At 33.7% G+C, this 136,636-nt stretch overlaps 10 protein-coding genes and 2 long non-coding RNA genes across 17 annotated transcripts; 8 read left to right on the plus strand and 4 right to left on the minus strand.

Annotated features, from left to right (window-relative positions):
• The first annotated feature begins 2,223 nt into the window (after positions 1–2,223).
• LOC122605249 lies at positions 2,224–17,279 on the plus strand. The gene is made up of 11 exons (XM_043778160.1): positions 2,224–2,879; positions 2,954–4,196; positions 4,295–4,570; positions 4,667–5,542; positions 8,049–9,076; positions 9,168–10,242; positions 10,338–10,622; positions 10,718–11,698; positions 11,861–12,556; positions 16,764–16,874; positions 16,973–17,279. Exons 1-9 carry the CDS (start codon positions 2,359–2,361, stop codon positions 12,488–12,490), a joined length of 6,915 nt encoding a protein of 2,304 aa, XP_043634095.1. The 5' UTR covers positions 2,224–2,358; the 3' UTR covers positions 12,491–12,556; positions 16,764–16,874; positions 16,973–17,279.
• Positions 17,280–20,137: 2,858 nt separating this feature from the next.
• LOC122605429 (TMV resistance protein N-like) lies at positions 20,138–25,955 on the plus strand. The gene is made up of 6 exons (XM_043778381.1): positions 20,138–20,733; positions 21,514–22,588; positions 22,684–22,965; positions 23,110–24,090; positions 24,212–24,775; positions 25,628–25,955. The coding sequence occupies exons 1-6, from the start codon at positions 20,240–20,242 to the stop codon at positions 25,832–25,834; spliced, it is 3,603 nt and encodes a 1,200-aa protein (XP_043634316.1). The 5' UTR covers positions 20,138–20,239; the 3' UTR covers positions 25,835–25,955.
• Positions 25,956–27,786: 1,831 nt separating this feature from the next.
• On the minus strand, positions 27,787–29,860 carry LOC122606006. Its single transcript, XM_043778976.1, has one exon. It carries the CDS (start codon positions 29,857–29,859, stop codon positions 27,889–27,891), a length of 1,971 nt encoding a protein of 656 aa, XP_043634911.1. The 5' UTR covers position 29,860; the 3' UTR covers positions 27,787–27,888.
• A 2,762-nt stretch (positions 29,861–32,622) lies between these two features.
• Positions 32,623–38,924, plus strand: LOC122603617 (protein IQ-DOMAIN 32-like). Of its 2 annotated transcripts, none has more exons than XM_043776368.1 (6): positions 32,623–32,768; positions 34,152–34,469; positions 34,905–35,072; positions 35,945–36,025; positions 36,496–37,753; positions 38,482–38,924. In XM_043776368.1, exons 1-6 carry the CDS (start codon positions 32,634–32,636, stop codon positions 38,502–38,504), a joined length of 1,983 nt encoding a protein of 660 aa, XP_043632303.1. In that variant the 5' UTR covers positions 32,623–32,633; the 3' UTR covers positions 38,505–38,924. The 2 variants fall into 2 exon arrangements, with proteins under 2 accessions (XP_043632303.1, XP_043632305.1); XM_043776370.1 differs by having other exon boundaries at positions 38,485–38,924.
• A 3,381-nt stretch (positions 38,925–42,305) lies between these two features.
• On the minus strand, positions 42,306–43,831 carry LOC122604157 (F-box/kelch-repeat protein At3g23880-like). Its single transcript, XM_043777055.1, has 2 exons — positions 43,793–43,831; positions 42,306–43,265 (listed from the first exon to the last, which is right to left on the minus strand). Exons 1-2 carry the CDS (start codon positions 43,829–43,831, stop codon positions 42,306–42,308), a joined length of 999 nt encoding a protein of 332 aa, XP_043632990.1.
• Positions 43,589–49,915, minus strand: LOC122602514. 2 transcript variants are annotated; one of them, XM_043775127.1, is made up of 7 exons: positions 49,677–49,915; positions 48,406–49,017; positions 47,165–47,352; positions 45,964–46,178; positions 45,403–45,599; positions 44,218–44,343; positions 43,589–44,060 (listed from the first exon to the last, which is right to left on the minus strand). In XM_043775127.1, the coding sequence occupies exons 1-7, from the start codon at positions 49,830–49,832 to the stop codon at positions 43,962–43,964; spliced, it is 1,593 nt and encodes a 530-aa protein (XP_043631062.1). In that variant the 5' UTR covers positions 49,833–49,915; the 3' UTR covers positions 43,589–43,961. The 2 variants fall into 2 exon arrangements, with proteins under 2 accessions (XP_043631062.1, XP_043631063.1); XM_043775128.1 differs by having other exon boundaries at positions 45,403–45,596; positions 49,677–49,908.
• Positions 49,916–54,928: 5,013 nt separating this feature from the next.
• LOC122605917 lies at positions 54,929–60,700 on the plus strand. Of its 3 annotated transcripts, XR_006324751.1 has the most exons (7): positions 54,929–55,243; positions 56,229–56,640; positions 59,451–59,561; positions 59,638–59,703; positions 59,858–59,914; positions 60,176–60,260; positions 60,390–60,700. It is a non-coding gene; the product is annotated as an uncharacterized LOC122605917 (long non-coding RNA). The 3 variants fall into 3 exon arrangements; XR_006324752.1 differs by lacking the exons at positions 54,929–55,243; positions 56,229–56,640 and adding an exon at positions 59,093–59,111; XR_006324750.1 differs by lacking the exons at positions 54,929–55,243; positions 56,229–56,640 and having other exon boundaries at positions 59,130–59,561.
• A 61-nt stretch (positions 60,701–60,761) lies between these two features.
• On the plus strand, positions 60,762–63,706 carry LOC122605918. Of its 2 annotated transcripts, XR_006324754.1 has the most exons (4): positions 60,762–61,066; positions 61,319–61,410; positions 62,318–62,420; positions 62,518–63,706. It is a non-coding gene; the product is annotated as an uncharacterized LOC122605918 (long non-coding RNA). The 2 variants fall into 2 exon arrangements; XR_006324753.1 differs by lacking the exons at positions 60,762–61,066; positions 61,319–61,410 and having other exon boundaries at positions 61,437–62,420.
• A 2,544-nt stretch (positions 63,707–66,250) lies between these two features.
• LOC122604158 (F-box protein At3g07870-like) lies at positions 66,251–67,399 on the plus strand. The gene has a single exon (XM_043777056.1). The coding sequence runs from the start codon at positions 66,251–66,253 to the stop codon at positions 67,397–67,399; it is 1,149 nt and encodes a 382-aa protein (XP_043632991.1).
• A 13,430-nt stretch (positions 67,400–80,829) lies between these two features.
• Positions 80,830–82,370, plus strand: LOC122605121 (F-box protein At4g22390-like). Its single transcript, XM_043778002.1, has one exon. It carries the CDS (start codon positions 80,918–80,920, stop codon positions 82,043–82,045), a length of 1,128 nt encoding a protein of 375 aa, XP_043633937.1. The 5' UTR covers positions 80,830–80,917; the 3' UTR covers positions 82,046–82,370.
• Positions 82,371–94,202: 11,832 nt separating this feature from the next.
• On the plus strand, positions 94,203–94,856 carry LOC122604159 (VQ motif-containing protein 20-like). The gene has a single exon (XM_043777057.1). The coding sequence runs from the start codon at positions 94,203–94,205 to the stop codon at positions 94,854–94,856; it is 654 nt and encodes a 217-aa protein (XP_043632992.1).
• A 13,158-nt stretch (positions 94,857–108,014) lies between these two features.
• Positions 108,015–114,312, minus strand: LOC122605590 (homologous recombination OB-fold protein). Its single transcript, XM_043778550.1, has 7 exons — positions 113,872–114,312; positions 113,716–113,789; positions 112,201–112,263; positions 112,016–112,117; positions 111,825–111,890; positions 109,150–109,228; positions 108,015–108,579 (listed from the first exon to the last, which is right to left on the minus strand). The coding sequence occupies exons 1-7, from the start codon at positions 114,278–114,280 to the stop codon at positions 108,212–108,214; spliced, it is 1,161 nt and encodes a 386-aa protein (XP_043634485.1). The 5' UTR covers positions 114,281–114,312; the 3' UTR covers positions 108,015–108,211.
• Positions 114,313–136,636: the final 22,324 nt, after the last annotated feature.

Genomic DNA, 136,636 nt, shown 5'->3' on the forward strand with positions numbered 1-136,636 from the left:
AGGCCAAATTAACCAATCATAACTTTTGATTTTATCAAATTAAAAATTGATGATGTCATTATAAACTTAATTATAATTAAAAAAATTCTAATAATCATTTTCCAAATATAATTCATATATTATATTTATATTAATATTTGTAGAAAAAATCTCATTAATTTACAATTTTTGTTTATTTTCCATCAATAATTTACACTTTTACCCACACTAAATACTTAATTTATAATTATTACAACTTGTAGCCATCAACTTTGGTGGACATATTATGATTTTGTAATATTCAAATATCGTTATGTATGTCACAATAAACAACTTCGATGAACATATTTTAAAAAATATTTTACTATAAAACTCTAAGTATTATAATATAGTTCAATTTTTTATTACTAAAAATTTGTAAACTGAATTTTAAATCATTATAAAGTAACATCTAATATTGATAAAGTTGTAAGCTCGTGTTTTTGATACGAGTCTAAAATCTAGTACATCTTCTAAAATGTTTATTTATTATTATTATTAACAACTTACGTTGCGATTTTAAAACAAAAAAAAAGTTACTATTTAATTACACATTTATCATTGTCAATATGTTTATTTTCTTTGCAGTTGACGATACTAATTTAATCATGAATTATATGATAAGTTTAATTACAAAAAATTAATGGAACTTATTTTTCTATATCTACAAAACCTTTAAATTCCAAAATTTATAAAGTAAAAAAATACTTAATCTGGATGGAATTAAAACAAAAATATCATCTAAATTAATTTATAATTGTTGAAAGTTCTCAATTTAATACCATCAATAGAAATTAGCTGTGTTTTTTCAATATTTAATTTAAAGAATAAATTAAAAAAAGGTAGATGATACAAGCAAGTAATCCAATGGCTAAAATTCAACTTTGCTTTTTATCCAAGGGTTATTGCTTTTTTAAAAATAAATTTAGGGGGTTGTTTTATTATTACTAGCCTTGTACCCGCGCGATGCGATGAGGTATAGGAAAAAAATGTTGGTTAAGTAACGGTACCGTGTTATTATATGAATGTATGATTCAACTCAAGTGTTTCTTATTTCGGGCTGAAAGTGCAAACCGCCGTTGTTATTTTAGAGTAAGCATTTTTTATATTGATTGATTATTAAATTTAGTAACACATGTGTGTTATTTTGGTATACTATGTGAGCAACTTCAAGGAAGGGAAGGGACACACATAAGGTTTTTCTTTAAGGGTATTTTTGAAATTACAGGGATAAAGTGTTTGATGGTAGTATAAATTAAAAGGGTAAATTAGAGATTTTAAAGATAGAGTGTTAAATTTTTAGGGGATAGGTTGTTTATATATATATATATACTAGCATGGTACCCGCGCATTGCAGCGGATACCATTGACAATGCGTTTGATGTCGTGATTACCAAAAACAGTATTAGTGAACAATTAATTAAGCGAGATACCACGATGATACCGTAGTTTCAATATCAACCAACAATAACGAAAAATACACGTATTAACAATATAAGTGGATATTCAATTAAAGTGAAATTGTGAAAATAGTTTAAATAGAAATGTATTTTAATTAAAATAAAAGAATGATATTTTTATACATTTACATGGTTACATTTCAACATTTGATGAGAGAGACTATTATTTCATAATAGTATACATATATACATATAGTACGAGATTGGGTGATGGTTATAAAATCTGATCAATCACGATCTCAATTTTTTTTTTTTTTTTCTTGTATAAAAAAAACTCAAAAATCAAAACAAAATAAAAGAAAAGAAAAACCTCACGCTATCTCCGATCTGAAAGAAAGCAACTCTATCACTCTCTTGAATTTGAGGTCAACGATCTTACAGGCGAACAGATAAAGAAGAACAAGAAGAAGCGCGCTCTTCTCTTTCTCTTCTTCAAATCAGGACAATCACTTCATAAAATCACTCTTTATATTCTTAGATCTACAAAACACACGAAAACCCTTTCTCAGATCGATGTTTAAGTAAATCAATATTGCAAGTAAGTTTGTACTATTTTTTGGTCAAAAATTTGTGTGTGTGTGTGTTTTTAATTTCTTTTTCAAAACTTGTTTAAATTATCCGATCTTCGGTTATAGTGAGTTTTCAATCTATACCATGTTCATAATGATAAAGAGGTGGAGAATTTGTTGTTTATTATGCAGTATAAAAGTTGAGAAATAAGATTAATTAAAGCGAACAGGTTAAGAGATAGAGTAGGTGGCTAATTCTTGATCATAGCAAAAACTCAACAAATCATCTATCTCTTTGTTTACAAATACAAACAACATCGATCTAGCCGTCTGTTTGAGCTTAGTTTTTCAGACCAGACTGATTCAATTCAATGGCTTCGTCTTCGTCTTCGTCAAGTGTTGTACCAATAAGAGGAAAAGGAGGATGGACATATGACGTTTTTCTAAGTTTCATGGGTGAGGACACCTGCAACTACTTTGTTGCCCAGCTTTACTCCGCTCTGGTTCAGAATGGAATACGCACCTTTAAAGATGACAAAATGTGCGGCGGAATAGCTTACTCTCACATGGCCCCGTATATCCCAGAAATGCAAATGAAAGCCATAAAAGAATCAAGGTGGGCTGTAGTTGTTTTTTCCGAAAATTATGCCAAGTCTTCTTGGTGTTTGGAAGAGCTTTCCTACATCATGGATTGCCATGATCAGAAGGTGCTACCTGTGTTCTACCATGTCTATCCCTCTGATGTTCGCCAACAGAATGCAGCTTTCACAACGGTATTCGAGAGGCGCAAAGACAAGTTGAAGGGAGGAGTGATGGATAAAGTGAACAAGTGGAAGAAAGCCTTGACTGCAGCTGCCAATCTATCTGACTATCATTTCTTACCATTACATGGGTAATTCAATAGAAGTTATTCAATCATGTTGGTAATACCAATCAATTATTAATGCTCTGATTATATATATGTAGATACATGCGTGAGTCATCATTTATAAGCAAGATCGTTGAAGATTTAGTATCCCACATACTACCTCGTGGTGGTAGTAGGGATAACCATCTAATTGGTATACAACCTCGTGGTGGTAGTAGGGATAACCATCTAATTGGTATACAACCTCGTGGTGGTAGTAGGGATAACCATCTAATTGGTATACAACCTCGTATTGAAGCCTTGATTTCATTATTAAAAATGGAAGCAACCGAAGAGGTTCACTTTGTGGGGATATGTGGAATGGGAGGGATTGGCAAGACCACTTTAGCCCGAGCCTTGTTTGAGAGAATCGCTCATAAGTTTGAGGGTAGTAGCTTTGTTACAAACGTTAGAGAGAATAGCTCTAGTAAAAAGGATATATGTGCCTTACAACAAAGGATTTTAGAAGACATTCTTGGTTCGTCTAGCGGGTTTGTGTTTTATGATCCAAAGGATGGAGGGGAAGTGATACAAAGAAGATGTCGCAGAAAAATGGTTCTTCTTGTTCTCGATGACGTGAATGATGCCGCGCAATTAGAGTTCCTAGCTGCAACACGTGAGTGGTTTGGTCCAGGAAGTAGAATCATCATAACCACCAGGGATCAGCATTTGTTATCATATGCTGATGCCGACAACAACTACAGACCTGCTCTTTTAGGTACTGATCAAGCTCTTGAGCTCTTCTGTAAACATGCTTTTAGGAGAAGGAGCCCTCCATATGGGTATATGGATCTCACTAATCGTGCAATAAACTATACACATCGTCTCCCTCTAGCCTTGAAAGTTTTAGGTTCTTTTTTATGTGAAAGAGAAGCAGGTCTGTGGGAAAGTGCTTTGGATACACTAGCGAAAAAACAAAGTGTTGATATTTTGGACACACTTAAGTTAAGTTTTGATTATCTAAATCATTTCGAGAAACAAATATTACTAGATATTGCATGTTTCTATAAGGGGGAAAATGTAGATGATGTTACTAGAATACTTGATAGTATTGGTTTAGACCCGGTTATAGGGATTAGCGTTCTTGTTGAAAAATCTTTTATAACCATTTTATCAAACAATAGACTAGATATGCATGATGTCGTACAAGAAATGGGTCGGGAAGTAGTTCAAGCACGTGCTCCGCATAGCAGGCTATGGGAACTCAAAAAGATCCACAATTTAATCGGGGAGAAGAGGAAGAACCCAAATAGTTGGCTACAGCATCTCCATCGCTATCTCACCTGGAAGACTGAGAACTGGGTAATAAACCTCTCCTCATTTACATGCTAATCTATTTATAGAATTGTTGTTATAAAAAATTAATACACGTTGATCTAAGTTTCGTTCATCTTCTGCAGGAACAAGAAGTAATTGAAAGCATTGTGCTGGCACGGGAAGAAAGTAAACAGAGTTTGAGTGCTGACGCTGATGTTTTTAAAAGCATGAAGAATCTTCGGGTACTCGATTGCTACCAAAACTTCACTTATCGTGAACCTAGTTTTCTCCCTGATGAGTTAAGATGGTTTCGTTGGAGAGATTACCCATTCTCTTCTGTGCCTATAGCACACATGAGTAAGCTTGTTGGGCTTCAAATGGAGCGTGGCAAAATTAAATATTTATGGATGGGGAAAAAGGTACACAGTACATGAAAACCCATCCCTTATTTAGTATCACAAGTTTATCTATAAAAATCCAAGCATTAATTCCTGCTCTCTTTTTCCCCCCCACAGATCATGCTACCGAACTTGAAATTCATTAACCTTTATGGGTGTGCATCCCTAAAAAGGTTTCCAGATGTATCAGGGGCACCAAACATCGAGAATTTGAATTTGTCTGGTTGTAGTAATATGGTGGAGGTTGATGAGTCTGTTGGGAGTCTGAAAAAGCTTCTTCACTTGGACATGAGTTTTTGCCATAAACTCAAGCGTCTCCCATCCATGCTCAAGATGGAATCCTTAGAGACCCTCATTCTGTCTTCTTGTGATTCTCTCAAAGGAATCCTAGAATTCTCACCATGTATGGTCAATCTATCTAGAATAGATATTGATGGTTGTTCTGAATTAGAAAAAGTATCGTCCATGGAATATCTCTCTAACCTAAGCTACTTGGATCTTAGATTCTGTAGTAGTCTTAACGAGATTCCAGATATATTTCAAAGCATGGTGGGTCTGGAAGTGCTTCACATAGACTCAATTCATATCAATGCTTTGACAGATTTTTGTTACGTGGGAAAGTTATATCTTCATGGTGAATTGCGGGACATTGATTTCCCTGAAAATCTGCATGGGCTTCCCTTCTTGGAAGAATTACAAATAAGTTTCAATAATAAATTAATCCAATTACCTAAAAGCATCTCCCATCTTATTAGTCTTAAACACCTCGGAATATGGAATTGTAACAGACTTGAAACTTTGCATGGCCTTCCACTAAGAATACAAGTATTGATAGTAGAAGATTGTGAAATATTGGAAAAGATTAAAGCAGACCTGTCAAAAGAGTACAAGTGTTTGAATAATATACGGATCTCAGGTTGCCCAAAACTGCTAGAAGGTGAAAAGAATAGAAGATACTTGGATAAGATGTTGGACCGTTCTTTCCTTATCGAGGTCAACTATCTTTGTCCCTCTTTTCTTAAAGTTATGGAATTACTTGTGTCAATTAAACTTTATACTAAAAGCATATTATAAAAATATCATCAAAATTCATGGTAGAATTAAATTAATGGGCTTATAGTTTCTAAAAGCATCTTGAATCATTATCTTTTTGACAATTGGATTTAGAAAAGGTCCAATCTCTAAATGATTATGTGGGGGGCTTTATATATATTTCGTTTTTTGCTTTAAAGTTAAATGGTGGGACTTTTACATAAAATTTGTACCCTTTATTCTCACAAATTCTCTAGTTTTTGTAACTTACTAAAAGTAATTATCGTCATTATGTTATGGCTAGGTTTGACACAAGGTATTTAGGAGATTTAACTTTTTATTTTAAACTAAAAACTTCTAGAGTGTTAAAAACTTTGTTTGGATGCAACTAGCTTTAGCTTTTATTTGAAAGAAATAACTCCAAAATGAAACACTACCTAAAGTAGCGTGTGAGGAGCTTTAGCTTTTCAATTAAGCTTTTAATCTTTTGAAGTTACACATATACCTCTTGAAGTTTCGGTTACAGCTACCATACTAAATACTTTTAAAAAAAAAAGCTCTAGCTAACAGTTTTGCTTAAAAGCGCCAAACATACCCTATATATATATACGTAAATATATATTGTATTTTTTGGTATAAGGCTTCAAGCCCGGTAAATATTATTATTTATATATATCGGGTTAGTGATGAAATTAATTGTAGAGATGTAGATCCCATTCATTTATTGTTCCCTCTATTCACATTAGATGAGTTTGAAAGTTTAATACCCTCTTTAGAGTTTTTAAAGTTGATTATTCAAAATAAGGATACCTGACAAGTTAGATAATTTTAGAAACAAATAGCCCTAATAATGCTTATTATTTTAATTCAAATTTTAGAAACAAATAGCCCTAATAATGCTTATTATTTTAATTCATGATTTCCATCCTTTATACTACAGTAATAGATAGTAAACTTGTTGTATCTATGATCTATCTATCTATAATTATAAAGCATTTTGCTCACTATATTTAATCGCTCTATTTGATATACCTATCTTGCCTCTATATGTTTACATTATTTATCCTCTTAACTACTAAAATACCCATTCTATCCCCTTTACATCAATTACTACACTACTGGGCCTCTCCGCCGCCACCATTACGATCGCATCGTGCGGCTACCCTTCTAGTCTATTATCTATATCTATCTATCTATGATACTATATAAAGCATTTTTTTGGGGGTGGGGGGTGGGGGATATTGTTGGAATGTTTATAATTAAGTTTTGAAAGGTCCAAAATACCCCTCTTACATTTTGCACCATCTATTCTCCATCTCCTAAAATTTATACAAAACATTTTCAAATAACATTTTACAATATACAATACCCTTTCACATATTACATCATCAATCTACCATCACCGTCACCATTACCACCAACAGCATTCACTCACCTCCGACCGCCATCACCATCGCCCCGCTTGATTGTGCGGGTACCCTCCTAGCTAGTGTCCTAGTGATATATTTATATATATATATATTATTAACTTATAAAGATTTTGCAGTATTTGTTAAATTTTTTAACATGTGAATTGATTAATATATCCTTATAACATTAAGATTAATTTATATTTTTTTTAAACATTTAGTCAAATTGTCTTTAATATCTACTTTCCTTTAAGTTGTTTAGGAAAGATTTACTAGATTTTAGTCTTGTCTAAACATGAAGATTAAACTAATGAGCTAATGTATTTTAATTGGTAAAACTGTATTTGCTAGCAATTACTTAGTCAATTTTTTTAATTAATCTAACAAAAATTATTTGAAAATAAAGTTTTAGCCAATTTGGTTGTATTAGTCAATTGGAAAAGGTTACAGCAAAAGTTTTTTTTTTTTTTACTCGCAAAAAGTATATTACTACCACAAACATTGATATCGGATTTGCTAGAGTGAAACTTTCTTCAATATTATCTTATTGAAACAACAACATAAGATGTTGAGTTTAAACAGGGAAATGAATGATTGAGGGAGCAGAGAGAGAAAGTGGGATTGGATTGGGGTTATTTTATATAAAACAATGTAGTTTAAGTGGGTTCCACATATATAAGTTTGGATACCCAATAGCCACATATTCCTTTTCCTTTTATGTTAAAGTGTAAATTATTATTATTGTTATAATAATAATAATAATAATAATAATTATTATTATTATTATTATTATTATTATTATTAAAAATTGAATAAATCAAATACAATGAAGAGTTAGTATATTAGTATAATATGATGAATGTTAACTCTAATACTAGTAGATGATATGTCGATGTCACATTGGTGAATTAAACCATGCTCTAAGAGTATATGTAATTACTTTTTCTAACACAATTATTTATGAAAAAAAAATACTCAACGACAACAGTATTTATACTATGATAGTTTTTGTCCCAATTCCTTTATGCTTACCAAGCTTTTAAGATTGTTGGATACAGAAGTGGGCTGCAGTTGATGGTTGTTTGATTATCAATATTCCTGGAAGCAACATTCCAAGTTGGTTCAAAGAACAAAAGGATGGGTGCAAGATAGCATTAAAGTTACCTCCCAAATGGCAAACTGAAATCATTGGGTTTGCTATTTGTTGTGTTTCAACAAAATGGTTACGATCTCCTGGTATAACTTTGACATTCGAAAACAATGAAATGTTGTTTTCAAAGTCTGAGGCTCATAATATAAATGAAACCGAAGAAACTGATTGGTATGTGTGGACTGCTTATATACCATATAGTTTGTTCAAGCAGTTCCAAGGAGGCAATGATAATGATTTTGAAGGTGAAGATTGGTTTCATATGACCCAAGGTAGTGTTGTCTTTGAAATATCAAGCTATTTTGAAAAAGTTGTAAGGTGTGGGGTAAAAGTTGTCTACAAAGAAGATGTGGCATCCATCCTACAAACGACTCACTCTATTTCTTCTTTTTATTGGAGCTGGAAGCTTACAAATGAGTTCACCAATTCATTCAAGTGTTGGGAAGAATCATCAAAGTTATGTTTGCTACCAAGACATATCGAAAGGGCATATGACGTGTTTCTAAGTTTCAGAGTTGAAGACATTCACAACAACTTTGTAGATCATCTTTATGAGGCTCTAACTCTGAAAGGAATACATACTTTCAAAGACAATATGCTCGGTGCAGGGCAACCATTCTCAGAAGAACTTGTGAAAGCCATCAAAGAATCAAGGTTTGCTGTTGTTGTTTTCTCTCAAAACTATGCCAACTCTACAAGGTGTTTGGAAGAACTTTCCATGATCATGGAATGCCGAAATCAGATGGGTCAGATTGTGTTACCTGTGTTCTACCATGTCAATCCGTCCGATGTTCGCAAACAGAATGGAGATTTCACGATGGCCTTCAAGACGCATGAAGACATGATCAAGGGAAAGATGGATAAAATGAACGAGTTGAGGGATGCTTTCAGTGCAGCTGCCAGTTTATCTGGCTATCATATCTTGCCTGACTATGGGTAAATCTCTTCAAAATTAATGAATTAATAGTACGCGTTCAATCATGTAGCTTATAACAATGAATTTGTTTATATATATATACACACACAGGGATGAATTTGAATTTATAAGCAAGATTATTCAACAGATAGCTGATATTCAATCTCGTGGTGGTATTATGGAAAACAATCTAATTGGTATAGAGCCTCGTATTGATGCATTAATTTCATTACTGAATATGGAAGAAACAGAAGAGGTCCGCATTGTGGGGATATGGGGAATGGGAGGGATCGGTAAGACTGCTATTGCCCGAGCCTTGTTTAACAGAATTGCTTTTAAGTTTGATGGTAGTAGCTTTGTTATGAATGTTAGAGAGAATAGCGCTAATAAAAAAGCTATATGCGCCTTACAACAAATGATTTTAGAAGATATTTTTGGTGGGTCTTACGGGATTCATTATCCAGAGGATGGACGGAGAGATATACAAAGAAGATGTTGTAGTATAAGGGTTCTTCTTGTTCTGGATGACGTGAATGATGTCAAGCAATTAGAGTTCCTAGCTGCAACACGTGAGTGGTTTGGTCTAGGAAGTAGAATCATTATAACCACAAGGGATCAGCATTTGCTATCATATGCTAATGCTAACAACACGTACAGACCTGCTCTGTTGCATACAGAACAAGCTCTTAAGGTCTTCTGTAGGCATGCTTTTCATGAAAGTATCCCTTCAAAAGGGTATGAGGAGCTATCAGATCGTGCAATACGCTATTGTCGCGGTCTTCCTTTGGCCTTGAAAGTTTTAGGTTCTTTTTTATGTGGAAAAGAAGCAAGTGTGTGGGAAGGTACTTTGGATGGAGTAGTTAAAACTCAAATTAGAGAGGTTTTTGAGACGCTCAAGCTAAGTTTTGATGGGCTAGACAATCAAGAGAAAGAAATGTTCCTAAATATTGCATGCTTTTTTAGGGGCGAAGATATAGAACGTGTTACTAGAATACATGATTGCTTTGGTTCTCTCCCGGTTGTTGGGATTACAATTTTGATTGAAAAGTCTCTTGTAATCGTCTTGGACAATAAACTAGAAATGCATGACCTCATACAAGAAATGGGTTGGAATATTGTGGATGAGTGTTCTCCGAACAGCAGGCTATGGAAAGTAGAAAAGGTCTACCATTTCATTAAGAACAGGGTAAGTAGTCACTTTTTTTATAAAAGCCGCTCCTTATATGAAATAATGTTTTTTGATTGAGTACTCGTTGAACTAACCTCATTCCATTGTTGCAGGAACTGGAAGGTGTTAAAGCCATAGTGCTGCCAAACAAGCAATACAACATTCACCAGAAGCTGCTGCATTTTAGTGCGGATGTTTTTGATAGACTGAAGAGTCTCCAGCTACTTGATGTCTCCCGGAAATTCACTTCATGTGAACCTACCATTCTCCCACGTGGGTTACGATGGATTTCTTGGAATCTATATCCATTTTCTTCTCTGCCATTAGCAGACAAGTGTGAACTTGTTGGGATTGAAATGCATGGTGGCAATATTAAACATTTATGGACAGGGACCAAGGTATCTTTATTTATAGAATCAGATTTTAAGCAACATAGTTAAGTGATTAGCTTTCCTATGTATGTAGTTGTTTACATACAGATTTTTGTTTTCAGATTATGCGCAACCTGAAATACCTTCACCTTCAACGGCTGGACTACCTAACAAGGTTTCCAGATGTCTCAAAGGCACCATTCATCAAAAGGCTGGTTTTGACATATTGTAGAAATTTGGTGGAGGTTCACGAGTCTCTTGGATATCATAAAAGGCTTATTTACGTGGACATGAGTGATTGCCGGAAGCTAAATTCTTTCCCATCCTTAATTCAGATGGATTCCTTAGAGACACTAATTATGTCTAGGTGCTCCAGCCTTGAACGATTCCCAGAAGTGACGATCCATACAGTAAGGCTATCAAATATTATTCTTGATGGTTGTTCTCGAATCAAGGAACTACCTTCATCAATTGGATATCTATGTAGTCTAAGCTGCTTGAATCTTGCAAGATGTAGGAGTCTTAAGAACATTCCAAACTCTATATGTGAGTTAAAGTCTCTCACGAGCCTTCATCTTGATGACTGCATAGAACTGCTAACATTGCCAGAGGAGTTTGGAAGCATAGAAAAATTAGAAGAACTTCGGCTTGGATTTACAGATTCTTACAGGTCCTTACAAAGGCTACCGCAGTCTATCAATTTTTATTCATTGAAAAATATGTGTTCTTTGAGAAAGTTAGATCTGAGCTGGAGACATACCAAAAACAAAGGCTTCCCTGAAGATCTTCATGCATTTTCTTTGTTGGAAGAACTAAATCTAAGTGGCAACTTCGAATTAACCGAGTTGCCTGCAAGCGTCTACCATCTATCTCATCTCAAACACTTGGAGCTGAATGACTGTTACAAACTTCAAAATTTGCATTCACTTCCACCAGGATTACAAGTATTGAGGGCAAGTGGTTGCAGCTCACTAGAAATGATTGAAGATATTCCAGAGAAGTATGAGTGGTTACATAAAATATGGCTTGTTGGTTGCTGGAAACTTCCGGATCAAGAAGATGAGTTAAATCCCTCTAAGATGTTGCTGCTATCTTTTCTTAAGGTGGCCAATCACTACAAGTCATCCATCAGTCTATTTATCTGTCTGACTTCACTGCAAAACTTACCAAATCTCCATATTACTTGAAAGTTGAAACTTGAGTTGTACATCAGTAATTATATTCTTCAGGTAGTTTATTTAAGTTTTTTTTTTTTTTGTTTACAGAAATGTGCTGCTGTAGGTCACCGATTAAGCATTGCTATACCTGGTAACAAGATTCCAAACTGGTTTAAACAACAACGTGGCAGTGATATACCTATAGAATTGCCTCCGAGATGGCATTCCCGTGTCACGGGGTTTGCAGTAAGTTGTGTGTTTAATAGAATGTGGAAAATCGGACGTGATTATCCTGTGATTAAGTTCAGAATTGTAAATTATGGAAAATTTGTTCCAGTGTCAGACATCTCAAATCCTGTGTCCCAATCACAAATATTATCTGCCAATAGGAAGAAGATTTCACTTTCAAAACCACAGAACCGAATGAAGCCACATTTTTCAGAGGCGGATTATATTAATGATACATCTTCATCAGCTGATATTGACACTCTGTGGATAGGTTATGTACCATTTGGTTCCTTTGAGCATGTTGCTGATGATTGGTCTGGTATGGAGGGAAGTCTTACAATCAGTATAAAATTAAAAACAGGCCAACTGCCTGTAAGATGTGGGATACATATAGTGTATAAAGAAGACTTGGAGTCAATCCAACAAACTAACACTTCCATCTCTGATTACTCGAAGTTGGACTGTGTTTTTCGCGTGGGCCAAAATTACATTTATGAAGACGAGTTTTAGGAGTGCCTGATACCTTTAAAGTAGTAATTCACCAGTATGCTGCATAATGTCAAGACCCGTTTGCAGGTATGCCTACTAAACTCATATTTGCAACAATCTTGGTCATCTAATCATTGTACCATACCGTCCTATGTGGTTTTAGTTTTACAATGGAGAAAATACTTTGAATATTATTGAAATCTAGCATTTATAGATGACGTGGATGGATATGTGTTACATAACAAAATATATAGTAGCTATAATTGTAATAAATGATATTAGAGGGACTGAAAGTGACAAATTAGATAGATAGATGGTTGAGTCGGTTAGTAACTGCTATATAACTTTGTACCCATTTCATTTGAAGGTAAGCTTGAATATTGATAATTTCTTCCTCTCCACTGAAATTATTCTCTTCTGTAATTCCAACCGTAACAATGGTATCAGAGCCGTCGATTCTCCGACGAGCTTCCGATTCCGGTTACATCTCCGATTAAGATGCTGATTCACATTTATGCAGCTTATTGATTCTCTTCTCTTTAAAATCAAAAGCGACTGGATTTTGATGTGTTTCTTATTCGTGAGTTTTATGATTTCCGATCATATCTCCGGCGAATCTTTCTTCTCCGGTGACCTATCCTTTCAAAAAAAATAATAAAAAAAAATCAGAAAATAAAAACTCAGGAAAAATCCAAAATTAATCACAATTTCATCATTAATTCACAATAAAATAACCTAATTTCGGTACAAATCAATGGCAGCTCCGAATTTTAATGGTGATGATGCTAAAGGTTGGAAACATAGGTGTGAGGAATTCTTTCTAATTGATGAAACACCTGATAATCGAAAAGTGATGTATGCTGCTATCAAATTTGAAGGCAGAGCATTACATTGGCATCAGCTCTATGCAAAAACGAGTGGGAAGTCATTGTTGGATATGTCATGGGATGACTATTCAAGAGCAACGTTATTGCATTTTGGAGAAGAACCAGAATTAGAAGATGAACTATTACAAATCCAGGAGGCAATTAGCAATTTACAACTAGCACTTGCACGAATAGAAGAAGACGTGTCAAGACTGCAAAAACAATCATTGATGAGACAGGAATCTTCTGATGAATTTGAAGTTGAGTTAGCCGAGTGTGAGTAGAAATCAGAAACAGAAGGTATACATTCTCAAACTGATTATTCTTCTTATATGATAGCAATTCAGTGAGTTTTGGAACTGAAATTATAATAAATTTTGAAGTAGAAAATAGTGCACACCAGGTGTTTGATGAAATGCCTAACCAAAATTTGGTTGGATTTGAGGTTGGATGTAGTGATATCTCTCTATGTAGGACTATTTTGAGCAACAATTCGGTAGGTTTTGTAGATAAAGATGAAGTAAGTTCAACATGTGAAATTAACGCACGTAAGGTGTTTGATGAAAGTTCTGAAATCGTTAGTGATGGAATACATGATGAATTTAAGGCTCAATTCAATGGTAAATCTGCTTGTGGGAGTATTGATGATCTGATTGTTGAGCTGAATGATAGTGGTGATCAGGATTTTTGGCAATTTAAGAATGCAATTGGTGTTTCTAGTCAAGATGTATTGGTCAAGGTTAATTGTGTTGAGGTTATGAAATTCCAATTTTTTAGTAATATTGTGTGTTTTGATGATTTTTGGGGACAAAAATCCCATAAGGAAAGAGTATTAGGTATTACTAGTATAGTTATGGAGATAGAATCTTTTGGTTGGAAACCGGGGTGGCTACATTGTTCAGAAGATGTAGAGGAAGTCAGTGATGGTGTTGCTAATATAGTTATGGAAATAGGATCTTTTTGTTGGAAACTGGGGTGGCTACATTGTTCAGAAGATGTAGAGGAAGTCAGTGATGGTGTGGCTTTGATTGTTCAAAGTATTGGATTAGATAAGCATAATGATGATGAGCTGACTACTGCGGGAGCAAGTCTAAGGAGGAAAGGTAGTTTTCTTGGAGATGTTGATCATCAAGGTTATAGTTTAAGAGAAAACTTTGAGTGTGCACAAGGAAAAACAGGAGAAGATAGAGTGCAGGGTGTGGTTCATGAAGAGCATAGACATGTTTTGGATTGGATATATAATGGATTTGATGTTTCTGAATTTTTGTCAAATGTGTCACAATCTGTTCATGAGGGGCTACAAGGGCTGTTATGGAATGAAGGTTCTAAAAATTGGATATGGATTGTTTACCGAATAGAAATTGGCACGAGTAGCAGAAGTATTGATGTTTACATTCTTTGTTGGGGTGATGTGGTTGTGATTGATAAAGTGTTTTGGAAGATAAGCAAGGTTGGGAGTATGTTTTTGAGGTCTAGAGATTATGAGTCAATGGAACCGCAGACTGTGTTTGTTCAGTCGGATCTGTTAGTGAATAATCCAACAGTGTTTAGTATGTTTTTCCCTAAGATTAAGAAGCATAGTAAATTCTTCAAGAATGGGAAATTGATTGGTAGAAGATTTGGAAGTGGTACTCAAGCTGGTTATACAACTGAGTCGTTCCATATTAGTGATAGCCTTGTGGTTTTGCTTCTTTGGAAAAGTCAGAATGGGGAACAAGTCAAGAGAGAACCGTGTGGGTCTCACAACGAGCCCCAGAATACAAAAACAAAGATCAAAGAGCTTAAAAATGGGCAAGTTGAAACTGAAGTTGTAGAAGAGAATTGGAGATTGACAACGGATTGTGATGACCTGTTGAGATGGTACCACAAATGGGAAGACAAGTGTTCAATGGATGATCATGATATGCATAATCCAGGAGGGGTAATAAAAACTATTCAGTTTCACATTGATGGAAAAATGGAATGGGATACATGTATATCTGCGAATCTGATTCAAAAGAACACTTGGGAGCTCAAGAATAGTCACTGTCAAATATCGAGGCAGCTTGTAGGAAAATGCACTCAAGGGAAGTTTGATCAGCTTAACTTGGATTTTGTTAGAAATTTACAACTTATGGAAACCAATGCCATTGCATCTGAATATTGTGAGATAGAAGTTGTCAAGTCTCAAGTGATCAAGAGCAAGCTAGTGTTTTGTGACAAGTGTGATGAGGCATATCTTTTAATCAAGCATTCTGCAGCCTTTGACCTGCTTGTACCCAGTTTATCAAACAAGAGAGGAATTCGAGTTCAAAAGCGTTTGAAAGATTGGTTTTGGCTATTCATTGAGTTGCAAGTTTGTCTGTGGCCGAAGCATCATGGGAGGATGTGGGGATTTCCAGATTTGAGCTCTGCTGCTACTTGCTTATATGCACACCATTGTTTGAGGACAAACAATCCTTAAGGGGGAAGTATTGTTACATAACAAAATATATAGTAGCTATAGTTGTAATAAATGATATTAGAGGGACTGAAAGTGACAAATTAGATAGATAGATGGTTGAGTCGGTTAGTAACTGCTATATAACTTTGTACCCATTTCATTTGAAGGTAAGCTTGAATATTGATAATTCCTTCCTCTCCACTGAAATTATTCTCTTCTGTAATTCCAACCGTAACAATATAAGCTTGAAATTAGTTAACATATCCCATGATAGTACTCCTAGTATTGTTAAGGGTTTTTTTGTGTCCAAATTTAACATGTGATGTGATGTTTATCTGTTTGCTTGCTTATTGTTAATAACTAATACAGGATGATTATATAACAGAATCATTTTTTATGATAGAGAAGTGATTTGTGGGGATTCTGAGTTTCAATGATATGATACGCAACAGAAAATATCGACCATATTTTTCTTGAAAGTTATTTTTAATGGAATTCATGACTGTTTTTAGTTCTCTATTACTCAATTTTCTCATTATTTTCTGTATAACACTGGACAACTGGATTATGTCTCATTGATACCCCATACTGAATTATTAATTATCAAATTAATGATAGACACGAAAAGTCGAAAATAGAATAAGTGGTAGTATGTTTAGGACTTCGTGATATGGAAGATGGAGGACTTATTAGTACCACCATAAGAGTGTTTGGTATATGGGGAGTGGCAGTCTGAAGAAATTAATGGGGTTTTCTCTTTGCTAGCGTTCTTGGTCACTGTTGGACCAATTCAATAATTGTATTCTACATATTTGAATTGATCCTTTTGTTAATTGCTGAATTAAGTTTCTCTTATTTAAACTTATGTTATTTTTAGCGGCTTTGTGAAGTCAGATTCATGCATTAACTCAAGTTATCTTTGTAGACTTTATGTTTAGATAACTGCTGATGATTACATTACGGGGTTGGTTTTTGGATGTTGTGCATAATAGTTCACATAATATAGGGTAAGGATGTTGATTGGTCACTGGAGCTTCAGTACCACTAATAGAAGAAATTCTCACATGCCTTTATTTCAGATTCGATTTCAAGGCTATTCAACTATGATTGAATTCAAGTAAGTTCCTCTAAAGTAAGTTTATTTCAATATCGTATCAAGTGTGAAAATTAAATTGTTGAGAGCTTGTAAATGAGTAAATATGTTGAAAAATGCAGTGCATCAAGTTGTTGAAAAAGGATCATTTGGAACAGACTCCAAGTAAGGATTTTTAGCAGTATCTCGCAACTTGTGTTTTTGTATTCCACATGGGAGAAAAGATTAAAAGTGTATATAGTTGGACGCATTTTCACAGTTGGACCTGCTTTAGAAACTCATTACAGCAGTTGTGCTATGTATGAGTGCTGCAAGATCTTTTCAATGAACGAAGTCATGTTAAAGAGTGCTAGTTCAGTCATGTGTTCATATTCTGTATAGCATTTTTGTGAGTGGTAATCTTGAATGCATGTGACTGGCATGGAAACATATCATTTTATGATGATGATGGGATAGATTCAACCGGAGACTGTGGGGTCCTAGGAGATGCCTCGTTATTATTCCATCCATTTTAATTTAAACTAGAAAATTTTGGACCCCGCAACTTTGTTGAAACGGTTCGTTATTTTAGTATATATGCCGTGAATTTTCAACAGTTTAATTAAAAATAATTTTGTCATTAATATGTTTGTTTAAAAGTATGCAAGAAACCAAAACGTAACCCATAGTAGAAACCTGAACGGGATGTAATATGATAAAAATATCAATATATTAATTCAGATATCAAGTGGATGTGATATAGCAAAATGCAAGTAGTGGTACGGGGTGTATCACAATAAGGTTGAATGACAAATAAAAGTTGTGAAAAAAACAACAGAAGTAACCCGTAATAAAAAATCCGAAAAGGAAAACAAAACTAAAAAGGAAAAAGACGTCACAAAATCCGAACAGGATGCAATGTGGCAGAATCCAAACTATAAGAAACGTGCGATGTGTCACTTTATAACCGATGCTGCGTGTCAAGTTTTAATAAGCATGGTTACTATTGATAATCATGCCAAAAAAAACGAAAGAAAAAACTCCAAATGGGATCCGTAATGTCAGAATCTAAATAGTGATGTGGGATATATGATGAACCAATAATAGAGATCATATAAGCAAAAAAAAAAGGTATAAAAAAACCAAGATAAACCAAAAGATAAATAACCTTAAATAAAATGAAAATAACAAAGGAAAAATAAAATGTCGAGTAAAACTTTCCAATATATTATTTGGGAACACAAAAGCCAAAAAACTATGATGAACACCAAGAAAAAACCCCAAACGGATCCAAAATGGCAAAATCTAAATAGTGATGTGGGGTATACGATGAACCAATAGAAAGAAAACACAAAAGCAAAAAACTATGTAATAAACCAACAAAAACCGAAAGAAAAATAACCTTAACGAGATCGGATATGGCAAAATCCGAAAAAACGCGGGGTATAGGTGGACCAATAGAAAGAAAACACAAAAGCAAAAAAAACTATGTAGGAAACCAAGAAAAACCGAAAAAAAAAATAACCTTAACAGAATCCGATATTGCAAAATCTGGGAAAAAGTACGGGGTACAGGTGGACCAATGAAACAGCGCCATGTGGCACTGTTCATAAAGTTGAGCCTTAATGATATTGTAATGTAATGTCTCTTTTTAATTAATTTTTTTTTTCAACTTTTTCTTTATCTTTTTACCCTTTTTAAGGAAATTGACTTTTTTTTATTTTAGATAATTCTACTTTTGAATTATCAAAATTAATCTTGACTTTTTATGTTTTGCCTTTAATTAATTATAATTTACACTCTAAATCTTTATTTTAATAGATAACACTTTAAGCTCTTATTTTCTAAAAATTTCCACTATCATAGTTACATCAACCAACACCACCAATAGTACCATCACCCACCATTAGACCGCTTTTCCCACCAACGCCACCGCATTGTGTGGGTACCATGCTAATTTATTTTTAAGTATTAAACCGTATATATTGTATTAGTTTAGACCATATTATTACTGTTGTTTATGTCATAGTTCAGGTTAGTCGAATGTCAGGGCCGGTCTAAGAGGTGGGCGACGGGCCGAGGCCCTTTTTCTTAGGGGGGCTGATTTTATTTTATTTTTAATATTTATTATATATATAATTAAACTTATAATGACGTAAGAAGAAAAAGAAAGAAGTCGCAGTCGGCAATAATTATTAATAAACCTTGAAACGGTGCTGTCAAAGACTCAAAGTGATTTGAGATTTGTCCCCACCGTTCACACTTGGAGGTGCTAAGCAGTTAAACTTTAATTCTCTTTCTTTTCATTTTAATTTTTATATAAATAATGATTAATTGTAAGTCTTGTCATGTTTATCTTTATAATATATTATTTATTTATTATAAAAAATATAATATTTTATACAATTAACAATATATATAATATATCGTGAGTATCAATTTAACAAAACAATGGTGTGATTTGTTGTTTATAAATCAAAATTTTTATGTATTTTTGAACTTATGAATATTTTATCAATGTTTTTAGGTTTATTTTATTTAACTTTAATATTTGATTGTTAATTCTGAATTTAGATTAATTGCAAATTACTAAGCACCTCAAATTTGGATTTGGTTTTACTAAGCGTCTTAAATTTGCGCTTAGCATATGAGCCCTTTTTTAGCGTTCAACCAATACCTATAAATTTTCAATGACGGCCCTGTCGAATGTAATAATTTAAGGTAGTGGAATTTAATTTGCAATTTGATAAATTAATATCAACAATGAGAAGGAAAATCTGAAAGGGAATTCATTCGGGTTTCTTTTTTCATTTGAATTTCGGTTTTCTTTTCTTATTGATATTAATTTATAAAATTACAAATTAAATTCGACTACCTTAAATTGTCACATTCGACTAACTTGAACTATGATATAAACGACACTAATAATATGGTCTAAACTAATACAATATACACGGTCTAATATTAAGTATTGTTGTCTATGTTATATCTGTCTCATTTTAGTTGTCCTATATTGACTAGTCAAATCTTTTTTTTTCGACTTTGATTGTAAATATCTTTATTTGTGTTATATATTAGTTGATAAAAGTTATATTAATGAAAAATACATTTAAAACTTAATCAATTCATATATGTTATATCATGTGTTATATTACACAAACAAAAATGTAAAAACTAAAAAGTGAAACTTCGATAATTAATATGGGAATGAGGGATTATTAAATTACCTAGAATTTCTATACATCAAAGATTCGTTTGGAAATGAAACCGCGTAAAATAAAGACCTTATCAGCCAATTGAAATGTATACCAAGAATTACCAACCGTCTGTCAAGCACTTCCTGATAGGGCATTGACTTTCTGAGTTTCCTGCATTTCCATATCCGATCAGTTTCTTTAAAATTATCGTTAATGGCTTCTTCATCTTCTTTTCCACCAGCAAGAGGATGGACATACGATGTGTTTTTGAGCTTCAGAGGCGAAGACACTCGATACAACTTTGTTGATCATCTATATGATGCTCTGAAAAGAAATGGAATAATTGTGTTCAAAGACGACAAGGAACTTCCTTTAGGGGAACCAATATCTCCAGAGTTAAAGAAAGCCATTCGAGAATCGATGTACGCAGTTGTGGTTTTCTCAGAAAAGTTTGCCGAGTCTTCATGGTGTTTGGATGAAGTTGCTGAAATCATGGAACGTCGTCAAGGGATAGGACTAAAGGTGTTGTCTGTGTTTTACTACATTGAGCCATCGGATGTGCGAAGACAGAAAGGTGTCTTTGCTACGGATTTCCAGAAACATGAGCAAAAGTATAAGGATGAGACATATAAAGTCAATAATTGGAGGAAAGCTTTATTTGAAGCTGCCAATTTATCTTCACTGCCTATCTCAAAAATCGTCAAAGAGTTAGTTTTCCTTGCTCTATCTGTTGCTTAAATTACTTAGGAGTTAGGATCGATCTTGTATAAATTGTTTAGGAACAGAGTTTCAAATATTATTCTAGTCGATTGGGTTAACAGCAATGCATACAAACAAGTTATCACTACCTTGGTCAATTTCAGGTAACCGACTGCATTGGACTGGTTTTGTGATTGCTTAGTGTTTATTGCTTATTTTTTATAGCATATAGCCAGTTGAAAAACACTCAAATAAGCACTTAAAAAAAAGCAATTCCAAACACCCCCTTAACGATGCTAAACTTTTGTCTTGTACTTCACTATAGATGCATCAAAACATGAACTTAACTTTGGTTTTCCTGAAGATTAGTAACCCAAGTAACTAACAATGGAGTAATGAAAACGAGAATGAAATCGAAATGATTCAAAGTTAGCATAGGTAAAAGTATTGTTTATCCCAATTGTGCAACATCACTAAATTAAGCTGTATACATAACATGTGGAGTACACTCAATCAGTGACCAGATCTAATCATTTTGATAAATGTTTTTAAAATATTTGAACTTTAAAATCATGTTGTATACCCATTATCAAAGCTCTACTAATCTACTATGATGTTTTTGCAAAAGATAAAATGCTTTCTACAAATAATAGTTAGAATTGGTTGCAGTGATCAATACATGGTTAAAAAACTCATAGAGATCAGAGTAAAAAACCAAAATAATGGGCTATATGCATTTCACCACCTCTCCATCTTAGATTACTATCTAACAAAGCTTAAATTTACAGGAGTGAATCTGCAATTATCAACAAGATTGTTAAAAAGATTTTTGGAGATGTACGAAGTTGTGGTATAGAGAAGGATCTGCATCTGATTGGTATTGAATCACGTATCAACGAATTAGATTCAAAGTTAGCTAGAGAAGCTACAAAAGATGTGAGAATTGTAGGGGTTTGGGGAATGGGAGGAATCGGTAAGACAACTATTGCTGAAGCTTTGTTTAGAAGAATTTCATATAAGTTTGAAGGCAGTAGCTTTACCAATGTTTCTAAATATGCAAAAGATATATGTGCTTTACAAGAAAGGATTATCGGAGATATTCTAGTGGCGTCTCAAGGTTCCAGAATCCATGATCCAAAGCATGGAGCCAATATGATACAAACAAGACTTTGCAATAAAAGGGTCCTTATTGTTCTTGACAATGTGGTTGATTTTAAGCACTTACAGTTCATAGCTGAAAACCGCGCGTGGTTTGGTCCAGGAAGCAGAATAATCATAACCACTAGAGACAAGCGTGCGTTAAAGAATGCAAATGCAGATGACATGTACGAACCTACTATTTTAAATGAGAATGAAGCTATTGAGCTCTTCAGTAGGTATGCTTTTCCAGAAGATGGCCCACTAGAGAATTACAAGGAGCTGTTAAATCGTGCAATACGTTGCTCTGGCTATCTTCCTTTAGCCCTGGAACTTTTAGGACGTTCTTTCTATGGCATAGATCCAGATATGTGGGAAGTTTATTTATATAAACTAGAAAACACACGAAATACAACGATTTATGAGACACTGAAGTTAAGCTATGATGGCTTAGATACATTTGAGAAAAAAATATTTCTAGACATAGCATGTTTCTTTCAGGGCCAAGATGAGGAGTGTGTGACTAGGGTACTTGATAGCTTCGGTTTCCATGCGAAGATAGGGATCCATATTCTTATAAATAAAGCTCTTATAACGGTATCAAATAAAAAGATAGAAATGCATGATCTAATACAAGAAATGGGTTGGGAAATAGCCTCTAATGAAAACCAAAATGGCAGGCTCTGGAAACTCGAAGAAGTCCATGATTTCGTCAATAATAACACGGTTAATCTCTATATATAGGACACCATTTTTGACATATACAAGTTATGTTTTTTAGAGTTAGTATAAGTTGATTGAATTCCATCTCTATTCTGCAGAAACTAGAAAAACTTGAAGCAATTGTGGTGCCAAACAAGCAAAACAATGTTCAGCAGCAGCTGGGTTTTAGATCTGATGTTTTTCAAAGCATGAAGTATGTCCGGCTACTTAATGTTTACCGGAAGTTCACTTCTTGTGAACCTACTATTTTACCTGATGAGTTAAAATGGCTCTGTTGGAATCAATACCCATTTTCTTCTCTGCCATTAGAAAACAGTCGTAAGCTAGTTGGGCTTGAAATGCATGGTGGCAATATTGAACACTTATGGATGGGACTAAAGGTATTTATTAGATGAAATCAGTTTCCAGTAAAACAATTAAGTAACCGCTTTTGTACCCACCGTGTACACGGACAATTAAATATTTACTCCATTGTTAGTAAACACGGCTCTAATTTTCTTCACACATCTGTTTTTTGCCATCAGAATATGCGGGACTTGAAATTTATTCACCTTAAGAAGTTGGAGTGCCTGAAAAGGTTTCCAGATGTCTCTGGTGCCCCATTCATTGAGAGGTTGGTTGTGTCATCTTGTAGCAATTTGGTGGAGGTTCATAAGTCTCTTGGATCACACAAAAAGCTTAAATATGTGGACATGAGTAATTGCTGGAAGCTCAAGTGTTTCTCATCAATGATTGGGATGGAATCGTTGGAGACTTTAATTCTTTCTGGGTGCTCCAATCTTGAACGATTCCCAGAAGTCAAGTCAGGTATGGGAAAACTATCAAACATCCAACTGGATGGTTGTTCTCGAATTGGTGAATTGCCATCCTCGATTAGTCTTTTGTCTGGACTAAGCTTGTTGAATCTTGCAAGATGCAAGAGTCTTAAGAACATTCCAAACTCTATATGTAAATTAAAGTGTCTCAAACGCCTTCATCTTCAAGACTGCGTGGAACTCATAACATTGCCAGAGGAGTTCGGAAACATAGAAAAGTTACAAGAGCTTCAGCTTGGATTTACAGATTCCTACAGGGATTTACAAAGGCTACCACAATCCATTAATTTGTATTCTTTGAAAAATTTCTGCTCCTTGAGAAAGTTAGATCTGAGTTGGAGACACACCGAAGACAAAGACTTCCCTAAGGATCTACATGCATTTTCCTCGTTGGAAAAATTAAATCTAAGTGGCAACTCCGAATTAACTGAGTTACCAACAAGCATCTATCATTTGTCTCGTCTTAAACACCTTGAGTTGAATGAATGCTACCGACTTAAAAGTTTGAAGTCATTGCCATCAGGAATTCAAGTATTGAGGGCAAGTGGTTGCAGATCACTTGAATGGATTGAAGATTTCCCCAAAGAGTATGAGTGGTTGTATAAGATATGGCTCGTTGGTTGCTGGAATCTTCCAGACCAAGAAGATGAGACAAACCCCTCCAAGATGTTGCTGTTATCTCTCCTTAAGGTGGCAAATCTTTTTCTCATTTATGCCATTTTAGTTAATATAATATGATGATAAACATTCCCCGTATTATTTTCATTAGGTAGGTGTTTGAGAATGATTTTTTTTTTTCTCTCGAGTACAGAAATGTGCTTCTGTTAATCATAGGTTAAGCATTGCTATTCCTGGTAGCAAGATTCCAACCTGGTTTAGTGCAGAACAACATGGGTGCTGTATAACATTGGAGCTGCAACCCGGATCACATTCTAATATTATGGGGTTTGCGGTAAGTGGAGTCTTTAGCAGGATGTGGAACATTAAAGATGATTATCCAGTGATCAAGTTCACATTTGTAAATGGGGGGAAATTCTTCCCTATGACAGAGTTTGAAAATAATAATAATGATGTGTCTGCATTAGAGATCAACACTGTCTGGATTGGCTATATACCATTTTGTTCCCTTCAGAAATTGGGTGATAATTTGCAAGGTAGTACTTTTGCAGTCAGTATAAGGTTACAAACAGGTCAACTGCCTGTAAAATGTGGAGGGCATATAGTGTACAAAGAAGATGTGGAATCAATCCAACCAGTTAAAACGTATATCTCTGATTACTGCAACTCTGAGTGTGTTACTCGCAGAGAAAATACCTTCATTTATAAAGATGATTTTTCTTGTAGTGAAGACCCAGTAGTCATTACCAGCATTCAGGTATTACACCTCTAATTCCATACTAATCACATTTTAGCAACATCCTTAAGGATGTAATTAACTAATTAAGCATTCATTTATATTTTGTAATTCCCGCTCTGACCTTTTACCCAATTTGCCTGACCTGTACATTTTACTTAAAGTTTTCCCTTTCAGTCACCTCTGACAATATTCTGTCAAAGTCAAACCTATTATCCATTGTGGATCTATGTGACTATTGCCTATGCATAGCATCATGTGAACTGGACCCATAAGTTTTGTTAAAGGATAGTACTAAGGGTGGTGATGTCAACATAATTTCTTAAGAAATGGATTCGTTTGGGTTATATATATCTCTTACAGGTCAATGGATAAATATATATGAGTTATCTATAAGGAAAACGGGTCGAATGGGCTGAAAGTCACCCTAAGTGTATTCAAATGCTTATAACCTTCTAAATCGTTCTAGACTTCTAGTTTGAAACATTAGGCTATCATTGTAATAACTAATAATAACATAACATGATACATCAGTTAAGTGAAAATATACCTTTGAAGAAAAGAGCATTGCTGGGCCAAAAGTCAACACGACCCATCAAATAACCTGTTGTTATGCCACCTCTAGATAGCATCTTATTAAAGAACCATTATGTAACACCACTTTTTCCCTCCATTGCCTATTTCCCACTTTTTCTATGGGTCAAAGCAAGTCAGGCTAAATTGAACCAGCAAAACACTTGTCCAAGTTTTGTAGAAGATTGGGCTTAGATAATATATAAAATGTCAAATGAATCTTGATTTTACCCTAAATAATAATTTGCAAGCCTCTTGTTTTTGTTCAATTTGTTGATGCTATAATATTGGATGGCGTAGGATCAGGAATTGATCCGAGAAAATGGCAATGGATCCAGTAGCAGCCATGGAAGAGCAAGCCTGTCATATGACATGGGCAAGTATTTGGAGTTGGAGAGGAGTGAAAAGTTTTTATTTGATAGTTGGAGGGAAAGAAAAATAATTACATCTGGTGGCCTTTTGCTTTGTGATGTAGTTTGCCCACTGAAATCTTATTTACATTTGTAGCACCAGGTTGTGTCTTCCATCAATCTATTTTATTTATTATAATCTGCCTTCGTTTCTTTGTAGCTTTTGTTTTAACGTCTTGTATCCATTCATGTTGAATGAAACTCAGTTACCTATAGTATATTGCAAATCTACTTTTGATATTAAACATTAAACTTAAAATTTCAATATTAATTTTTAGTTTCAACAAATGTACACATTTTAATGCATGATGTTCCATACATCATAACCATAACCACATTACATTAATAACTTCTACTACCCGCCACCGCAGCCACCAACTACCAATGGCCGCCACCGTCACCAACTATCAATCGCCACCACCGCCACCAATTGCCACCCGTCACCACCGTTGCTACCGCCGCGTGCCACCACCATCCATCACCGCCACTACCACGTACCGCCATCGCCATCGCCATCACCGCCTCTACCGCCGCTCACCGCCACCACCCATCACCGCCACCACCGCTGCCACCATTACATCACCACCACCGCCGCCACCTCTATCACCGTCATAAAGTTAATCAGTCGAGTTGAAAGTTTCAGGTAACATGGCATCAGTTTAATTTAGAAGAGGTCGAGTTTATTTGACTGCATACATCTCTTGCCCAACTTGATAAAACCATCTGGTAACCAAACTATTGGTGGTTGGAACCTCAAAGCTGATTGATTAAATGTGAATTTCGACTCAACTATCTCAGACAGCTAACATCATCGGCTCAAAAGGAAATAGGTTAAATGGGTTGAAAGTTTCTTAAAGCATTCTTTTAATGTATAAAACCTCTGATATTGTGTTCATTTTTGTGTTCAAATCTTCAATTTTACCCAACATGTAGAAATTTAATGAACTTTTTTTAATTAGCCTTACCGCAATCTTTAACTGCAGATAAAGCATTCAACTCTACCTGGAACGATCTAGATGCACCTTACGTTGACTTATTAATTTTGAATATAAGGAGTTAAAATTATGCCCTGTCGCAGTATGTTGCCGGTGTCTATGAGTAAACTGAAAAGGAAGGATTTAAAGCAGCATTTTCTCCATTAACTATCGAAATGCAGGGGGTACTGCTACTGTAGAGACAAAATTTAATATGGTTGCGGAAGATCTCTGAGTTAACAAGCCTGATTTATGAGTTATGACCCAAGTCCAGAAATCCTGACCCACCAGAAGCTCTCAAAATTGTTCCAATCCTTTCTATGCACAGGAGATGACATTTTTTAACTTATAATTCATTATTTCAAGTCCTTCATTCGCTCATCTTCTGATTTGATGATTTCTAAAAGGCCAAATTGTTAAATGTAAGCACGAGATTTAAACGGGGTGAATGTACTACAACCATATTTCTTCACATAGGAGATATATTCTATATGTTCCACTATTTTGGTAAGATTTTAATGCTAAACAGGGTCCATATTTTCATTAATACCAATGTTTTTAGTTACATTCATAGTATTATGAAGTCATCTCTTAGATACAACACAAGTTCCATGAAAATGTCTATCGACACATAACTAAAAGCGTATGATCCAACACATATGCCTTCTATACCAAAGGGGTTTGTTTAAAGGTATATGTGTTGCTCCATCAACCAAAAGATTGTAGGATACTCCCGAGACAATTGTGTTGTGTAGTGATTCTTAGTGATCTTAATCTGGAAGAAAACTGTCCAAAAATTACAAGAAATCGGATCATATAGAACAAATTATCTCCATTCTACAACATAAAACTATCAACTATTCACCAGAACACAAGCTGACTAGACAATATAACTTCTAAGGTTTGTCCATGGGTGGACTATCGATGCACCAGTGATGCAACACAACGAGACCAGGGTCATATACTTCAGCATTATGCCGATAATGAAAACAAAAAGAAAAAAACAAAACAAACGAAAATGTATCAATTTGCTATATTAAAAACACAATTAAGCATTTCAAGAGCAGTGAAGAAAAATCTTAATGTGAAACAGACTAATTTTATTACTCAAAGTGCTCACCGCTACAAGTTGCTAATGAGAGTAGTCTTTACATAAAGTCAAAAAATTATCTGTCCGTCAATCACATACAACCAATTTCTGATACAAATCTCCAGATATAGCAGCCTCCATGATACTTTCCGGATTTAATTCAGTCTTCACAGGTAGATCCTCGGGTTTGATCACCCCGCCTTCTTCAAGAAACAGAGTCAATAAGTTCTTTGAGAACCCGCTAAGCAGAGCCACCCCTTCCTGATCGGCAGTCACTGGAGTAGAACGCGAGTCTCTAAGATTCCAAAACACAATTTCAGGCACTTTCTCATACCCATGACTCTTAAACTTCCTCTGGATCACTTTATAATCAGTCTCCCATAGATTGCTAGAAGCCTCATCAAACTCCATATCACTAAAAACAAACACCCTTTTCACCATCTCATCTTCACTCAGCTTCCCATTCACAGCCACCTCCAACATCCTATCGAAAACCTTTTGAAAATTCGTGTTACAACCCCAATGCATATTTCGTATAAACTGTGTCTTTGATTTAAGATCACGGCCTTGAATCAAATGCAATTCCGGTGACTCGCTAAACGTAATCACATGACCCTTCCACGGCTCTGCACTGAGTTCTGAAACCAACAATCCAAGCGCCACAGCTACTTCCATCGGCGTCCCAGACATACTACCAGAAACATCACAAACCGCAATACAGTTTGTCAACTTCCCCTTGTTCAACAAATCATTAACCATTCGTGCCCATTGAAGCTCGGCGACATTACCCACCCCAGAACTCCCACGGTTCAACGAAGCAATAATCTCGTGAGGCAACAACGCCCCTGCAGCAATCTTGGCATCACCAGACTTGACATTCTCCAAATACTCGCGAAACCTCTTATTATCTCTATGCAAGAATATATCCGTATAATTCTTCATAGCAACGGAAGCAACTCTCTCGTAACAAATCAAACTCCATTCCTTGGCACTCATATAAACTTCGGGCAACATCAAAGCACGACGTAATGGCACGAGCACTTCTTTCCTCAACCGATTCTTAACCCTCATTACATAACCAACATCATCAAGCCCGTCAAGCTCCATATCACCACTATCCCTAGGGTAAAGTATCTTACCGATCGATTCACACATCAATAACGCCTTATCGTAGGACGAATCCACACTAGGACACCACTTGGCCGCTAGACTAATTTTTTTGGTATCTCCCCTATTCAACATATCAATATCCGATTTCAAACAAACAGCAAAATACAAACACACCTGATCATACAAATACTTGTAATTCATATCAGAATTATACATATCGTTCGCCTTTTTAACCTTGGCGGTTTCCTTTTCTCTCCTCAACGCTTTCGCCTTTTGTTTCTCTTCCTCCATTCTTGCAGCATTCGCCTTGACCCTTTCCTCTCTCGACACGCTTTTTCTCCTATTCTTTTCGTTCTTTTTTTCTCTCTTCTTTTCTCTTTTCCTTTCATTCTTTTTTTCGAGAAAATACATCTTTCTCGCCGCACCTTTCCCTTTCGCCGTTTTCTTAGCCAGCCAATCACGTTTTTCGTTTTCTCGTACTTCTGGACACATAACAAGTCTATACAAAATCTCTGGCAAGTCCTTAAAGTAGCCAAAACTAACAATATTCGGAACATTATCCGCTAATGTTTTCGGATGGTTTTTATGTAGCCAAAGTGCTGCCATATAAAACCGTTCTTTATCAGACTTACCAGATCCGCGAACACTGCGGAGATTACAGATTAGTTTGAGTGTGGTGAGTGGATCATGAGCCCATGCTGACTCAGCACGACTGATCACGCCTTCTGACGGCGTGGTAGGGACGACGTGGAAAAAGAAATCTAGACATGGGTTTTTTGAGGATTTATATGTGGCTGATTTGTTTTCGGTGAAGCATAAATTGTCGTCATCGTCGGTGGTGTATTCTAATGATGGCCGAATTTGATACTCGTATTTGTAGTCGTCGTCGTCATCGTCGGTGGTGGTGTATTCCGGTGACCGTGTTTGATTTTCGAAGTTGGAGGACATTGTTTTTTGATGGTGTGAATATTATTGAAGCCGGGTTAGTACTTTGTTTATATACAAGTTAATTGCTTGATACGCACGCGTAAATGCGTAATTTACGAATATATCTAGGTTTTCTAATAAAAAGAGTTACGTTATACTCGTAATTCCAGTAATTTAATTCTTTATTGGACTGTTTGGCGAAGGTAGCTTTAAAGGCTGGGCTTTAGGTTTTGAAAGAAAACACCTTTTTCACACAAAAACTTTTGGAATGTTGCAACTTGCAAGTTTGAATATTTGGACCAACCTTCCGTTAGGCTCGTCGACTAAGTCGGTTATCAAGAATAGTTAATATTTGTTTTATACATAATATACATTTGATTGACCCAATATTTTAAGACCCGTTTGATGAATGGATGGTTTCAAAACATCCGTTTGATTGACGGATGATTTTAGATGACGTATCAAATGTGTATGAAGGTCATCCTAGTTGGTCAGAAACACTTCCAGTTTTACCTAAGGTTTTGAATTCGATTTTAGAGTTTTTCTATCTGAATACTTGTAACAGCTCATGGTCAACATCTCGTTGTCTAGGGTTTGTGCAAGGCCTTACCATTATACGGTGAGATTTTTCCAATGTCATATAACGACTGAATGTTTGAAAAAATATATATAATATAGTATAAGATATTATTTAATGATGCAAATTTAGTAAAAAGAAATAATGTTAATAAAGAAGAAAGGAGGAAGGGAAACAAAAAAAATCCTTGAGATGAGATCATACTTGTTAAACTTTTACGAGTCGAGTCGATTTACACAAAAAATGAGTCGACTCGGTAGGTGACTCAATTTTGTCCAGACTCTTACGAGTCGCTGTGTGAACTTGGACCGAGTCACAAGTTGCAAACCTATAATTATTGTAGTTTGATACTATGGTTATATATTATGTATTATACTTAATTTGCTAGATTATTTTGCTTGTTATCTATATAGTTTGATCATTTTATTGCGAATTGAGGGATAAATTGTAAGTTTATGTTTCAAAACTATTGCATATGTGATATTTTGGTAAATTTATTAAGATAACGAATTATATTTTGCTTCTAAAGACGTCACATATATATAATTATACTATATCATGTAATACCTAAAGTTGTTCTCACTCTTACGAGTCGAGTCATGTTCCGAATCACGAGTCAAAATATTATATTTTTGAGTCGACAAGTATAGATAGAATACATTCTATGGGGATGGTCTTAGGGAGGAGGGAGTACCCCTCGAGTTGAGCTCCGATTCGTCGACCCGATCGGCTACACCGCTGCCACCGATCGGGTACCATTCCGGTAGGCAAAATCGGGTACCATTTTGAGTCTTGAAACCGAGCTTTGTTTGTTATATTTTTTATTTTTTTCATGTTTTTCGTACAGATATATAAATACATATATGTGGATTTTTATTTTTATTTTTCAAAAAGTCTAATGTAGAAAACAACCAGTTTCATTTATCCATGTTTGGTCCCTGTATTTTTATATGTTTTTTTTTTCAAATATCCGTGTTTGGTCCTTGTAATTTAAATTTAATATTATTTAGTTTGTTTTAATATTGTTTATATATCTTTCTTATTTAATCTAAGTTCTAAGTTAGTTTTGTTAACAAATTGAAATGTATAAGTTAATTTTTTTATGTTTATAAATTAAATGGAAAAAAGAAAGTTAGGTAAAATTTGATAAGTTATACTTAAGATTTGAATAAAAATTGAATAAAATTAAGTAGTTGTGAGTTAGAGCCTGGAGGGCTTTAGTTGGAGGGGAAAATGGGTAATTTTGGATACTTGGGTACCACTCCATTCCCCCTTAAGGCACCAACCCACCTACCTAATTAAGCAAATCTGATTAAGATTTTTAAATTTTAAATTAAAATAACTTTTTCTCATTAGCATTAACTCCTGATTGACATTTACCATATATTATGAGAGTTCCATATATATATATATATATTGTAACCATGAGTGATATATTGTATAGATATATTGGAATACTTCCTTTTCTCCTTTTTGCTATCTATTTCTTCTTCTTCATAATATTTTATAATAAGGAAAATATTAAATGTTGTTAATAGCATCAATTCTTCTCTCACAAACATCCCCTATTTGTCACATGTTAAATCAATAACCATCCCCCTTGAATGTGAGGGCAACAGCAGCTGTCTAATTGCTGTTAACAATATATTAGACATCCCCTTAATAATAATGAATAAATTGACTATGATCCATGTTCAAGGATTTACAACAAAGATCAACTTATTTAATTATCTAATAATCAACTCATAAAAGTTAAAAAAAATAAAATAAAATAGAAAGTACATAATTTTTTTTGAAAGTTAACTAAAAACTAAATAAAAACAAAAAATTAGTTAAGGCACCCGCCTACTTAATTAAGCAAGTCTGTCTAATAATCACTCGTATGATTTTGGAAATTCAAATTAAAATAAAATTTTTCCGTTAGCATGAAGTCGGAATCGAAATAAAAAAATTAAACTAGATTTAAAGTAAACATGTGTTTAGGTCCGGAGGTTTTATTTTATTTTAATTTAATTTAATTTAATTTTCCTTTAATTAAACTTAACTACCCCCATTCCAACAAACCTCTATATCACTCCACACTCCACTCCACTCCACTTGCTGCTGCTGCTGCTGAGTTCCAACGGTGACTATAAATAAATGAATTAATCACACACACATATATAATATTATTATATATACATATACATACATATAGAAGAATAGAATAGAAAGAAAGATGGGAAGATCTAATAATAATAATAGTAAGAAGGGGAATTATTGTTTCAAAATAATTGCTTGTGGCGGCGGCAGTAGTAAATCTGAATCTTCATCTGCTGCTATTGATACACATGACCTTCTTCATACTTCTCAGGTTTCTTTTAGTATTTTTTGTCTTGCGATTTTTATGTTGATTTGCTAGTTTGAATAATAATTTGCTATTATTTTATCTTTTTTTTTTTGGCTGTAATTTAGCTATTGTTATTGTTCCTAGTAATAATAATAATAATAATAATAATAATAATAATAATAATAATAATAATAATAATAATAATAATAATAATAATAATAATAATAATAAAATAATAATAATAATAATAATAAAAATAATAATTATAATCTTTTTTTTTTTGTTTGTTTTATATTTGTCATTTTCCCGTTAGGGGTATAATAAAAAGTTATTAAACATGTTTGATTTTGGTGTCGAATGTTCCTAAACTCGAAACCTATTTGTATGTATCAAACTTTCGACTCATCTATATCTATACTCCTCTGTAAAGCATATTGCTTTTTTTATTTTTGGAAATTAAGCATTGTATTCCCATAATACCCTTACACCCCTACCTTCTTTCTAATCTCTCCTCGACCTTCTATCACCCTCCGCCGCCGCCCTCGATCTCCACCACCGCCTCCCTTTTATATTGTCATCGCCTTCTAGCCGCTGCAACGCGCGGGCACTATGCTCGTTACATATTATATGTGACAAGAACTCCCCTATTAAATACTAATATGAGATTTTGTTCCTTCATTTTTTCCACATTGCATATTGAAAAGCCCTTTAATATTGATGATATATATATATATTAACGATAAATACTATTCATTCACTTTTACAGAGTAAGAAAAGTTCCAATTAAAACTATCTTTAAAGTAGTTTGATTTTTAACATTAAAATGGAAATTGTTGAAACTCTTTTCTGTTGATAAAATAATAATAGAATGATTTCAAGTTAAAGAAAGTAAGAAAATCCAAGCTGTAAATGCGTAAGATAAAATTTCATGTAGTTACTTTATTAACATGGTTAGTTCGAGACATGATGATTAGTGTTTGTGATCGGTAAAAGACTTTTCAGAGTAGTTTTACCAAGTTTGCTTATGTTTTCGAATATTTTAATTAGTTATTCTATTTAATAGAAAATTTTCTTATTATTCAAATTATATTGCTTTCATACTATTTGAATAAATACATATCTCGAGTTTCATATATCTTGAAATGAAACGTAGCCCCCCTCAATCAAAAAATCTGGCTTCGCCACTGGGTTCATTGTTATTATATGTATCACACTTGACTAAAATCTAAATGAAATACCTTTCTTGTCTGAATTGAAATCTAATGCCAGCCGTGTCACATTTATTTTTCAGTCACTAATCACACATACAAATGAAATTAATCACTTGTGCGTTACACTAGCATATATCATATATGTATCCCCGAATGTATCTATGTATGAATTTTGTTTGTATTTGTTCATCTTCAGAACAAAGGATCAGATAAAAAAGGATGGAGTTTTCGTAAAAAGGATCGTGTACTAAGCAACACTGTTATAACTGAGTTCCCTGCTTCTGAGAATAAGGTCTCTGAACCTGTTATAATCCATTCTGAAACACCCGTTGTTTCTGAAAAAGCTGCTGCGGCAGATCCATGGACAGAGGAATTGCCGCGGGGATCAACTTCGACCGCCAAGGGTAGTGCAGTGTCTAAGGAGAAAGCCACCGATGACCATGATATTCCTTCTGATTCCACCATTGATGAAGCAGTTGTCATTGTAATCCAGGCTGCTGTTAGGAAATTCTTGGTACGTATTTTACTTTTGGATGCAGGTGGCAAGTTTGACTACTTTACTTATGAATGAGTTGATTTTGGCTGTGTGTGTGTGTGTGTGTGTGTGTGTGTTCAAACAGGTCATATGGGCTGAATGGGTCAACCCCCTAAAACAGTATATCAATGGAACTAGATTATTGCTGTAATGGTATTGTTATTTAATCATAGTCTGCCCATTAATTACTTATGACAAAATTTGAAAACGCACGTAAAGTTTTGCCAGTCATCCCAACATGATCGGACCTGTGTTAAAGTATGACCTGTTTCAACCTGAACCTGAAGTTTTTTGACCCATCAACCTTTCCACACATATTTTTAGGACTACTTATCATAGATTGTACCAGTCAATAAGCTCTAACTGAGCTTGTATATGTTTTAACTCTTTTTGATAATGGTTATAATTATTTAGGCTCAGAGAGAACTACTGAGGCATAAGAATGTCGTGAAGTTGCAAGCTGCTGTACGAGGCCATTTAGTTCGTTGCCGTGCTGCTGGAACTCTGCGTTGCATTCAATCGATTGTCAAGATGCAAATTCTTGTTCGTGCTCGCATTGCTAAGCCTTCTGTTGCGAAAAAGGTAAATAAAAGGCATCTGAAAGCTGGGTACAATTTCAAACCTCCTTAAAGTTTAACCTTATGTGGCTTATTTAATTGCACAATCAAATTGATTTTTTTACATTTTGTGCTACTCTTCCTTTTTATATCTCTATATTTCTTGTTTTCTTTATATTGCTTTTTTCCCCTGCAATATGCATTAATGTGTCTACCAGTTTTGTATAGTTGTCATAAATTTTTTTGTTGGTAGCAAGTGTTTCCTACTTTAGGGGTTTATTTGAGATTGAGGAGTTGTTTTGTATATCTAACTGACAGAGGGTGTATGACATTGCAAATTGGTATTCTGAATTCTCTAATATATTTAGTTAATTAGTTGACTATTGAACCACCTCCAAGGTAGCCTGGTGGTTAACATCTAGAGATCTTTACAAGAGGTGGTTAACAATCTGGGGGTGGGCAAGGAAAGGTTCGGAAATGGGAATGGAATACCCTGTTAGGCCACATAAATTTGAGTTAAAAAGACCTGTCTTTCCTGGGTGATTTGAATATGAAAAAAGCTCATCCGTTATGTTAGGAGGCTGTTGATCGCTTAGACATATTATATGTTATACATGTGTCTGTTTTTAGATTTCGTATCGTATTGTTTACTAAGCTATAATTACATCTCTTATGGTCGATTCATAAGTAGTCCCATCATTTAAGTTGATACTCACGGATCTGGTATCATATAGTCTCTAATGATTTGAGTAATAATGTAATAAGATATCTTTGGGTTCATTTACTTCTGGAAAATCAGCTAGCCAACAAAAGACTTGCAAATCAATTTGTTGCATCTACCATCTTTACGTTGAGTATTAATTATTGTATTTGTATGGCCTTTCTGCTTTCTTTCAGGGCATTCAAGATTCTAGGTACAAGCCACAACCAACGTATATCTCCATTGAGAAGCTACTCAGTAACAGATTTGCTATTCAGGTAATACAATTGGATATTATTTCTTTTACTTCTAAACCTGTTTGAGCATTGAATAGAGGTGGGTCAATGGATACGTGACTGGGTCGGATGGGTTAGATAAAGGGGCAGAAGGGGTTTGAGTTGAGTTTAGCAACTTTAATTGGGTCGGGTCTGTACGGCCTAATTGCAAGCGTTTATTTGTATCTCTTTCTTTCGAAATGTATAAATATTTTGTTTGCAATACTTTGTTATATTATTAAATAAATAGTTAATTAGTTAGACTAATTATTTAGTGGTTTTGAAAAATCTATAAACCCATTTAGAAGGTTTTTTGCATATTCAATACACAGTGAGTGGGTTCCAAGTTCCAACCCATTGGACCCAAGAGATAAAGTGCAATCCGTAGTCACCCACTTGCTCATAAATAGTTTGAAAATGCCACCTCATTCTTTTATCTAACGAAAGAAGTAACAGTCTATATTCGATAAAAGGTACTGAATTCTACACCACGGACCAAACAAATCAACATTAAATGTGATACATCAAAGGATGATCCATCTTGGAAATGGATGGAACGTTGGATGTCTATCTCATCTCCTGAAGTTATGGAGTCACACACATCTAAACACGAGCATGACAAGGTTGATGATAACAAAAGCAAAGATGGGAATGTAAATGTTGAGCACAAGTCTGATCTGGAAATTGAGCCTACTTTACTTCCCAAAAACCCTGCAGTGGAGGTTGAACAACCCAAACGTCTTTCCAAAAGGATGGCCACTGAACAAGCAGATTCCGAGGGAAGGAAGTCTGTGTTTGGATCAAGAAAGGCAAGTAATCCATCATTCCTTGCTGCCCATTCAAGATTTGAGGGATTGACCTCCAAAACCAATTCATTGACTTCAGTTAGTTCTTCCAATCAAGAAAATGCGTTGGATTCACCTGTACATAAAAGTGTCAAGGTTGAATCGGCAAAATCTTATGGTTATGAAAGCTTGAGAGTGGGTCGTAGTCATACTGGTGGTTCAGAATGTGGAACTGAACTTTCTATCACATCCTTGCTTGACTCACCAGATCCATCAGAGGCTGGAAACACTGAGAATGTCAAAGATTCAAAAGTTTTAGATAAAGCAGTGAATTATGAAGAACATGATCTTCTAGGTACTGAGTTGACTCACTCTTTTTTGGATCTTTCTGAAAATTACGATGGTAACTGTTTGCCCAGCAGTGAACCATCAAAACCTGAAGATAACGCCGATATATTATCACAATTGAACCAAAATGGATCTCCAAGAAGTCATATAACAGCCTCTGAATTGCAAAGAACACCTTCCAGCCAGCTGTCAGTTAAGAGTAAGACTAGAACTGATAAAAAGGCATCTGGTCAAAAACCAAAGTCATGGTCAAATAGTCAAAAGTCTCCTGTAAGCTTTGACCATTTACCTAGAGAGACTAAACATGGTAAACGAAGGAACTCTTTTGGGTCACAAACATCCGATCTTATGGATCAGGAACCCAGAGATAGTAGCAGCAGTAATTCTATACCAAGTTATATGCAAGTGACGGAATCTGCACGAGCTAAAGCTCTTGCAAATAGCTCACCAAGATCGAGCCCAGACGTGCAAGGTAAGGAAGCGTACTTGAAAAAGAGGCACTCATTGCCTGCTGCTGTGAATGGCAGGCATAGTTCGCCTCGTGTCAAGCGGTCCTCGCCTCAGGCACAACAGACAACAAAGGGAAATGATAATCGAGGTAATATTCTAATTTAAAGGAAAAACGCATTAACTTGGTTTGTACAAATTTTCTAGTTTGGGTCACCGAATTTTTGTTTATTCCATATATAACCTTCAAACTTGCAAAACAAATGAAAAAGCTTTGAAACAGTTTCCACCTTTGTGGAACCGGGTTTCTTATTGCCAGCATACAATTAAAGTTAGCATGGTCAAAGTTAACAACATTTTACCTTAGGTCTAGATTTTGTGGAAGTTTGAGGGTTTTGCCAGTTTGTTTCAAAGTTAAATGGTTATGTCTGGGCAACAAAGGATAATTATCCACAATATGTTGCCTGTTTTTGCAACCATCCCTATTGTTACACTGCATTGTGCTAGATCTTGCTTTGTTTCTTGTTTTTTGTCTATTAAACATAGATTAGAGCTGCTTATCTATAATATACTTGTACTATCGTTAGTCATTTCAGTTGCATCATTTTGTCCAGTTCAACTCAAAGCACCTAACGTAAACAATCAACTTCTTGTAAGATCGTTAGTTTCTGAACTAGAATACATAACTGTTAGGATGAGGAAAATATGTGTATGTGATAACTTTTTATATTCGAGAATGTAATTGAACAAGTATGAAAATCCAATGGCTTTTTTTATTTTTGCTTCATCACAAGAACTTCATTTAGCTTTCAAACTGAACATGTTTGCATCTTTTATGAGTTTCTCGTGTCTTCAGCTGATTGTTTGCTGTGCTTATAGCAGAGAGGAAATGGCAGAATTAATCTAAAGAATCATGATGTTTGAGGTGCTTGTGAGTTGTGTAGCATGTTTCAGTCCACAAAATTTGAGTTGTTTGACAGGTAGAGATGCATGTAATCTTTGGAATTTTCTTCTTGGTAGCACAAGTCCTAGAGATTCTGCTGCTTTTGGTTATCGTTTAATTTTTATTTTGTTTAATGATCTGCTTGTGTATACGTTTGTAAACGTAGTTGTGTGTCATTTTTGCTCTGCTCTTCTTTTGGTGCTTAAGAGAAAAATGTGGAAATTTAACTTATATATTTGTTGTTCAAGAAATTTGAGATGCAAGAGAAAGCCTTTCTTTATGATTTCTTATAATTTAGAGGGCATTCTTGCGAAACAGTAGATATATGTGTATCATATTATTCCTTCATCTTAATATCTATCAGCTACTACTTTTCTCACTTGTAAGCTGGTGAATTGAAAATCTTACGCTTTAATGAGAATTGAAAATGCCAAACTCGACATAATACAATACCTAATCTGGGTTTAATCGGATGTGATGGTGTTATAGTCGTGACAATCATTTATCCATGTCCTCTGTTAAAAAAAACTAATGAGATGGAATGAAGTTGGCCAAGCTTTGGTGTTTGAAGGTTGTCACACCTGGTATTGGTTTGAGTAATTTTCAACCAACATTTTTCAACGTTTGTGTTTGAATTTGTTGGAAGCTGTCCAAAGTGCACTGAAAATCTGAAATTCACACATAATTTCCCTCAACTTGGCAAACAATCTCTCGAATCTAGCCATTACGCTTTCTCCACGGTTCTCCATATTCGTCTACTTGTTCAGAACTAACAAACTCCAGTTTTAAAGTTCTTTTTGTGGGGCTTTCCATGTCTCCCGTTAAGCTTCATCTCCAGAAGTAACCGTTGTTGGATATTGACCTATCTAGAGCAGCATACAGCTTTAATACTGGCTTCCTCCAAAACCTCAGAAACGAAAACTTTTATGTTTCTTTACAGCTTACTAACAAAAATCTTGGAAGCTTAAGGTTTGTAACATCTCTGGCCAGCAAAAACAATATAGCTTTTATAAACACTTATAAGCTAACAACACATTAGAACGGGTGGATGTATCACATTGTTCTCTTAATAAAGGAGTAATGATAGTCAAAATTACCGAGTTTACCAAACTTGATACATCTAAAGGTAAGTAACGACAAACAGCTAATAAGGCAGGTCACCATGAAGATTTCATCAAATATATGATAAAAACGAATAATAAATAATGACCTTCTCATGTACAGCAAACCATGAAATGATACTGGCCATGGAGCCAACATGTGCAGCAAACCTTGAAATACTACTGGCCATGGAGCCAAGAAGTGACCGAACAACAACTCAAACAGAAACCATGATAGCATTCCTTCTGGCCATGGAGCCAAGAAGTGACCCGAACAACAACTTGAACAGAAACCTAACCAGCAAGCCCTAAACAACAACATGGATAGAGAGCCGAGAAACCCAAAAAGACTGAGCCAGAGCAAAACAAACAACCAAAATTAGAACCTTAAAAACATAAAACAGGCTTTGAAATAGAAGCTTAGATGTTCTAGGTTAGACACCCAAACGAACATCTTTTTCCTTCTGAGAATGCTAACAAAGATCAGTAAAAGTCACATTAAAAACAGCAACATTACTAAGCTCACTAAAATAACTGCCCAAACAACTTAAAAGAATGTAAACCACAATTGGCTAATAATAATGCATGTTGTTTTTGGAAAACATAAGCAAAAAAACTCCAAATACTATTTTTAATGACACAAAACCCTGCCTACTCAATGAATACGAAGCAGCAAGAAAGGAATGCAGATAACATGCCCTTCCAGACAAAAACCACCAACTCAGCAAATGTCTTTGTTTGCTCATCTGCAGGTCTACACAGCAGTAGAGCATACACCCTATTCTGCCACAAGATCCATCCATTCTTCAAACATATAAAAACTTCACTTGAAGGTTCTCAGTTATATTTCCACCAGTAGCAGCTCAATGCCTTTTTAATAGGATGAGATTGGTTATTTTAAGGATAGACAATATAAGGGAGAAAAGTTTAGAGTATGCATAAAGAAAAGAGGTGTTTGCACAATAAAGGACCAATAAACAGTCATCTGGAAAAGCAATACGTAGAAACACTCAAAAAAGGCCATATATATACTAAATACAGTCCTTATACCAAAGCCCATATACGTATACCTTAACCCACATACGCTGATGTAGGCCATGCTTACATGGATCCTACAAGGCTCCTACTTGGACATCCTCATATGTTGACACATCAACATCAGCTAAGTCTCCTTTAGTAAGGTAAGAGATGAGAAAAACACATAACCCATGTTCCTTCACGCCTACCAATCAGCTTGTAGATTCAGTAGGATTGGTGTTGGCGCCTTTGATAGAAGGCCCTCGTCGACTTGTTACCTCTTGAATATATCTCTTCTTACAGCTATTTATATGAGCACAGATGGGTCTTTAGAGACCTAAAACAAAAATCAATAATGGGAGGGTATTCCTAGTAGGACCTACTGTATTACGCTAGTCAAATGGGATAAGTGATTGAGAAGCACACCTATGGTTGAAGTGCGGATATGCAGCTCTAAGCACGAAACAAAGATCTTACAATGTACTCAACCCATACCATCATTCATTTGTTCTTATATCCTCCCTTCAGTAGAAGACTAGACGGTGCCATAACTCTAGATCAAAAGTGGGCATTCAACTAGTTAAAATAAACACTGCATATTTACAAACAATAGTCCCATAACCGGTGATTAGATCAGATTCGGAAATGGATCAAAACGAGTGGGGTTTTTTCAAGTATCATGAATATCACCATAAATTATAAGAGACAGATTGAGTTGTTTTTATTCCTTTTATAAACAACTTAAAACTAAAAAGCCCTTATAGCATTAAAAGGCAATGTAGGCGGAACGTCCCGAAGAAACATCCTTAATACAGTAAAACTGAACAAATTCAATCTTAGTATACCAACTCTAGACAACCTGAAAAAGAAGTGAAAGTATTCAGTGAGTTAATATTTATCCACTTCGACACATATGACCGGTTTACATATTGCAGCCGTCTTAGGTGTAACTTTCTTGTAACTGTATGATCCAAGCAATGTGCTGGATCACTTTGTTTAACACATAATCGCAGTTCAAAAAAAAGGGTTACATATTGCAGCTTGGCCCCAATTGACCACCCAATACACAAGGTAGCCATAAAAATCCAATTAAAGACATTAAATTAGCCAAATTAAAGTGACCCATTTCAAAGGAATTGGGTAAATATTCCCAATCAAACATCAAACGTGCCCAACTGCAATCAATAATTAGGCTATACAGATTTAACGAAAAATATGAAAAGGGAAAGTACTAGTACAACAAGGTGAATTCTCAATGTATGAAAGGTTTTGAGGAAGCAGACATGCACTGTCTTTCATAAAGGATGGTTAATAGATGTTCCTGATTTCATATAAATACTGGAAAAATAAACAAAAGCCTAAAGATTAGACCAACACAAAGTAATAGTGCATAATATGATAAAACATCATCTGGTATGCATTATACAAAAAAACCGAAATAACAATACTATGCATGAAAACTGGAAGAGAGTTGAAACACAAATTAGACCAGCACAAAGTAATAGTATATAATGTTTATAATGTAATGTGTTTAAAGAGTAATCTGCATGAAAGGTGTACTCGAATCTCTAGAACTTTGCTTGCATCTTCAGAAGTCCTCTATTCAAATGCACAGTTTGCAATGTGGTCATAATCTTTGGCCTCTATTGTTGGCCAAGCAAAAGTAGTGTTTCCTTGTAGGAATGCACAAAAAATTTACCTTCTAATCCATGAATTCCGATATGAGTGATGTCTTTTGATTCTGGTTCATAAATAGCAAGTTCATGTTCATTAGTATAAAAATAGTCCAAACGATTCGTATTCTTCGATTCGATTATTGGTGCACCACTCTTTCGGAATCCCAGTGTTTTACATAGTAGTGATGCATCAGTTGCACGTATCGAGTACAGCCTATTAAAGGCTCTAGCACAACCATGCCCATTCATCATCCATACATCACAATTTTCTCTCAGAGTGTACTTATTGAACTTGAGAACAGCAAGAGACTCCCTTAGGTTAGATACCAGCAAATCAGCATAAGGGTCGAGTGCTAAAGGGCGAGGGAGGTTTACTTTGGTGAATTCTTCAGTTGTCACATTAAATGACATGATCAGTTTGGGATTCCTTGTCCCATCATCCACATCAATCCTATCAAAGGCAACCCAATAAATAAACCCGTCTACAACTGCCTGAGAATATCCAAAATCAATGGATATATGAGGAAGGTTGATACTTAACGGACTTCTCCAAGTCCCTCCCGAACTTAACGTAAATACCTCAACTTGGGTGCTAGCGTTTACATCTTTTAATCTACCGAAAGCAGAAACATATGAAATCTTGACAAGCTTAGGGTCAAGATTCCGAGGACAAACGCCAAAACCAACAACAGTCCAGTAGTATTTTTCGGGTAACAGATTAGGTACTGCAATGACAACAGTTTTTCTGATACAAGGATTCCAGATAACTGCTGTACTGGTTTTCTCTTCATACACGCAAAACAGGCCATGAGAAGTACCGACTATTATTGAATCATGTCTAAATTTGTTAACAGAATCGGGAACAAAATCATCACTAACCTTTTGATGTGGGAAAGTGTCATCATCCACAATGGACACGTATTTTACCTGTCCATCAAGGAAATCTCGTTTGCTTATAAGTAGATTGCGATGGGCCTGATCATGAGAGTGGCGGAGGGTATAAGCGGTCCCTATAGGTAATATATCATTTTGTTAGGCAACTTTTTTTTTCTAAACAAACAAGTGAACAACCCAATTTCCTAAACCCGTCTCTTAGTTTTATACAAAAATTTTTAGTGTAAATACATCATTTTGTTAGGCAAACTTTTTTTTTTACCCAAACATGTGAACAACCCAGTTTACTGAACCCGTTCTTTTTTTAAAAATTTGCAAAAAATTCATGAAATATGCTTCCGTATAATAATAACTAGTTTAACACGAAACAAATATCTACGTATTAGTTGCAGAATTTCATTTTAGAATTATACATATACATGTAAGATACACACTTCCAACAAGCACGATGAGTTGGAACTAAAAAAAAAAGCCCTCTCCTTTGGAAACAAAGGGGGTAAGGTTGTTTACATCTCCCCTCCTTATATTTCTTGTAATTTGTGAAAGATAGAAATGAGTACCGTTACAAAGAAAAATAAATGTAATATATACCCTTCCATTTCACTTCATTGTAAAAAGGTAGAAGCAGCAAAAAGGCCGATTAACCTTCGTATTAAGACCATATCCAAGAGTTTTTATTCAATTGTACAATATAAAATAATTGACCCCTTCACTCAAAGCACATCTGAGTTATCTCTTTTCACGCTGAACAGCACTAGGATTTGACACCATATCCATCATCATCTTCTCAGGTGAGTCTTCCCAATTGGTGAAAGTTTTTAAGTCGATCTACAAAGAGCAGCCAAAAAAAAGTTTGTAACGATGCAATGAAGCAAGGGAAAGGTGTGAAAGTCTAAGGGTGTGCAAAAGTGGGTCATGATCAACAATACCAAAGAATCAGACCGAAACAGTTAGGTATGGTTTTGGAACTAGAGTTTTAAGTTACCTTTCGCCTTTGTTCAGTGAAAAGTTCTTCTCTCTTCTGGAATGAATTTTGAAATTCCTTCGTCTTTCCCCCTCCTAATCCCCATACTTCCACGTCAAATACTTGAGCCTCAGTAGGCAGGTATCCCTACAGAAAACCGAGTACAAGGGTTAACATTAAGATTTCAAAGTCCATAGTTGACCATGCACGTGACCAAGTGCTCTTTTGTTGAGGATCACCTAATTTCTAGCACATTTAGCATTAGATGGAAAAACACTAATTTTTATTTATAAAACCTACTTCTTTATTCCGTATGATACACATCAAACTTTCAAATTTATAATAATATGGTCATAAATTAAACTACCATGTACCATAAATGGAACAACACTTAAAAGTGACACATGTAATTAAAAAGGTAATGGTGCATATTGGAACCATATCAAAAAGTATGATAAAAAAAAAGTATATGGTGCATCTCTATATATGCAGGGAAGTATGTTTTCATTTTATGGCATAAACCCTTAAAAGGAATGGAAATTTTACAGCATCTGAAGCAAACTTTCTCCGTTCTAGACTTCCAATTGAGTAGATAGAAATACACCAAGGTTCAAGTGGTCCCTCACAATAGATGAAATAAACTAGTTGAGTCTCAGGCGAAACCAAGATCTGATAATACTTATTGCTGGCCAAAATGGATTGCATTGACTGAGCAACACTTTTTTGTGCATACCTTTGACATAGTAAACATTTACAATACCTATTCATTAAAATTACTAGCATGGTATCAGCACAATGCGGCAGCGACGGCAGTGTGATGGCGGCGACGGATGGTAATGATGGTGGCGGCGTCAAATGGTGTAGGTAATTAATGTAAAGGTGTTTAATTTAAAGGGGCTAATGGAGATGTTGTATAATTATATAGAAGTATAGATAAATAAATTTCTATACTTAACTTTCAACATGAGTCTATAGTTTTTATATAGAAGTATAGATAAATAAATGAGCTGAATAAATGGATTAAGGAGGTCGCAACCACTCAAATACACTTTGGGAGGCATACTGACCCGTTTTTGGGAAACTTGGGTTGATATTTCCGTCTAACATTTTCAGGATATGTTGTCAATAAATGGAAATTAAACAGGACAAATCACCCTTTTAAAACAGCAATAAATAACACGACTCGTGTGCACATCAAGAACTTACTTGATTTGGAAATAGGGCACCAGGTTGATACGTCTTGTCATATGCATGATGCCTGACAGTAAGCTTAGAAAAGTCTTCATCTATTAAAACTCTCTCGTTTCCTATAGATCCTCCAAAAGCAATTCCCACAGGCTTTGGTTTTGCCTCATAACCAGGTGAGTGCAAGTGACTGTATACAAAGTTCTTCTCTTTACCTGCTTGAAAAGTACATTTACTCAGTCCTTGAAACAGGCCAGTCGGTTGTGTTTTAACAGGTCACATGGCTAAACATGATATAGGTCAAATGAGTCGAATGGGTCAACAGTTGCCTAACGTGCATACAGAATGCTTACAGTTTCCTAATTGTAAAGGCCTATCTTGATAGTTCGATAAACCAACTTTTGCAACAATATTTAGTACTACTATTTCTACTATATACGAAGTACCAAAAAAGGATAAAACATTGTGGCAGGTCAACCTAACCTGGCCTGACCCAATTTGATCCACACACAAAAGGTATCAATTTTGACCCATTACTAAGCCCACAGAGTCACTTGACACACCACTTGTGAAGTTACTCACCTGAAGACGTAAAATGATCAAAGACAGGACTTATAGCATATAGACTTCCAGATGTTCCATAAAAAGTATCTTTGTTCTCGTAAGCCTGGTGGGTAAGTACACCAATTATGCAACTACGGTCTTCCAATTTAGCAGAGATAAGCATAAGTATCGGACCATTATACCCTTCTACATTTGACCAAAACCTGTTCAAACCTTTGCCATGAAGAGAAGACCTACATGAAATTAAAGGAACAGAATATCAAGTCTCATAACAAATCAAATTCGTACATTTATGAAAATTATTGTAATCTATTACTATGAATCTATGATAGTCAAAAAACATAAAATTTAACTCATATGTCCAATACCAAACGAGTAACTTTTTATTACCATTTGTATAATTATATTTACATAGGTAAGTGGGTTCCTTTTTGCCTTTTAGAGAATAGTCTTGCGAGCACGACAGCTCTACAATCACTGAAATGAAAAGATAAACAAAAATCATTTTCTCTTGCACCATAGACTGTGGTACTCATTATACCTTGCTTGAAATTGTGGCACCAGGAATTGAATCAAACTGATCACTGTTTTCCAAACAAAATATAACTATTGCAAAAAAAGCTATATAGCCCACATGCAAGTAAATTGCTCAGATAGTAGTTATGTCTCTATCAGTATGGTATGTTATGCTACTTCAAAAGCTTGAAGGGCATGCAGGGAAAAATTAATAAGAAGAAAGACAGGTTGATTATGAAATGCATATACAAAGTGAGTAAAGAGCTCACTAAGAATGTAAGGTCTAGGAGATTGAGTCCAAAACGCTGATAAAACTAGATTGTATTAGAGATATGCAATAACATACATCATTTACAGGGTAATCTTATTCTGAAGTACAATTAAAAAGTGATCATTGCGATTGAATGAAATAACCAGTTGCTTACAGTTACGGATACTTAGGTAATTTCATATTTATCTAACTAATTAGTGTTTCTTTCAGCAATTCCTTACCAAACCATCCAGATATGATCATTATGACCCGAAATAATCAGATAATCAGAACCTTAATCCGTTTACCAGAAACTCAAATCTGATTATTACGCCTCAAATTCACAAGGATTAGTTAAACATTGTTGAGCTCAAGCAATAGATAATGTAAACAAGTATATGACATCGACTATATACATAATGGAAAATAGATAAGATGAAAAAGGACGCATACCTATATAGAATGTTTTCTTTAACTTCATTAACATCAGGTGCAAAGCATGTTTTTAAAATTTCCTCACGCATTGTACTTCTTAAGGTAAGGGATATTGACCATGCCCTGCCAGAAGTCAGAAGATAGGTATTGGAGTGTGCTATTGAGCCAGGATCGCTGGTGGATGAGGAGGCTGGTTCCAATTTGTCCTGCCATCAATATCAACCGCAACTAACTCAGCTGATGGAAATATCACCATATCCGCAACAAATTTAATATATTACTGGAATTCAAGCACATTACACACATTAACACATGTTTACACGTAGAGTTTAGTAGAATAACACCAGGATCAATCAGAACAAGTTAAAAGATAAATCGTTCCTTTGAACTCATTTTTTATATTCTTTTAGTGAAAATAACAGAAGAGCTAAATTGATTTAGATATAAGAAGCAAAAAGAGAGGTCTGGCTGGTTGGATAAGGGTGAAAGTAATTTCAAGTAAATATTTAGGAGTGAAAATAGGTTGCTTGAGCTGCCAACCAAAACTTATTTTTCCTTTTACTTTCTAATGTATTTTATTTTTGGTAATTTAATTTCATAGCTCACTGTTATACTCAATGTGTATGTATTGATAGTCCCTGCATTTAAAACTTATAATTTTTCTCCTTTAGCTTTTATAATTACAGTGATAGTCCTTACTTTTGAAAGTTGTAACATGAAAAATCCTAATTTGGACTATCCATCTTTGCAAGTTGTAATACTGATATCCCCTACTGGTAAAACCCCAAAAGGAGGGACTTCCATGAAACTCCGAAAACTAAAGAACGAAATAAACTTTTGTTAAATTCTCACAAATTTGATTTAAACCTCAAAACTATGCCATCATTATTAAACATATGAATTAGACCCACTGTAAACCATCAACAAAACGGTTCAACAAAAGACAACAAAGACATATTCATTGCCTCATATGTCATGTATCGGAACCTATTCTTGTGTTTCTCAAAGGTGCAGGTCCTGCGGGTCCAGAGTCATCAAAAGTGTAAATCATTTTATTCAGGAAATCACATCATATGTGTATACTTCACACAATAACTATTAAAAATCTAAAAAAGTATCTGCTGTTCAAAATAAAGCACATCATTTGGAAAGTAGGTGAATTAAGACAACCTAATCTAATTCTACAAATTTCGTAAAAATCTAACCAGTCTGGCACCCATTTTGCCACCTCTAAGTAAAAGCTAACAAGAATGCAGTACCTGTTGAGACACAGAGTTTGAAAGTCTAGAATGAACGAACTGCACCAAGCAATCAGGAAGGTTGGGAACGGTTTTCAGTACCCACACATGAAGCTTCCCTACTGGAAGTTGTATATCAGAGCCTAAAAGATTGTCATCCCATATATTTAATTCTGCACCACCTTCCGCACACGAAGAAACAGCAGATAATACTAAATTATTTATATCCGGAAGACCAAATTTTCCTTTCCCTTTGGATAACGTCAAACTGCTAGAATTCCAAGACATAACCCAACACATCCAAAGAAGCATCAACAAATCAGCTGGAAGTAGATACCCGTTTATCTTTAAATCCTCGTCACTAGACTCAACCTGCAATCCTGTTGTGGCTCCCGACTTCACAGTTGCTATTTGAAATAACCTTAACAAATTATTCAATGCGTTTGATGTTGGCATCCGCCCACAGCATTTGGTATAGCCATTCAAGAATGCAATCCAATTTAGACCGCCTTTTTCTGCTGTGAAAAACTGATCAACGATTGAATGGCCTAAATGACTCAGTAATGCAGGAAAGTTTTCTGGTTTGAAGGATGCTTCACAACTTTGATAATCGATAGATAATTCAAAGTATTCCTAAAAAGAATAAACATAAACAATATAACCCAAATTAACCACATTTATTAAAATGGTATTCTGATTCACCTTAAAACTATATCCCACAAACCTCATGGTTTCTTTTCTTTTTTTAACTACTATTATTATTATACAGTAATTATCTATATTATCTTATAAAGCATTTTGCCCTTTTTTAAATCTCAAAAGATGATTTGAACTACCTAAATTACCCTCCTTTATTCGTTAATTTAAACCTCTCTAACTAATATACCTATAATGCCCTTAAATCCCAACCACTCATTTTTTTCTCTCTCCTCAAATCTCAACCACGCATTTTTTTCTCTCTCCTCCATAAATCATTTTATTCCTCTAATTTATTAAAAATCTTTTATCTCAAAAACCGTATATCAATAAATTATAAAAACTGTATGGGTGTTCTTAAAATTTCATGCTCTTTATCAGAGATGTCATTCGATATACTTTCGACGAATTTTTAAATCCGAGTACGAAGCCCGTACTGCTAAGTCATTTGGCTATCGTACTTTATGACTTATCACCTCTATGACCTATCACCCCACCATCTCACCACCGCATTGCGCGGGTACTATTGCTTGTTTTTATTAGAAAGGCAAACTATCTTACTCCTACTCCTAAATTACACGAATGCCTTATATTACCTGTAAAGAAGTAATGGGAATGGATTGAGTTTGAGAATCAGAAAGATTTGAAAAAGACTTCTGAAGAAGAGTAAGGGCACCGGTTGATGCAGCTAATGATTCAGCTTCACGTTGCTCTGGCGATCCTCCTTGTTCTGTCGATGATGACGCACCCATTTTATTTTTATTTCAAAATCTTGATTTGTATAATTAATTGGAACTCGGAAATTTATTTATATAAAGATGATGATTGATTGCTTTATATAGGACAAAGTGTCCTAAGAAATCCAATTAAAATTAAAAAAGGAAAACAAAAGATGGTGTCTTCTGTTTTTAGATTGAAGTTCGTCGACATGAATGAAACACCCTTTCGTGATGCCGTAAGGCCAATTCTAGATATCTTTATTAATTATTTCGTTTAAGAGTTTTTTTATATATATCAAGCAAAATACAAGTAATTAACGGTTATCTATATGCAAACTCCCTTTCCCTTTTAAGTAATTAAGAACCTAAAATGACTATATTACCCTTTTTATTTATTTATTAATTTAAACATTTTTACCTAAATACCTATAATACCCTTAATAAAATAAACTACAACATAGATTCTCCAATCCTTAAATAATCATATTAACCCTTACCGCCGTACATCATCGCCACAATTGCCGCAGCCACACCTTTGTCGTTACCACCATCACCGCTGCATCGCGCGGGCACCATTAATGATTAAGTTTTTAACTATTAAGTTTGTTAATTAAAAAGAAACAAGGCCTAAGTTTAGGTAAAAAAAAAATAAAGATTTCTATTTTTATTATCTCTTAATAAAATAAAATTGTGATGATGTCATATTATTTAAAAAAAAACTTGCATGGCATCCATTAATATACAATCTTGATATTTTTATGACATCATAAAAAAAAATTAACAATTTATTTTAAGAGAGTGTTTGGGATTGCGTTATAAAGTGATTATAACGTTTGTAAAGCGCAAATAATCTAAAAAAGTGTTTTTATGAAAAAATGATTATTGGCCATGAAAACGCAGTTTTTGATAAGAATGTACCTACATGCTTTTTTATAAAGCAGTTTTGAAAACACATAATTTATTTTTAAAACGCAGATTTTGTTTTTAATACCAAACACCCCCTAAATCATGGAAGATTTTTATTGAAATAATAAACAAATTTGTAGATCAAAATTGATTTTTGTAATATTATTTTGGAGTTAGAGGTATGATTTGAATTGTCGTTAGATTTTTAACATCATTTATTCAATATATATAATGTAAAAGTGTTCAACAAAATAAAAAGTTAAACACGTCCATTGTTTTGTATCTTTAAAAAATTAAATGTTGCCCGCATAATATGTGGACTAAATAGCTAGTAGTTAGTATAAAGATAGGGTAATGATTATTAGTCTAAAAATCCTAAAATAACGACATGCATGTGAAAAATCAAGGTGATATTAGGTAAGATAATTAGTGGAATACACATGTCACATTTATATACTTTTAGGGGGATTTTTAAGCTAATGTTTAAATGGATTAATTATTTTTCACTGAAAAAAATACAATATAAAAAAATTATAAAAGGTATGACATTTAGTGCATAATCTGCTTCCATTGCCGTTTGATGCTATAATGGCTTTTAAGTTCAAGGTGTTTATAAAAGGAATAAAAAGAAAGGTTTTTGTCTGTTATACTAACTCTTGTCATTTAGTGCATAATCTAGAGTGATGCTGGTAAGAAAGTTAGCATGCCAACCCGACTCATTTGGCATGGATGCATATGCTATTTTTTAGAGTGGCATGTTTTGATCCATTTCCGAATCTGACCTAATTACCCATTATGAAACCATTATTTGCAAATATGTAGTGTTCATCTTAACTTGCTGAATGCCTACCTTTGATCAAGAATTATGAAAGATGGTATGGGTTGAGTACATCGTTAGGTCCTTGTTTTGTGCTTACAAGTACATCTTTTAAATTAAGCAGTAAGCTCTCAGCTCTGTATGCTACTATATAATCCGTACAGTAATTCAATCACTTATCCCGTTAACTAGTGTATTACAGTAGATCCAACTTGCACCCATATGGTTTTGGCCATCATCTTGTGGTTATCATTATTTAGTAAAGATTATAGATGATGTTAGTGGCTATTGAGTTGAGTCTATTGTACAGTGTGGCAAAAAATTGTTTTATATTTTTTATTGTTGTTATAAGTGGGTTGGGGAAAAACTGCTTGAAAACTAATTGCTAAAATGATGATTGATAAGCGTACACCAATATGATTTCTTGTTTTGTTGAGATATGTGGAAACATGTTGTCTTTTGTTTTCAGAAAGTATGTTCAGTGCCAACTTTGCAAGTTCAAAAAGAAGGCCAAAGGTTATTAACTTGCTTCATCGTTCACTAATAATGATTATTCTTATTATTATCTAAAGTAGAGGTTAGGTGTTCAAGTCGTCGTGTCCCTTTAATGATAATGTTACATTATTTACCCCTCTAGTATTGGCCCCGCATGGAACATGCCTGGGCTTGTTCGAACAATGCTTGGCAATTCAGCTCGGCTTCCTGGGAAGCAAGTAGTAGAGATATGTTATGTGGTGGATATTGGATTGTATAAAAGATTGAATTAGGCTTCACCTTAGCATTTTTGTAGTCCTTGTTTGAAGTTTGAAGTTTGAACCACCCTGCTTTCTCCTCCATTAAGCCTACGGGTGATGGTGAAACTTCCGTAAGATTTGCTTATCCCAGGAAATGTTACTGTTATATGCTAAGTGTGATGGAACACATATGTTCATAGATTCCCAACAAACATAATGATAAAAGTTAGTGTGCTTTGGAGTGTCGTTTGTGAAGCCGTGGTTCTTCAAACCATGGTGAAGCCACACCCTCATCGATGGTGTAACCGCGGGGCTTGGTTGAGGCAGTTTGCCAACACCCTTCATCCTGAAATGTGATACATTTTCTTTCGAGAAAATTTTATAATGGGCATATTGATGAGGCTATCTCTTTTTCCTTTTTTTGTTTATATCTATCCCAGGTAACTCTGGTTCACAAAATTTGTATTAAATCACTCAATTCTGCTCCCAAAAACTAGTGGTGAAATGACATATTAGCACATGGGACTTGTGGTAATGCAGTTGGATCTGCAGGAAAGAAGCTTTCATCTGTGGTAATAGGAGCAACCCATCAATAGCTTCCACATGTACTAACCAGTTTTGTGGTAGGATTGTGCAATGGTGAGGTTGAGAACGCTGGTTCAGCGAGTTCGATGATGACATGCTTAGGATTATGCGGCAATGGTGAAAACGTTAGGGCTGTACGGTGATGGTGGAACGGCCAGGGTTGCGCGGTATGGTGAGAGGACACTCATTGTGACCGATCTGCAACATCAAATTAGATTGCTTTATTTATAATGGACTGCCTTTAATTGGCCTGTGGATGTTAAATACATCTTAAATCCCTTTGATGTGCCTTTTATTCATTTTATTACATTGTTTTTATAAAGTCATTATACTGTCATTATGGTTATGGTAAATGTTTTTATTGTAGATGAAATTGCATTACCACAAATTAAAATTACACCAAACTTCTCATACATATTTTTCTTTATTAAGTAACATGTTATTCTGAGATAGACTCTAATGCCATTGATAAGAGTGGAAAAATGCAGTTTTAGTATTCTGACTTTAAGTTGGCACTCTAGTTGTATTTTATCTTTGTTACAGTTACTTTTAGTAGCTAATGTCTGATATTATTAATATAAATAAGATGTAGTGAGATTGTTAGACGGTACACAAAAGATTTTAATCATTTAGGAAGTCATCTCCTTAGTCTTTGCATTCAAGAGTTGAATTTTTTTTCAATGTATGATGCATTTATTTTTTGACCTAATGCACAATATATGCACATTTGTCTCTTCAACCCCCCTTTTTTTAAATCTGAATTTATAAAGATAATATGGGAACTGAAAAGTATCTCAATGGATGTTTCTGATTTTTTTTGTCCACATTCACACATTGTTGTCTTTTAAAATGTATTTCTAATTGTTTAATCTTATCATATTGTAATCAGATGTCATTATAATAATATTAAAAAAAAAACACTTTTGGTTGTTTACATACACTCCCTAAACTTGCACTCTCTCTTAATTGTAGAAAATGTAATTTACTCTAATCAAAACAAGCATGGTACCCGCGCAATGCGGCGATGAGTCGACGATGACGCACGGCAGTAGTGTGATAGCGGCGACGGATGGTGACAGTGGTGGCAACATCAATTTGTGTAGATCAAGGTATTTGATTTAAAGGGAGTTAATAGATATTTTAGAATATAATGGACTAATGGTGTAATTTAATATTAAGGGTTGATGCTGAATTCTAAAGGTATTTTGGTCAATTCGCATGTCCCATTTATTCTAACTTTTCAACATGGGCTTCTAATTTTTATATAGTGGTATAGCTAAATTGCAGAAACAACTTTGAATATAATTAAAAATATATATATATATATATATATATAAATGTAAATCTTTACTTCTCTATAAAACAAACTACGTTTCCCACTTTTTCAATTTTCTATCTTTAAAAAACTAAAATACCCTTAACATTCAACATATTCTTAACCCACACACCACATCTATGCAAAATATTCTTAAAATATTTTCCAATCATATCTATTAAAACTACCTCTATTTTTTATTCATTAATTTAAATATTTTCATACATCACTTAACTTTTAAAATAACTACAATCTTCATTTTACATCAATTACCTTTACATTAGTAACTATTTTGTAACCGTCACCATCATTGCCATCATTATTGATGCTGGAGACCCGTAACCAGACCCGTATTGTGTTTATTTTAACTTATCTTTTATTTTTATAAGTTATCTTTTTATTTTAATAAATAATTAAAGATTGATTTGTTTCCTAGTTTAATGGTATGAGAATTAGTATAAATATGGTCTTAGGTTATTCTATAGGGAAGTCGAATATTATTTGAGTTTATAAGAATATTGACGTTTTGTCAAAGACAACCGTGAAGGTTTATTGTCATTGATCATATATGTGCTCTTGAGCCATTTGAGTGCGTTTCTAAATGCATCAATTATTATCGCCACCAACACCTGTCACGGTCTTAGTTGCCGCATTGTACGCGGACCCTCTTTTATAGTTAATATATAAATATTTAAGCCCAATTTAAGCCCAATGCATCCAAATATAATTCTTAATGTAAATACAAACCAACCAAGCCCTATCCGACCCATGACCCAACAGAACAACCGTCCCCTTCCTCCCAAAAACCGAATCAAAAGAATGTTGGATAATAACATCCCTTCCGAGATTCAAACGGAAATCATTCAGAGAATCCCCGATACAAAATCTGTGATTCGGTGCCGATCGGTGTCAAAGGCATGGAGGGCTGAGATCGACAGCAAGGAGTTCGTTAAGGCTCATACCCTCCGCCATCATCAGGCCCACAATCGTCATCATCTGCCTTATAAGGACACGAGATCGCCGCCGTGATGGACCGGTAAAATACGTGTCCATTGTGGATGATGATGACACTTTCCCTCATCAAAAGGTTAGTGTCTTCGTTCCCGATTCAGTTTACAAAGTTAGTAATGGTTATGTAAGAATACCGGTGTTTCTTTGCCACTATATAACCTGAGGGAGTCTCTTGCTGTTCTCGAGTCAGAGTTCGAGAGGGATTTTTATCATTTATGGATTATGATTGGGCATGGCTGTACTAGATTCTTTAATAGGCTATACTCTATTCGTGTACCTAAAACACTAGCATTCCGAAACAGTGGTGCACCCATAATCGTAGTGTTTAACGACAAGGAAGATTATCATAAATTGGAACGTGGACTTGCTATGTACGAACCAGAATCTAAAACCATCACTAATATCGGAATTTATGGATTCCATCGTACCTTTTATGTGCATTCTTACATGGAAACACTACTTTTGCATGGTCATTGAGATAAAGAGGAGAGATAATGACCACGTTGCAAAGTCTGCATTCGAATAGAGGATTTCTGAAAGATGCAAGCAAGGTTCTAGAGATTTGAGTATACAAGATTCATACATATTAAAAGTTAAGAAAATTTTGAACTCTTTACAAATAGCTTCATGCTTTTGTTATCTGTGATATCCATGTTTAGCATTAGTCATGTTCATTCTAAAAATCATGCACTATTACTTTGTTGACATTTAATCATTATGATTAGTATTTGTACTTTAACACTTTTCCAGTTGCCATGCTCACTTTGCCAGAGACGTTTGTCTGTTATACTAACCCTTGTTGTATTGTGCATAATCAAGAGTGATTCCGGAAAGAAAGTTAACATGCCAACCCGACTCATTTGACATGAATGCATACACAATATTTTTTAAAGTGGCATGTTTTGTTACATTTCCGAATCTAACCTAATCACCCGTTATGAAACCATTATTTGCAAATATGTAGTGGTCATCTTAACTAGCTGTATGCCCACCTTTTGATTAAGAGTTATAAAAGATGGTATGGTTGAGTACACCGTTAGGTCCTTGTTTCGTGCTTACAGGTACACATTTTAAACCAAGCTCTGTATGCCACTATATAATACGTACAATAATTCGATCACAGGTGTGTTTCTCAATCACTTGTCCTGTTAACTAGAGTATTACAGTAGCTCCAACTTGTGCGCATATGGTTTTGGCCAGAATCTTGTGGTTATCATTATTTAGTAAAGATTATAGATGCTGTTAGTGGCTACTGAGTTGAGTTTATTGTGCAGTGTGGCAAAAAATTGTATTTAATTTTTTTTTTTATTGTTGTCGGAGAAACTCCTTGAAAAGTACTCTATTGCTAAAATGATGATGGATAGCGTACATCAAAATGATTTCTTGTTTTGTGAGATGTGAAAGCATGCTGTCTTTTGGATTCCAGAAAGTACGTTCAATGCCAACTTTGCAAGTTCAAAAAGAAGGCCAAAGGTTATTATTATATATGCTGCATCCCTTACTTTTTATGATTATTCTTATTATTATTTAAAGTGGAGGTTAGGTGTTCAAGTCGCCATGTCCCTTTAAGATAATGTTACATTATTTACCTCTCTCGTATTGGCCCCCGGATGATTCATCCTGTAGCTTGTTCGAACAATACTTGGCAATTCAGCTCGGCTTTCTGGGAAACAACTAGTAGAGATATGTTATGTGGTCGATATTGGATTGTATAGAAGATTGAATTAGGCTTTACTTTGGCTTTTTTGTGATTCTTGTTTGAAGTTTCAAGTTTGAACCACCCTGCCTTTTTCCTCCATTAAGCTTATGGGTGATGATGAAACTACCGTAAGATTCGGTTATCCTAGGAAAAGACTCCTGTTATAAGCTAAGTGTGATGAAGCACAACTGTTGATAGATGTTGAGCAAACATAATGATTAAAGTTAGAGTGTGCTATGGAGTGTTGTTTGCTAATCCGTGATTCTGCAAACCACGGTAAAGCTGCACCCTCAGCGGTGGTGTAACCATGGGGATTGCTTCAAGCCGTGGTTTGCCAACACCCTTAAGTCTTGAAATGTGATACATTTTCTTTTGGGAAAATTGTTTAATGGGCATATTGATGAGGCTATCTCTCTCTCTCTCTCTCTTTTATTTTTTCTTTATTTTTTGTCTATATCTATCACAGTTAACTCTGGGTCACAAAATCCGTATTAAAGCACTCAATTCTGCTTCCAAAAACTAGAGATGTAGCAGCAACCAGTGGTGAAATGACATATTAGCGTACGGGACTTGTGATAATGCAATTGGATCTGTAGGAAAGGAGCTTTCATCTGTGGTAATAGACTAATAGGAGCAACCCATCAATAGCTTCCACATGTACTAACCAGATAGGTGGTAGGATTGTGCAGTGGTGAGGTTAAGAACGATCGTTCAGCGAGTTTGATGATAACAGGCTTAGGATTGTGCGGCAATGGTGAGATGGTCAGGGTTGCGCGGTGATGGTAACAGGACAATCATTGTGACCGATTTGGAACATCAAATTAGATTGATTTATTCATCATGGACTGCCTTTAATTGGCCGGTGGATGTTAAATACATCTCAAATCCGTTCATTGTGCCTTTTATTCAACATCATAAGTTTTGCTATTACATTGTTTTTTAGAGTCATTGGATGGCTATTCTCATTATAGTCATGTTATTGTTATAGAGACTCTAATGCCACTGATAAGAGTGGAAAAAGGCAGTTTTAGTTTTTTGACTTTAAGTTGGTACTCTAGTTGTATTTTCTCTCTGTTACAGTTACTTTTAGTAGATAATGTTTGCCATTATTAGTTTAAATAAGATGTAGTGAGGCTTTTAGATGGCACTCTAGACCATGCTTTACGCGTTCAAATTTTGAAAGTAGACTAATGGGTGGATAGGCAGGATAACAAGTCAAATAGGTTTAAGTCATAAAGGTTTTTTTTTTGTGACTTGAGTTTGGTTGACCTAAATGTTTCTGGCCAAAAGGTTACAAATTTTCTATCGAGGTTGTGTTTTGAAACATAATTGCAAAACTTATCTCATAAATAATCTCATTTTTTAATTACATGACTTATGGGTTTTATATGTTTTACACTTTGGGAAACTTCTGACTTGTTCCCTTTAAGTTTTAAGCTATTTTATTCTAGGTGTTTTTAGAGTCAAACCATAACTTCAATAGAACTGTCTATACACAAATCGGTCAAAATAGCACCTCAATGTATAACTTTTTTATGTTGCTTACGCCGCCTCCATCACCAACAATCACCCCTACCACGACACCGTCGCCACGACGACCACCGCCACATTTGTGCGGGTACCGTGCTAGTTGTTTTATATATGATTAGACAAATCCTCGTGTGATGCGGCGGTGTGGTGATGGCGGCAAGGGTGGTGGTGGCGGTGGTTGTGGTTACGGAGGTAACGGTGTAAGTATAAATGTAAAAGTGGTTGATGTAAAAGATGGTGATATACTTATTCTAGAGGGTGAGGAATGTATTTTGTAAATAATTTCATTAAGGTATATAAATATTTTAGGTGAAAAATTTTAAAATACTGAACAAAAGAATATGGTGTTTTGGAGTTATTAATTACTTAGTTGAAGATATTGAAAGAAACAAATCTATCTATAATACAACTAAAAGAGGAGGTTGGGGGTACACTTGGCATCCTTAATCCCCTTCCTTTAGTCTAATACTTCCTCCTTATTCATCCTCTATTTTTTTTTAAATTTATTTAATAAAAAATGACCGACCTTCATTAAAAAAAACTTATAAAAAAATCTGTATTATTATTATCTATATATATACCACCTAGAAAAAAACTTCACATATTCTCGACCTTAAGAAAAAACCTTCGGCCAAAAAAAACTCCGATCGACTGCCACAAAGGTTTTATACTTATATACTTTCATCATCATCATCATCCTACTAAAGGAGCTTAGGTGATGATCTCACTTAATCCTACTTGTCGAAGAGCTTAGGATAATCTCAAGAGATTATACACATACTTGATTATGTCACTAGGTTTTTTTGTATAAAAATTCGTATGTATATTGCATATCTGTGTGTATGTACAGAAGAGAGAGGGAGATGCGTGTACTATCTGCCACAAGAGAGAGAAGAGAGAATGGGCGGGATAGAGATGAGAGGATGGGCGGGATTTTAAATTTTGAATAAATCTACAAGTGTGTCTTCTATTCACTCACTAAATGGCAACTTTTTGCATAGTCTCTCTCTCTTGCTGCTCTTCTTTGAAACTTTTTAATATTTCAATTTTGAAGTTGTTGAGGAACACTATTAAGATTCTGATTTCGATCTAGACAAGAAAAAGCTTTATCCCAAATTTCACAGAATCTCCCCTGAATTGTTTCTGACTTATCAACATTCAACAGGTATAGTTTTTCATCTTTTGAATCCCAGATTGGGTATTATACATGAGTTTGAGGTTTTTTTGTTTTTTTTTTCCAGATAGATATGGTGGTTGGTTTGTTCAACTGGGTTGAAGATGAACAACAACAGAAACGGGATTTATCAGTAAGTTTTTTGTAGATAATGAGAAGTGCACGAAAGATGTTTGATAAAATGCTTGAAAGAAAATTCCAATCCAGTTATGATTTATTGATCAAACAGATTTACATTAAATATTTGATAGATATATTTGTGATAATTACATGTGTGTTTTATGTAGACAAAGTGTGTGATACGGTAATGGGCGAGCTTGGTCAGAAGCCTTTTATCGATGTTGGTAAGAAACTTGGTTCTCATAAAGCTTCTTAAATGTATGTTTCGAAAACATCATTCATTTTTCAAGCTTCCTACACGAAGCAATACTGTCTATATGTTTTCTGCTCTTGATCTTACATAAGTAGTGCAAAGAGATCTTGAAGTTTTAAAAATTTTGAATCTGACCAGCAAATCCTAGAATAATACTGTATTAATTATACACGGTGACATGTTTTGAAGTATCTCTTTGGTTTTGAAGTATCCTAAGTTCTTTTATATGCAGTTCTGACCCGAGATAGATAATGAACCCACTTTGGCCATTGTCCCGAGTGCAAGAAGGCATTCATTTTGATGTGCTTTGCTGTGAGGTGTGCCTGAACTCCTTTTCTGTTTTGTTTTTGGCTTCTTTTTTTTTTCGTTTGTTGTTTGCTTGAATCTTTAATGTGTTGTGATTTACAAAAAGAAACGAGAATGAGGATTAATTCTTAAAACTGCAGATTCTTGCAATATGTAACCTTTTCTTTGGAACTGCTGTATTGTATTAAAGAAAGAGATTTAACGAGTTGCTTGGATCATACAGTTTCGTCTAAGACAGCTGCAATATGTAAACCAATGTCGAAGTGGGTAAACATAAACTCATTGAATACTCACTTGGTTTTCAGGTTGACCAGAGTTAGTATACTAAGTGTGGATTTGTTTAGTTTTATTAAAATATGAATTTTTTTTGATTTTGTTTGTAAAAGTGTGCTCCAATTGCTATGAGTTTTAAGTTTATAAAAGAAATAAAAACAAATGTGTCTGTCTCTTATAATAACTCTTGTCGTTTAGTGCATAATTTATCATGGTAGTCGAAAGAAAGTTAACATGCCAACGCGACTCGTTTGGCATGGATGCATATGCAATATTTTCAAAAGTGTCATGTATTGATCCATTTATGAATCTGACCTAAACACCCGTTATGGAACCATTATTTGCATTTTTTAAATATGTAGTGTTTATATTAACTAGCTGAGCACCCACTTTTTGATCAAGAGCTACGGCACGAGTGTACTAGAGGGATGAAATCAGAAAGATGGAATGGGTTGAGTAGATGATTAGATCCTTGTCTCTTGCTTACATCTTTAAACCAAGCCCCGTATGCTACTATATACTCCTTACAGTATTTCAACCACAGGTTTGTTTCTCAATCACTTATCCCGTTCTCATGGTTTTAACCATGATTTTGTGGTTATGACTATTTAGTAAAGATTATAGGTGCTATTAGTAGCCAACCGTTTTATTATATTTTTCTTGTTGTTTTGTGATGGTATAGGGAAAACTGCTTGAGAACTAAGCGCTAAACATGTTTGCTAAACTATGAATACTCTGCTCCTCTTGACTTTTGTTTTTGGTCTCTAAAGCCCATTTGTGCTTATATAAATTGCAGTAAGATTAGGCATATTAAGAAGGTAACAAGTCGTCGACGACCTTCTATCAAAGGCAACAACACCAATCCTATTGAATCTACAAAGCCGATAGGTAGGCATTAAAAATCATGGGTTATGAGTTTTTCTCATGTATGAAATAGCAGTAGGGTATCTATGATTTTTAAATTGACGCATATTTGTAGCCAAATTAGCATGTTTGTGACGACTAATCCCATAATTAGATCGAGACACGGATTTAAATGGTGGTAGGTTTTGAAACCGTACCGGACTTCTTTTGGTGATCCATCATCAAACCTCTCCATGGATCACTTGGTGGATAGGATCTCAAATCTCCATGAAAAATCATGGATTAGGAGTTTTTCACTTTGTAACCATGGATCTTTTCTCTTCTCTTACTTTACTAAAGGAGACTTGACGATGATGTCATGTTTCTCATGTGTCAACATCTTAAGATGTCTAAGTAGGAAACATGTAGGATCCATGAAAGTGTGGCGCAGTTGGTGTATGCACTATTGTTGTGTAGACCTGCAAATGAGCCAACGAAGACACCAGCTTTGTTCTTGGGTTTTTGTCTATGTCGTCTTCGTGTTCATGGGAGGGCATGTTATCTGTATTCCTTCTTGCTGCTAGTAGGCAGGGTTTTGTGTCATTAAAAATTAGATTTGGAGTTTCCTCGCTGCTATTTTCCAAAAAATACATGCATTATTATTAGCCAATGGCAGTTCTGTTATTGTAGTGTTGTCTGCTTTGTAACCATTGTATTAAGGTTGTTTATGTAGTTTTTTTGGGCTGTTTTTTGGCATTTTCTTATTGTTCTTTGGGCAGTTTTTTGGTTTTTAGGGCTATTTTATTTTGCAGTTTTAATGCTATTTTTAGTGATCTTTGTTGCTAGCATTCTTAGCAGATAAAAGGGTGTTCGTTTCGGTGTCTAAACGACTAAACTAGAACATTTAAGGTTCTAATTTTCTTGTTTGTTTTGCCGTTGCTCCGTCTTATAGGATCGTTTCTTGGGTTTCCGATCCAGGCTGTTGTTTTGGGCTTGCTGGTTAGGTTGCTGTTAAAGTTGTTGTCCGGGTCACTTCTTTGCTCCATGGCCAGAAGGTATGTTGCCATGGTTTGCTGCACATGTTCAGAAGGAGCTATCATAGTTTTCTCTCTCATTTAAAATTGCATCATGCATATTGTTGTGTTATCGTAGGAACTATTGGTCTTCGAAAATGAAAACGGTAACAAATTAAAAAAGGTATGTGGGTCTGATCTTAAAAGTATTGAACTACTAGTGATGGTGTATGCAACCAAAGACACCAGCTGAGTTCGTGGGTTTTTGTCTATGTTGTCTTCGCGTTCATAGAAGGGCATGTTATATGTGTTCCTTTCTTGTTGCTGCATATTCAGTTAATAGGCAGGGTTTTGTGTCAATAAAAATGGAATTTGGAGTTTTTTTGCTGCTGTTTTCCAAAAACAACATGCATTATTATTAGCCAATTGTGGTTCCATTATTGTAGTGTTGTCTACTTTGTAACCATTTTATTAGGGTTGTTTATGTAATTTTTAGTGCTCTTTTTTTAGCATCTTTTTATGGTTGTTTCGGCAGCTTTTTAGTGTTTAGGGCTTAGTTATGGCAGTTTTTAATGCTATTTTTAGTAATCTTTGTTGCTAGCATTTTTGTTACGAACAAAAATGATCTTTGTTGCTAGAACATCTAAGCTTCTTTGGGAAAGCCTGCTTTATGGACTTATGGTTATAAGGTTCTAACTTGGTTGTTTTCATTGCCATTGCTTAGTCTTTTAGGATCGTTTCACGGGTTTCTATCCAGGCTGTTGTTTTGGCTTTTGGGCTTGCTGGTTAAGTTGTTGTTCAAGTTGTTGTCCAGGTCACATCTTTGCTTCATGGCCAGAAGGAATGCTATCATGGTTTGCTGCACATGGGAACGTCTTATATATCCCTATTAAGTGTTTGTCGTTCTCAATCTTTAGATGTAGCCAGTTCTATAAACCTTTTCTCTCAAATGGGTTTGATCATTATATTGCTAGAAACCAAAAGGATCAAATGGATTGCGCCGTCAAATGAATTGAAACTCTCCTAAAAAGCCTTTGCCTTTAGCTTCTTATCTGGTAGTTACTTGACAAGGATCATAGGCTACCCGGGCCTTTTCTATATTGCATGTATTTACTGAAGAGTGATCCTTGTTTAAAGTGTGGCAAGGAAACATCTTTGAACCGAGAACAACATTCAGTCAGTAATTTAACTCTTTCTAACTTAACTTATATTTTAGTAATATAGAATTTGTCTTTTGTTTGATGGTGCGTATCTGTATTCTCGATCATATGTAATTATGTATGGTATATTTTTCACTTCAACAAAAAAGTGGTACAATATTTTTGATATATTGTGTTAAGCTGTGGCATAAGCCCAACATCAATCTATAAGGTCGGAAAGTTACATCATTTTTTAAGGTGTTTATTATAGTAAACGTTGCAAAACATGCAGCCTACCGTTGTTAATTTTGTCCATTTTCAAGGCTGTTGTGTTTTTCCTACTCAATAGTTGTGACTTTGTTGTTTTGGTATCTTTACACAAGTCCAATGTTATGTTTCCACTAAGGCTTTCAATATTCGACCCAATTTCAAACCTAACCTAAAACTGACTTGAAATAAACCAATTTAGGATTAGGTGGTCTTGATCTGCCAACCTACCAGCTTGATTTTTCTTAGATTGTGTCCTAGTTGGTCACTTGGTTGTCAGGACCTGCCAACGCAATTTTTTTAATTAAATTATTACTTTATTTATTTTTAATACTTTAGTCTTTGTGGTTCTAAATTAAGTAAATAATCATTCGTATTATTCACTGCAATAATCTATTTTTTTCACAACAATTATATTTATCAACAAGGCAGTACAATTATACCAAAAAAATAGATTTATATGTTTTTATTAAATTAAATGATTTCACTTGTTTGTAACAAATTGTAAATATGTTTTTTACTACTATTAAAAAGATTGATTCAAATCAAATATAAAAAGAAAATCATGATTCAATTTAGAAGGTTCAACTTTAAATTCAAATCAAATACCTGCACAAATGTGCACGATAAATGACTTCTTAATGTTAGCGTATACATGAAAGAGTTAAACATTGAAACAAGATTGGTTTAGCCAATCTATACGGAGTTTTGTTGATCGATTTATCATCCATAAGAAACTCGTATTTCACTGCAAAGACAACCCCGAAACCTCATTGCTTCTACTTCCTCTACTAATCTTGATTGCTCTCTTAGATGGAATATAGTTGCCCCTATCAAACTTAATTTGAACAATTTCTTCTTCTTCTTTTTTTTTTTTTTTATATTATTTTTAAGTTGATTACCTACTCAATCAAACCTTAACACCGTAGTATCGTTAACCATCAAGGCTCTTTTAATTCAACAATAAAGTGTAATCAAATTAGCATATATGAGACTTGACCTGAAAAAGGATATATGGACTTAAATCGTTAATTCCGCATAAATTTATAAAAAACAACGATATCAGTTATTATGTTAGAAAGGCAAGATATGAGGGGGTTGGTTGTATAAAATTATTAATTCAATACTATCAAATAATGAAGTAAATCATTTCCAAAAAAATAAAATAAAATCCTATCAAGTAAAAAGCTTTGTATCAAGGACTAAACTAAAACTAGACGGACTAAATTGGAAATTTTAACATATAAGAATTGGGCAAGAAGAGAGACTAACAACAACAACAAAAAAAAAAGGCGAAAGTACTTTTTTCGTCCTTGTGGTTTTTCGAATAAGCATTTTACATCCTTGCCGTTAAGTAATGGTTAAAATCGTCCTTGTGGTTTGCATTTCGTCCTTGGGTCCGTTAACCCCCTCACGTGCCTGCACTTTACATCCTTGCCGTTAAGTTTTGGCTAAAATCGTCCCTGTGGTTTGCATTTCGTCCTTGGGTCCGTTAACCCCTCACGTGCCTTGCACGTGAGGGGCATATATGTCTTTTTACCCATTTGTTCCCATGGTTAAGTACAAAATTCGTCCTTATGGTTTGTCATTTTTGCATTTTTCATCCTTGAATTTAACAAACTTTCAAACAAAAATTTAATCAAAAATCAAAACAAACTCAAATCAAAAACCTATATATACACCTACATATAAGGATCTAATTTAATACCGGCCGGTACAACTAATTTAATTTTTTTTTTTAATGTTATAAAACTTACTACAATATAACGGAAATAGTCAAAATATAATTAGAATTCACTCAAAAAAAAAAAACAAATAGGTACTTTATAACAAATTACAAAAAATTACATTAAAGTATTGTAAAAATAATTTTTAAATAAATTCAAAAAATAAAAAATGTGAATACCAGAAGTACCGGAACGATAATACCGAAAATATCAGAAATAGTTGTAGCGGGGTACCTTCCGATACCGGTATTACGGGTATACTACCGGTATTTAAAATATTGTATGTACGTGGTTGCATTTGAAAGTGATTGAGCATATCCTCAAATGTAGGTATATAGGTTTTTGTTTTGTTTGGATTAAATTGGTACGGTAATTTTTGTTTTTTTTTTTTTGAAATTTTTTCCTGGAATTGTTAACGGCGAGGACGAAAAATGCAAAAACGATAAACCACAAGGACGTTTTTTGCACTTAACTCTATGAAAAGACGAAAATGCCCCTCACGTGACTTGCATGTGAGGGGTTTAACGGCAAGTTATAACGGCAGGGACGAAATGCAAACCACAGGGACGATTTTAGCCAAAAGTTAACGGCGAGGATGAAAAATGCTTATTCAAAAAACCACATGAACGAAAAAAGTACTTTGAAAAAAAAAAAAAAAAAGCGATTATTATTCAAAACCCTAGAGTTACTCTACGAAAAATAAAAGCGATTATTATTCTCAGCGAGCGACACCATCAAAATGTCGGATAATCTCCCAATTGAAATGCAGATGGAAATCATCCAAAGAATCCCCGATATCAAATTAGTGGCTCATTACAGATTCGTCTCAAAGGCATGGAAGTCTGTTATCGATAGCAACGAGTTTGTTGCCGCTCATGCCCTCCGCCATCAGGCGAATGATCGTCTTCTTATAAGGACACGAGATCGCCGCGATGGAAAGGTAAAATATGTGTCTATCGTCGACGATGACACTTTTCCAAATCAAAAGGTTAGTGTGTTTGTTCCCGATTCTGTTAACAAATTTAGTCATGATTCAATAATAGTCGGTAGTTGTCATGGCCTGTTTTGCTTGTACGATGATAAAACCAGCACCGCGGCAATCTGGAACCCTGCCATCAGAAAAATTATTGACGTTGCAGTACCTAACATGATACGCGAAAAGTACTATAGGACATTTGTTGGTTTTGGTCTTTGTCCTGACAATCTTGAACCCAAGCTTGTTAAGATTACGTATGTTTCTGATTGGAGTAAATTAGAAGATGTAAATACTAGCACCCAGGTTGAGGTATTTACGTTAAGTTCAGGAGGGATTTGGAGAAGTCCATTAAGTGGCAATGTTCCTCATAAATCGATGAGATTTGGATGTACCCAGGCCGTCGTAGACGGGTTTATTTATTGGGATGCCATGGATAGGATTAATATGGATGATAGAACAAGGAATACCAAACTGATCATGTCGTTTAATTTGACAACTGAAGAATTCACCAAAGTTAACCTTCCTAAGAGTTTAGCACTCGACCCTTATGCTGATTTGTATGTATCTAATCTAAGGGATTCTCTTGCTGTTCTCAAGTTCGATATGTACGCTCAAAGAGACTTTTGTAATGTATGGATGATGACTGGGCATGGATGTACTAGATCCTTTAATTGGCTATACTGTATTTATGTACCTGCTACATTAATACGTACAACACTGGGATTCCGAAAGAATGGTGCACCCATAATCGAATTGGAAAATGTCAGTGATGATTTTTTTAATATTGAAAATGAACTTTCTATCTATGACCCAGAATCAAAAAGCATCACTCATATCGGAATTCATGGATTAGAAGGTAAATTTTTTGCGCATTCTTACAAGGAAACACTACTTTTGCTTGGCCAACAATAGAGGACAAAGATGACGATGACATTGCAAAGTGTGCATTTGAATAGAGGAATTCGAAAGATGCAAACAAAGTTCTAGAGATTCAAGTGCAACTTTTATGCAGAAAAAAAGTTAAAAAAAATTTGAAATACTTTTCATATGAATTTCTGTTTATGTTATTTGTGTGTGCCATGTTTAACATTAGTTATGTTGGATCTTATTTCATTGTAAACATTTTACACAATTACTTTCTGTTGGTGTGTGCTTCAACTTTTTCCAGTTTTCAAGCTTTGCTATGCCAGACTATTTTATAAAGGTTTTGTTATTTTGGTTTTTGTAATAATGTTATACCAGATTAGTAGTAGATGTTCTATCACATTAATATGAAATCAGGAACATTTATTAACCCCTCTACGAAAGACAGTGCATGGCTGCTTCCTCAAAACCTTTCATACATGTAAGGATTCCTTCACTATTGAGACATTGACCTTGGTGTACTAGTACTTTCGCTTTTTTCTCTTATATTTTGTTAAATATTGTAAAGCCTATGTGTTGATTGCAGGGCATATTCGCTGTTGGCTGGGTATATTTACCCAAGTCCTTTGAAACGGGTGACTTTAATTTGGCTAATTTAATGTCACTAGTTGGATTTCTATCACTACCTGGTGTATTTGGGAAGTCAAGTAGGGCCAAGCTGCAATATGTAACCTTATTTGAACTGCAGTACTGTATATTAAACAAAAGGATCCAGCAAGTTGCTTGGAGCCTTGGATACAAGACACAACTAAGACTGGTGCAGTATGTAAACCGGTCATACATAATCTCATTAAGTACTCACTTCTTTTTCAGGCTGACTAGAATTGGTATACTAATGTCACCTTATAAAAGTGCACTTCGGTACGTTACGCCTCCTTTGCCTTTTGATAGTATTAATGGCCTTCAGTTTTAAGGTGTTTATGAACAGAATATAATCAAATGTGTCAGAATAAACCTTGTCGGGTGTCGTTTAGTGCATAATTTATAGTGATAACCGAAAGAAAGCTTGTCAACCTGACTTGTTTGTTGTTGACATGGATGCATATGCATATTTTTAAGTAGCATGTTTTGATCCATTTTTGAATCTGACCTAATCACCCTTTATGGAACCAGTATAGCAAATATGTAATCTTCATCTTAATTAACTAGCTGAATGTGCCCCTTTTCATCAAGAGGTTGTGGCACAAATGTATTGGAGGGAGGATATGACAAAGATGGTATGGGTTGAGTACATCGTCAGATCTTTTTTTTCGTGCTTACAGGTAACGTCTTATAAACCAAGCTTCATATGCTACTATATACTCTGTACAGTACTTCAACTACTGGTGTGTTTCTCTGTCACTTACAGTAGCTCCTGCTTGTATGCATGTGGTTTTAGCCATCATCTTGTGGTTATGATTTAGTAACGATAATAGGTGTATGCTGTTAGTGGCTGCCAAGTTGAGTCAATTGTGCAGTGTGGCTAACAATTTTATTGTATTTTTATTGTTTTTTTGAGATGGTTTGGGGAAATACTGGTTGAGAACTAATTGCTTAACTTGTAGCTGCACTAGGAATATATACTTCTGCCCCTTCTTGATTTTTGTTTTTGGTCTCTAAAGACCCGTCTGTGCTCATATTTAAGTAGGTAACAAGTCGATGCGGGGCTTTTATTAAAGGCAGCATCAATTTTACTGAATCTAAAGCGGATTGGCAGACATGAAAACATGGGTTATCAGTTTTTCTCCGAATGATATGTTCAGTATTTTTATAGGATAAGGGTAATTTATAAGGTTGTCATATTTGTAGCCAAACCAGCATGTCTGTGATGACTAAACCCGAAGTGGATATGTATATAAACGGTGGTGGCTTTTTAAACCGAATCCGACTTCTTTTGATGATATATCATTTAACTCCTTCCTGGATCACTTAGTGGATTCGATCTGAAATCTCCAAACCCAACCCATTCTCGGTGCGTACCATCAGTAAACTCAAAATTAGTTTTTTACCAGATGCAACATAAATCTCCCAACACCCCTTCAAATTGCAACTTGGAAAAGGATTAAACTCATTGTATAATTGCACTTCTTTTTCAGGCCGACTAGAATTGCACTTCTATAATATGAATGGTTTTTTTAATTTTAGGAAAGTGTGCTTCGGTTCGTTGTGCCTCCATTGCCTTTTGATGTCGTAATGGCTTATAAGTTCTAAGGTGGCTATAAAAGGAATGAAAACAAATGCGTGTGTCTCTTATAATAACCTTTGTCAGTATAGTGTATAATTAGTTATTTACCTCGCACGTTGTCGCGGAGTACGTTTTTTTTACAATAAAGTTTTGGTAAATTTATGTCAAATATTTAAACCCAAACTATAAAAAAGACAACTAATTATCTAGCAATAACATTAAAATTATTGTAAAGGAATAATAAGTCGTATAAACAAACAAATAATAACTATATTAATGTTTTATGAATGTAAGACGTAAGCATGATGAACTTATTATATATTAAAAACGTCATATATGTGTATAAAAATGGAAGAAAAGAATCAAAAACCAAATTCTTTAAAAGTAAAACGATAACTATGTGCAAATTGTATGATGAAAATCTGAAAACCCAAAAGTTTAGTTTCAATAAAAATGAAAACAAAAATTTTGAGTGGATAGAAGTTAAAAGATGAAAACTTTTATTAAAAAACAACTAAACATGTAGCAATACAATAAAAATAATGGAAAAGAATATTAAGATGTATAAAAACATAAACAATAACTATATTAATGTTTAAAATGTAACATGAACGTAAGATGTAAGGATGATAAAATTTATTGTATAGTGAAAACACTATATGTATAAAAAGGAAAAATGAAAATAATGAAAGACCAAATGTTTAAAAGTAAAACCGTAAATGTGTGAAAGTTGTTTGATTAAAACATGAAAACCTAAAAGTTTAGTGTTACGAAAATGAAAGCGAAAACTTTGATGTGGGATAAAAGTTAAAAAATATAAAATTTTAGGGAGTTAAAACGGAATTTGGTTAAAATTTAAGGGGTTAAAACGAAATTTAATTAAAATTAGTATGTGTTTTAAAAACTTGTACATTTCACGTATAAAATATTTATACATTTATATAGGTTTTTAGTATATATATAATAGAATTAGAGTGATACTCAAAAAAAATTAAGAGGACAACGTTTGCTTAGTAACCTTTGTCGTCATGTACATATAACTATATTGTTTTTTATATTCATTAAGTAATTAATTAGTGTGTTTTGGATTCTGTATAGAAGCTAAGTAGAAGTGATTGTCATTGTCCTGTGATCAAAGTACACAATTGCATTAGTGATAAAATGATAATCAACTCTACTGCTTTGACTTGGCTATATACCATTCTGCATTCGCATATAGTGTACAAAGAAGATGTGAAATCAATCCAACAAGTTACAACTTAATTGTACAATTACCTTAGTTAGAGTCCTTACTCGCAAGGGCAATCGTTTCATTTATGAAGATGAGTTTTGGAACACATACAATTACCTTAGTTGTTGGATCACTGTAACATATCAAACAGTTGTATGGTCTATTAATTCTACCAATTTTATGAGCGACACCATGTGCATCAAATGTATTGAGTTATGGAGAAATTTTGGATTCGCTTTAATAAGGCCTTTGTATCCTTTTCAAGTTTCCCAAAGTAAGAAAATGAGAAAGGTAGAAATAGGAGGGTAAACGAGACGAGATAGTTCATGAGTTACTCAAAATTGATTTGCAAATTATTTGAAATCGACTTGGTCTGAGAATAGCTAAGCTCGAGCTCGAGCTACTCGAATAGACTTTCATTTCGAGCTTGAGCGTCAAAATATCCTACTCGAAAAGCTCGCAAGATACTAACTCGGCCCCACTTATGTAAAACTTATTATTATTATTATTATATTATTGTTAGGAAAAATCTAAAGCTCCAATATATATGTAAAAGTTCAAAATGAACAGATAAGAACTCAAATATTTAAATAAATTTTCGTAACGAGTCGTCACTACTAGAAAAAATGCCTTTAATGACACCGATTTGGTGTCATAAAAAAGGTCAGATGACACGCTTTTTGGTGTCATAAATCGAGACGTCATAAAGCAATATGACACGCCTTGCGCGCGTTATGAATTTATGACACGCTTTTACAATAAACTTTTATGACACTAATTTATGACCCCTTTTTTGCGTATCATGGTTCAAAATTTTTAAAAAAACAATATGTTTTATACAAACACAAGTTATTAAAACCGAACACAAATTCCAGTAAATCAAACATAAAAGACTCTGTGTCTCGCCTTCTAAGCCTCCACTCCTCAAGCCTCATAGTGATGGATTGCAAGTAGATCTTAAAAAAACACATAATGGTTAAAATATGCATGAAATACTGCCTTTGATATGCAACAAGTTCGACAAGATTAATCACTAGCGGGTCAACCTTATTAAATAGACTAGATAGATTCAACTTAGAGATGTTATATAAGTGATTTAAGAAGATCTACCTTCTGTTTTGGGATTCATGTTTCCTTACTGAAACCAATAAGTTGAGCTATGTTACTGTTAACGTTGCCTGATGGAAAGAAAACCCGACTCATTTGACATGGATGCATACAGAACTTTTTTTAAACGTGGCACGTTTTGATCCATTTCCTAATCTGACCTAATCACCATTATGAAACTATCGTTTGCAGATATGCAGTGTTTATCTTTGTTTCATGCTCACAGGTGCATCTCCGTATGCTACTATATACTCTGTACAGCACTTCAACCATAGGTGTGTTTCTCAAGCACTTATCCCATTTAACTAGCGTATTACGGTAGCTCCAACTTGTGTGCATATGGTTTTTGGCCATCGTGATGTGATTATCATTGTTTAGTAATGATTTTAGGTGCTGTTAGTGGCTACAGGCTACAAACTGTGTCAATTGTCCAATGTGTCTTACAATATTATTTATATCCCTATTGTTGTGCTGTGATGGTGCAGGGAAAATTTAGTGAGAACTAATTGCTAAACCAGAAATACTCTGCCCTTCTTGAATTTTTTGTTTGGTCTCTAAAGACCCATTTGTGCTCATATAAATAGCCACAAGTATATACATATTAAAAAGTTAATCCTTCTGTCAAAGGTGGCAAATTGGCAACACCAATCCTACTGAAGCTACTTGGTTATGAAATTTTTTTACCTTACTAAAGGAGACTTGATGCTCATGTTGGTGTATCAATATATTAAGATGTCCAAGTACGAGCCATATAGGCGGGATCAATGTAAGCATGCCTTAACATCAGCTTATTTGGGCTAAGGTATAACGTATATGGGCTTTGGTATAAGGACTGTATTTGGTATGTATATGGCCTGTTTTGTACCGTTTACAGAATCTCGGATTAAAGTTTGAGTTAAGTGGGCTTCAGTACATTCTATCATTTTTCTACCTCATTTTAAATAGCATTATGCATATTGTTGCGTACTTATAGGAACTATTCATCTTTAAAAACGGAAACAGTACCCTGTGAGGAAAAACAGAATTAAATAGGGGTATTTTGGTCTGATCATAATAGTTAAGTGAGGTTTTTATCCGGTTGAAGAACAGATCAATCTAGTGGCGTCAGTAGGTGTATACACCAGCTTAGTACATTGGTTTTTGTCTATGTTGTCTTTGCGTTCATGGAAGGCATGTTATTTGTGTTCCTTCCTTGCTGCTAAGTATACAAGGAAGTAGTTTTTAGTGCCTTTTTTTTAGCATTTTTTTATGGTTGTTTGGGTAGTTTTTTAGTGTTTAGGGCTTAGTTATGGTGCAGTTTTTAATGCCAATTTTAGTGATCTTTGTTGTTAAAGTATGAATGAGCATTATATTCTCAGCAGGAAAAGAGTGTTCCCTTGGGTGTGTAAGCTAAACTAGAACATCTAAGCATCTAATTCAAAACCAGCTTTACGGTTATAAGGTTTTAATTTTGTTTGTTTGTTTTGCTCTTGCTAAGTCTTTTAGGAATATTTCCGGGTTTCTATCCTGACTGTTCTGATGAAATCTTCATGGTGACCTGTCCTATTTGGTGTTTGTTGCTTTTTATCTTTAGATGTAACAAGTTAGATAAACTCATTATTTGTTATATGATTTGGTCTGATATCTGATGAAATCTTCATGGTGACCTGCCCTATTTGGTGTTTGTCGCCTTTTATCTTTAGATGTAGCAAGTTCGGTAAACTCGGTAATTTTGGCTATATGTTTTCTCCCAAAGGGGTTTAATCAGTTTATACTGTTCAAAACCCAAAAGGTCAAATTTTAATGGTGTTTATCGTAGTGAACATTGCAAAACACGCAACCTATTTTTGCTAGTTGTTGTCAATTTTCAAGTCAAGGTTGCTATTGTGTTTTTCCTGCTCAATGGTTATGACACAAGTCCAAAGCTCATTGTTAGATGTTGCTATTCAACATCAAAGAGTTAATGAGAGTATCATATGTTTTATTTTTAATGTTGTTCGCTTTATTTTCCACATTTTTTGAGATTCTATTGTCCCATCTCCAAACTCGACATTTTCTTACCAAATGCAATACAAACTTCTGACACCTCTTCAAACTGGAAGTTGGAAAGGATGAAACTCTTCTTTCTGACATTTGGATTTGCTTAACACCGGATACTTTTGTAAAGAAAAACTCATAAAACTTTTTCCTATAACATCAAATCTATTCTACAAAACTATCTGATGCCAAGGATTGATATTTGCACTATACGACAAGATGCAAGAACCTCTATCAAGTGAGCTAATAACTCCATACTGACGAATTGAAAAAACATTACATGGTCGAATCCAACTAGTCTTGTTTGGTCTTGGGTAGGCTTTGAAGTCTCTTTCGTCGGTCAGAATCATTTGTGCCAACCACAAGAGTTTCCAGATTAAGAAGCTTAAATATCTTTTTTTGAGTATAATCTGTTCTAACAAAACTGGATATAAGCAAATAAATCTAGATTATGATTTGTTTTATGTCATAATTGATATTACTTACATTTACTATTGAAAAACTTAATAAATCTACAAATAAATTAATGTTTTTCAATATATTTAATTTTTAAATTAGTCAAATCTTAAACTTAATATTTATCTGAAATATTTGCAACAAAGATAGCAGATTAAAAATACTACAAGTATGGTTTAACATTAAGTGTTACCGAAAATGAAAGAAAATATATATTGTTAATGTTTTAGAATTACAATTTTTTTTAACTTTGATTTTGGTTAAAATGTATGTATTCAATTTTATCAATTTGTTATTTTATATATTTTACTAAGGGTTTTTCTAACATGTGCTCACAAGAAACATTTTAGAAGCATTAAATGAAGTTAACATTTCTAACATAGAAAAATTGTGATCTAAAAGTAGTAAGTTTCATGCTTGAATAATACATATTAAATGTATTTATTTATATATATATATATAGAATAAGGCTGACAAATCATGTCTTAACAGGTTCGGTGCGCATAATATTCTCAGCTTTCAAACATGAAAACAAGTCATTTAACACTTGCCTTTAGTGATTTGAACATGAAAGTTATTCGTTTTATGTATCAAAAAAGTTAAATGTTGCACTCTAAAATATTAAAAACAATTACTTTTAAAAATAGAAAAAGTTGCATGGTACAGTTTTTGCTTAACAGTTACTTTAACAGGTCTTAACAGATACCCAATTGCCAGCCTTGATTATAGATATTTAGTTCATTTAATGTCTCTAAACATATGCTCATATTAGAAAAACCAATATGAATTTACAAGATTTTTTATTACATTTAATAGTTTATAATGATAGTGTCCCACAAATTCATCGTATCTGTTGCATAAGTAGCAGATGGATGACACGATGGGTATGTGTCTAAGATGGAGTTGATCAACAGTAAGTAATCGATTCATTTCAAGTGCCAGCTTAATAAATTGACTTTTAATGTGACGATGTGATTCCATGGCAAATTCCAGTGGTCAGGGCCATATGTTGCAGGTTGGAGCAGGTGTTTGAAGGACTTGACAGTGAAACAAGAACCTGATGGGAGCTTGGTAGGCTATTGCCAACCTAAACTCTCTTGCCCCTTTTAATGTCTGCTTGGAGCATTTTCTTACATTAAAAGTTGGAAATGGTATGGAATTTCGCTTATGGATGGAGTCTTGGATTGGAGATTCCCCCTTCTGCACCCGCTACCCTGATCTTTTCAAACTGGAACTTAGTAAAGGATACTGCATCAAGGATCATTGGCTACAAGAGGGTCAATATACTCAATGGAGTTGGAACTAAACCTGACCCCGAAGCACCCAATCAGAGCTCCATCAATTCCAAGATATGCTCTCCCAGCTCTCAGACATCAGCTTCTTTTTTTTCGACCATTCAGTCGGAATACAATATCAGGGAAACCTCACCATATAATGGTGAAGCCTTGCAGGTACTCTAGACAACGAGATGTTGACTATGGGCCAAGTCCTTTAAACACCTACTCCAATCTACCACATATGGCCCTCGCCATTGGAATTTCCCATTAGAATCCCATCGTCCCATTAAAATTTAATTTCTTATGTTGGCACCTTGAGATGAATCTATTTCCCACTGTTGATCAACTCGGGCTTAGACATACCCATCACGTCGTCTCTCTGCTGCTTATGCAACATATACGATGAATCCACTTGCTACCTCTTTCTGCATTATCCATTCGCTACATCCCTTTGGAGCTATCTTCTGGCTTGGTGTCGACTGGCCCAGCCCATCGACAATCAGGGACTTACTAAACCTACATAAAAACCTGCTCATCATCCCAAGAAGACGTCCCTACATTAACTTAACTGTCATGGCTTTCTGGCTGGACAATTTGAAGGATTAGGAATGAGTGTGTCTGTCAAACAAAAGGTCGTCTTTTCGATATGCAACAAAAGAACTCAAATGCTTAAGCTTTCCTGAGTATGTCACAGGTCTTCGAAGATCTATATGGATTGGACGAAATGGTGTTGTTATAATTTGTAAGTTACTCCTTATATTCATTTTCCATCTTTTATTATTGAGTAAACGACATAAATCGTCCCCTTGTTTTACTCAAATTGTCTTGTTGTCCTTGTGTTTTAATAACGTCATGGATGGTCCTTTATAAGAGGATAAGCTTCATGTTTCGTCCTTTAACTTGTTGACCGTCAATCCACCTCCGTTAACCGCCCCACGTGCCTCCCACGTGAGGGGTATCTTAGTCTTTTTATTCATCTTTTTGACTCTGTTCTCTCTACACAATATAATTGTTTTTCTGTAAGTAAATATTGATTAAAAACACTCATTCTTTTTGTAACACCCGTCATTTAAAAATCTGGATTTCAAAAAAACTTTGCCAAAACGGCATTTAAAAAGTAGCGGAAAAGGATCACTTTAAAACTGCCACATCCGTAACTGGATGGTACCTTTATAAAATGGTGTTACTAACGTGCATCATCAATACAATATAAACGAAATCCAAGTTATGACACCAACATAAATGCCATCATTATTACATGTTCATAAATCATAAATGAAAGTAGCCAAAAAGTAAGGCTAAGGGAAGTCTAAGCATTCAACAATCTATGCTGGTCTTCTTTATTACTTCTACCCATCTCACCGAGCTAATCCTTTCCTAGCTCAAGCTTGCTTATCCAAAAGGCACAACATTTTCAAAGAACAAGTGTTAGCTAATAAATTAGCTAAGCAAGATAACATAATTTGAAAACATTTGCCGATTCATAATATATTAACAAAACATGTCATAAATGTTAATATCCCATACATATCACATCAGAAGATAAACATAACACAATAGGATCATCATATTCCTAATGTGCCTAGCATTTCTTTCTTATCTTTTTTTCTTTACTTTGTTTCTTTGCCTAGACGTAGGCTAAGTGACTTACGCCACTTACATAGGGATGTGGGGTTTGTGTGCAGGTGGTCGTAGACCATACATGGAGTCCTCACACCCGACATGATGGGTAAACCTTTCGGTGTTCCATCGGCGTCGTTAAGGAATTGACAAAGTTATTTCCAACTGAATAAACCGTTTATGCCTTTATGCAATGGTGGTTAGTTACTCCACCCGGAATACTCAAACGTAACTATGCCACGGGAGGTATCATGATTCCCAAACCACGTGACCACGTACGCCCTAGCTCCGAGGAGCTAGCACGGCTTAAGCTTAACACAACATCTTAAATATGCTCGAGACTTCTTAATTATATTAGCTTAGGCTACACTTTCACCTAAACTAATCACATACATCATCTTTTACTTTAGGGCCCTTAATCGTGCACGTATCATGGCAATCCTATTCATATGTCTAGTGACTAGGTGTTCAAGCCATGCAAACATTCATAAAAACATTTCATCATTTCATTTCACATGCATAGCATCATACATTTGAAGCATTCATATCTTACCATACATCATCAATGGTAATCAAACATATCCCATAAAACCTCTCATATAATCCCATAATCATACAAATATGCAATTATATCCATTTGAGGTTTTAACTTATAAAAGTTATGTTTTGTTGTACCCTCAGGTGACGAAAGATGTTATCTTACCTCAATAAGAATGCAATAACAAAGTATCACACCAATTAAGACTCAACAATGAATGCTCAAACCTTCGGAACCTACGATGTACAAAAAAGTCCAATTAATTGCTAATTTACTCACTATCATTGTCTTTTAATGATGACTCAACATCATGCTTTTATTAGTAAATACGTTTAATTTAAGGTGTTAAATATTCAATAACTTTTAGTTCAATAATGACAATTTCAATCTCAAACCACAAGATTCAAAAATGACAATTTCAATCTTGAACCATAAAGATCAAAAATTACAATGTCAATCTCACAAGATTCAAAACACAATTTCAATCTTGCAAGGACCAAATATGTCAATTCGGAACTGCAGGGATCAAAACTGTCAATTTCAAAACTATAGGGATCAAAACTGTCACTTTTCAAACTATAGGGATCAAAATCGTCACTTTCAAAACTACAGGGATCAAAACTGTCATTTTCAAAACTACAGGGATCGTTTATGTCAAATCAGAAACTTCAGGGACCAAAACTGTCATTTTCAAAACTACAGGGACCGTTTATGTCAAATCAGAAAATTCAGGGACTAAAACGTAAATTCTGAAAACCGCTGACGTCAGATGTGACAAGCAGGCTGATGGGGAAAAAACCTTTCAGTCGCTAAGTTCGTCGCTAGATCGTCGCTACATAGAACATAAACTTTAAAACGCGATTGCGACTTCGTTAACCGTTTTAGACGATTCTTTTTGTAAAATTCATGTTTCTCAGTAGAGAATCTAATTCCAGAAGAAAATCCTATTTTAAAAGGTTTCATTGTCGGGTTTTATTAAGAGCTTTCGAAACCGCATACGTATAAACTTTAAAACACAATTCACGCTTCGTTATTCAACGGATTCAGATGATTCTTTTTGCAAAACTCATCATTTTCAGAAAATAAGATATTACAAGAAACAAATCTCATTTAAATCGCTTTGATCACTGGATCTCACGAAAAAGGTATTAAAAACGTTACAAATCGTATTGAAATCCATATGTATGAATCAAGATCATCCCAAACTATTTTACAGAATTAAAAGATAATAAAAATGAACCATATTACAGTAATCATCTCTGCTTGTATGACCGTCATCATTGAGACCCCAAAATATACCCGAAAACGTTAATTTTCGGTATGGAAATCACTAGACACAAGCAAAGATCATTGTAATGGACATAAACATATGAAAATAAATTGCTTACTGATTTCTAGGAGTTCAAGATCAAAATATGGGAGAATAGGGTGGAAAAATAAGAGAGAATGAGAAAACCTAATGATAATAGGTTATAAAATGATAAGAATGGATTAAAAGGAAGTTATTAGACTTGTTACCCTAATGGACTAGCCATTAAGCTTTAATTTTCGTTCATAATGATTGGGCTTGACTAAAACCCACTCAAACAAGTCCAAAAACACATATTAGTCTAATAACTAAGGCCCGAAGCTAATACGTACACTAACGGAAGGCCAACTAACGTCTTAAGCACATAATGGTGAACCGACACACCATTTTAGCATCACATAACTCTATAACATATCCACATATAGGCACTTTAATTATCATTTAACAACTTATTAATCAACTAGCAATTAAAGAGACTAACGACGTTAAGGATCAACTAACGGTCAACGATAAGTCAAACTTGAAAAGTTTGGGATGTTACACTTTTTATACTTTCTCAAATCTTTCCCTTGAAAATTAAAAACACACCAATTCTTTCTATACTTTCCTAGATCTTTCCCTTTTAATACAACCTACCACCAAATCAGTACAAAGATTAAAGAGAAAATGTCACAAATGGTCCCTGTGGTTTGTCATATTCGCATTTTGCCCCTTGTGTTTTTTTTCGTTGCAACTAGTCCCTGACTTTTTTGTTTTTGTTGTCAGAAGCCCCTAACACTAACATCTGTTAAATTTGGCCGTTAAATCTTGCACGTGCATATCACGTGAGAAACCAAATTGATTGGGAAAGAGGCCGATAGAGGTTAGCCGGAAAAGGCAAGTAGTGACGGTAGGTTCCTTAAATCTATGTTTTAGATCTATGATTTCCAATAAATATAAATATACAGATATGTATAAATATAAATATAGATCTATGTTTTCATAGATCTAGATATATATATGTCACCTAACTACCACGACACCATGTCACCACTTCCTACATCTATCAATTTCATTATCAAAAACCATAAACACTTCTCTTCATCTTTTTAAACAACTCGACACCTCCACCCAACCACCAAAACTGACGCCACTTTCCATTAGCACTGTTGTGCCACCCCACAGTCGTCACATAACTTCCGCCACTTGGTGGATTAGGGATTTTATTTATTATTATATGCTCTTTTATATGTGTAAGTGCTAAAAAGAAAGATATAAAACACGATTGAGAAAGAAAGCAACAAATAAAATTGAATATGTTTGGTTTGGATTTGTGAGACTTGCTTTTGTTTTTTATATATATAAAAGCTAAGAGATATTTATTTGATTACAAGGATTTAGAGTAATGGTGGTGATAATTTTAGGTTTTTGGATTGTTGAATTAATATCATCGATAATCCTTTAATTATGAATAAAAAGACTAAAATACCCCTTCACGTGGGAGGCATGTGAGGCGGTTAACGAAGATGGGTTGACGGTCAACAAGTCAAAGAATGAAACGTGAAGCTTATCCTCCTATAAAGGACGGTCCATGATGTTATTGAAGCATAGAGATGATACGTGGCTATTTGAGTAAACCACAGGGACTATTTATGTCATTTACTCTTTATTATTTCTGTTTTTGAGGAAAAAATTCACATCTTCAAATACACGACGCAAAATCATCCATCAGAGATTCAAGAAGAAAAACCCTAAATAAATAAAAACTATTCAAAACCCTAACAGGTTCTCTCAGACATATTAAAAAAAATGTCAGACAACATCCCTCTGGAAATCCAAATGGATATTATTCAAAGATTCCCTGATACAAAATCGCTGATTCGATGCCGATCTGTCTCAAAGGCATGGAAATCTGTTATCGATAGCAAGGATTTTGTTGCTGCCCATACTCTCCGCCATCAGGCCCACAATCAGCATCTTCTTATACGGACAGAAACTCGCTGTGATGTCTATTTCCCCATTGATGAAAATCGCCCTGAGGTAAAATATCTGTCCATTGCTGATGATGAAACTGTCCCACCTCAAAATCATGTTGTGTTTGTTCCCGATTCGGTTAAAAAATTCCATAGTGTTATCGGTACTGCTTACGGGTTGTTTGCGTTGTTCTTATCCAAACCGGATACCGTTGTTATCTGGAACCCTTTCATTAGGAAAACTGTTGAAATTCCAGTACCCTGTGAAAAGCATAATGTTTTTGGTTTTGGTGTTTGTCCTCGGAATCTTGACCCTAAGCTTGTTAAGATTACATTTGATAGTCAATTACAAGATGGAAGTACTGGGACCCAAGTTGAGGTATTTTCGTTAAGTTCAGGGGGGACTTGGAGAAGTCCGTTAAGTAGCAATGTTCCTCATAGATCGATCCGATTTGGGGGTTGGCCAGGGCACGCAGTTGTAGACAGGTTTAATTATTGGATCGCCTATGATAGTATTAATGTGGATGATGGACCAAGGGATCACATTCTAATCATGTCATTTGATTTGACAAGTGAAGAATTCGTCAATGTGAACCTCCCTGATCCTTTAATACACTCTGAAGCTGATTTGGCGATATTAAACCTAAAGGGTTCTCTTGCTGTTATTGAGTTCGAGCAGACAGAAGTTATTCATGTATGGCAGATGATTGGGCATGGTTGTACCAGATCCTTTAATAAGCTATACTCCATTAACGGAGGTGATGAATCGATACATACAATATATGTATTCCGAAAGAGTGGTGCACCCATAGTCGATTACAATGAAGAATCTGATCATCCAGTTCGTGGACTTGCTACTTACGAACCAGAATCAAAAAGCATTACTAACATGGGAATTCAACTATTAAATGGTAACTCTTCTGTTCATTCCTACATGGAAACGCTACTTTTGGTTGCTCATTGAGATCATGTTGATTGTTCCGTCAGCAATAGAGGACAGAGATGATGACCACAGTGCTTTTGTTATCCGTGAGATCCATGTCTAACATTAGTTATGTTGAATCTTACTTAATTTTAAACGGTATCCCCTATTGTTTTTGTTATGTGTAGTGTTGGTCTATATGTTTCAAGATATATAGGGTTTATCTTATTCCACAAAACCTTTCATACATGTTAGGATGGGCCTTCCTTCCCCATTCTGGCATTGACTTGGTGAAATCGTACTTTCGCTTTTTTGTCTTATATTTTGTTAAATCTTTCTAAGCCTATTATTTGATCGCAGTATGGCATACTCTTTAATTTGGCTAATTTTATTTTATTGTTGTTCTGAGATGGTTTGGGTGCTTGAGAACCAACTGCTAAACTTGTTGCTACACTAGGAATACTCCGCACCCTCTGATTTTTGTTTTTTTGTCTATAAAGACCCATCTGTGTTCATATAAACTTCCGTAAGAATAGACATATTTAAGAAGGTAACAAGTTGATGAGGGCCTTCTATCAAAGGTAAATCCTACTGAAACTACAAGCTGATTGGTAGGCATGAAAAAACATGGGTTATGAGTTTTTTCTCATATATGATCTGTCACTAACGTTATAACTAATAACTTGAGGGTATTTATGGAGGTCATCATATTTGTGGCTAAACTAGCATGTGTGATATGAATAAACCCGAAATTCCCTTTCACAGCAAACACAACCCAAAACCTCATTGGTTCCACCTCCCCTACTAATCTTGATTGCCCTCTTAGATGGAATACAGTTGGCTCCTCTTAAACTTAATCTGAACACTTCGCGACTTGGCTCCATAGATTACCAACTCAAGAGGTTGGCCCTCTTAACTACCTTAACGCTCCCTTTTTGATCAAGAGGTTGTGGCACAAGTGTACTGCAGGGAGGAAATAAGAAAGATGGTATGAGTTACAGCATTACAGATACATCTTTTAAACCAAGCTTCATATATACTCTGTACAGTACTTTTCTCAGTTACCTCAACTTGTGTGCATATTGTTTTGGCCATCATCTTGTGGTTATCATTGTTTAGTAAATGATTATAGTTGCTATTAGTGGCTACCGAGCTGAATCATTGGTGCAGCGTGGCTGACAATTTTATATTATTCCTATTGTTGTTCTGTGATGGTTTGGGTGCTTGAGAACCAACTGCTAAACTTGTTGCTACACTAAGAATACTCTGCACCCTCTAGATTTTTGTTTTTTGTCTCTAAAGACCCATCTGTGCTCATATAAATTGCCGTAAGAATATACATAACTAAGAAGATTTTTGTTTGTCTCTAGATTTTATTTTTTTTTCTCTAAAGACCCATCTGATTTTCGCTTTTTTCTCTTATATTTTGTTGAATATTTTTAAGCCTATTATTTGATTGCAGAAGGGAAATACTCGATGTTAATTGATTTGGTATATTTCCCCAAATCCTTTGAAACGGGTCACTTTAATTTGGCTAATTTCATGTTAGTAGTTGGATTTCTTTGACTACCTTGTGTATTTAGGAGGTCAATACTTAATAGGGCCAGGCTATGTAACCTTATCTTTGAACTGCAGAATGTATGTTAAACAAAGAGATCCAACAACTTGCTTGGATACAAGACAGTTACAACTAAGACGACTGCAATATGTTCAGATTAAGTTTAAGAGGGGCAAATCTATTCCAATTAAGAGGGCTGCAATATGTAAACTGGTCATACTTGTCAAAGTGATAAACATAAACTCATTGAATGCTTTCACTTCTTTAGGCTGACTAGAATTGGTATACTAAGAGTGAATTTGTTTAGTTTTACTGTAATATGAATGTTTTATTTTTATAAAAAGTGTGCTTCAGTTCATTCCACCTCCATTGCCATTTGATGGTATTAAAGGAATAAAGGCTTTTAAGTTTTAAGGTGTTTATAAACGGAATATAATCAAATGCGTCTTACCCTTTTCGAGTTGTTGTTTAGTGCATAGTTTATTGTGATAATCAAAAGAAAGCTTTTCAACCCGACTTGTTTGACATGGATGCATATTCATTTTATAAAAAAGTTGCATGTTTTAATCCCTTTCTGAATCTAACCTAATCACCCTCTATGGAACCATTATATACAAATATGTTCATTTTAACTAGCTGAACGCGCCTCTTTTGATCAAGAGGTTGTGGCACAAGTTCACAGGCAGGAGGACATAAGAAAGATGATATGGGTTGACTACAGCTTTAGATCTTTGTTCGTGCTTACAGGTACATCTTTTAAACCATGTTCTGTGTGTGTTACTATATACTTCAACTTTAGGTGTGTTTATCAGTCTCTTGTCCTGTTCAACTAGCGTGTGCATATGGTTTTGGCCATCAGCTTGTTATCATTATTTTGTAAACGATTATAGTTGCTATTATTGGCTACCGAGCTGAGTCGATTGTGCAGCGTGACTGACAATTTTATATTCTTTTTATTGCTGTTCTGTGATGGTTTGGGTGCTTGAGAACCAATTGCTAAACTTGTTAGTTGTTGCTACACTAACAATACTCTGCACCCTCTAGATTTTCGTTTTTTGTCTGTAAAGAGCCATCTGTGCCCATATAAATTGCCGTAAGAATAGACGTATTGAAGAGGGTAACAAGTTGATGAGGGCCTTCTATCAAAACCAAATCCTACAGAAACTAGTGTCTAATTGGTAGGCATGAATAAACATGGGCTGTCACTACCTTTATAACTAATAACTTAAGGGTAATTATGGACGATGTCGTTTTGTAGACAAACTAGCATGTGTGTGATGACCAAACACGAAATTCCCTTTCACTGCAAAAACAATTCTGATTGCTCTCTTTGATGGAATAGATTTGCCCCTCATAATTTTAATCTGAACACTTCGCGACTTGGCTCCATAGATTACCAACTCAATCAAACCTTAGCGCCCATAGTATTGTTACCACCTGATGTGTAGACAGAAAAGAAACCTTGCAGCAATAGCTTGTCATCATCATGAGGAACAATTTATAGAACTACATAGAGTGCATAAGTGGAGGGTTGCTTTAACTCCAGCAGCCAGTTGATCCATCATTCATACCTCTGGATTCAGCAAGGCATGGGCATCTCAATCAAATTTTAATCTAACACTTGACGATTTGGCTCAATAGATCACCGACCCATCGAACCTTACTACCCACAGTATTGTTATACCTTCTAACCACTGCTTTCTTTGTGACAAAGAATTGGAACCACACACCACCTTTTTTTGTCCTGTGGTATGTCCATATTGAAACTTTCATTCAATAAACACATCGATTAATAAATTATATCAATATTGAGTTGTGTTCATATTATTTCCAACATTCCATACATGGGACATTATATAAAATGGTGGGGTATTAATAATAATCCTGGTGACTCTATTCCTTCATGGGGTATTAAATAGGCCCATTGCACTAACTTGGCAAAACAAACGTCATTCAAACCACTTGTTGGATCCCTTGGAAAAATTAGAATAGGGTTTGCTTTCCAGACTCTAGCTCCAAATTGGAAATCTCATTTAATGAAATTGTTGTAGTTATTGTAAAATCAGCTGATCAGAGTAACGATAACCTTTAGCGCGAGTCGTTATTAACCAGTTCTTTTTGTAACTGGTTGACGTGTATTGCTTCTTGCTTTTGTAGGGTATTTTCGATGAACTTGCTGATTATGCTATATAAATTCGACATTTGAGTTTTGTGTTCTATCACTTTAGTAGGTTGAACATTTTGACAATATACATAAATATATAATGGAATAAATCAACCAATATGAAGCTCTATCATTGATGTGTAAGCTGAAAACAAGAAGTACAAAAAAAACGAAAAAAATACGAAAGTATTGTTAGTACTTAGCACAAAGTTAATAAACTTACCGTCTCATCCTATTTCAGTTAGAATCTCACAAAATTATGAATCCTCCTTTTATTTTAGATGTGAAGTTAATTTAGATTAGATATATAAAAAAATGAGAATGGGGCATATGGATTAGTGGACTGTGGAGTAGAAGCTATGATATATAATTCAAATATTTTTAAGATATCGGGTTGGCGGGTCGACCTGACAACCCAACAACCCAACCTGAAATTCAGGTTGGTGGGATGGCGTGTTGGTGGGTCGAAAATACCCAACCCTAACCTAATTTTTTTTTCGGGTTGGGTCCAAATTGACATCCCTAGTTTTGATTCACTTCTGAATCTGACCTAATCACCCTTTATGGAACATTATATGCAAATATGTAGTGTTCATCTTAACTAGCCGAATACGCCCTTTTTGATCAAGAGGTTATGGCACAAGTTTACAGGCGGGAGGAAATGAGAAAGATAGTATGGGTTGAGTACATGGTTAGATCTTTGTTCATGCTTACAGGTACATCTTTTGAACCAAGTTCTGTATGCTACTATATACTCTGTACAGTACTTCAACTTAAGGTGTGTTTATCAGTCACTTATCCTGTTCAACTAGCGTGTGCATATTGTTTTATCCATCAGCTTGTGCTTATCATTATTTAGTAATAGATTTTAGGTGGTGTTAGTGTTGAGAGTCAGTTGTGCAGTGTGGCTTACAATGTTATTTTATTCTTATTGCTGTTCTGTGATGGTTTCGGTGCTTGAGAACCAACTGCTAAACTTGTTGCTACACTCGGAATACTCTGCACCCTCTTGATTTTTGAATTTGGTCTCTAAAGACCCATCTGTGCTCATATAAATTGCCGTAAGAATAGACATAAATAAGAAGGTAACAAGTTGATGAGGTCTTGTATCAAAGGCAATTCCTACTGAAAGTACAAGCTCATTGGTAATCAGTAGGCATGAAAAAACATGGGTTATAAGTTTGTCTCTTATATGATCTGTCGCTACCTTTATAAGGAACTTAACGGTATTTATGGACAATGTACGTCATATTTGTGGCCAAACTAGCTTATTAGCATGTGTATGATGACTAAACCCGAAATCCCCTACTACCTGATTGCCCTCTTGGATGGAATACAGTTGCCCCCATTAAACTTAATCTGAACACCTCACGACTCGGCTCCATAGCTTACCAACTCAATCAAATCTTACCGCCCATAGTATATACATAGTTAACCATCTGATGTGTATAGACAGAAAAGAAGCCTTGCAGCAGCAGCAGCAGCAGCTTCTTTTCATCATCATGAGGTACAATTTATAGAAGAGTTGCATAGAATGAACAAGTGGAGGGCTGCTTAAACTGCAGCAGCCAATTTATCAGTCATTCATATCTCTAGATTCAGTGGGTTAGTTAGTTTTCTTACATATATTGCTTCATACAATTAATTCAGTGAGACATGGGTGTCTCAATCAGACTTTAATCTAACACTTGCTGACTTGGCTCAATCTAACCACTGCCCTCTTTGTGGCAAAGAAACTGGAACCACACATCACCTTTTCTTGTCTGTGATATGGGCCATTTAGGGCCATATGGCCTTCCATATTGAGACTTTCATTTAATAATCATATCGATATCGATTAATAATATCATATCAATATTGTGTTGTGTTGTTAACTTGTTATTATCTCCAATAGTCCATACATGGAAACAGATGACATTCAAACCAATTGTTGGAAAAATCAGAACAACTCGCTCCATATCGGAAATCTCATTTGATGAAATTGGTGTGACGCGTCAATTGAACTGAATAACACGCATCAATTGATCAGAGTAACGATAATGTATCATCTTAGAATATCTACCAATAAACTGTAATGCACAAGTGTATACCAAAATATAGTATTGAAAGTGATAAATCGTTTATTCAATAGTACAGGCTCTTAAATAGCCTTTACATCAAACGGTAACATGCTAACAAACCCTACTAACTACTGCCATAAAACCAGGACAACTATGACACTTTCAACTCACGACTCGTTAAACCCTAACAACCTTTGACACATAAGAAACACGTGCATGTAACTTGAATCTCCAGCCTATGTAGACCCATACAGATACTAACTGGACTTGACAACACTTTGGACATGAAGCCCAATTATTAATACTGACCCATTAACGTAAAACCCATTACAAATCCTTCCCTTAAACTGAAGATGGGTATACCCTTCAGTTTAAATTCTCTAAATCATGAACTCCAAGCTTCAACCTCATCTTCTCAAATACTGCAAGTTTCACCGGTTTAGTCATCACATCAGCTACTTGTTCAGTAGTAGGACAGAAAATTAACTGGATTTCCTCCTCATTCACTAATTCACGTAAATAATGATATTTAACATGAATATGCCTGGTACGTCGATGCATAACAGGATTTTTGGACAACTTTATCGTTGAACTGTTATCACATTTGATTTCTATAACTCCGATTGGTTCACCATTGAATTCTCCCAGCAGCCCCTTAATCCACATCCCATGACAAGCACAAGTTGTGGCTGCCACATATTCAGCCTCAGTCGAAGAGAGTGTAACTATTTCTTGTTTTCTAGAGCTCCAACAGATGGCAGCACCACTAAGAACACACGTGTACCCTGATGTACATTTCCCATCTTCGATGTCTCTTGCATAGTCACTATCAGTAAAAACTTCCAAACTTTTGTTGTTGTTTCTTTCATAATAAAGACCATAGCCATAAGTAGCCTTTACATACCTCAATATTCTTTTTACTAGCTGCATGTGTTCCACCTTTGGATCAAACATAAACCTCGAAACAAAGCATACCCCATACATCAAGTCTGGTCTTGTCACTGTCAAGTACATGAGACTACCTACTAGCCTTTTGTACTCAGTTCCATCAACTTTTGCTCCCAAACCAGCTTTAGTTACAATCACCCCTGGAACAATAGGATTCTTCACACCATTACTTTCCCACATGTTGAATCTTTCCAAAACTTCTTTAGCATACTTTTTCTGACACAGGTAAACTCCTTTTTCATTTTGAGTAACTTCCACACCAAAAAATACTTCATCATACCCAAATCAGTCATTTCGAATTCTTTCATCATAGAATTCTTAAAACTTTGGCACATTATCTCATCATTTCCAGTATATATCAAGTCATCCACATAGAGGCTTACAATCACAACCTTATTCCAAACTCTCTTAATAAAAAGTGTATGATCATAACTACTTTTCTTGAATCCTTCCTTTAAAAAATACCCTTCAATTCTTTTAAACCAGGCCCTGGGAGCCTGTTTCAAACCATACAGTGCCTTTCTCAATCTGTACACTTTACTTTCCTGCCCTTCCTTTATGAAGCCTTGTGGTTGAGTTATGTAAACAGTTTCTTTCAACTCACCATTCAAAAAAGCGCTCTTTACATCGAGTTGGTAAATTCTCCAATTCCTTTTAGCTGCTGTTGCCAACAAAGTTCTAACTGTGTCCCATCTAGCTACAGGTGCAAACACTTCTTGATAATCAACTCCTTTCTTTTGTGCATAACCCTTTACTACTAGTCTGGCTTTAAACTTATCCACCTCTCCTTTCTCATTTAGTTTAGTCTTATAGACCCATTTTACTCCGATGGGCTCTATCCCTTCTGGTGCTTTAACCAATTCCCATGTCTTGTTTTTCTCAATGGACTGTATTTCACTTCTCATTGCTATTAACCATTTTTCTTCCTTTGATGCCTCTTCATAACTTACCGGATCTTCTGCTGAGCTAAACATTGCAAAGTCAACTTCATCATCAGACAATCCTTCCCCAGTTTGATAATCTCTCATCCAAACTGGTGCACCACTTCTCCTTTTTGAGGCTCCTGTTCTTGTATGTGAAGTTTCTCATGTGTCTTGTTGTGTTACTTGACCCCCAACATTGTTGGTTAAATTAGAATCATTTACATTAGTGCTAGCTGAGCCTTGTTGTACTGGGCACTCATCTGTTTGAACACTCTCTTCTGCTTCAGCATCTTGTTCATCAACAGCGTCTTCACTATCTAGAATTACCAGTTCTGAATCACCCACTTTATATTTTTCCCATTCCCATTTCTCACTTTCTTCAAATACAACATCCTTACTTATGATTACCTCTTCTTTAACTGGATCGTACATCTTAAAGGCTTTGGATTCTGTGCTGATGCCTAGAAATACACATTTTTTACTTCTATTATCTAGTTTGGTTCTTAGTTGAGCAGGCACATGCACAAATCCAATACTCCCAAATACTTTAAAGTAATCTACATTGGGCTTATGTCCTGACCATATCTCCTCAGGAACTTTGTTATCCAGGGCTGTTGTAACACAACGATTCAAAATATGACATGCCCATTTGGTTGCTTCAGCCCAAAACCACTTAGGCATGCACTTTTCAATTAATAAACATCTAACCATGTTCATTAAAGTCTTGTTTCGTCTCTCTGCTACCCCATTCTGTTGTGGGGTATAAGCTGCTGTTAATTGCCTTTTTATGCCATTTAGTTCACAAAAGTCATTGAAAGCCTGTGAAGTAAATTCTCCACCCGGATCACTTCTTAAGGACTTAATGGTTGTTCCAGTTTCATTTTCAACCAAACTCTTAAACTTCTTAAAAAACTCAAAACTTTCACTTTTATTCTCTAGAAAGTAAACCCACCCTTTTCTAGAGAAATCATCAATTAAAACCATGACATACCTCTTTCCTGTAGATGAAGCAGGTTGAATTGGTCCACACAAGTCGGTGTGTATCAATTGTAGTTTGTCGGTTGCCCTCCAACTGCTTCTTTTTGGGATTGTGTCTCTTTGCTGCTTTCCCAAGTTACACACCTCACATACTTGGCTTTGTTCGGCCACCCGTGGCAATCCCTTCACCATTTGTCTAAACTGCATTGTTCTCAGAGATTTGTTGCTTACATGGCCAAACCTTTTGTGCCATATTTCACAGTTTCTTTCTCCATCTATCTTTAGGCATCTGCTTTCAACTGGTTTCATGGTTGCATCTACTAGAAACATTCTGTTTCTTGTCATCTTTGATGTAACAAACAAACCACGTTGTGGATGAAAGATCTTACACAACCCTCCTTTGATGATGATTGTTAAGTCTTTCTCTTGGAGTTGTCCCAAACTCAATAAATTTGAGGTGAGTTCAGGAACATAATACACTCTAGTAACCACTTGAACAATTCCTTCCACCTCTAACCGAATATCTCCAATTCCTTTCACAATCAGCCTTAGATCATTGCCTAATTTGACAGTATGTTTGAAATTTTCATCTAAATTAATGAACCATTCCTTTGATCCTGTCATGTGATTTGAGCAGGCAGAGTCAAGGAACCACACTTCCCTCTTTGGTTCCTTTGGTATCTCCACATGAGCCATTAACAGTAAGTCTTCAGTTTCATCAAACTCAGCATAGTTTGCAGACTTTTCACCTCGGGTGCATTCATAGGCAAAGTGACCCATCTGATGGCACCTGTAACATTCAATGGTTGACTTATCATAGTCAGATCGAGTTCTTCCACGTCCTCGTCCCCTTCCTCGAATTTGTGATGATCTTCCTTTTCCTCGACCACGTCCACTGACTGCATCATTCTCTATCTTTAACACTTGGTCCTCAGCTGGCTTTCTTTTTAGTTTTTGTTCATGCACCAACAATGAACTTTGAAGTTCATCAACCGTGAGACTGTCAATATCGTTGGCTTCTTCTATAGAACATACCACAAAATTCCAACTTTCATTCAGGGAACGTAGGATCTTCTCCACCACTTTCACATCAGTCATGGCTTCCCCGAAATTTCTCATGTCATTGGATACCACCATGACACGATTGAAATAGTCTGCGATGCCTTCACCATCCTTCATCTCTAAGATTTCGAAATCTCTTCTCAACCTTTGCAGTTGGGCTCTCTTTACTCGTGCATTCCCTTGATACTTTTTCTTCATTGCCTCCCAGATCTCCTTGGCAGTGTTCTTCTGGGTCATTGTTTTTAGGATCTGCTTATCAATTGACTGGAACAAATAGTTCTTTGCCTTTAGATCCTTGATCTTCATTGCATCCAACGTAGTTTTTTGCATTGGTGTTAATTGCTCTCCTGCTCGTGGTTCGTTGAACCCTGGGTCAATCACTGCCCAGTAATCTTTGGATCTTAGCAGCGTCTCCATGACCATACTCCAGTGGTCGAAATCGCCATCAAACTTAGGGACACTTGGAACTTGAAAGTTTGAAGTTTCTTCTGCCATGATCCTCTCTCTCTTTTCTCTCGAATGAACCTCCCAGATTACGCTCTGATACCACTTGTAATGCACAAGTGTATACCAAAATATAGTATTGAAAGTGATAAATCGTTTATTCAATAGTACAGGCTCTTAAATAGCCTTTACATCAAACGGTAACATGCTAACAAACCCTACTAACTACTGCCATAAAACCAGGATAACTATGACACTTTCAACTCACGACTCGTTAAACCCTAACAACCTTTGACACATAAGAAACACGTGCATGTAACTTGAATCTCCAGCCTATGTAGACCCATACAGATACTAACTGGACTTGACAACACTTTGGACATGAAGCCCAATTATTAATACTAACCCATTAACGTAAAACCCATTACATAAACGGATCTACCAATAAACTAAAACAGGATGGTAACTTCTATTTAACGACAAATGGCCCTGTCTTAAAGCGACAAGTGTCCCCTAAATCAAATAAATTAAAAAAAGTTAATTAAACTGACCGTTAGTATTTGACCGTATTTAAGTTTCATGTTTCCATATTATACTTTAAAAAAACCTCTATATTAATATATCCGTATACCTTGTCTTTTGGTATATCTATCTCCTTATCCTTTTCCAACTACTCACATATATGCTTTCAAGATATATAATGATTTCATGGGATTCGAATACTGCTTTTTAAGGTTTTACAAAGTTCAAATATCGGACTTTCAATTTTTCGGTCAATTCGAAAATCACTCCTTTTAAGGATTTCAAAGAGGTAAATAATCCTACATAAATTGGTAAAGAATCTTATGATATTTTTTGCTTATACATCATCTTTGTGACTTTGTTTAGCTTATTTTGAATATTTATTTAATTATTAATTATTAAATTTTGTTTGGTTTAGTTTAAATTACCGACTCTTGAATAATACCACCCTCACTTATATTGTGTGTGTTTCTCTTTTAGGCAAAGTAGTAAACAAATAGCCTCTATTATTGCAATTAATCTAGAGTACAACATACATGTAGCACAAATTGTTGAATATAACGAAGAATGTGCCTGTGTTTTAATTAAAATAGTTGATAGTTTTTGTTAAAGACATTCATGCTATCCTCTGCTATTTTTAATTAACTAAAACCACATGATAAGATATAGGTTGATTTAGATATTGTGCTATGTTTTTCATGATTGCACGTGATAATTTTTGTTAGCATTGGTCAGAAATAATGTATAATATTAAAAAAATCATGGCTAAAACCGACTTGCTGGTAGAGGATTTAAAAGGTTTAATGCAGTTATCATTTATGAATGTTTCAATTTCAATTCAATTACATATATGCATCAACTAATATATATATATATATATATATATATAATAAATATGAAATATAAATAGAAGCGATTATAAGTCGACTGTCCATCATGCACGGGTATCAATACTAGTAAACTTATATAACAAACTTATATAACGAATCCATGTATAACCCGGTTTACATAATAATATAGTCTAATACAAATCAGCTATTCCTAACATTTTCTATAGTTTGACTTAACATTAGGTTACTAGTATATGTTTACAGTACCAAAAACATATACGATCCCTTGAATTATCTAAGATGTCTTACGTACCGAAATACATAAATGTTATATAGGCTCATAGCTTTAAACAAAATATCCAAAACACATAAAAAAAAAAATGGTGGTCGTAAATATATACGAGTATATCTTTGACAAGACATACTGTACGTGTCACGATATAATTTATATAAACACCGCCAACATGTATAGATTTAGTCATAATAAGATCAATATAGTCAGTCATAAACAAATTTAAAATTAAAAAAAAAAACTACTATTCTTAATTAATCGTGCTTAAACACCTATTTATATTCATTCATTCATTCCCTTAATAACAACCTGCCTCACGAAAAGGGAAATCCAAACAAACACTCCCCACTTCCCATCCACAAATACAATTTTTTATTTTTATCTATCAATCAATATTTCCATAATAATAATAATAACCATGAGCCCTACACAACAATTCCATGCAAAACAAGAACAACATGACGGCGGCGCGTATGATCGTTCACCACCTCTCAAGATCATCCACCGTCTTCCTCCTCCACCCTCTTCCACCGGATCATCCACCAACGACGCCATCCCCCCAACGAACAAATCCCATCAACCACAGTCGCCGCCACCACCACGGCGTCCTGTAATTATTTACACACATTCTCCAAAAGTGATCCATACTCACCCTCGTGATTTCATGGCATTGGTGCAAAAACTCACCGGATACACCCCGCCCCCAGAGGACCCACAACAACAACGAGTAGGTCCTCAAAGGAACGGGGAGGATAACGAGTCAGCAAACTCGGTTGTGACCGAGGAACATGGAACGAGTGTTATTGGCCCTCCTCCTCCTCCTCCTCACGTGAATTCTTGTTTTGTTGATAATAATTGTATTAATATCGTCGCGCCACCACATTATAATTTTAACCCATCACCGCCACCACCAGTACCAGTTTTTCAAACAAACTCTACGGATTTCTTGTGCACGCCAAGTCATCATCATCATCAGCTTCCGTTTTACAATCCGGATTCCATGTTTATGAATCGGAATTCCTTGTCTTCTTCTTCTTCATTGCGTGTTTTGAAAGAGTATCCGGATATGTGATATATTAATCATTTTTGGTAATGCTTATTCAGTTTTTTTTTTTTTTTTTGGTTTCATTTTGTTAGGCTAAAATAATAAATTTTGCAGTTTATTAGTAATTTGGTTTTTTGTTTGTTTTGATGAGTGTTTTTGAGAATAAAAAGGTTCAGTATTGGTTAGTTTGTTAATTTCTCAATTATATATTTTTTGCTTTGAATTATTCTGAATTGGCAAGTTATATATTGGAATCATTCCATAACATAAATTAAAATGTATCCATGAAGATGAATATATATATATATTAATCTTGATAGATATGAAATCAAAGCATTAGATTATATATTAGATATTCACATTGTTAATTTGATTTTCTTTGTTAAGATAGATTTCTAAGGTTTCGAGTCAAAACCACCAAATATAATTTGAAGTTTGGAAACCGGGTTTAAATCGATGAAGATCAAGAACAATACTTACAACCTTGTAAACCGAATTCAGAAATTAACGACGCGCGCTGATGTTGTCTCACAACATTGTAAAATCACAATGTTGAAGGTGCATGCAAGATCTGGTCTCGACATATAATGATCACAAGTTAGATATAGTTGCTTTCTGTTTTTAAGTTGATATATATAGTACGGAGAAAATGAAAAAGATGACTGATTGGCACTACAATTCTACTTACAATATATGATGGTAAAACAATATGTCTATATATCCAAGATGACACTCATTTTTAGTTAATATGACTACACAAAATCAGCTTACAAAACACTTGACCAATTAATTAATCAGAAAATGCCTAAAAAAATTAGGCCCTAAGCTAATGCAAAATTTAAAAAAAAAAAAAAAAAAATGGACCCCTAAAATTATAATCAATGTATTAAATCAAAATCAATAATACAATATGTTAATATCAAAGGAACAAAGAGAAAAGAAATTGTCCATCGTCTTTTACAATAAAAATGAGAACGAAAGTATTTTGTTTATAACTAACAAATCCCAATTTTTGGGCCGTTGTTGTGATCAAACTCTCATCAATTATCATGTGTTTCACTTCTTTGTAGCCTATTCGATTAATCTTGTTTTTGGAACCATTCAATTATAAAACTCAAGGCTAGATATCGGCCCTTTATGAATAATTGGCCCTGGGAATTGGGCCTACCCCAAGAACCAGCCGTGTAATTACTATTGTCACGATTAGATTTTTAGACATGTTTGTACTTTGTAGTTAACATGTTTCATGTGTTTTAAGATTTATGCTACATTGTTTAACAATGTATATTCTTCGGTTTAGTAGCTATTTGCAAGTTAAATTTTTTGGTCCGGGTTCCCTATGGATTTTTCCCTTTTTTTCTATTTTAAAAATTAAATTAGGTATAAATTTTGTCTTATTCGCCTTTTTGCAACCGTTTGTGATGTTTGGTCACCATAGTGATTAGTGAATAGCCTGAAGAGTATCTGCTAATTAAAGGTTCACATAAACATCTGTTTAGATTTCAATACTCATGGTGGTGATGGTGATGCAACTTATTCTCTACGCTTAGTGAAGGAAATAATGTGAAGAACTAATATTCTTTCGACAACAAAAAGAAGTAATTATATTCTCCAGTTTAATTTTGAGCATTATCATCGAGTGGATTATCTCTAATTTGTCACATTGAAAAAACAGTCGCACAAGCTAGACAACCGATCTAATGACCATGCATTTGTAAGATCTTCATTTTTGGAGGAATCCATCTGGGTTGAAGTACTCTCGTTTTCTATATTTGCAGAGGTGGATTATTCGGGAATTTTTCAGAAATCTTAAATTCCATTCCAAACATCGTGTAATATAGTAGTATGAGTATAGCAGTAAGTCGTTAAATTTAATAAAATAAAATTAAAAAAAAAAAAAAATTTTGTTTGCTTTATGTCTAGAAATATTTTCTTCATATAAATTATGCAAAGTCCGGCCCGTGGCAACTCATAAGTTCGAGGAATCTTTTTTTGGTTGATTGACACATCTTGACACTTTCTATTTCAACTGCTTCAACTGAGTGAGGATTTTCGACAATGAACGCACATATTGCAAGAATCGACTATGCAATAAGATGTTAGATGAATTTCTTGGAGATAACTGGTTTACATCGAAAAAGAAATTGCTAAATTAAAAGAAGTGTTCAAAGTCTGTAATTGATGATTTTAAAAGCCTCAAAGGTTGAAAAGTTGAACTATAACTTTTACCTCACTTTAGAGTCTAGTTAAATTACTTATTGTCTTCATTTTATATGTAACTACATGAACGCTTTTTTTTCCTTATCTTTTGGTATATTGTAAAATTATACTATCATGTTTGACTAAGTTCAGCCCCCATTATACTAGCTCAAGTTCCGTAGAGTGTGAAATTAAGAAGAACAATTAATGTATAAAATATATTGTTTTTAATTAATACATTATACATGTACGTATACGGCTATATAAAGATTACTACAACCATGCATATAGTGAAAATCATCATTTGTATGTTCACACTCTAATTATACAAACCAATTCAAGCAATATAAATCAAACACACCAAGTTATGGCTTTCACATCAAAACATGTTGTCATGATACTTTTTGTGTTGACTTTTCTTTCCATGTCATTTGTTCCTACTTTGGGTATGACAATAACCTACTTTAAAATTACATATTGAAAGTGTACATATTACGATTATAGTGAATGAATTGTATATATAACTAATGTACGTATGTATATGTTTACAGGTCTTGAACCAGCATGTTTAGGACAATGTGACGCGATAGATAATTGCTTACAACTTTGTCAAACCCTGGGTTTTGCAACGGGCTCTTGCCGAGTAGGACTGCCAGCGCCATCTATGTGTTGTTGTCATGACTAGTTAATAGTCTTATATATTGCATATCAAGTTAATGGTCATGTATTGTAAACCATATGATCATCAAAGTACGTTTTGATGTTCAATAAATAAAACTACTGTATTAAACAATGTGGTGGCCAACCGAAAATGTCCCTATATATGGCTAATGATCTACTATTGGAGTGGTCAGACACCTAAGTTTTACCCACTCAATCGATCCTTAGTTTGGTCTTTGTGGGGTTTTTTCGGAATGGGGCTATATGGTTCGTAGTCTTGGGTTACCCAGCACTGTCTGTTTTCGTGAGCGTATAGTATGCGGTTGCCTTTTGCCATTAGGTTACCCCAGGTAGCCAGGTTGTTTCGTTGATCGTTCTAAGAAAAATATATATTCTATATTAAAAAAAAAGGAGTAGATATGTCAAACACACTTTGATGAGGGATTTGATTTTCAGATAATTCAAAAGGTCAAATGTTAAAAATGAAATCATATTATGTTTAAGGATTAGACATGATTAAAAAAAAGTTAAATTTTAAAATAAAATTGTGATTTAAGTTATGAGGGGCAAAGTTTTGATTTGCTAAACTACGCAAACCATTCCCTATATCATTATAATCGTATAACATAGTAATCTAATACAGTATGAAAATGTACGAAATTATGGGATAGAAATGTAGAATGCTACATACACAATTATGATCCAAATTGCTCTCATAATAATTGTTGTGTACGAAATTTACGTAATTACGTTAGGTGACAACGGTTACTTTTATTTTCAAACATAAAGAGTAGTTGATTGTAATACAATGATTATATTGGAAATAATTCAAACTAGATAAAAGTCTGTGATTTGCTGGAAGTTAGTTTATCTACTGAATAATGACCGGGTTCATAGGCTTATCTTGAAGACTAGATCTTTCTGTTTAGATATTATTTTGAACGTTATTGTTTCCGTTAGTTTGTTTCCTATGTACTTTGTTTTGCCTATTTAAGGATTGCTTGTTATCATCAATAAAGTATCCACTTTTGTATTCAATATTTACAAGTCTATACTTGTTGTGCTCTATCATTCTGGTATCAAAGCCAGGTTATAAGAATAATCAAACACTTCTCTTTCCTTAAATTGGTCATTATTTTTTTTTTTCTGTTTTCATGGCTACAAATTCAACTGGAATTCCTACAACTCCCCTGCCAATCTTCAAAGGGGAAGGGTATGAATTTTGGAAAATACGAATGAAAACCATTCTCGTGTCTCATGATCTCTGGGAATATGTGGAAACCGGGTTTAATGAAGCCGATGGAGATCATGGTCGTCTTAGAGAAAACCGAAAAAAAGATGCTCGTGCCCTAACATTGATTCAATCAGCCGTTCATGATGAAGTTTTCTCACGCATCGCTGAAGCATCCACATCAAAGCAAGCATGGACGCTCCTGCAAAACGAGTATGAAGGAGATTCAAAAGTCCAAATGGTGAAGCTACAGGGACTAAGGCGTGATTTTGAGACAATTTTTATGAAAGAAGGAGAATCGATGGGTGATTTTTTTTATCAAAAGTGACGAAGATTGTGAATCAACAGAGGGCGTTTGGAGAAACGGTGACCTACCAAACTGTGGTGGAGAAAGTGTTAAGGAGTTTGCCAGCAAAGTGGGATCATGTTGTGACTGCAATAGAAGAATCAAAGGACCTGACTAGTCTTACATTTGATCAGCTTATGGGCTCGCTACAAGCCCATGAACCCCGAGTGAATCGTGGGAGTCAAGTCATGGTTGAGGAGCAGGCACTACAAGCAAATGAAGAGACCATCTTGGTTGCTCGTGGAAGAGGTCGGGGTTCATTGCGAGGTCGAGGACGAGGCCGTGGAAGAGGCACGGGAAGAGGTAGAGGCAACATTCAATGCTATAATTGCAATAGATTTGGGCATTTAAGCAGGGACTGTTGGAATGAACCACAAGCAGCACCTGCTATTGGAGATGAAAATGAAGAGGATGAAGGTCAGTTGTTTATGACCATGGAAATAGAGAACAAACCCGATAGCGTTTTTATGAGTACTGATCAAGGTAAGAGTCTAGAATCAAAAAACATTTGGTTCTTGGATAGTGGTTGCTCAAACCACATGACAGGACAAAAAAATCTGTTTAAAAATATAAGCACAACCAGAACCGTAGCTGTTCGAATGGGAAACGGGAAGAAAATCAGTGTAGAAGGCAAAGGTGTGGTTCGGCTTAAGGTCGCAGAAGGGAAACATAAGGCTCTTGATGATGTCCATTATGCTCCAGACTTAGGCTACAATCTCCTAAGTGTCGGACAAATGATGAGAGGAGGACATAGACTGGTATTTGATGATGGGGTTTGCACGATCATGAACAAGGCAACAAGAAAAGTTGTATGTATGGTACCTCTTTCTGATAATAATACCTTTCCTCTTGATGTGTCCAAACCAGAAGGTGTGGCATTCACTAGTATAAAAGATGACTCCTACTTATGGCATCTAAGATTTGGACACTTGAATGAAAGGAGTCTTCAAAGTCTTAGCAAATCCAAGAGGGTGCATGGATTGCCTTCGATCAAACACTGGGATGTATGTGAAGGTTGTGTACAAGGTAAACAGAGTAAGCATCCATTTCCTACTCAAGGTAACAGAACAACTCGAATTCTTGATCTCATTCATGCAGATATATGTGGGCCTATGCCTATAAAATCAGTGGGGGGTAATAGTTATTTTTTACTTTTCACTGATGATTTGAGTCGCATGTCATGGGTGTATTTTTTGAATTTAAAGTCAGAAGCTTTCAATAAGTTCAAGATTTTTAAGGCAAAAGTCGAAAATGAAAAGGGTATGAAAATTAAAGCTCTTCGAACAGATAGAGGTGGAGAATTCTGCTCAAAAGAATTCATGGCATTTTGTGAACAAGAAGGTATAAGGAGGGACCTCACTGCCCCATATACACCCGAACAGAATGGTGTATCGGAGAGAAAGAATCACACTATTAAAGAAATGGCGATGAGCATGCTTCACGAGAAGAAATTGAGCAAATGTTTTTGGGGAGATGCTGTTGCCACAGCCGTTTATCTCAGAAATATGTCACCCACTAAAGCCTTGGATGAAGCCACTCCCTTTCAGATATGGTACCAACGAATCCCATCTGTTCGTCACCTTAAAGTTTTTGGTTGTGTAGCATATGGGTTAGTTCCTAAGCAACAAAGAAGAAAATTAGATTCAAGAGTATGCAAGTGTATTTTTATAGGATATTCTCCAAACTCAAAGGCTTATAGGCTTTATGATCCAATTAAAAAACGTGTGGTGGTGAGTAGGAATGTGACATTTGATGAGCATGCTAAATGGTCCGCAAAAGTGGAAGATAAGTACTCCTTGCCTATTGACTTTATTGAAGAGGGGGCCCACGTTGAGGAGGATAGCTCAAGTAATAGTGGTCCTAGTAATGGAGGTAATGTATCAGGTACATCTATTGTTGATGGGTCTCAATCATCACATGTTGACTCAACAAGTGAAGAACATAGTAGAATGAGGCATGATAGTATTTTGGAAAGCCAAGCCTTGAGTGGTGACAATAATAATCAAAATCCAGCTATTTCTAACCATTCCATTCGTCAAAAAAGGTCTACAAAATCTCCTGCCTGGCTTGTTGATTATCACACGGGTGAGGGTCTATCAGATGATGAAGATCCTTCAAGATGCCAACTAGCTCTCTCATCCATAGAGCCAAGTTCGTATGATGAAGCAGTGATACATAAAGAATGGAGAAAAGCTATGGAGAACGAATTACAAGCTCTAGAAAAGCATGAAACTTGGTCATTAGCTGATCTTCCAGAAGGTAAAAATGCAATTGGTTTAAAATGGGTTTATAAAGTTAAAAGAGATGCTGACGGGAAGATACATAAGCACAAAGCACGATTGGTAGCAAAAGGCTATGCACAAGAATATGGAGTTAATTACGAAGAAACTTTTTCCCCCGTGGCAAGGTTCGAAACTATCCGGGTTATAATCTTGTTAGCTGCTCAACAAGGATGGAAGATTTATCAGTTTGATGTGAAGACAGCATTTCTCAATGGACCTCTTAATGAAGAGGTTTATGTGACTCAACCACCTGGTTATGAAATAAGAGGTCAAGAGCAGAAGGTTTGCAGGTTACACAAGGCTCTTTACGGGCTTAAACAGGCTTCGCGAGCCTGGTACGATCGGATTCATGGATATCTCCAACAGCAAGGTTATGCTCGAATCGAGAGTGAGCCCACTGTATATGTCAAGAAGGTTAGTGACTGTGATATTATTATTATTTGCATTTATCTTGATGATATAATATACACAAGTTCGTCTGAGAAATTAGTGATGGAGTTTAAAGATAAGATGGTGAATGAGTTTGATATGACGGATCTTGGAAGACTTACTTACTTCCTGGGTCTAGAGGTTACACAAGTAGAAAATGGTGTGTTTGTATCACAAAAGAAATATGCCATTGATTTACTTAATAAATTTGGAATGGAGAACTGTAAAGGTGTGGCTACTCCTATGAATGTCAATGAGAAATTCCATGAAAATGATTTTGCTCAAAAGGTTGATGGGAAAAGATTCAGAAGTTTAGTCAGAGGCTTGCTTTATCTTACTCACACAAGACCCAAACTTGCATTCTCAGTTGGTCGTATTGCTCGTTACATGCAAAATCCATCCATGCAACATTATGGGGCATCAAAACGGATTCTAAGGTATGTTGCATCTACTACTGATTTCGGGCTTTGGTATGCAAAAGCCGCGAAGACTCGTCGGGAAGGTTACAGTGATAGCGATTGGGCAGGGTCACTCGATGATTGTAAAAGTATCTCGGCTTATGTTTTTTCAATTGGTAGTGGTATTGTGTCATGGAGTTCTAAGAAACAGTCTATAGTTGCTCTCTCGTCCACTGAGGCCGAGTATGTTGCAGCCAATAGCGCAGCTTGTCAAGGAGTTTGGTTGAGACAACTTATGAAGGAACTAGGATTTGAACAAAGAGAACCAACTGTTATTCATTGTGATAATGTGTCTGCTATTTTCTTGTCCAAAAATGCAGCTCTACATAGCCGAAGCAAACACATTGATGTGAAATTTCATTATATCAAAAGCTTGGTGAGTTCTAATCAGATCAAGTTGGAGTCATGTTATACTCAAGATCAGAATGCTGATATTTTGACCAAGTCCCTTGGGACTAAGAGATTTTGTTATCTTAGAGAGAAACTTTGAGTAAGAAAGTTTGAATTAAAGGAGGGTATTGGAAATAATTCAAACTAGATAAAAGTCCGTGATTTGCTGGAAGTTAGTTTATCTACTGAATAATGACCGGGTTCATAGGCTTATCTTGAAGACTGGATCTTTCTGTTTAGATATTATTTTGAACGTTATTGTTTCCGTTAATTTGTTTCCTATGTACTTTGTTTTGCCTATTTAAGGATTGTTTGTTATCATCAATAAAGTATCCACTTTTGTATTCAATATTTACAAGTCTATACTTGTTGTGCTCTATTAGATTATATTATGCAAAATTTTCAATATTAACAAAGAAATAAAAATAAAATATAGCATCAACTAGTGTTATAACCGGCCAACAATAACCGTGAAACATAGACTCGAATCTACTCTTTAAATTTTAAGGTGCCTATATTAATCAACATATTAGTTAATACATACAGTTAAAACAATGCACTAAAAATCTTAAAATGTAACTTTAATCATGAAATTAAAAACGTAACACAAGTTTATAATATTTTAAAGTTCCTATATTAGTGCAAATAATATTCTTAGCATCGATTTTTTATGGATTGTAAAACTAAATATAATACCATAAGATTGTTCATAAAAAAAATAAACTATATGATACCAAAAATTATTTCATGAAAATAAAATAAAAAATACCAAATATTCTAGCCCATGCAAATTCCAAAATTAATAGATCTGGTAAGCGCAAATGAACAAAAGCAGAAAGCAAGAGAAAAACATTTTTTTTTAAAAAAACCAATGTAATGCGTTGGTGGTGGGGTTTGAACTTTTGTTCTCCAAAAATGAAGAATCAAAGCAAGCCTACAGACCAACTAATCTATAATCAGTTATTCACCTTTGGTTATAGTATCCCTCATAATTAAAATAACTTTACACCTAAAGTTACACATAACGATAAAACACTGCAATGAATAATTGTACCTTATGGAATCATAACAAAAAAAAAATGGTTAAGATTCAAGGTTATTATAGGTATATTAGGTAGAGATGTTATAATTAGTGAATAAGGAATAAGGGTATTTTAGATAGTTTAAATCATCTTTACTTAAAAAAAAAGGCAAAATGCTTTATAAGATAGTATTTGATAAATGGTGTTGATGTAAAAAATGTACAATTGAAATTATATAAGTACTAGCTAATTAACCCGAGTTCAACCCGGGCTTATTAAAAAAAGTTTTGTAATATTAAGTTACGTCGATGTATAAGAACTATGAGATAGTTCAACCATACTCACAATCTCGAAATAGTAGACCTCATACATCGAATATATATAATTAGCTTATTAACCCGCATAATATGCGGATAATTTAAAAATCTATTATGATAAAACTATTTAGATAATGAAAATTGAACACACCATGTATAAAATATTAAAGTTTTCAAAAATTAAAGTTTTCAAAAGAAAATATTTTTTTTTATAAAAAGGATATCATAAATGACAAAAATAAAAATGAAATAAACTTAAAGAAGGAAAGTGTTTATAATGTCATAAGTAAATTAAAAAAGAAAAACTAAACTTTAATAAGAACTTGGAGATCGATGACAAGTAAGATCTTTTTATATAATAATGATGTCATAACAATTTTCTTTTATTTAATATACCCGGGCTGATTGCTAATATTAAGACGAAAAAAAGATGATGATACTATTTTTGAAAATTGACATATAGTCGTTTAAAAAAGAACAAATTAGATAATTACATTTTAATTTCCATTGGACTTACGCTTGAAAAGAAATAAATCATAAATCATTTAGAAAATGATTTAAACTTTTGAATAGAATGATGTCATAAATCAAGAAAATAAAAAAGAAAAAAATGATATAAATAAGTCTAATAATGACAAATAAACATTATTTAGAAAATTATGATGTCATAAGAATCTTGTTTTATTTATATAAGAGAAGAGATAATTGTATTTAACTATTGAAAGGAATAAGTGTAAAAGCTAAAACATGTTAATTTAATTTGTATTGAGCCGCAAGTCACAACGGTTAGTCACAACTTAGTCCTCCTTCCACTCTCAAAATCTTACAATTACAATAGATTGTAAAGACTTTGGGGTTTGTTATTGGACCATGGTTAACTTACAATAAAATATATTATACTGTACGGTTAAAAGATAATAACAAAGGTTAAAAAATGTGTGGTAAAAAGATAAAAACAAAAAGGCATTGTAGATTTGTAGCTGGTCAGAAGTTTAGAATATCCAAAAACCCAAAAAATAAAGTAAAGAAGCCCAATAAATTAACTGGGCCACTTAAGACGGTGGCTCATCACTGTTTCCTCTTAATAGAGTTATATATAACAAAATCCGAATAATAATTCGGGTTGTAATATGGACGAATAGTAGCTCGTCACATAGGCGAGTTACTAATCACATGCTATTCAATTATTATAGTATAGAATTACTAGTGCTTAGACCCCGTACGATGCACGGACAACCCTAAATAATTTTTCTTAAACTTTATTTTAAGATTATATCAATGAATAAATATAACTGAGTTGGACATAATAAAAATATTCTTATAGTTGATTAATTTAAAGAAGAAGAATGCTAGATATACCTTGTGATTTATTAATGATACACGAGGGCTTAAAACGCGTACATTGCACGCCGGAGAGAAATTATAAAATTGATTGCCCATAGTAGGCGCATATAAGAAGGATTATGTTGGTTACCTGGATGTGATAGGTATTATGAATTTTCCCCCACTTTGATATATAGACCCACATGGATGCGCTATAACCTTAAATAATTTCTTCAACACCAGTTCAAGCATGCATGTAGCGAAGTAATGTACTCCTATTACAACTAATGACCATTTTAAAAAAAAATAATGACTTAAAATGCATAAAAAAGTCTTATTTAGCACTAAAATAAACCAAATATACCTCATAATTTTCATCACAAATTTGATAGGCTGTTCTTTGTATAAGATTTGAAATTTGTTGATCATTCATTTTAACTCCAATAGCACCAGTGGCATCTACAATCCTAACTTGCACATTAAACCTACCAAAAAAAACAGAGATACAATTTTACCACACAACTTAATGATTATAGAGTTTTAATATGAAATATAAATATATACATAGGATTAATGAGAACTCCTTCCTTGTTACATGAACAACAAATCCACATTTTGTTGTCCCTTAAAGCATCAATAATGTCGACTGCATCCATGTAGAGATCGGTCAACTTAACTTCTTGAGAACAGTTCACACATTCTATTGAATACCATAACTGGTCGGTTGGAATAAAACTGATTGTTGCAACAACAACCACTTTATCAAACTGTCAAAATGAAAATGTTGATACATTAGAATGTTAAAAAGCTAGTTATAAATTCGAAAGAAAGTTATGTTAAAAAGTAATCTAATCAAAAAAGAAAAATTCACAAACAATGAATACTTACATGTTCGTCAATCAGGATCATCTCAATACTACCTATGTTATTAACATCTCCATATAGAGGTTGCTTCCATAGCCGCAAATTCTAACCGTTATCGTACATGGCTTATTATTTGGACGCAAATTTCTAATTGAAACATGGTTTAGTAAAGTCATGCTAAAATTGATCTGTTATGTGTTTATGTTTTGAAATGCCTTAAAACTGAATGGAAGTGGCCTTATATAGACATAGACATGCATAGAAGTAACCGCCACAAGCAATACACAAACGGTTACATATTCAAATTTTCGAAAATTTAAATTTCTTGAAAGCATAATTAATCCGTTTTCGAAAATTTGAACTTCTTATAAAAATAACTAATCTGTAGACCTTCCAAGGAGCAATATTGTAATGATTTTTGGGCTTTCTTGCATTTTTAAGCATGCCACATAGGCAATAACTAACAAATTTTGAAGTGAGATTTATATAATGTAAGGATAGATTCGTTTCTTTTTATGTACCACATTTTATTACGTGATAACTGATAAGTGATAACCATATTGTGCAGTTACAATATGTCATCTCTTTGTAAAAACTTTTGGAGTTCGTTTTTGGAACATAGTTAACTTGCAATAAAATATTGTATTTTTCGGTTAAATATCATTTTAGAAGACGTTTCTTTTGTGTACAACATATTATTGCGAGATAAATATGATTACCAATACTTACTGTATATGGAGGTTAAGAAGTTTTTGTTCAAGCGTGCAGCCAAATAGCAAAGATACACTGTGTTGACTTTTACTTACCAAATTTATTCTTTCTTTACAATAAAGTATTTAAGCGTGTCAAAATGGCATCCTGTTTCTTGCTTCTGTAATTAATACAAATTGTAACATATTTTAACAAACCCCCATTCGGGGTTGGTTAGATTTGGAAATCTTTATTTTAAGGACTATTTAGGGACTCGATCTAGATCATCCATTTTTATCAGATTTAACCACCACTGATCATCTCCAGCCATATTTATCTCCGGCGACATCTCCAGCGAGACTTACACATGTATAAATACAACTTACACATGTGTAAATTGAATAAAAATTATGATTCGAAACGAGTTTCGCCCTTAAGGATATTCATAAACCAAAGCTGGTGGGGGTGATAGGTCATTGAGGGTGATAGGTCATAGTGTGATAGGTCATAGGGGGTGACCGGTAATGGGTGATCAACCTAAAAAAATTTGTACTTAAAACATGTGTAAATTACTTACACATGTGTAAATCTCGCCAGAGATGATCGCCGTCGCCGGAGGATCATAGTGATGGTCGGAGATGATCATGGTGGTGGTCAAAGATGATGGTCGTGGTGGCCGGAGAAGGAGGTAGAAGGAGTCCCTCCCTAAAATAAGGAGTCCCTAATTTAATTCGAGTAACATGAACTATCATTACAAAATGTAGCAAGATTGAGTTGCATCCTTGTATAGTATCATGATTCCATTTCAGAATCATGAGACACGTCATTGCACTTGCATATATAACGACACTGAGCAACGAGCACCGACCATACAATAATTAAAATATGTATAGTATCATGAGTCCATTTCAGAATCATGAGACACGTCATTGCACTTGCATATATAACGACACTGAGCAACGAGCATACAATAATTAAAATAAACTACCTTTTTGCCTCGTTGATTACGTGTAAAAAGGTAAAGGCTTGCCCTTAAAGTTGAGTAAATGCTCATATTTTGCATAAGATCCTTATATACACACGAAAAAGGTAAGTAAAACGAAAAAGCATGTACTAATCTATATATAAACACTAGTTTGTTACTGAGAATGATACTCAAACCGTGTCAGAACTAGATATCTTCAAGATCAAAGTCAAGGATGTTTACCTGATCATCTGTCCAAGAGGGTACTGAGGCACTTGTTGCCGGTTTTACATGAACGTGAACAGTACCTGGTTCTACATGCTCATTTTCACCATTTCTGATAGCATCTGCTTCTATTAAAATTTCATTTTCTGGTGCAATCCTCTGAGTCATGTCATAGTTACTTGTCTTGCAGTATTGGCTCCCAATTGAAGCAATCGGATTTATATTTTCTTGTTCCATATCATCAGGCAAACTCAATTTACTGTTGGGGATTATTTTGATTCCATTCATAGTTCTTGCTCCTCTTTCCTGAGAATATGCATTGTGCAAGCTTTGTGTTCCCTGTCCAGAATCTTGCGACAAAAGGTGATACAATAGTTAGATGTTAAAGTAACAAAGAGGGTGGGTGGTCTCATGGGGAATCAAACACTATGTGTGGCAATATGAACAGATTGCATAATGGGTCGAGATGGATTTGAGCCAAAGATGCTCAGGCAAAAACAATAAAAATATGAGTATGGGTTCGATTAAAAAAAAAAGAGCTTTATTAAAGAGCTTATTTTAATAAAGGTGGTCCCCGAACCCCTCCCCACGCACAGTCATCTTGGTCATTGAGATCCACCTCTTGGTCAGACTGCAAGAGGGAAAAGGGTCAAAATAAATGGAATAGTTCAAACACATTGAAAGTTAGCCGACTTTTTTTACACATGCAGCTTAAACTCTTCGTTAAAAATCATCGATTAGTATTGAAAGATATGCTGTTTTTTGTAAAACTGTAATAAATTCTTAAAATTGAGCAAAAGAATCTTTTGGTGTCAACCCAACCTGGCCCGTTTCAACTTAGACTCATTATACCCCTTACTCAACCCATCCATCTTGTCACCTGTGCTTATAACACAACTAAAAAAGGCAATGCCAAATACCAGAACCAGGGGCTGCATCTGTGCTTTTATATCCATCGAATATCTGTACTTGTGAAGATCCACCGTCCTTGTAGAATACCTGCAAAAAACAATGATTGCTCACTATATATAGAAGGTTCAGTAATCATTTACTACTAGTCCACAATATGTGCAATTGGCAGAATTTTGTTTTAACAACTTGGCTTATTTATAGAAACTGGTACAAGTTACTGAAAAACTCTAAAATATACAACTTCTGTTACATACATGTCATTAGCCTTACTATATCTTTTTTACCAAGCAAAAGATCAGATAATTATGTATAACTTGACATCACCAGCAATGTTAAATTTAGTTTGGAGTAAACATGCTATACTGAGCCCAAGTAGCATTATTCAGTTACTCTGGGTCTTGAGAAGCGTAGAAAGTTCGCGTTAATTTCCCATACATACTCATTCTCTTTATCACCTATGATTATCATTAATTCTCACAAGACTACTTTATAAGACAGAAAAACCATTTTCTATATACCAGTTGGATCAGCATTCAGCAGATATCAATCAGCAATGCAAACAAAGTAACAAACTAAGTAGAACCCTACAAGACAAGTTAATTTTAAAAAAAAGGCCAAGTAACATATAACAGATGACAGCATAATCAAAAATACAAGGCCATATAAAGCAACGCTAGCATGAAAACCAAGTACACAAGCTACTAAAAAGAAATACCTATTTTAAAAATAAAATAAAAAAGTAATGGGAGGAACCCTAGCCCCGGTACCACAATTGGATACCCATCGACTCACCCAGTATGAGACATATGATCTGTACAATACCTCCATCCTAATCCCTACATGATCTGGACAACCCGAAGGATCGAACCCGCGTATTTAAACTTCACATATGAGTCTAGGCTTCATTGGTAACAGGTACCTTAAGAGAATTATTTTTTTTTCCAGTGGGAATCGAACCTGAGACCTTAAGGTCATCAAGTGTTTACCTTACCACTAGGCTAATTCCTTGTTGGTAAGAAATACCTATTTTATCTGCTAAAGAATTATATCACACTACTCTATACTTTGTGGTAACTATTGTAGATTGTGTCAATACTCTAATCAGATGATTTAAGCTTTTAAATGATTGCTATCATCATGGGATCTAGCTAGAATGGTTGATTTTGTAGCATTGACCATCCTGGTCTACCACCGTTATAGCCCTAACTGTAAGTGAATTTAATATAGAAAACTAAACTTTTCTGCTCATATTAGTTCATAGAAGTTGTATGCTTAAATGCCAGGTAGTCAAAACGGGTTTAGTTTAAAACAGACCACTTATTAGTACTGTTCAACGGGTTGAGATTAGTTGAACACTTTTAAGCTTTTGTCCATTTTAAGAAATAAGTAATCAATTTATTACTCATGATTACTATAGCAGTATTATTACAACAATAACTTAAAGCTATCAATAGAGTGAATTTGGATAATGTATGGCTTACCGAAAAGGATTGGGGTGACGTTCACCCTGTTCGACCCTAAACTCCTTTTAGCTAAATTTTCTAATTTCGTACAAGATACACGACCTAAATCTCTAGTAGCTGGAAATGATATTTGTTCAGTGTTGACTAGACACCTAGGTATGTGAACTTAAATCCCTTAATGGCATCCCTCAGTACACTGTAATTGTTGGATGCTCTGCAAACAAATTGTACTTCGTGGCTCAATGCATATTAATGTAAAGATGAATGGCAACGAAAAGCAGTGTATGAGTATTGTTATCAAAAGTATGCCTAGCCAAGTATCTTACGCACGAGGCCCATCCTGACCAAACCGAAACAACATCAAACATCCTTTTCAACATAAAGAAAACAAAACAACAAGCTTGATCAATTTGAAATGATCTGATATCCATGAAGCATATTTGAGCTTTGAGACGTAGATATATACTACAGAACTGAATAGCTTAAGTGGTCCCATCTGGTCATGTCACTTTTTTTTTGTCTCCAATTGTTCTTTATCCATACGTTATTCTTTGAAACATAAATCACCATTTAGACTAATAACATACAACTCTTACCATCAATTCATGAACTCAATGGAATATGTTCATCGGTTAAGGAATGTGGGACATCTAATATTATTTTGGGGGAAACAACTAATTTACACCAAATTTATTCTACCCCAAAAACTACCCCCAGATGCCTATGCCAAGATTTGAACCTTGGTCTTCTTCCCAAGAGACATAAGCTTCAACCAAGTGGGCTATCCCCACATTGGCGTGTGACATTTATCTACTAGGCATATTCAAGATTCATTAACCACATCCAGCTTCTGTATATTTTACATTATGCACTTCAATTACTCTCATTCAGAACCCTTGCTTACTTATTCTACTCTGAGGTTAGAGATTGTGATGATGCACACGAAGATACACATCAGATGTCAATTAGTTCTGTTGCAAAGATGTCTAATCGAACTAGTGACGAAAGATGCAGAAATTCAGCTCAAGTTACAATAAAAAAAAAGTCTTGTTTTAACCCCCAAAGCGTGGAGCAAGTAAACCTTATCTACAAGATAAAATAACTTTCAAAGGCCACGAGTAATTTATAATTACAAACAACCTGAAACTCAAATGTAACTTAATAACCTTCATTAAGTGGAGGCTGATGATTAGGAAAAATACATAAGGAACATGACATACCTTTACCAAATTCCTCTTAGTAATGTTAAGATAATGAGCTGACCGTGAAGGGGAAAATACAGACACCTATGTAGCACAAAACTAATATAAATTAGAATAGCACAATATATGAAATCATCATCCCCAACTTATAGGGACTATAAGCTAATTTTGTATGTATACGAAAATATTGGTACACATAAACGACATACCTTGCGGAGTATCAGAGCAGAGCCTACACATATACCCTTGGAAAACTCACCCTCTGTGATAACTTTGTGATGAATAGTACCAGAAACTGTACCTGTCGGATCCTACAGCTTAAACAGAGTACATAAGAAACCAAGGAGTAATCTGACTATATAATGTGTACAATATAACGTATGAAGATGCTTACTTTCAATGTTACCGTCAGATCACCTAGCGCATTTGGAGCACAAGACTTGATAACAGCAACAACCTGTTACATACAGAATCAAACTTGTATAAAATGTATGAGAGAACGACAATTTGTGCTGAAATAGCTAATAATTCCACATATTACAGTACAGTTTACCTAGGTATTTGACCAATAGTTCTCTTTTTTTAATTCTTATCAACTTTGATAGCCATTTTGCACCATAGATTTTTCATAGGAGTATTTTTTTTGTCAATGTGATCATGTTCATTAGATCACTTCCTATCAAAGGCAAGATCTCTTTGTCCTATGAAAGAACATCTTGTATTCTCTCGGAATGTATTAACAATATATGGGCCGTCAGCCTTGCTTGATACTAAGATTTGTATTCAAGTTTTCTAACTCTGTATCGGAAACCTCTAATGTCTCCCTTCGGCATAATACTAGTATTTTCCTAAACCCTTGTCTGACAACATACCTGTTTTTGAAGATCTTATATAAATTGGAAGTGATTAAAGTATCTAATTCAGTGAAACGGCAGCTACCACAGCAGATAACATCACATCACTAGGAAATATCTACGCAAATTGTATGAACGTTTTAAATTGTCTTGATAGACAAACATGGTTACTTAGCTTCAGTTATTTTTCTCTACCCAAGTCCAATGTAAGTTATGTAACAATATAGGAAAAACTTTTAAGAGACAAGATATTTCAAGTTTACATTGTTTCTTAGGTTGGTTAGTGCCTACTATCACAGAACAGGACTAGAAATGCTGATAAAGCCAGTTATATCATTATATGGACTTCCATTAGTCAGATCCTGCTACAGAATTCTTCCACTTAAATAAGGTCAATCAAGATAACAACATTTTAAGTGCATCCTAAAAAGATAAATAACTATTTGATATTTTGATATCTAAACGACTAGAAGCACAGTTAAAAATATGGTTAAAAGAGACAAAATAGCATCTGTGCCATTCATTTGGCAAATCGATCAGTTTGGTATACTGGATACATGATCAATCTTAGTGCAAACTGCGAAACACTACAGAATGTTGGATGCACACTACTGACTGGATAAACGCACTAGAGATTCTAAGTTCTGAGGCATATAACGTAATTTCTAAGATGACCCAAGAAATCTCACCTATGCCTAACATCAATATATCATCTTTAAAACATAAGATGAGCATGTGAGCAACATCCTATCGGATATTTTGTTTATCTACGCATTGCCATTTGGACTGTTCCCGCAACTTTCTCATCAACACTATAAGGCATCAATAAGATGCTACCGCAAAAGACAGGGTTTGACATATAGAAACTTCAACCGCGTACCAAATTTAACAAAATAACATTAACCCGATATCTAAATTACAAAAAGTTACAGAACAACATCAATCAACCTGTCAAATCCAGAAGGGCCTTTCGTGGGGTGACCCATTAGGCCATTACCCAAACAGTTATAAAATCAACACTATTTATAAATAAAAATTAATCATAATAATATTACCTGCTCAAGTTTGCCTTTTTTTTCATACTTCTTTATATCTCCCAAAGATGCATTTGAAACACCATTCAACATACCTTCCAATATAAATATCAAAATTAAATAAAATTCCTAAAAAAGTAAAACAATACAATATTATATATATATATATAATACTACCATCAGAATGAATAAATTCGATAGCCGAAATCCACGGAGCGCGTTTAAAATCGTCATCCTCTTTCGGATCTTCAATCACTTTCCTAATATAATCCTGTGTAGCCATCAAATGAGCCTCCTCCTGCCCTAACGAATTCGCCGTTTCCAGAGATTTACGGAGCTTGGCGGCCTGAATAATACCGGCAGGGCCTGGAATCTGGCGAAATTGAGGCGGTGGTACGATTTCGGGATGAGATTCGACGGTTTGTGGTGGCGGTTGTGAGAAAACTAGGGTTTGAGATTGCGAACAATCGGCGGCGGCGGTAGTGGTGGTGTCTCGGCGGCGTTGTTGCTTGCAAGGGCGGAGGACGGAGAATGATTGGAGATCGGAATCGTCAATATCAAGAGATTCTTCCCATGGAGTTTCCATGTTTATGTTTGGGGTTTTGGGGATATTTGTTGTTATCTATCTACAGTAATAATGTGAAAAAAAGGAGCGGGAAATTTATAAAATTTTACTGACTGTAGTAATTTTTGTGAAATTTTATGTTGTTAAGAGTACATTAGAAGTTTCGATAAAAAAAAAAAAATTTGTTAGTGACAGCCCTTAGGGTTGTCAATAAAAACTAATTGGGTTCATTAAAATTTGTACCTTGCTATTAGAAAAATCAGGGGGCGGTTTTTAATATATAATGTACAAGTTTTTAAACATGAAATTTGTTGTTAGTGACAACCCTTAGGGCTGTCATTATCATTTTCCAAAAAGAAAAACTTGTGACATAAGTTAAACTAGTAAAGTTCAAACCCTGTTATGTGAGACCTTAAATTCCGTTTTGAAATGATTGTGTTGTTTTAGTATATTTGCATTGAACCTTTACATCTCTAATCGTCAATTTGAAAATCATTATAATTTTTTTTGAAAGGTCTGAATCATTTGCTCGCAAGAGGAGATATAGTTTATGCACACTACTGACTGAATCATTATAATTTTTTTGCATTGTGTTGTTTTTTTGCTCGCAAGAGAACTCTCACCGGAGAAAAATCTCCACTCAAACTCCCTAAAGGCACAACATTTAATTGGGATAAAAACTTTGCCCCTCAGCAAGACTCGAACCAAGGTCTTGCATCACTGAGAGACTTGTATGAGATACCTTATAACATTAAGTTATTTGCTCGTTGGTATTAAAAATCATTATGTCATATTTTCAAGGATAAGTTTATTTCAAATGTACAGTATTTAATGTCAAAAGCACATTAGCTTTTGCCTAAACGTTACGGAGTTTCAATTATTGTAATTACATTTTGTTATATATGATGTGTCGCTATATATGTTAACTTCAAACTTTTTGGCATATGAAATAAATAATTATTTTAAAAATATCACAAACGCATCTTAAAGTTCATAGTATCAAATACATATATTTACTATGTACTATAAACCAAAAATATAATATGAAAGCAAAAAAAAGTTGAATAAAAGTTTTTAATATATTAGATGAAAACCCAAAGGAGAAAGTATGCAAAAACCAAATAGAGGTACAAAACGGAATTTGACCATAAAAAATTTAAAATATATTGTTTAGAAACCTAAATGGGAAAAAAAAAATTTGCAAAAAACCAATAAGTGACCCGTAATAGAAGCTCATACGAGATACGATGTGTCAAAATCCGAAAAATAGTAATGGTACGGAATATAGCTATAAAAAGTTGCAGATATTGTTTAAGAACCTAAAAGAATAAAAAGTACTTAAAACCAATAAGTAACGTGTAATAGAAAACGCGAATAGAATACGATGTGGAAAAGGAAAAAAAATATTAAAAGAAAAAAAATATCCTCCTTCCATATATCTATATTTATATAATTATTAAAACAGTAGGAAACCGAACGATTTTAAGCCATTCACAATTTAAAACTAGCCTTCTAACAATGCCATGTAGGATTTAATCCTATGTGGCACCTCTACAATTTTTATATTATTAAATAAATAAATAAAATCATTGAGAAGTACGCGGATCCTAAACCCATATCTTAAACCCGATCATATTCAATATTCTTAAACCCTAACCTCCTTTCTTCCTCCTTTGTTTTATCTCTCGATGCACAAACACGAATGCACAACTACAAGGTTAGAATGAAATTCTCCAAGAAAAATCTCTATCATGTATGTTTTACATAAGGATTTGGTGACAGGTTCTATTTTCATCAAAGAAGATACTTTATTTTTCTTTTTTGATTTTGGTTACTTCGGTTTAATTAATCATCATACCAAGCATGTGGTCACTCATTTTGAATCTTGGTTGCAGAGTAAACTTTTTGTACATGCTTATGACAAGTACTTTTTTGATCTAAATATCATGAGTAAAGATTAAAGAAGCTGATGATAATTTCGTTGCTGGTAAATTTTTCGTTATTTTAAATTTATATATATGTCTACTTCGTATCAGTCATGAAACAAAATCCAATGATTAATTAAGTTACTTTTTGTTAACATCATATATTTTAATTTCTATGATTTCATTATGTTTGTGGATACTATTAGTTTGATATAATGCTTATGCTTATTGCTGTAATATTCAATCCAACATCTTTTTTTATTTGCAAATTAACTTCAATTCATGCCTTATATATACATTCCATTGTTGTTCATCCTTGATAACAAATATATGAGTTCTTACAAAAATAAATTAAATTTTTTTCTTTATCATGGTTTGTGCAGGTAGCATTTCTTTTCTTGATCCCATTAAGGATGGGATGGAATCATGTAGAATTGAATTCAAAATTATAAGTTAAAGGAAGCAAATGTATAGCAACAATCCTGGTAAGATTTCAAGCATAGGTATGGTACTTAGAGATGAAAAGGTAAATTCGTTGGAAACCAACTTGGAGTTTCGCTTTACTAATATTTGACATGTAACCTTTGCAACTGTTCTTATTTCTTTAACTTAGTTCTATAATTCTTAGTGAAGTTAATGTTCTCTTTTGATATATTTGTCTTATTTCTTTAACTTAGTTCTATAATTCTTAGTGAAGTTAATGTTCTCTTTTGATATATTTGTGGTAATGTGGCGGGGAATAAACTCCAAGGGTGAATTCCTAATAATCATCACTTTTGCACGAATCTTAATAGTAAGTTTTCTTTTTCTATAGTTTTTTTATTTCTTAATAATCTTATAAAAAAGGGTTGACTTCCAAACCATGTCACAAGTTAGAGATCAACAAATTGTAAAGCAACTAAGATCCTGGTATCAATACTAGCCGTTGTAGCCATTCAACCCATAAATGAATGATCCAGGATCTTTCTGTCTTTTTTTCTTTTCTTTGTTTTAATTTCAATGTAACTTGTGTTGCCTTTTTCATTCTAATATTCTTCAGTCTCGGTAGCTTTTTGTAAAGAATATGAATTTTTTAACCAACGATGAAGCTATTTGGGATAGGTATTGGCTTTCAATAAAATTACAGCTTCACTAATCTCAAGGTTTTTATAATTCCTCTTGCTTTGTTGTGGTTTGTATACATGTAATTTAGCCTCAGACTACCTCTTACCGTCCATAGTATTATCAATTAATTGTAAAAACTATCATGTCAAGTGAGCTAATGTTTTTTTCATTTATTTGCTTTCCTTTGGAGTTCTAAGTTTTAACTATACTTGATGCCTCTTATTCCCTATTTATTGTCGGTATATTTTATCATTATCATTAGGCATTGCATATCATTATATCAATACCTATTTCTTATTCTAAATATTTCATTTTTAATTATTTTAATACATACGGATCATTTTATTTTATTTATAATGATTCATTCACAATTTTCTTAACAAAAATCCAAAGTGAATACGTCAATTTTTAAACGGTCGCGCATCGTGCGGGTCAAAAACCTAGTTGTGTATATATATATATATATATATATAATGAAAGAAATTATTAAAAGGAAAAAAATATCTATACCTACATGTAAAAAAAGTAGTCTTTTTTTATTTATGAAAATGTTGAAAGTTACTTTATGCAACATGGCAAAAATATCTCTTAATCCTTTTATAAGTCATCATTATCTTTATTCAACAAACTAATTATCTCCATTAATTAATGATGAGTTAGCATAGTGGTTTGAAGTTCCCCTGATAACTTATAGGTCTCAGGTTCGAATTTCCATTTTCACCAACTTTGAGATATAAGTAGTCCTTCTATGAGGGCTTAGCTTGAGTATACCCAAGTTCAAGTCTGAGATGACAGAGTTTACCGTTATTAATCGTCATGCCTTCGGAAGGATTAGTATGGGGTTTTTCTTACATTGAGTATTTGAAATAGACATTTTTACTTCGAGATAGCTCTCTAGTGCGGACCCGGTTTAGACAACGTATGCTAGACCTCTCGCTGTCGAATCGCGACACGAAGTTTCAAGCGAAATTCACCTTTAAAAAAAAAAAGTTATCTTCATTAATATACCTAAAAGTCCCTTAATAAAATAAATTACACCATTAGTCCCTCAACTTTTAAAATATATACTCTAACCATTATATTATTTACATTTACATTAATAGTCTACACTACTCGTCGTTACCACCATCAGTCGACGGCATCACCTGTCACCACGGTGTACCAAATATAGGATAAACCTACGTGACTTGGTTTGTAATCTATCAAGTGGTCTTGCATTATGGTGTATTATGTTCATAGTTGTTAAACTCTTATGAGTCACACGTTGATTTTTAGGAGAGCAGTCCTTTATACAAAAAACGAGGTCACTCGCTACAGGGGCGTGCCTAGTAGGGGGCAACTTTTAAATTTAAATTTTGTTATGTATTTTTTAATTGTTCATGGAGTTTAAAAATTTTACTATAGGTTTTTAACATTTTGCCCTTTTCTATATTTATATTTAATGAATTTTTTAATTTTGCCCCTCCGAGATTTTTTTCTAGTACCGCCTCTACTCGCTAGGTGACTCTTATTTCTTTTGACTTTTACGAGTCATAGTGTGAACCTGAAACAAGTCAATGCGAGTCACAAACTTATGATTATTGTAGTTTGATACATTCAATGGTCATCTATTGTATATTATGTTTATGAAACTATGGTTACTTTATTTTGTATGTTATATATGTATTTTTGATATTTTATACAACATTAGGTAGTATATAAAATTATGTTAACTCTTACGAGTCGAGTCACGTTACGAGTCATGAGTTAAAAAATCATATTTTCAAGTCGAATCAAAAGTTACAAGTCGACAAATATGGTAGTACTGTATGGTGTTAAGCAAAATATGCAAAAAATCAACCGGATAAACAATTAAAATCCGTAAAATGAATAGAACTCAAGAACTATCTTGTAAAGGTTCGTACAAATTTGTCTCTCTTGTACTCGTATAAGATATGGTCATATTAGGGGTGTAAGAAATGAACCGGAAAACCGATCCAAACCGCGTGACTGAAACCGAAAAAAACCAAAACCCGAAAAAACCGAAAACAAAAAAACCGATGTGTAACGGTTCAGTTACGGTTTTCAATATTCATTACCCGCGGTTAACCGAACCAAATTTTGATATATACCCACATATAATCATATATATGCATATTTATACATATATATTACATGAATACATTATTTACAAATCTATTTAGCTAAATTTTTGTATTTGTTGCCTAAAATATTAACAATTTTACTAATTTTTTTTTCACAATATATGATTAGTTTTGGATATTCTATGTAATTTTCTTATATATGGATACTCTTTTTAAGAAAAGTTGTTAACACTGTTTAAAATATTTATCAAAAAATATTAGTAATATCATATAGAAGACATTTTAAGTAGTGAATCATGATACTCTTAAATAGGAACTTGATTGCATAAATATAACGTTAGATAAAAGTAATTCAAAATTAGATGTAATGTATATTTATTTATAGAACAAAATATTAGTTTAGTTAAATAACTATTATACATATAAAAAATTAATTAATACAATGTAAATTGACTATTATAATTGAAAACTTAAACTTTATATTAACATAACTTTAATAAATGGTTAACCGAAATTAACCGTCCTTTTCGAGTAACCGAAATTAACGGTTTAAAATTTCTAACTAATCGAACCAAACCGAAATCTGAAAAACGGTTCAAAATTTCTAACTAACCGAACCGTTTACAACCCTATTGGATATTATCTATGAAAAATTGAAAACAATACTCCGTATCTTACAAATACAAATATAGAAAACCACATTCTTCGTCCATAATCATTCCTTTGTATCAAGTGTTTTGGATTTTGTCATTTTGTTATGACAACTTAATTATTAAACATTTAAACCTCTAAACAAGCTGACCTAAGATCTTGGCTCGGCTTCTATATCTAACCTCCCTATACAAACAAACTATCCTTAAATTAAACACTCTACCTTTAAAATTTTATTTTACCCTTTTAATTTATACTACCACAAAAACCTTTATTCCTAAATCTATATCTATACTATATTAATAAACAAACTAACCTTAATTTTTAACACATTCCTAATTCACACACTAAATCTATCCAATATATTCTTAAAATATTTTACACCCATAATTTTCCAAACTATCTATCTCATTTATTAATTAATTTAAATATTTCCACCTAATATCTCTATTATATTTTTAATAAAGTTATCTACAAAATATACATCTCTTAACCATAAAATAACTACATTACCATTTACATCTAAACCTTTAAGATTAATAATCACATCGTTAACACCACCACCACTAGCACCGCCCGTTGCCGCCAACGCCGCATTGCACGGGTACCCATCTCGTATATATATATATATATATATATATATTATTTTATTTTTATTTTTTAAGTTGGCTCGGCTCCTGTAATGTGAGGGACTTGAAATTTAAATTTAATTAGTTCGTTTTGACTGCTTGTATCATTGTATGTAACTTACGCACTCGAGCTTGACTTGTTTGAGAAAGATATCTAATTAATACTTCATTTTTATACGTATGTACAGGAAAAACCTTTAAATTTTCAATATTAATTTTATATATTTTCCCAAAGTATTCCTCTCATCTATATTATATTTATTTAAAATTACTATCATATCTTTTCTTTCTCCTCAAATCTCAACCAGTCATTTTCTTTTCTCTCTCGTTTATAAATCATTTTATTCCTCTAACTCTTTCAAAATCTTTTATCTCAAAAATCATACATCGATAAATTATAAAAATTATATGAGTGTTCTTAAATTTCATGTTCTTTCCTTAGAGATGTCATTCGATATACTTTCGATGAATTTTTAAATCCGAGGGCGGAAACCGTACAGCTAAGGCATTTGGCTATGACACTCTATGACATATCACCTCTTATGACCTATCACAACCTATCACCCTCACCATCTTACCACCGCAACACGCGACTACTTGCTCTTGTTATCTCTAAAGTATATTTAATTATGACTGTAAAATGAAATATTTAATTTTAATCACAATACATAGAGTTATAAACTAACAAAAAATGACGTAAAATAATGATGAGTTGTATTGGTTATTATAATTGACCTTTATTTAGTTATCAAAGCACATAATATACATTTGCTTTGAAGACGACTGGTGATGTTTTAGTTATTAACAAAATTTAGAGTTAATTGCAAGATTGGTCCTTATGGTTCGTACGTTTTAGTACGTAAAGGGATCCCATTTCGAGAATTGTTGCAATGAGGGTTTATATTTTGAGAATTTTTTGCAAAATTGGTCCAACTTTGACGGATCCGTTAAGTGTGGCCGTCAAGTGTGCATGTGTGCCGCACGTGTGGGGGGTATTTATGTACTTTCCACCTCACAGGGACCCCCATTGCTAAAACGGAAAAACCACAGGGACCAATCTTGCAACTTTTTTAAAAATCTATTTTTTTAAAACTCCATCACTAAATAATACCTTTTAACTTTTTCATAAAAAAATAAATCTTATTAAATAACTAACTTAAATATAATTTTAACACTTTTTTAACTTTTCATGATTATTTGTTATTAAAAAACTAAAAACATATTACCACTAAAACTTAAAAGGTATTATTTAGTGATGAATTTTTAAAAATTGTAAGTTTATAAAATTTTTTAAAAAGTTAAAAGGTATTATTTAGTGATGGATTTTTAAAAATTATAAGTTTATAAAACTTTTTCTATAACTATTAATATAATTAATAATTAACTTAATTTAAAATTTTGTAACATACAATTATATGTTCGTTAGGTCTCTAATAGTAAATTTATGTATACTTTTAAAATTTAATAATGGAGATATACCTTATATAAATATTTTTATTTTTGAAAACTAATTTATATATAATTTTTGTTATTATATAAGCTTAAAAAGATTGCATGTTAGGAATTTGATATTTTTTTTTTATTTTAAAAAAAGCAACTTTGTTTTAATAATATAAATGTCATATATGATATTTTAATTATCTATTCTCGTGTCAAATACACAAAAAGTTAACAACATTTTTTGAAATAAAATATGTTATTAAATAAAATACAAATAAAAAACTTATAAATTCTAATCTATAAATATATATAAAAAAAACTAGTAATTTGATATTTGCCTTAAAAAATAAAATCTTTGATATATATTCTTAGAATGTAGATATGCATTATTATGTGAATTGGAGATTAATGATAAATTGAAGTATTTATAAGTTTTAGAATTTTTAGTGGTAATATGTTTATAGTTTTTAACAATAAATAATCATGAAAAGTGAAAATTATATTTAATTATTTAATAAGATTTGTTATTTTATGAAAAAGTTAATGGGTATTATTTAGTGGTGGATTTTTTAAAAAAAGTTGTAAGATTGGTCCCTGTGGTTTTTCCATTTTAGCAATTGGGTCCCTGTGAGGTGGAAAGTACATAAATACCCCCCACACGTGCGGCACACGTGCACACTTGACGGCCACCCTTAACGGATCCGTCAAAGTTGGACCAATTTTGCAAAAAATTCTCAAAATAGGGACCCCCATTGCAATGATTCTCGAAAAGGGACCTCCCTTGCTAAAACGTACAAACCACGGGGACCAATTTTGCAATTAACTCTAAAATTTACAGACACTATGAAAAACACATAATATACAATAATAATTTTGTGAAATAGATTAAATAATGATAATGATGTGGAAATATATACGAGTATAACAAAGTAATGATGTGAAAAACTATATATGTTGGGTAAAATAATGATGTGAAATAATGATGATCAAGTTGTATAAAGCGGTGGAACTTGAACCGTATTACTGGGGTAAAATCATGTATTCACGTACAGTTTTCTGCATTTATCTTTTGTTTCTGACTTTCAGAGGGGTAAAATCACACAAAAAATTTTTTTATCTTTAAATAATATATAATTGCTAGATAAGATTCAAAAGTTTAGAGGGACTATTACCCCCTTCGGCCCTTATTATCTTCCGCCCTTGGTTGTATATACTTGTATTGTTTATTGTTTATTTGAATATAGAATGGAAAATGATCATTTCTAAAATTCTACTGGATTTAACATGGGCATTAATGTATTCGTTAGATACATTTAGATAAACACAAATTATGATTACTCAAAATTTTATAGACATAATGCACTATAACACTATTATTATTTTCAAGAAAACGATTTTAGAAGAATAAAGTATTCCAATGTCATGTAGATTTCATAGGCATGACTGCAGGTACAAATGTACAATACATGGAACAACTTACGTCTTCTACTAATCCTCCAATAATAAACGACAAACTTGAAATTTTGTTTCCACATTTAAACAGTATATCGCGTTATTACGAGTTTATGACAACTAGATTTTTGTTGATGTGTATCTATATTGATAGTTAAGTCTAAGTTACTCATTATTCATTATTCAGATGTAACTTGGTTTTTACTTATGATTGATTGAAAATTTTCAAGATTAAAAAAATAAAATTTAAAACGTTCAATTTTTTGAATAATATTATGTACAGTCGATATTCTTAACCTATAAGATAATCATATTGTAAATTCATTGTTAATTTAATTCAATACATACACATATAGCGTAGGTTTAATACGACATAACAATTTCAAAATTTGATAAAAAAAGAAAAAGATAAGTACTTCAAAAAAAGAAAATGACACTAGCAAGATTCTGATAGCGTAGGTACAAGTACAAGTCGAGGAATTAAACAAATTTATACAAGTACTTGCTAAACTCATATCGGGACTTTAACAGCAACGACTAAAAATTGGGTAAAAAACTCATGTCACTTACGTGAAAAAGACATGAGAAAAACCCTAACTGTAGAGACCATGCCACTGGTTTTTAGTCCACGGTGTTTTTGATGTAGTTCAAAACGTGCAACCAATAACAAGTAAAACAACAGTAGTTACAACCAATATTTCTAGACGAACAGTAGAGAGAAAGACTTTGAAGCCACTCTTCCCATCTGATTTTGCTCTTCCTGTCCTGTTCTTGTACTAGACAAAAGAGTGAACAACAATCGAATCGATTAATCGAACATAGTATCGCTGCTTTTGTTTGTTGGAGAAAACGTCCGCATTTCAAAATAGCCAAATGCTCCACCACGCCTTGCAATTAGTTTCTATGATTTTTTGGCCTTATTAAAAAAGTTACAGGAATCCACATGTGCATCAAATTGTTTGGAGTCGAATCAAAAGGTAAGTCAATATCAAGCCATTTCGCAATGGCATACCAAACCTAGCTTATTCGCGGTATCGCATTCGACCATTAAATCAGAAGCAGACTCAAAGATTATGGAGTACTACTTATCCAATTTCCATAAATTACTATTTGGCTACTTCTAGGAGCATAGTTTTTTCGAGACAAGAACAATATATACCTTGTTAAAAATGCATGGTACATTTTTAATTTATGATGTAGGGAGAAAAAGGGATAAAATAATCGATCCAGTTGATTCAAATAATACTCATGAACAATTCTTCGAACTATCGTTGATTTAAAAAAGAATACCGATAATCAGGGGAAATTCACACACACTAATACGCACACTCGTGTATATGGAGGAAAATATGAAATTTCATATATCAAAAAAACTCAAATTGATTTTTTAAAAAAACCTAACACCCTAATTATATTAATTTTAACACCACTAAAATAGAAAATAAATCAATACATAATTATCTTAATAAATTAAAAAGATAACTTATAAAAATAAAACATAACTAAATAAAACCACAAAAATAAAAGATCACGCTTCTCATCATTCTCTCCCTCTTCGAAAAACTCACCTTCGAGTTTGGCTCGAAACCACCGAGATCAAACTGAAGCATATCATTAACTTCATCAATCTCAGACTTTTCACCTCAATAAATTATTTCTTGAATATCAAGAAAAAGATTCAAAAACTACAGAAACTTCAAAAACTCATAACTCTTTATAGAAGACTCGAATTGGAAATCCCAACAGTCAGACCGTGTTTCACTGAGTCTTGAACAACATATCCAAAAATCAGAGAGATCCAATGATGAACGAATCCGTGTCGCCTGTTTTTCTGAAACTGCACAGATCTGGACGAACGGAAACAGATTTTTGGGTATCTTTCGAGTTGGAATGTAATCTTCTTCATCGATCTTCTCACCATATGGACAATCATCAGACCCGAACCAAAGATACCATTCATCATCCTTGTATTCATCATACACGGGCGTATAATCATAGATTATATCATCACTATGAGACATCTTGAACAGGATTTTTGGCTCTGTTACCAACTGATTTAGGGATAAAAAAGGATAAAATAATCGATCTTGTTGATTCAAACAATACCTAAGAACAATTCTTCTAATTATCATTGATTCAAGAAAGAATACCGATAATCAGGGGAAATTCACACACTAACACGCACACTCGTGTATAGGGAGGAAAATATGAAATTTCGTATATCAAAAAAACTCAAAACTAATTTTTACAAAAAAACCTAACACCCTATTTATATTAATCATAACACCACTAAAATATAAAATAAATCAATACATAATTATCCTAATAAATTTAAAAAGATTACTTATAAAAAAAAACATAACTAAATAAAACCATAAAAATAAAATATCACGCTCCTCATCAATTTAGTTAAACTCTAAAAAAAAACAATTTAAAGTTATTTGCATGTATACAAAAGATTATAAACTATAACTAATAATAATCAATCAATAAACTAAAACAGGAGTGAGACATATTTTGTCGACACGTGGCGTGTTTCTTAAGCGACACGTGTCAGTTTAAATCTTTATTTATATATTTTTTAGATTTTAGATTTCATATACAACTAAAACTTTTAATTATCTAATTGATATATATAGAGAGAGAGAGAGATTCCTAATATAATTATGGCTCTTATATTAAAAATTATATTTATTCATTATTATTATAAATATAGATTTTCATCGCCAATCTTATTTTTTACAATAAATTTAATAATTTAATATATTTATTATTAAATTAATTAATTTATATTAACATAGTTTTTTTTAATAGTATATAAATTCAATTTTCTTATTAGATTTAAATTAAACTCTAACTAACACATTATAACCATATTTGATTGATTTTTTTTCTCATTAATAAAATTGTCTATTTTTATTTCTTAATTCCTCATCTCCTGTCAGTTATATTACTTATATAATAAGTTATTAGCATAAATACTTCAAAAATTGAAGTTTACGATCCGTAATTACAAGACTATTTGTCGTCATCCACTATGCTTACAAGTTCTAATTTTGATGTGATTGTAAAAATTTAATGTAAATCCAAAACTTTAACTAAACATATATTATATTTATCAATATTGTTTATTATAACTTAGTTTCGATCATCAGTTTATTTTAACCACACTTTATTTCGTACTCACGAATCATGTATGAGGCATATTCATATTTCCTTATGATACAATCTATATAAATACCGTGCATCGTACGGGTATTAGGACTAGTAATATAATAGTAATATGCTACGAGAAACTATTTAAGAACATATTGTTAACGAATGGAATCAAGTTTTGGTTTTTATTATTCATTGCTTAAACGAATTACAAGAGTCCTCTATTTATACAAGTAATTGAAATAATTTATGGAAACTAAGATCAATGTGGCCGACTCTATTTTCCTAGACTTTGGACCCTATTCTGGACCGAATCTATTTCTTGTGGGCTTGAGCTTGAACTTGTATCTAGGGATGTGATAAATCGATTCTGATCCCACTTTATCTAACACATATTACTACTAATAGTATTTGAATTATTATGTGTTCAAGTAACTTTTGACTTATTTGGAACGATTAAGCTTAACTACATATATAGTGTTAGATATACGGTTTTACCCATTTTGATAATGCAGATAATCCTTACTTATTTTGACAATGCAAACAATCCATATCAATCATTAATCGAGTCAAACAATTGAAAATGATTGACCCTACTAGCATTTATGTGAAGAAAATAATCAAAAACTCATGTCTCATGTCCAAACACGGAATTCATAGCAAAGAGTTAGCCTAATGGTAAAGAAAACACTTAATAACCTTATAGTTTAAGGTTTGATTTCTGCTTGACATAAAAATTAATTTCTTTAAGGTATCCGTTATCAATGAAGTCTGAATTCACATGTGAATTTTAAATACGCGGGTTCGATCCTTCGGAATACCCATATCATGTGGAGATTAGGATGAAGATATTTTACCGACTCATACGGGATAAGTCGGCGGGTATCCAATTGGGGCTAGGGTTTCCTCTATTACCCTTTTTAAATACATGAAATAAAATCATTCACCAAAGAACATACAATTAATTACTGCATTAAAGATTTTACAGTGGTTAAACCTCCACCAGCTTACTATTGTTGCGACAGGAGGATGTTATTATTGTACCAAACACAAGTTATTGTTGCCAGAGAGCAGTATATTGCTCCTTCAAACCAATACATTCTTAGAACACTCATCAATTGAAGCAGGTTAACCTTTACTTTTTTAGTTATTATATATCAGATAGAGTAATGATTTCTAATATCACTTTTGTATTTTTTTTTTATATATCAAACTAAAATAAAGTAATGATAAATAGCATGTGACATGTGAATAGATAAAAGATCCTTTAAATTGGTCCAACTTTATAGGTAAAGTTAAAATAACTTGAACTAAAGGATTAAAATCAATGTTTTTTTTTTAATTATTAAAGTTAGTTTCGATTCAGACGTGTTGGAGAAAATTTTAACCAACAAACCTCCAACCCCCTTCTCATGGAAAATACCTTAAGATGAGAAACCCAAGACTCAAACCCGGGCCTTTGGAAAAAACTCACTTCCGGAGTCCATATAGTGGATTTAATTCAATGGTGAAGATGATATATTTAACTATAAAGTTAGATTCAACTTTTGAGGATTCTTATACCATGTAAACAACCTTGATTTCATAGATGGTTACCTTTTAATCAGGTAATATGATATTGGGTAACTCATATTATTGATCATATAACCTTTTTAAACCCAAAAATTCGGCTTCTTATGTTTTTCGATTTCATTAAAACTTATAACCATGTAACCATTCAGTTGATTTTGTGACCCTATGTATCGATTGGGTTGTCCCAAAATGCTCAACTTAATTAGAGGTATTTTTGATCGAGGACCCATAGAGTTGAACAATAATATCATCCAATTAGCTAGGTCTTGTGACCATATATATATCGATTGGGTTTTATATCCTTCCATTTCTCAATTGTAGCTCCGTCTTGTTCGTAATCACCATATTCTGTGTTAAAGGGCATTAAGCCTAGTGACATAAACATGATCTTTCTATCAATCCAAATCTCACTGGTGACAATACATATAATTATTTTGTGTAGACCTTAATCTAAGTTTCACTGAAGCCGATAAGTATAAAAATTAGGTGATTTTATGTGTAAGTCACATGAGTACCTCTTTACTGGGACATTTCCAAAGCCCCGTATAATACATAAAAGGTAGGCCCTCTATGTACGAAAATAATTTTAAGAAATAAATATTACAAAAAGTTGTATATTTTTTTTCAAAGCAAACCAATTTACTCATACTTCTAAGTCACATGAATGTTTAAATTAAACTCAGAATTCTTTAAAACTTCTCAATAATTTATCTTTACAAATGCAGAAAGTGTGACTCAGATAATCTTAAGGTCAAATATTTCATCAATAAACCACCAATCTCATATGAAAAAAAAATGGATATCTAACAGATGAATTACAAGTAGCTACAAGTATCAAATCAGTTTCTCGAGGACAATGCTAGCAAAATTTTTATATTATCTTCCAATCTTCCATACGCATAGATGGATAAGTGAATTATGATAATTTGATATAATGAATAATAATATTGCATAAGTTTTAAAATCTCAAAAAGCTTGTTACAACTTAGTATTTTTATAAATTGATTTTTTTTTTCCACATTTTACGTTTGAGTATTTGATGGATAAGTGAGTTATGAGAAAAAGTAACTCTCAAATGCCATCTTCCACGGTTTTTGGGTCCCAATACCGTCTTCGACGGTGTATGGGGGAGGTTGATATGTAGACAGCCTTACCCCCACCAAAGGTAGAGAGACTGCTTCCAGGTTCTACCATAGGTAGAAAAGGACCTCCAACCTTGCTGGGCATGAGGATCGAACCCATGACCTCTGTTTCCAGAGGCATGAGCTCCATAAGTGAGTTATGAGAATTTGATGTAATCAATGATATTGTATCATAGATGCAAAACGATTGTTTGAACGGTAATGCACTAAAAATTTGTATCATTTTAATAAGTTGGTTAAAAATGATTTACATCAAAATCAAAATTTATACTATTTAATTGATTTGATTTGATACATAAAATCGTAGATGCCCTTATTGATAGTGGACATATACGGGCATAATGTATATGATTTGACATCATACAAGATGCAATGCAACCACCAAAAACCTTTTTTTAAACGTTTGTTTCACCAGACAGCTAGTCGTTACAATCAATTGGACAGACATTAATTAGCGATCGATTCACGAAATCAGGGAACCATATGGGAAGGAAAATTGAGCTAAAAATATCAATTTTTGTCTCTCGTATTCTTAAAATCAACATAAAAATATCTCGTCCCACTTGAAAATTTCGCTAGATATTAGTATAGGTGTTCGTTCTAGCATTTATCATTTCCATAAGAAAAAAAAGACTACATTGATATATAAAAATACATTATTTATTTATAATAGATAATTGATGTTGCAACAGAAAGGAAAGAGAAGTACGAATTTGATGGATACAAATTCAATAAGAAAAGTACGAATATGATGGATACAAATTCAATATTGATAAATTTATCTTGCAGCACAAGGATAAAGAAGTACGAATTTGATAGATACAAATTCAATATTGAAAATTAAATTCCTTGTGTATATAGCTTTAAATGAATTGCTGTTTTCCTGGAGGAATAAATGTGTTCATATATCGCATTACAAATGATGTTGTACAGTGAAAGGTTAAAATGTAAATAGCTTATCTCCACGTGGGAGTTGTTTTTAGGATCTATCTAAATGATAAACAAAGATCTTCGACCTTTATATGGGGTGAGAATTTAACCTTTGACTTTTTGTTTCCAAAGATATTGACCACTTAATCCAACCATGTTTATTAACTAGGTGAAACTCCGTGCGTTGCACCGACCTATTTTATTTTCTACATAATTCATCGTAAATGACATGTAATAAAAATATATATTCATATAGATTCAACAACAAAATATTAACAAAACTAAATGTGTTAAAATTTAAAGCACTATCATATAAGAGATTGTTAAGAATCAAAGGTGATCTTTATTAGATCTATCTTCATTCCTTGAAATAATTCATAAGTAACACAATAAACGAAGACAATAGCTAATTTGTTGGCTCATCGCAAAGTTAATCTGCATCAAGTATGAGACAGAGTGACCCGACTACAAGATATTCAAATATTAAGTTTTTTTGGCATATAAAAACATAAGAAGTTAAATTAAAATCAAAACTACATTGTATATGTTAAGATGTTTGTCTCATTTACAAAACATTATCTCGTTTAAACACATATAGGGCCTTGTTGAAAGCAAATTCTAGTTGCAACAGATAATAAATATATGGTGAATCACCTATTGTAAGGCCACTGTCAAATCATATGAACACTCAATTATGTTAGAATATTTGAAGTGATCAATTAGTTACCAATTTAAAAGCCTTGATCGTTTATTACTCATTGATCTTATTACTCTTTAGAATTTTTATATACAAAAGTTGAACCAAAGTTGAAAATCCATATAAAAAGAATGGAAGTCGCAAGTGAGTAAAAAAAACAGGTTTATGTCTCATCTCATATGGCTTTATTTGATAATTACCATGAAATTGATTTTATAAAATTAATATGTAGAATTTATAAGTATGCCTTCATGTGAAACTCATAACATGTACAATTAGAAAGAAAAAAAAGGTATAAAATTTGAATCTCATGACAAGTACCAACATAGTGAAGGTACTTAAATAATATAAACTAAACAAAGGTTAAATGTAAAATAAATTATAGATAACACAATCATCCTTGAAAATAACATATTTTCATGGATAAATAGTCTTGTCATCATTATCTGAATCTGAAACATTAAATCTGTGTTTGTTTTTTACTGTTAAAATGATAACTTACAACTAACTATAACTAAAGATGGGATTTATTAAGTAAAAATCAATTTTGGCAAACTCTGTCTTCGACTTTTGTCGATAGTCCTCAAGTAAAAATCAATTTTGGTAAACTCTGTCCTTGACTTTCGTCGATAGTCATTGCAAAACATATAAATATCCAACGAAATAAGTTTAATGCTAGATTATCTCCATTATTTTGACAGAATAATATTTGATATTAATAAATGAAAATTTAGTGCTACTGTTAATGCTTGTGAGTTAAGAATATGATGAATTTAATATTAAAATTAAAATTAGAAACATCAATAAAGCATGTATATATCTCATTATATGTCCAACCTTGTAACATAAAAAATTGTGGATAAATTCATCAAATAGAAATTGAAATGATAAACCAAAACAATGAATGGTATATCAAGCATTTAGGGTTTAAATGTTTTTCAAACTAACAATTTTTTTAGTTTTATACGAGTAGTAGTTATGATACGTAAATCACAATTGTATCAATATTACTTTTTATGTGTATTAATGAAAAAATCTTTCCAAGTATCAATTTTAATAAAATCTAACTAATTTGAAATAAATAAGAAACCTTGTGAGTTGTCATTTCGTAAAATAAAAGTGGAATTATATACGTGTGAGTCCAAACACTATTTATTTATTACACATGGCATTACAGAAGTCAAGGTTGTTTATTAATTATGGATCTCAAAACATAAACAAAACATCATGTAGTTCAATTGGCAAATAAGCCTACTCTTTAACATGGAGGTTTTGGGTTCTAACCCCATCTCTAGCATCTTTAAATAAATTTTAATAAAATATGACACTAACTCTAAAATGCTTTTGTGGTGGCTGACTAAGCAAAATAGGTGCATATGTGAATGTTGACATGTCTTTGGGATCGATATGGTGCCGCCACATAAGAAAATGTTGACGTGACAGGCTCAGAGAGTGCCACGTAAGCACTTTCTGATATATATATATACTAGGTCTTTTACCCACACGATATGCGGTTGTTTAAAATAGTTCATGTTGTTTATATATTATATGAGTATAAATAATAACTTTTAACAATTCTAACTTGTATCTTAAACATATATACATAAATCTATATTTATTGGTAATGGAAATATTTTTATATATATTGAAATATATAAATCCAAAGTATAATTGTTATTATATAACTATTAGTCGCTTAATAAGTAAACATAATTATTATTATCTAATATAACACGTATTATACTTCACGCAATATTAATAAACATAAATTTAAATTAAATTGTAATGTAATGTATGATCATAGCAATGTATTATTTTTACAAACTGATATATAATTGTAATGTAATGTATGACCATAGCAATGTATTATTTTTACAAACTGATATATAATCCATTAGAATAGAATATCTATCATACTCATTCAAATAAAATACTTTAATGAAGATTACATCATCAAATAATGTATTTCGTAAAAGATGAAAAACTTTAAAATAATAAAAAACCATATTAAAATTACAATGAATTAAGTAGGGGAAAGAAATATGTGTTATTTTGGTAGGTAAAATCGTATTCCTAATTATATGATTAATATTAAATCAATATAAATATAATTAGAACCTGGAAACAAAATATTAGCTTGAGAAAAAAAAATCCCACGTTAAATAGAATCTTGAGTTTTTAGTGTTAAATAATATCTTGAATTTTTAGTTTTATTTTATGTATTTTTTCATAATTAAATTATTGGCAAAAAAATTATGAAAATGCCGCATAGGCTATATCCTACGTGTCAATGTTATAAGATAGGTTTGAGTTGTAGAGCTTTTAGAATCGTTCGGTTAACTATTGTTTTAATAAATATATAGATATCGCATTATCATTCTTAAAGACACTACTTGTATAAAAGTCTTATTTTCTAAAGTACTTTGAATGGAACTTTAGTTTTAATTGATTTTGCTAGAAGGTAACCCGCGTGATGCGACGGGGTAAAGATGGCAGCGGTGAAGGGTGTTGGTGGCGTGCAATAGTGGCGATGGCGGTGACGATTGGTGGTGACGGCGTTGGTGTCGACGACTGGTGGCGGTGGTTATTAGCAGCGGTGGTGGTGGCGACGTCGATTGAGAGTTTCAACAAATTGTTACAATCAGTTCTCACAATTTTATATAAACTTTTATGGGTAGTTAGCTAGTCGGGTAGAAAAAAACTGGATACAAAATTATAACTAAATAGAGAGAGGTATTTTAGGGATGAAAAAATGCTTAAAATCTTAAAAGGGATAGATTTTTTTTAGCCAATGGGTTGATGACTCATTTGTAAGGTCTTAGACCTTGGAGAAATTTATCAAGATTCGAATCTCACTTTTTACATTTGTATGAGTGAAATATTATGTTGTTCGAGTTCTATATATTGCCCAATTAAATATTATTATGGTATCTCGGATGATAACTAATAACCAAACTATAATTCTTTTTACGGGTTTTGATTTTTATTTTAATTAGAACTATATTTTATAATAATGTTAATTATTTTCTTTATTTATTGATGATTTCTCTCTATATAATTATGACTTATGAGAAGATAGAATATGATTGATGCTACTTGACATTCTCTTTTACTTGTTACATAACTTCTATCTTACATGTTTGCTTCATGTCATTCCATCTTTATATGTCATCTAATATGCATAAGTGTCATCTTAACATAGTTAAAGTTATTATGTTTAAATAATAAAAAAAGCCAAGCAACCACTTATATTCGAAACTAATGTTATTGTTACAAATGCAATAGTATACAAACAGTTAAAAGAAATGAAACGTTTGAAAATAACTCAATTGTCTTTAATGAACTTTATTTTAAAGAAATATACTTAAAAAATTTGCACAATTTGTCTTTAATCAATTAACCTATATGTTAAATTATTATCTTATTAATTTACACTTTAAATTCTTATCTTTAAAAATGTCTTCACTACTACTTTTACAAAAATCTATCCCATTCGGCGTAGCCATCATCAATAGCGTCGCTATCACCACTAATCATTGCTGCCATCGGAACACGGTTACATCTATCCTCACCGTATTACGCAACCAGGCGATAAAAAAATGTTGCCTCAAAGTGTTTACGTGTAGCATTTGCTAAGTTACGCTTCTTTTAAATAGTAGTGAGAGGCACGCGTGACAGCTAGTCAAAGAATCAGACGAAGGGGGAAGGTACAAGTAGGACAAAAGGAATTGTTATGGTCAACTTCAACCCCTTTAATCTATTTTAGTTAACAGTTTCAACCCTACAACTACTTCATAGCATAAGAATGATCATATATTTTATTTATTAAACTAATGAAGTGATGATGACATGGACTAATCTTAACTTGACATATATATAAATATATAAAAATTAAATGATAGTGTGAAAAAATAATGTTTGAGCTGCTAGTACCTAGTAGAGATGGTGTCACTTTCACAGCTCCTTCAAACAAAAATACAATATATACACGTAATAAACTTCAAGATACAAGATATAAAAAGGCTACACTTATGTTATGTCATATACTCGTAGTAATTAACACTACCTATCGACAAACTTATTAATCTTTTAGTAAATTATCTTTGTGTTGTTTTTTATTATCATTTGTTTGCTTCTATGGTAGTTATATATTTTCATGATTGTCTAATTTAGACCAAATAGAATATCTCATCTGTTTATAACATGTATTGTTTATAACATTTTAAAGATAAGATAAATTATTAAATATATAAATCTAAATATAAAAAATATAATTAAAAACAAATTTAAAAGAATATACTTATAACACATATATTATATCTTATCTTACATACAATTATGTTGTTTAAACATAATTATACAATTATGTTGTTTAAACATATATTGTATCTTATCTTTTGATAAAATTTTGTAGATAATAATTAATATGTTAAAAAAAATTTAATTAACTAAATGATTAAAAGTTTTAAAAAAATCCTCTGATGGCTAAAAATAAATATAAATTATGTATTTAGGACTAAAAATGTAAATTATTGATGAAAAACAAAAAAAAATGTAAATTAATGAGACTTTTTCTACAACTATTAATATAATAATATATTTGGATAATGATTATTAGAATTTTTAATTTATAATTAAATTAAATAATAAATTTGATAAAATTGAACGATTTGATTGGTTAATAAGACATTAATTCAACTGTCTAATAGTATATATTAAAATTAAGATTAAGATTAAGATAAGATTAAAATTAAGATTAAAATTAAGATTAAGATGGAAAGATATTATTTTTCAATAATTTTCAAGTAATTAATTTGTATTTGGTTGGAACTGGAAATATAGGGGGGGATATGAAAATAATCACAACAATCGAAGAAAAAAGGCCCCGAAAGTCGCGATCCCTGAAAAAAGCATATCGAAAGAAGCTCTTTTTACATTCCTCGTAACCCACGTGCTAATTTGCGCCGTATGTTGCCAGTTTTCTCTTCCCATCAACTCTCTCTTTCTATACATTTACGATTTGATACATATACACTTTTCATATTTATTATCATTATTATTTTTTTTTTCTTTTGCAAAGACATCCATTCAGCGTACCCAAAACAGACCACAAATTAACATACCACTATGATCTAATATTATAATGCATAAAATTAATACAAAATGTTTCTTAATTCATGAAATTAATGATGCATATATACTATGCACTGAATGTCTTAAATCTTATATATTTAATATATTTTAAATAGTTTTGAATATTGTCGTGTGTATATGGGTCTAAAAATAGTTAAACTAATTGGCCTTCAAAAAAAAGTTAAATAAATTAATTAGTAATATTATTCAAAAAATAAACACTTATATCTTTTTTAATTTTTTTCCTTATAATTTTATTTATATAATAGAATTATTATCGAATGTAACTTAATACAATGATTGCACTTGTCAAATGTAATCATAAAACATGTTTAAGAAGGCTCACACAAATTTGTAGCGTCATATCGAATAGTACTTAGACCTAAAATATGATGACTACTGATAACACATAACACACTTTTTTAATAAATATAGATTAAACATGTGACATAAATCTGTCTT

Source organism: Erigeron canadensis, chromosome 6 (assembly GCF_010389155.1).
Source record: "Erigeron canadensis isolate Cc75 chromosome 6, C_canadensis_v1, whole genome shotgun sequence".
Classification (NCBI taxonomy): Eukaryota; Viridiplantae; Streptophyta; class Magnoliopsida; order Asterales; family Asteraceae; genus Erigeron; species Erigeron canadensis.

Coding starts and splice junctions, on each gene's coding strand:
- LOC122606006 (XM_043778976.1), bottom strand. CDS start 29,859: ATGTCCTCCAACTTCGAAAATCAAACACGGTCACCGGAATACACCACC.
- LOC122605121 (XM_043778002.1), top strand. CDS start 80,918: ATGTCAGACAACATCCCTCTGGAAATCCAAATGGATATTATTCAAAGA.
- LOC122604159 (XM_043777057.1), top strand. CDS start 94,203: ATGAGCCCTACACAACAATTCCATGCAAAACAAGAACAACATGACGGC.
- LOC122604158 (XM_043777056.1), top strand. CDS start 66,251: ATGTCGGATAATCTCCCAATTGAAATGCAGATGGAAATCATCCAAAGA.
- LOC122605249 (XM_043778160.1), top strand. CDS start 2,359: ATGGCTTCGTCTTCGTCTTCGTCAAGTGTTGTACCAATAAGAGGAAAA. Junction 4,197..4,294: donor CCTGGAAGACTGAGAACTGG/GTAATAAACCTC, acceptor CATCTTCTGCAG/GAACAAGAAGTAATTGAAAG. Junction 9,077..9,167: donor CATATCTTGCCTGACTATGG/GTAAATCTCTTC, acceptor ATACACACACAG/GGATGAATTTGAATTTATAA.
- LOC122604157 (XM_043777055.1), bottom strand. CDS start 43,831: ATGGAAGGGTATATATTACATTTATTTTTCTTTGTAACG. Junction 43,266..43,792: donor ATTTATTTTTCTTTGTAACG/GTACTCATTTCT, acceptor CTTGATGGACAG/GTAAAATACGTGTCCATTGT.
- LOC122602514 (XM_043775127.1), bottom strand. CDS start 49,832: ATGGGTGCGTCATCATCGACAGAACAAGGAGGATCGCCAGAGCAACGT. Junction 49,018..49,676: donor TTCCCATTACTTCTTTACAG/GTAATATAAGGC, acceptor TATTCTTTTTAG/GAATACTTTGAATTATCTAT. Junction 45,600..45,963: donor TGATCATTTTACGTCTTCAG/GTGAGTAACTTC, acceptor GTACTTTTCAAG/CAGGTAAAGAGAAGAACTTT.
- LOC122605590 (XM_043778550.1), bottom strand. CDS start 114,280: ATGGAAACTCCATGGGAAGAATCTCTTGATATTGACGATTCCGATCTC. Junction 113,790..113,871: donor CGAATTTATTCATTCTGATG/GTAGTATTATAT, acceptor TTATATTGGAAG/GTATGTTGAATGGTGTTTCA. Junction 112,264..113,715: donor AAAAAGGCAAACTTGAGCAG/GTAATATTATTA, acceptor TGTATGTAACAG/GTTGTTGCTGTTATCAAGTC.
- LOC122605429 (XM_043778381.1), top strand. CDS start 20,240: ATGGCTTCTTCATCTTCTTTTCCACCAGCAAGAGGATGGACATACGAT. Junction 20,734..21,513: donor ATCTCAAAAATCGTCAAAGA/GTTAGTTTTCCT, acceptor TTAAATTTACAG/GAGTGAATCTGCAATTATCA. Junction 22,589..22,683: donor ATTTCGTCAATAATAACACG/GTTAATCTCTAT, acceptor TCTATTCTGCAG/AAACTAGAAAAACTTGAAGC.
- LOC122603617 (XM_043776368.1), top strand. CDS start 32,634: ATGGGAAGATCTAATAATAATAATAGTAAGAAGGGGAATTATTGTTTC. Junction 35,073..35,944: donor AGCCTTCTGTTGCGAAAAAG/GTAAATAAAAGG, acceptor GCTTTCTTTCAG/GGCATTCAAGATTCTAGGTA. Junction 37,754..38,481: donor AAAGGGAAATGATAATCGAG/GTAATATTCTAA, acceptor CTGTGCTTATAG/CAGAGAGGAAATGGCAGAAT.